At 38.1% G+C, this 144179-nt stretch overlaps 4 protein-coding genes and 1 long non-coding RNA gene across 15 annotated transcripts; all 5 read left to right on the forward strand.

Annotated features, from left to right (window-relative positions):
- Positions 1 to 3708: 3708 nt before the first annotated feature.
- On the forward strand, positions 3709 to 8963 carry LOC104238725 (5-methyltetrahydropteroyltriglutamate--homocysteine methyltransferase). Of its 2 annotated transcripts, none has more exons than XM_009793184.2 (12): positions 3709 to 3803; positions 5125 to 5479; positions 5571 to 5658; positions 6012 to 6139; positions 6218 to 6609; positions 6699 to 6862; positions 7045 to 7125; positions 7218 to 7384; positions 7463 to 7568; positions 7697 to 7947; positions 8053 to 8254; positions 8344 to 8963. In XM_009793184.2, exons 2-12 carry the CDS (start codon positions 5130 to 5132, stop codon positions 8710 to 8712), a joined length of 2298 nt encoding a protein of 765 aa, XP_009791486.1. In that variant the 5' UTR covers positions 3709 to 3803; positions 5125 to 5129; the 3' UTR covers positions 8713 to 8963. The 2 variants fall into 2 exon arrangements, with proteins under 2 accessions (XP_009791486.1, XP_009791487.1); XM_009793185.2 differs by lacking the exon at positions 3709 to 3803 and adding an exon at positions 3950 to 3973.
- Positions 8964 to 62146: 53183 nt separating this feature from the next.
- On the forward strand, positions 62147 to 86289 carry LOC104219724 (double-stranded RNA-binding protein 1-like). Of its 6 annotated transcripts, none has more exons than XM_070156025.1 (8): positions 62149 to 62512; positions 63606 to 63743; positions 67555 to 67790; positions 68937 to 69153; positions 69588 to 69761; positions 80459 to 80587; positions 81634 to 82957; positions 85341 to 86289. In XM_070156025.1, exons 1-7 carry the CDS (start codon positions 62158 to 62160, stop codon positions 81939 to 81941), a joined length of 1557 nt encoding a protein of 518 aa, XP_070012126.1. In that variant the 5' UTR covers positions 62149 to 62157; the 3' UTR covers positions 81942 to 82957; positions 85341 to 86289. The 6 variants fall into 6 exon arrangements, with proteins under 6 accessions (XP_009768748.2, XP_070012126.1, XP_070012127.1 ...); XM_070156026.1 differs by having other exon boundaries at positions 85457 to 86289; XM_070156027.1 differs by having other exon boundaries at positions 62388 to 62512; positions 63598 to 63743.
- LOC104219723 (uncharacterized) lies at positions 69768 to 80553 on the forward strand. Of its 3 annotated transcripts, XM_009770444.2 has the most exons (4): positions 69768 to 73207; positions 73302 to 74005; positions 74093 to 74211; positions 74304 to 80553. In XM_009770444.2, the coding sequence occupies exons 2-4, from the start codon at positions 73906 to 73908 to the stop codon at positions 74742 to 74744; spliced, it is 660 nt and encodes a 219-aa protein (XP_009768746.1). In that variant the 5' UTR covers positions 69768 to 73207; positions 73302 to 73905; the 3' UTR covers positions 74745 to 80553. The 3 variants fall into 3 exon arrangements, 2 of the variants coding, with proteins under 2 accessions (XP_009768746.1, XP_009768745.1); XR_011402201.1 differs by having other exon boundaries at positions 74093 to 80553; XM_009770443.2 differs by having other exon boundaries at positions 73302 to 80553.
- Positions 86290 to 96614: 10325 nt separating the features above from the next.
- Positions 96615 to 118661, forward strand: LOC104223302 (uncharacterized). Of its 2 annotated transcripts, XR_011402078.1 has the most exons (16): positions 96616 to 96800; positions 96968 to 97124; positions 97224 to 97309; positions 97897 to 99046; positions 99166 to 99233; positions 101389 to 101471; positions 102202 to 102301; positions 102510 to 102595; positions 104345 to 104427; positions 105162 to 105289; positions 105398 to 105499; positions 113592 to 113885; positions 114070 to 114192; positions 114873 to 115252; positions 117029 to 117157; positions 118169 to 118661. XR_011402078.1 is itself a non-coding variant. In XM_070155723.1 (14 exons), the coding sequence occupies exons 2-14, from the start codon at positions 97121 to 97123 to the stop codon at positions 115254 to 115256; spliced, it is 2691 nt and encodes an 896-aa protein (XP_070011824.1). In that variant the 5' UTR covers positions 96615 to 96800; positions 96968 to 97120. The 2 variants fall into 2 exon arrangements, 1 of the variants encoding a protein (XP_070011824.1); XM_070155723.1 differs by lacking the exons at positions 117029 to 117157; positions 118169 to 118661 and having other exon boundaries at positions 96615 to 96800; positions 114873 to 115256.
- A 5870-nt stretch (positions 118662 to 124531) lies between these two features.
- Positions 124532 to 129817, forward strand: LOC104223303 (uncharacterized). 2 transcript variants are annotated; one of them, XR_011402407.1, is made up of 3 exons: positions 124532 to 124699; positions 125140 to 125205; positions 129319 to 129817. It is a non-coding gene; the product is annotated as an uncharacterized lncRNA (long non-coding RNA). The 2 variants fall into 2 exon arrangements; XR_710071.2 differs by lacking the exon at positions 125140 to 125205.
- The last annotated feature ends 14362 nt before the right edge of the window (positions 129818 to 144179 follow it).

Genomic DNA, 144179 nt, shown 5'->3' on the forward strand with positions numbered 1-144179 from the left:
TAACGAAATACAACACTTAATTCCGAACATTTCTTGAGTTGAATTTAGCTAAACTTATGTGGACTAGTCTTAACTAAAAAAAACTAAGTGAAACAGAAACAGTATTGTATGAGATCGAAGTGTACATGCCCATACTAACCAACAACCAACGAGCTAAAACACAAAAGGGTAAACTCAGTCGAATATTAGTACATACTTTCGAACCATTGAATAAAACTGATCAGTTTTCACAGGCCTGTTAATGTACTATGAGTATTACAAAAAATACTTGAACTTCTTCAACCTTTTTCATTTCATGCTTTCAAACTGATTCAATTACATCCGTATGGAATTTGAAATGTGTACCTGGAAATGCTGAAAATGCAAAGGAGGAGAAGAAGAAGATGTGGAAATCAGCAGCAAAAGAAAACAGGACTAGCAATAGCAGCAGGACAAGGCAGTATAGCAACAGCACCAAGAAACAGAAGAGTAGCAACCAACTCACAAAACAATTGGAGTGAGATCAACCCCAACTAAACCAAACTTTCGAGTAGAACAAGCAACAAACAAGCAGACTCAGTTGTGAGAAATCAGTGTTTGCACAGAACAGGTCCAGATTTAGTGAAGTCAGAAACAAAAGGAAAGGAAGCAACTTCTGGTTTTGTCCGTCTGAGTTATCAGACAAAAACTCTTTTCTAGTTTTCTGTTTCCAAAAAATTGAACTCTCAGATGTTCCCTTTTAGTATCTCTCTCTATTTTCTGTATGCTTTTCTGTGTATCACTATCAACTCTCTCTTTCAAAACTCCTCACGGTGTCTGTATTTTCTTTCCCTCTTTTTTTCAATTCTGATTCTCCCTCCCTTTTTCTTCTATTTCTATCTCCTAATTCTGTCCCTCTCTATATCCCTCTCTCTTTTTTTGTTCCCCTTTCAGAACTTCTATTCCCCCCCTTTTATAAGCCTCAAAACTCAAACCTTTATCAGCCTGTTTGGATTAATCAAATACCCCCTCCCATGTGCTATCCTCTTTTCAGATTCCACTTAGCTATTTAAGTATAAACAAAACCCCCCCATGATATTCCCTGGCAGTCTTACCTTTTCATTTTATTATCTAAAAGCAAGTATGGGCAGTAGAATATATCTGACAGCATATACTGTCAGATTGTTTTAAAACTCAAAAGCTTCTTAATGCAGAAAAACAGGCTGTGCACAAGGCACATGAGGTGCACTAGTGCACATGCTGTGCACGAGTGCCCATGCCTTCCAATTCAGAATTTAAACATAAACAATCCTTTTTACATTGACTGATCCAAATCAACAGCTATAAGTAAACAAAACTGGTTCTGAATTGATTTCAACAAATGTTCAAACAGAAGCAAATCGATTTGCTATGCTCAGACAGTTGAAATTAATTGACGACACATGTCGACTCGACTATATTAGTATTAACATACACAATCGTAGCCAAAAATCAGACATTTAAACAGTATTGATACATGGTTCGTATTATACTGACTAAGCAGGAATACACTCGAGGAGTCAAACTAGTCAGTCCAAACTCGAAAATCAGCTACTTGCACAAACAAATACATAATGCCTTATCAGAATAGGAGGGGGGAATTTAGACAAACAAACAGAGGTTCAGGCGAAGTAGTTGAAGCACAGTTGATAGAGGTCAAAGACATAAACAGAAAACGAACAGACCCTTACAACAACCAAACAAACCAAAAACAACTAAGAAAAGAAAGAAGACTCACCTTTAAACCGCAAAAGATCGAAACCTTAACTCGGACTTGGTCAGGCCTTTCTTAAGGCTGAATGGACTTTAAACGAAGTGTTTCTCAGACGAGAAACACTTTGATTAAAGTCCATTAGACCTTAAACTCTTCGGTTGAACCAGTGACGGGGGAACACCAAATTTCCAAAACTCAGATCTGGGATTCATGCCTCCCTGATCAGATTCGGACCAAACCAAGTATGGTTTGGTCACGAGGGGGGTCTGGGGAGTGTCTGGTATGAAACTGGGTTTAAACTGAGTAGATCGAGTTTTGACTCGAATCTTCAAATGAAGATTCGAGGACCTGGGGGTGATTCGAACTAAACGGTTAACAGGTCTATGTTCAGGGTGGTGAGGGGGTTCTATGGTGTTCATGGCGAGGTCATCGGCGTTCATGCCGCCGGGATTAATGGCGAGGGATAAGGGGGCGGCTAGGGTTTTGTGGGGAAGGAGGTGAAGACGGAAGCTGGGGTATTGGATAGGGGGGCAGGGTGCGGTATGAGGCTTATATATGGAATGGGGGATTGATTACAACCGTCGGATGCGACGAGATGGACGGCTTGGATCTGAAGGCTTAAACGAAACGTCGTCGTTTGGCTCGGTAGGGGTCAGAATTGGTTCGGGTAACGGGTCGGGTAGTGGAATTACGGGTGAAAGATCTGGACCGTTGGATCGGCTTGATTTAAACGGTTGTGATGGGTTGGCATCGAAACGACGTAGCTTTGGTGTTAAACTACGTCGTTTCATGGCCTGGGGGTGGGCTGTTTGGACTGGTGGCTTGGGCTGTCCGTTTGGGCTGAGTTCGTTGGGCCAATTTTAACAAATTGGCCCAAGTCCGGAAGGGGTCTTTCCTTTCCCTTTTTTTCTTTATTTTTATTTTTTATTTCTTTTTCTTATTTATTTTAAAACAAAACTAAGCCAAAAATCAAATTAAAATTAAATACACACTCAAATACAATTATTTGCACACATACTAAAATATTTCAAAACAGGTAAGGTCAAACCAAATAAAATCACGGACGAAAATGCCTAATCACGATTTTCTATTTAACGACCGGAATACGGTTTGAATTATGCAGGACACATATTTTTTGAATTTTATTTTAATAAAGTAAATAAATAAAAATGGGCCAAAGTCATAAATAAATCAAAGGTGCCGCACAGAAATCCGAAATTGTACAGCGGGGCCAATTATATATTTTTTATTTCTTTTTGGAGCGATTGTCGTGTGAAGCAAAAATCACGTGCTCACACTATGTATGTTGTAGTTTTGGTCGAATGATCATGTGTTACAAAGTGGTTCGCTCGGGCCGCTCGGCACCGGGTGCCAACCACGCCTCCCCAAGTTTGGGGCGTGACATGGACCAAATAGCATGTTTGGCCATGTTTATTTTTAGCCAAAAGTACTTTTTTGGTCAAAAGTATTTTTTTCGATGTTAAAGTGTTTGACCAAACTTTTAGAAGGAACAAAAATATTTTTGGGTAGAAGTAGAAAAAAATAGATTCTTTTCAAAAATTCTTTTGAGAAAAATACCCTTAATAGCACTTTTTAAAAATTTGATCAAACTCTAATTGGTACTCAAAAGTATTTTTCAAATTAATTAGTCAAACACAAGTTGCTTCCCACAAAAGTATTTTTTTTTTAAAAACATTTTTTAAAATAAGTTAATATTAAAAGTTAGGCTTATAATTACTATTTAACAACCAATCATAATAATTGCTGAAAAAGTTTCTTAAATGAAGGGGTGTCTCAACTGAATTTGTACAACTGTTGAGAGTGGTAGGTAAAAGTCACCACTTTCAACAGAATCACTTCTCCGCCTACCTCTCGTTTCCCACGCGCTAGCTCATAGCGCGTTAGCCAATCGGATATTATTTTAACTTTTTACATTTTCAAGATCCATCCAACTCCAACCACCCCACTCTTTCTATATATACTGCAGCGATTCCTCGCTTCAAACTCGTGTCTCGTTCCCCTTCTTCTTAATCTTAAGGATCAAGAACCAATAGTGGTGTAAGTCATATACCGGTTCTTTCTCTTCCTAAAGGTACGCTCTGTCATTCGTCCCTTTCTTTGTCTCTTCTCTACCACCCATTTCTTGTTCCAAATTCTTCAACTTCTGTTTTTTAGTTGTGTTTTCTCCGTTTGTGTGTTCTTTCTCAAGATTGTTTGATTTAGCAAACACCAAATTGGTCTTTGTTTGCTTTAGATCTATTGGTATGTACGTTAACCATTTCATAATTCTATTTTGGCTCATTCAGGGTCCATTTTAGTTTCATCTTTTTAGTTCTTTTTCTTTTGATTTAGATTTAGATCTATTGTTATTGGAAGGTCAGTTTTTTTTAGTACCCCAAATTGGTTTCTTGATTTGATGTGAATCTATTGGTATAAATTCTGCTAGTTTGTGGTATTTGTATTTCTATGCATGAGAGTTGAGTTTTAGATCTGTGTGATATGGGGTGTAGATCTGGATACAGGTATTTGTTAATTCATTGGATCTGTCTTTGTGAAATTTTGTTCGAGTATGGCAGCATTGTTTATATTGGATGAAACTTAGATCTGACGTTGATAGATCTGATTGTATAATTGGGTTATTCAATATGTGGAGTACTATATGATTGAACACGAGATGCTTTCTGTATTGGGCTTCCCTTTTGCTGTCTTGTGTTTCTATCCCAGTTTAATGGTGGTAGCAGTATAATATATAGCAACAGTAAAAGAGGGGTCAAGGGATAAGCTTATTTATGACTTAGCATTGTGTACTTGTTTGGTGTTTGTACATTGTCTAAAATTTCATTCTCTGTTTAGTAGCAGTAGTAGTACAATACTATATGACAATTGTTACTTTTTCACTGGTCAAGAAAATTTATTACTGTGAAGGGACAAGCTCAGCTTCTAGTAATGTACTTTCTGTGGACACATAAATTACATATTTAATAAGAGCAACACGTGTAAGTGCTCCCAACCCCAATTCCAAAAAAATTTAAATAATTAATACTACTCCCCCGTGAACTCATTTGATGGGTATGGAGTTCAAGAAAAGAAAAAAGACGAACTTGTGTTTAAAACGAGTCACATATATTTTGTGTGATTATAAATGATTACATAAACGTAAATTATTTCCAAATATGGAAAGAGGTCATTTTTTTGCACGGATTAAAAAGGAAATAGGTTCACATAAATTGAATGAACAGAGTAGTACTACTTAGCTGCATAGCTGCATATCATTTTTATGCTTTTTGTGTATGTCAATGTGATATTTCTACCAGTTTTAACAAAATGTGATATATCTACCAGATTTAACGAATGTGATCTGTTTAAATATCCTGATTGAGTACTTGTCTGATTGGCTGTATTTGGTGCATCAGCAAAAATGGCATCTCACATTGTTGGATATCCCCGTATGGGCCCAAAGAGAGAGCTGAAATTTGCTCTCGAGTCTTTCTGGGATGGGAAGAGCAGTGCTGAGGACTTGAAGAAGGTGGCTGCAGACCTAAGGTCTTCCATCTGGAAACAGATGGCTGATGCTGGCATCAAGTACATCCCCAGCAACACATTCTCTTACTATGATCAGGTGCTTGACACAACTGCAATGCTCGGTGCTGTCCCAGCTAGGTACAATTGGGCTGGTGGTGAGATAGCATTTGACACTTACTTCTCCATGGCCAGAGGAAATGCCTCTGTCCCTGCTATGGAGATGACCAAGTGGTTTGACACCAACTAGTAAGTGACATATCAATCTTTCCCGTTTCATATGTTAGAATTATCTTGATTTCCACATACTTATAGATGATTTGTTTGCTTTTTGATCCAGCCATTTCATTGTCCCTGAGTTGGGACCTGATGTTAACTTTTCTTATGCTTCTCACAAGGCAGTAGATGAGTACAAAGAGGCCAAGGGGGTAAGTGACTTCATTTTCTTATTTTCAATTTATGAGACATATTTTGTTCTCTCTCCTTTTAGAGGAGAAGTCTCTTAAATTTGAGGTGGTATGTCTGCATGGGGGTTTTACCTTTTGTGCCAATTATGTATGATGATCAGAAACTTGTGATACATATTAGGTGGTGAGGAGGCAGTACATTTTCTTTTTTCCATTTTTCTTACGAACAGGGGTCACCACTGATGTTAATCTTTATGATCCTTATACCAATTACAGAATGCAAAATCTTTTGTTCATATGTAACTTTTCTTTATTTATTCACGAAATTAAGAGATTAAATTGGTGACTAAGTGATCTTGACATTTTTACTGCAGCTTGGTGTAGACACTGTTCCAGTCCTTATTGGTCCAGTCTCATACTTGTTGCTATCCAAACCTGCTAAGGGTGTTGAGAAATCCTTCCCTCTTTTGTCACTTCTTGACAAAATCCTTCCAATCTACAAGTACGAAAGTTTTTTCTCTTTCCTTTCTCGCACCCTAGTTCCAATTCATTCCATTTTAACATGAATTTATTGATGCAGGGAAGTTATTGCAGAATTGAAGGCTGCTGGTGCTTCTTGGATTCAGTTTGATGAACCTACACTTGTGTTGGATCTCCAAGCTCACCAATTGGAAGCCTTCACTAAGGCCTATGCCGAGTTGGAATCATCTCTGTCTGGTCTTAACGTTCTCACTGAAACCTACTTCGCTGACGTCCCTGCTGAAGCATTCAAAACCCTCACTGCTTTGAAGGGAGTTACTGCCTTTGGTTTTGACTTGGTTCGTGGAACTCAGACCCTTGATTTGATCAAAGGTGGCTTCCCTTCAGGCAAGTACTTGTTTGCTGGAGTGGTTGACGGAAGGAACATCTGGGCAAATGATCTTGCCGCATCTCTTAACCTCCTGCAATCTCTTGAGGGTATTGTTGGAAAAGGTTTGTAACTCATGTCTGTGCACTCGATAGTTGATTTTGCATGTGATTTGGTTCAGATGATAACTCTTTCTGTATTCTTCTTTTTGCAGACAAACTTGTTGTCTCCACATCTTGCTCACTTCTCCATACTGCTGTTGATCTTGTCAATGAGACTAAGCTAGATGATGAAATCAAGTCATGGTTGGCATTTGCTGCCCAAAAAGTCGTTGAAGTTAACGCTTTGGCCAAGGCATTAGCTGGTCACAAGGATGAGGTATAGTTGATCTTAACTAAGTCATCTTTAAAAAAGTGGCTCCCAAAAATATATCTTTGTCCATTCTTATATAAAACATATTGAGAAAAGCGACTTCCAATAACTAAAGTTATTTTATTAACTCTTGTTATATGTGAAATGGTATCTCTTTCATGGTTAAATTTCTTGGATTTTACTTTCAGGCGTTCTTCTCTGCAAATGCTGCCGCTCAGGCTTCCAGGAAATCCTCTCCCAGAGTGACAAATGAAGCTGTCCAAAAGGCTGTAAGTGAAGAACTAAGAGATTGTTAACTCCTGATGACCTTGTTTTGAGGATCACGTTGTACTTACCAATTTATGCTCTTTTGATTTCTCAGGCTACTGCTCTTAAGGGTTCCGACCACCGCCGTGCTACAAATGTCAGTGCTAGACTTGATGCCCAACAAAAGAAACTTAACCTCCCAGTTCTCCCAACCACCACCATTGGGTCCTTCCCTCAGACGGTGGAGCTTAGGAGAGTTCGCCGTGAATACAAGGCCAAGAAGTGAGTATTATCACCTGTTATTTACTTGTCGTTGTCAGATTCCTGGAACCTGGCTTCTGATAATGTCTTATGCTCTAGGATCTCTGAGGAAGAGTATGTTAAGGCCATCAAGGAAGAAATCAAGAAGGTTGTTGTTCTCCAGGAAGAGCTCGACATCGATGTGTTGGTTCACGGAGAGCCCGAGGTAAGGCAAATTACCTTGATTTACTGGCAAAGCTAAGCTGTACTTTACTCCTTATTACTTTCATGCCTATTTTCCTGCCTTAATCTTTTTTATGGATTTTAGTAACTCTGGATGTTCAATGCTTACAGAGGAATGATATGGTTGAATACTTCGGGGAGCAGCTTTCTGGTTTTGCCTTCACTGCTAATGGATGGGTTCAATCTTATGGATCTCGATGTGTGAAGCCACCAATTATCTATGGTGATGTGAGCCGCCCCAACCCAATGACCGTATTCTGGTCCACAACAGCTCAGAGCATGACCAAGCGCCCAATGAAGGGAATGCTTACCGGACCAGTTACCATTCTCAACTGGTCTTTTGTCAGAAATGATCAGCCAAGGTAACCTTTTACCTCCTTATAAGTTGGGAACAGGGGAGAAGATTTCTTATAATAAATTCTTATAGTGTTACAAGTCAATGTTGATTTGTATATCTCCGTTTCCAGATTTGAAACTTGCTACCAGATTGCTTTGGCCATTAAGGATGAAGTGGAAGATTTGGAGAAGGCAGGCATCACTGTTATCCAAATTGATGAAGCGGCTTTGAGAGAGGGGTTGCCTCTAAGGAAGGCTGAGCACGCTTTTTACTTGAACTGGGCTGTCCACTCCTTCAGAATCACCAACGTAGGCATTCAAGACACCACCCAGGTCCTCAATCTGACATTGTTACTTCAACTTTGAACTTGTTTATTATTATCTCTGCTTCTTGTTCACGAGACGTTTTTTATGTCCTTCAGATCCACACACACATGTGCTACTCCAACTTCAATGACATTATCCACTCTATCATTGACATGGATGCTGATGTGATCACAATTGAGAACTCACGATCCGATGAGAAGCTTCTCTCAGTTTTCAGGGAGGGGGTGAAGTATGGTGCTGGAATTGGCCCCGGTGTCTATGACATCCACTCCCCTAGAATACCATCAACGGAGGAGATTGCTGACAGAGTTAACAAGATGCTTGCTGTTCTTGACACCAACATCTTGTGGGTCAACCCAGATTGTGGTCTCAAGACTCGCAAGTACGCTGAGGTAAAGCCAGCCCTCGAGAACATGGTTTCTGCTGCCAAGGCCATCCGCACCCAACTTGCCAGCACCAAGTGAGTCAGATGAAGGAGTCGCGACATATCAAGATTCCCTTTTTCATGAAGCAGAAAATTCTATGTTGATTTTTAATCATTGTGTTGGCAACAAAATATTGTTGTGTAGGTTAGCTCTGCCCGCTGGGCATTTTCTTCTTGTCTTTGAGCCATTTCCTTTTCGGAAGAAATTATATCCAATGTATTATGATGTTTATGGGTCGATTTTGTTACTATGCGTTATTTCATACATTTTGATAGTGACATTTTCATTCATATTGCAATCTCTCACCCACAATCCCCTCATATCAAGGTGGATTGCAATCTAACTTATGCAGTTGCTCCTTGATTCTCTACTACTCATATCAATCAAAAAACTTATTCCTAGTTTAGGGAATTGTGGTATCCGTACATGTATCAACCCCTAAAAATTAGTTTGCATTGGTTTCCTCACGGCCTTAACTATACCATGTCCTGCAAATCCTTAATTACTTAACGCACTTCTTAAGAATGAAGACTTTCAATTAATGTGGTTATAAAATCATATCAACCTTTAATATATAAATGTCATTCCTTTTTAAAATAGGCTAAAAGGAATGGTGTCACATACGATAGAACAAAGAGATTTTCTTAAAATTAGCTCTATTTCAGTAGACCAAAAATTTTAGAGTGCGGAAATTCGTTTTTTCTTTTGATTAATTAGAGTTTCTTTTGACAATAATGTTGTGCTAAAAAACAAGTTAGTTTGCTCAAAAATAAAAAATAAAAAATAAATCTACTTTTACAAAGATTAAATAAGTTTCGTTAACCCTGAAATTGGTAGAAGCTACAAATGTGATAATGAGTAAAGACCGTAAGAGACGAATTCTTATTAGCAGTCCCCCTTTCGACATGCATAATATTTGCATCAACAACAACAACAACATACCCATTATAACCTTACAGGTAAAGTCTGAAACGGATAGTGTGTACGTAGACCTTATCCCTATCTAGAGAGGTAAAGGGGTTATTTCCAATAGGCCTTCGGCTCAAAAAAGGTGGAAAGAAAGAAAAGGGAAGAAGAAGAAAGAAGGGGAAGAAAGAAAGAAGAGGGAGACAAAAGACGATAAGGAAAAAAAGGAGAAAAAGTAGCATCAAATAGTAACAAGGAGCAACAATTTTCAGTAAAAGGAGAGAAAAAGTAGCATCAAATAGTACAATCAAGGAGCAACAATTTTGAGTAGCAGTTTTCAAAAACAATGGACATGGTTGCTAAGCACCAGATATAATAACAAACTAGAAGGAATTATCTTTCAACCAACAACAAGAATATTACTAGTACTATTAGTAAACCTAGGAGAAACTCACAACTACCTGTCAATCCATCACCTTAATCTTCGACCTCCACACCTTCTTATCGCTAGTCATGTCCTTCGTTAGGTGAAGCACCGACATGTCCTGCTTAGTCACTTCTCCCCAATATTTCTTTGGCCTACCCCTGCCCTTCCTCAAGCTCGTCATGGTCAATTTCTCACACCTCCTGAGCGGGACATCTATGTCTATCCTCCTGACATGCCCAAACCATTATAGTCTCGATTCCCGCAACTTATCTTCTACTGGTGTCACTTCCACCTTGTTCCTAATAACTTCTTTCTAATCTTTGTCTTTCCTAACTTGAAAACCATCACATGCATAATATTTGCAAATACTGGAGAAAAGTATTTGAAAATTTCATGTATGTTTCACAAATTAGAAGGAATTTTCAGCTTCAGCTTGAAACTGAAATGGGTTTTCTGAATCAAAATATTTCAACTACAATAATAATGTTCACGTAAGGCCACTTAGAGAATTTTTCAATAGTACATACTAGGTTATAGATTTTTTATGTATTTATTTAATTATTTATTTTATATATTTACTAGAAAAATTAATACCTTTTCTATCTCAATTTATGTAAAACACTTTTTTTAATCTAGGTTGTTTACCATTAAAATGAGTAATAATTAAATCTGTACAAGATTAAAGATACGTGATTTAATTTAATATGAATGATCTATGAACAGAAAATAATTAAAGTACACAGAAGCAAAATGATCAAACCAAACGTGATGAACAATTAAGCCTGGCTTTCAGATGAACACTAAAGATTGACTTCGGTCCAGCCCTCGAGACGGGCTCGGTTGCAGCCAAATAATTAAGCAGCTGAAGAACACTATTAACATTAACTAGAGAACAAAAATAAACTTTTATTGCTTTGATATGTGTGCCAATAATGGTTTTAAAATAAAAAGGTTATTCCCTTTATATAGCAGGAGAGTTTCAATCCTAGTACAAGTCTAAATAAGGTAAAAATCTTCTCTTCCCAGTAAATGATGATTTGTAGTTGATATCGGGTAGGATTTACATCATTATATCATGTTGATAGAGGATATTACGGCTCTCCGCTTATCGTGCTTAACCATTTTTTCCCTTAATCTCGAACCTTCACTCTGCTTGGACCAGATGTTCAGTCGTATGCGGTCCTAGGTGCACCATTCGTCCTCCCCTAGTTCTGAGATGTGGAACCCCTCGATTTTACTTGAGGTCATACCAGATCATGCTTCCCTCTCGTTTCTTTACCAGGAAATCGGAGGTAACTTTATCCCCGATTTTACCCACACATAGATAGTCCCCGCACTTTTCGAAGATCAGATTTATCGAAATGACGAAAAGTGATTAATTGACCCCGGTTCCTTCCTCCGTACGTTACAATCGCGTCAACGAGATAGTGAAACATCCCATCAATCGAGTCGTTCTAACTTCGGACACATGTCAGTCGTCGATTGACCGTCCTCGAATGCGAAACGTCACACATTAATTACCTCCCTCCTATAAAAGCTTTGGTTCTTTTTTCACTTTTTTACTTTCCGATTTCAAACCTTCTTAAGTTACCCCCGAACTTTTTACTTGCTCATAATTCCTTCAAATCTTCATACATTGTTCTTCACGTCTTATATCTTCATCTCCCATCTTCATATTTTGTCTTTGAATCTAAGTTTTACCTTTATATCTTCATACTCTTCTTCAAACCTTTATATCCGCCTTCAAACATTCATATTCCCAAAATTCGATGGCGAAAACCTTGAGATTCGTGCCTCATAATACCGCCCCTTCAGCTGCCACCCCAGTCGCTGGCATTGAAGCGACTTCACCGGCAGCAGCCCCAGAACCTCCCCTTAAAGACTTTATTCCCGGAGGCCTGCTCCATAGACAATGATTTTAAAGTTGAGAAGGCCTCCAAACAAGGGGATTGTGGTGAAGAGGTGTGGAGGTATATCTGCTCTATAACCGAAGAAATGCTCTCAACGGTCCGAGAGGACTGCAAGTGGGAAGGTAAGGAAATAGTCATCCCCGATCCCAACGAGGACATTACAACTTACGTGGAGAGGTACTTAAGCATTTATACGTTCCCCTTCACGTTTGGCCCTACGGACCTAGTGGTCCTCGACTTTTGTAAAAGGTACTAGGTGTGCCTCGGGCAAATCTATCCATCTTTTTGGAGGATCGTGATCCTCCTATGTAACTTTGTTAATAACACGGAGGAGTCCCAGTTCACTATCGACCATTTACTCTACATCTATGTCCCCCGAATCTTTCGAGGGAAGTTGATCAAGCTTGCCCGACGGGCAAAGAAGGCTCGCTTCTCAAGCATTGATGAAGATAAGGATTGAGGCTGGCAGGAGAGATTCGTTTAAGTGAAGATCGAGGATCTCATTCCCTCTAATTTCATGTCGTTCCTTGAGAAGTGGAGCTCAAAACGTAAGTTTGTCTCCTCATGAGTTGTTAAAATAGTTCTTTGATTTTATTCTTGTTTCTCATTACCTAGTTTTCCCGTTGTGCAGCGATCGCCCGAGTCCCAATGCAATTCCCTATTTCAAGGAGTGGGTCGATAGGATCTGCAAGAAATTAATGTACTTCAAGCGTGAGTGGTGCAAACTCTCAAAAGGCAAGTGGGAGGCCCGTTCCCATGGTGAGTGTCATTCTTCCCTCGATTGAATTTCCTTTTTGTTTTATTGCCGTTTTGACTGGGTCACTTTTTTTCTTCTATAGATTTGCCCAAGACCACCAAGCTACATGTAGTGGATAAGGACGAGGCCTTTTCCCCATCTACAAAACCCTCCCCGTCGAGACAGCCTACCGCCGAGGCCGCTGTGAAGAAGGAGGAGAAGAAGAGAAGAAAGAAGGGGTCTTCTGGCTCTCTGGATGCGGACGCCGAGGCCAAGAAAAAGGGTTGTGATCAGGGTCCGAAAGAGCAACAAAAAGAGTACTCGGGTCAAGGTACTGGACCGTGATTCCCTTTACCAGCTCAGGGACTACCCTGAAGATGACAACTTGGAGTTTGTTGCTCACAAGCCGGAAATCCCTGCAGAGGAATGGGTGGCGCCGGAGGCAAGCGACCGTATGACCGAACCCTCTTCAGCTCGGGAGCCCAAGGAAAAGCCTGTGGCCATGGCCTCTTGAGAAACTGCTCCTGCTTCGAGAGAAGTCGCCGACATCATTGACATCCCGGAGTCGCCGTCTCATACGGAGTCTCTATTTGACGAGGCTCAGGCCATTAAAGAAAAGCCAACCAAGACATCCAGGCCGTAGATGAGGCCCGCAACCTGTTCTTTGAAGGCAAGGACAACGGTGCGCTAGAGGACTACTCTGGGTTTGGATACCTAGTGATCCAGAAAAAGGATGTGTTGTTGGAGTTATACGGGCTGAGCTCGAGCCCAAATCAGGTAAAGCAGTTCCCCACCCTGAGCATGGATCTCAACCGTAAAAGAACGATCATGTTTACAATCCTGGTGGATACGGGAGTGTTTTCTGGGCCGGTTGCACTGCCAGCTAACTTCGTTGCTTAGTGACCGAAGAGGACCAAACGAAGATGAACGAAATGGATGCACCAAGCCTTTTTCAACGAGGCACAATAGGCGTTGAACAGAGTATATTCCTTTTATCCCCTAAAGGGTTCATTTAACCTTAGCATATTTTTATGATTTCATCATTTATGTTTCTCACGCCTTGGTGCTTCATCATGAGAGCTTTCATCGATCTCGGATGGAGGTGAGCCATCTCGAATTTGAGCTCAATGAGCAGGTCTCGCAGAAGGACATGTACAAAGCTATTAGTGAGCAAAGATATGAGGCCATCAAGGGTCTCCCCATCCTCCAAACCAAACTGGAAAAAAACTTAAAAGGAGGCATCGTCGGTAAAACAGCAGCACGGTGTTGTTGCCAAAAAGGTAAGGGTGTTTGAGATTAATAACGAGAGGCTAAGTGCAACTGCTAACACCATAACCTAGTAGGTCCAAGAGAAGATAGACCTGATCGACCAGCTCTGGTTCGAAATGAACGAAGTCCAAGCCTCGGCCAAGGCGTTGAGGAGCAAGATGGATCTTCTAACCTTAGAAAAGGAGGCCACCAAAGAGGATTTGGCATCTAACAAGGACCGGCTCTAGGTGATGAAGGATAAATCCTACAAATGATCTCGGTTGAATGATGAGCTCCGAGCACAATTGGAATCGACCGTCTCGGAACGGGACACCCTTGGCCGAGAGTACACTGCACTGAAGTATAAGCTAGAGATGTCTTCGAATGAGTCTTCAGAGGTCCAGGATATGTTGGCTCAATATAAGAATGATATGGAGGTGGCCAAGGCTTATATAATAACAAAGGCTGAGTATGTGAAGCGGTTATCCCCGAGGGAGACCCTCAAGGAGATTCATGCCCGGGTGTTCGATCTAACGGCCGAGATCGAAGAGGCGAAGAGGTCGAGGCTAAGGAGATATACGAGCTCGAAGGTTCGGGCAGCGAGTCGGGATCCGGCGAAGACTAGGCGGAAAATGCCTTAGTTGATTTTTTGTTTTCCTTAGTACACTTTTTTATTATTATTTTGGGGTTGCCTCATAGTGCCTCGGTAAATACTTTTGATATATGTAAAAAAATCCCTTCAGCTATATTGTGTCCTTTACTTTTCAGCGTTTGCTTACAACTTTTTATTTAAAATATGCCATTAATGCCTTAGTGTAATAATTTGACATAACTTAGAGTGTTCGTTCCCCTAGAGCCCGAATGAGGCCTGGTTTAGGTAACAACTCTGAGTTTCTTTGATTTCGGAATATCTAATAAAAATGAAGTCTTTAACATACTTGAATATTTTGACCGGACCCGACTATTCTTTGTCGATGGTGGCTTTTTTTATGGTCAATTATGAAGTATTCTTTTCATAGGTTTTAATCACGCGTAAGGACCTTACTTTCTATGTATGGACTCGGACGTCTCCGAGCCATTTTAAGTTGGTTGTAGCCTTTAATATTTGGGCCTTGCCTAATAAGCTTGGTGCTTTTGGGACTTGGTAGCCCAAATTGTCCGACCTTATTGTATGATAGTAGTCCCCGATTCGGGGAGGCCTGTGAGCTTTAGGTCTTTGAACCTACTGTTTGTTCTAAGTAACTTAACGATAATATCGCAGGTGCAAATATGAACTGACGAAATATAGAAGGCAAACTTCTTTTATTACTTTGAATGTAAGTACATAATCGAAGGTACAAAAGCTTTCTGCCATGGCAAGAATGAGCTACACGGGCACTGTTTGTTTGACTGCTTGGCCCTTACAATTGATTCTAATATTCAAGCCTTGGCTTTCAATATCAAATAAAAAATGCCTTCTATGTTTTTGAACTCAGGATCTTGACTTAGGGCGTGATGGCCCCCCTAGTATTCAAGACCGAGCTCGTGAGGGCTCAAATACTATTGATTCAATACAGGTGATCTGCAATCCCGGCCTCAGGTCGGTCTTCAAAACTAGTATAACATATTTTACTATTGCCCCGTTAAAAACCTTCGTAAAACCCACTTCGGGAAAAAACCGGTCCAAGGGAAAGAGAGTGCAACACGTGCTTTCAGACTAAATCCTCAAATTTGACCTCGACCGAATACCTACACGGGTTAGTTCAAAGAATAATAAACTACAAAGGAGATCATGTTCGTACCTTAGCAGTAGTATGATAAGTGTGGATTTGGACCACTTATTAGTCATTTTTACTTTTGTTTTAGACCGAAAGTGTTGATTTATGTTCCCAAAACTAATGAAAGTGTGCAAATTACAGGAATGTTGGAAATTTGGGCTCTAATGAAGAAATCCAACTCAAAAAGAAGTGTTCCGACTCACAAGGCAAGAAGGGGCATAGCAGACTAGAAGTGCGATCCGCAAAAGTATTTGTGCGGTCGCAAAAGCAAGTGCAGACCGCAGAATTCTCTCTGCGACTGCAAATCTGATAAAGAAGTCCAGAAGTAATTGAGGCTGAAGTGCGGACTACATATAAATTGTGTGGCGGCAGAACATGGTCCGCATTAATAAGAATTCAAAAAGTTCAGAGAGTGTGCAAAATGATCAAGACTGAAGCCTTGCCAGAAGTGTGAATCCCACATGAATTGTGCGGCCGCGGAAGCTGAATGGCAGCCGCCGATTGAAATGTGCGGCCGTAGAATCATTTCCCCTGCAAACTTAACCAATGTGCAGACCGTACATGGAATTGTGTGGCCGCAGAACCTCCCGAGGGGCATTTTTATCAGCAAATTTTGGGCCACTATAAATAGACGAGAATCACATTTTTAGGTCAAGTTTTGAAATTTATCAGTTGTAGCCGTTGTAGTAGGAAATTTGTGATTATTTGGGGATAAAAACATCATAGTTTATCATTTTAATTTAGTATTATGTCTTTAATTAGTATTTCTTCTTTGTTTTATTTATTTTCTACTATGAGTAGCTAAACATTTACTAGGGTTGTGACTCAACTCTAGTGTTAAACCCTTATAGGTATTTAATTTATTGCTTGTTTATGATTGAGTGTTTGTTATTTAGCCTTGTTCATGCTTTAATTTTAGAATTAATGGTTGCAAACATTGATTCATTCCTTTTTGACTTGGTCTTTACTTGAGAAAGAGGGACCTAGTCTACGAAAATTTGGCTAACAAGAAATTGGGCTAGTTAAGGATATAACTAGCCTAATTAAAGGGTTTGAACTAGAAATAGGAAAAACCCGACTTGAGCTCATATCAACTATTTATCTTTATACCTATTTGCATTTGAGAAAGCCAAATTGAGCAAAATCACTATATGACCGAGAGGTATTGAGTGGGTAACTTAGAATTGAGAGAAATAATACACCCCAATAAATAAAATAAGTGTTAATGTACTTAACCTATTAGGCGAACACCTAGGTGAAGGTTACATCCCTAGACTTTTACCTATTTGAAAACAACCAAAAACAATTAGGCAATTTCTAGTTTCATTTCTCTTATTGAGCATTGATTGTATAGTTGATAGTAATAGATTGCAAAACCAACGTGATTGGAAGTGTATTTAAGTTGTTTCATCTTCACGCATCAAGTGTACACTCTAACATCCATTGTTAAATCCTTGTGGAAATCGATCCCGACTTATAGTTGCGTACTATTATTCCAACGACCTCTTCCACTCATCGTTGAGTGAGGTTTGGGAGTGGACCAATTTTTAGCGTCGTTAACGGGGAGTTAAAATAGTGTTAGCTATATATTTGAGTGTGTTTTTGGAAAATCTTCTTTCCTTTATGTGTTACTAATTTGTTTAAGAAATTTTGGGTACAAACATGGCGAACAATAAGCTCGAAAATTTGCCTTTGGGGGAGTTGGACGGCGAGGAGGAACAAGTAGAAGAGGTACCTCAAGAGCCACAAGTCAATCGGGGAGGCTGGGTACCACATGACAATATTCCCGTTCCTCCCCCACCTCCACCAAGAGCGGCTCAACAACAGATATTACCCAACTAAGGTTATGCTAGTGCAATAGTCCCTCCCCGTATTAGGGCGGGCAACTTCCAAATCACCAATGTGATGCTCACTTTACTTGAGCAACGGGGTTTCTTTACCGATTCTCTAACTCAAAATACTTATAAACATTTGAAGGGATTTGTGGATACATGTTGGGATAGCAAGCAAACTAATGTTTCGGAGGATGCATTGAGGCTAAGCCTTTTTCCCTTCTCTTTACGGGTGAAGCTTCAGATTGGTTGGAACGATTGCCGAACCATTCAATTCACACTTGGGATGAGTTGGCGGGAAAGTTCATTGCTAAGTTTTACTCTCTCGGGCACATGGCTACACTTCGAGATGAGATCTTGGCATTCAAGCAAGAGCCGAATGAGCCACTACATGAAATATGGGAGCGATATACAACAATGGTTAAGGAATGTCCCAACAATGATATGAAGAAAAACATAATTCAACAAACCTATTATCGTGGGATTAACACAACCAACCAATATATAGTGAATCAACTAGTTGGTGGGAACTTTATGACTACACCTTATGTGGAGGCGTGGAAAATCTAAGATGAGATAGAGGAAACATCATCGGCTTGGCAGTCCCGGGCCAATGTTCTGAAAGGTGATCCGAATATGATCCACCTTCACAAAGGATTGCAAGACCATGGGCAAGCCATTGCCAAATTGACCACTACCATGACTCAACTAGCAAAGGCCCAAATAAATCAAGTGCAAGCCCCTAAGCAAGTTAATGCTATGGAGGGGGTGAATATTTTGGTGAACAAGAGGAGGACCAAGGTTCCACAATGGCAAACCTGAGTGGAGAACTATGTGAAAGATTGTGGTGGTTTTGAGCAAGATGATTCTTATAATGAGCAAGAGGAGGAAATGCAATATGTGAACAATTTTCAAGGGCAAAGAAACAACTTCCAAGGCCCAAACCAACAACAATGGAAACCGCAAAACAATCGTGACAATTGGAATTCTAACAATTAGGGTAATTGGCATAATAACAACAATCAAGGAAATTAGAGTGGAAACAACCAAAGAAATTGGGGAGGCAACAACCAAGGGGGTTGGAGTAACAATTAAGGCAACCGAGGGTCAAGTTTTCAAAGGCCTATCAACAACCGAGAAACCCACCTCCTTATCCTTCCCATGGTTCAAGTTCTTTAAACAATGAGATGGGCCATATTGAGAATATGTTAAAGAAAATGATGGAAAAGAATTCCAATTTGGATGCCCAAATTTCCTTACACAACACATCAATCCACAATCTAGAAGTTCAAATGGGGCAAATTTCTCAAGCTCTAAATTCTCATCCTAAGGGTGCACTACCTAGTGACACGGTACTGAACCCAAATGGTGGTAACAATACGGGGCATGCTATGGTGGTTATTACAAGAAGTTGAAGAGAAGGGAATGCACCCACCTTAAGTGGAAGGCGACTTGTTGATGATGACCAAGTAATGCAAGAAGAAGAGATCCCAAAAAATGTTGTTCAACCTAATGAGGAAGTTTAGATTGACATTGATAATAGTGTGGAAGAGACTCAATTGGAGGTGAACTCATGTAACACATTATTGACATACTGAAGCCAATAGTGCAAAAGGTAAAGGCACTATTGCCTAAGCCTCCATACCCTCAAAGACTTGCCAAGCAAAATACTGAGAATCAATTCAAGAAGTTCATTCTAATGATAAAGTCTTTTAATCAATGTGTCATTGGTCGAAGATTTGGATCAAATGACCGCTTATGCAAAGTTTATGAAAGATCTTGTGACAAAGAAGCGATCAATGAATTTTGAGACTATCAAAGTCACTCATCAAGTGAGTGCAATTGTTCATTCAATGGCTCCTAAGTTGGAGGATCCTGGTACTTTCACAGTTCCTTATACAATTGGAAGTGTCAAGTTTGCTAAAGCTCTTTGTGATCTTGGGGCAAGTATAAATTTGATGCCTTATTCGATTTTCAAGACTTTAGGGATTGTGAAGCCAAGACCCACCTCTATGAGATTTCAAATGGCTGATTGTACCATAAAACGGTTGTTGGGTGTCATTGAAGATGTTTTGGTCCGGGTTGATAAATTCATTCTTTCGAAGGAATTTGTCATTCTAGATTGTGAAGTTGATTATGAAGTGCCAATCATTCTTGGGAGAACTTTCCTTGCTATAGGTAAGGCTCTTTGTGATGTTGAAGCCGAAGAACTTACTTTCCTGGTTGGTGATGAAAAAGTGGTATTCCATATGTGTAAGTCCATGCGGCAACCAAATAGAAATGAGGTGTGTTCTTTTGTGGATTTTGTGACCGATATCATTGTTGATGATACAAGTGCTACTATTAATGTTGGTGATATGTTGGAGGCTGCCTTGCTCAACTTTGATGATGACGAGATGGATGGTTTTATGGAATATGTGAACTCCTTGCAAGGAATGGGTCGTACAACTATGCACCCCAAAAATTGTCTTTGGAACTTGAAAATATGACTCCTCCTTCTCCTACAAAGCCTTCTATTGAAGAGCCATCCACTTTGGAGTTGAATCCATTGCCTCCACATCTTTGGTATGAATTTCTTGGCCCATGTAATGCTTTACCAGTTATTCTCTCCTCTTGGTGTACTAGCGTGCAGGTAAATTTCACATTGGCAGTATTACAAAAGAGGAAGAAGGCTATTGGTTGGACCTTGGCGGATATTCGGGGTATAAGTCCCGGCTTTTGCATGCATAAGATCAAGTTGGAGGATGGTGCCAAACCATCTATTAAAGATCAAAGAAGACTCAATGAGGCTATGCAAGAAGTTGTCAAGAAGGAGATTATCAAGTGGTTGGATGTCGGGGTTGTCTACCCCATCTCCAATAGTTCATGGACTTCTCCAGTTCAATGTGTCTCAAATAAGGGAGGGCATGAAGGTGGTCACAAATTACAAGAATGAATTGATTCCTACAAGAACGGTGACCGGTTGGAGGGTGTGTATGGATTATCGCAAGCTCAACAAAGTAACAAGAAAGGATCACTTTCCACTTCCTTTCTTAGAACAAATGCTCGATATATTGGTTGGTCGTGCTTTCTATTACTTTCTTGATGGGTACTCGGGCTACAACCAAATTCTCATTATTCCTGAAGATCAAGAAAAAACAACCTTTACATGCCCTTAAGGTCCTTTTGCTTTCAAGCAGATGCCTTTTGGTTTGTGCAATGCACCGACAACTTTTTAGTAGTGTATGATGGCTATTTTCATGGACATGGTGGAAGACTACCTTGAAGTTTGTGTGGATGACTTCTTGGTGGTTGGGGATTATTGTCCACATGGATCATGCGGCGCTTCGTTATCTTATGAGCAAAAAGGGCTCCAAGGCTCGGTTGATGAGACGGGTACTCCTGCTACAAGAATTTGAAATTGACATCCATGATAGGAAAAGGTAGTGAAAACCAAGTTGCGGACCACTTGTCTTGTTTGGAGGAGGAGGGGAGGCAGCATGATGGCCTTGAAATCAATGACTTCTTCCCCTATGAGCAACTTTTGGCTATTTCAATGAAAGAGTTGCCTTGGTTTGCGGACTTGGCAAATTTTCTTGTGTGTGGAATCATTCCGGATGAGTTCTCTTCAAGCGAAAGAAAGAAGCTCAAAAGGGATTGTCAAGATTATTATTGGGATGAACCATACCTTTTCCAGATTTGTATGGATGGGGTGATTAGGAGGTGTGTACCGGAAGAAGAGCAAGGTGATATTCTTCGGGCTTGTCATTCCTCGCCATATGGGGGAGCAAGCACGACAGTCAAAGTGCTTAGTTGTAGTTTCTATTGGCATACCCTTTACAAGGATGCTAGCGATTTGGTGAAAAGATGTGATGAATGTCAACGGACCGGTGGAATCTCAAAGAAAAATGAAATGCCTCTCACAACCATCTTGGAGATTGATATTCTTTATGCTTAGGGCATTGACTTCATGTGCCCTTTTGTGAGTTCTTGTGGAAACACCTACATCTTGGTCGCAATGGATTATGTGTCCAAATGGGTTGAGGTCATTGCTTTACCCAACAAAGAGGCGAGGAGTGTAGTGGCCTTCTTGAAGAAGAATATTTTCACAAGATTTGGTACTCGACGTGCAATCATAAGTGATGGGGGGTCATACTTTTGCAACAAAGCTTTTGACACTTTACATAGCAAGTATGATGTTACTTACAAGGTCACTACTCCCTATCATCCACAAGCTAGTGGGCAAGTGGAAGTCTCCAACAGGGAGATAAAGAGTGTGAGCACGTGATTTTTGCCCTACGAGAACTACTCCCAGAAAATTCAAAATAAAATAAATTTTGTGTTATTTGCAATTGTTGTGAATTTTTGTATTGTCTGCATTCGTTCGTGCCTGTTTATTTGTTAAGTTAAGAATAAAATCACAAAAAATATGTACTTTGCATTTTAGACATTTAAGGTCTAGTTGTGTGATCTTATATTTTAATTGGTACTTAATCATGTTTGATAATTATTATTAAGAGCTAATTAGTATTTTAATAAGTTAATTTAATTTATAATTCAACTTAGAATTTTAGTTTTTAAAAGAAAAAGAAAATAAAATAAAGAAGAAACAAGAAAATTTTCGGATTGGGCCAGCTTTACAAGAAAACAGCCCAGACCCAATGTCACCCCCCCCCAATCCAGCCCGTCTCCAGCCTCAACCAAACGACGTCGTTTCAGGCACTTCCATCAGGACCGTTGATCTCAACTGATCAAACGGTCCCAAAGCCTTGACCAAACCCGACCCCGACCCGTCACTCCAATACCCAGACCGCCCTAGTACTACTCCAAACGACACCGTTTGAGTTAAGTGAACTGATCTGGACCCTCGATCTCTCTTGATCGAACGGTCAAAATCAAACCACCCCCCACTATATAAATGAAACCCTCATACCCAGCCCCCCAGTCCAAACCCTGTTCATCATCGTCTCAGAGACGAAGCCCTTCCCCCAAACCCTAGCCGCCATGGCATTCCTTCGCCTGAAACCGGCAGCAACGACGCCGGCGGCCACCAAAATAACACCCCTGAACCTCCTAACCACCCCTAATCCAAATCCAGTACCCGTTTGTTTCGAATCTTCCTCAAACTTCTCGAATCTTCATTTGAAGATTCGAGCAAAGCCTGGACCTACCCCAATCCGCTTTAAACTCACACCAAGGCACCCCCTGACCACCCTCGTTACGGATCTGTTGATTGCTTGCCTCTAATCAACCTCCAACTTCTTAAATCTTCAATCAAAGATTCGAGCAGGACCTAGATCTACCCCAACCAGTCCCAAACTCATACCAGGCATGTCCCTGACCTCCCTCGTCACCAAACCACCGTGGGTTTGGTTCGAATCTGACCAGAACCGTTCGAACCCCAAATCAAACCCCCAAGAACCCTAGCAAGTCAGAGGGTGAAATCTGTCCCAACTAAAGGAGGGTTTGGGGTCTAACCGACTTTAGTCGAAGTGTTCTCAGTTGAGAACACTCGATTAAGGTCAGTTCGACCTCAAAAAGTTCGAGTTTGAGTTCGATTCAGGGTTCTCCAGGTCCCGAGTTCTTGAGGTATTTTCCATTTCATATTTGTCCCAATTTGTGTTTGTTTATTCTGTTTATTTATTTAGTTTAGTTTTATTGGTTTTTCAATTTCTTTTGTCGATTGTCTAGTTCTTCTCCCTCAGACCTTTTATTTGGTCGAATTTGTTTCTGTTCGTTGTTAATTATAGGCTGTGTAGTAATTGCTGTCAATTGTTGCAGACAATCGTTTAATCAGTTATCATCGATTAAGTCAAGTTTTATTAGTAGTTTCGTAAAATGATTTAAGGTCGAATGTTGTGTGTACTTGATCTGTGGACATTTAGCTTCAGGGCATTGTCAATAGGCTGACAATGAACCTGCATTCATGTTACCTACATTCATGTTCATTTTTGGTTCAGTTTCAATTTCAGTTATAATGATTCTGTTGAGTTCTGTGTTGTGATTCAAATTCAGTCCATGGGTTTCAATGGGAACTCGACCTTAATCATTCAGTTTGTTAGGAGAACTGGTTATAGCTATTAATCAAAATTAGTTTTAGATAATTGCTAGTTTGAACAGATTTTAGAATTAAAAGTTTTAATACAGTTGAATAATTGTATTAGGGGCAGTAATATTAAGGGGTTTCAGGGGTGATTTGGGAATGAAACAGTTAGGATAATATTTTAATGTTAGTATTTTGATTAGTGGGATATTAGTGTCTTTAAATTAATGTGGTAATGGGGAACAAAAGGGAATGGGGGGCTGAAAATAAGGAAAAATTTTCCTTAGTGGGATTTAAAGTGAAAAAATTCAGATTTTTAGTGGAAGAAGGGGACGGGCAGTAAGTTTGAAAGGAGGGAAGGTCTGTATAAAAAGGAAGGAGGTCTGTAAAAGGAAAAAAAAGAAGAGGGAATTTTTGAGAGCTTGGGAGTTGAAAAGAATAGCCATTATTTTCATTGCATCACTTAGAACTTGAAATAACTAGAACATTTCTTCTTTATACTTCTGCTCTATACTTGGGGAGGTTTATAACTGCTGATTTTGTTGTTGCACTGCTGTTGCAATTGCTGTTTGTTACTACTGCTGCTGCTGATCCTTTTCTTCCTTCTTCTTGTCCTGTTTTTGTTTTTCCAATCCAGGTACACTTTTCGAATCGCCTTGATGTAGCTCTTTGAAAGTTGAAAAATGGAAGTATTCACATATTTGTGTTCATTTGTAGGTTGCATGTTGTTTACAATTAGATGAATTGTTAGTTAATTATACCTAGTCGGTATTGGATATGTGTTTTGTATTATGTGAACAGTGGAGACATACGGTTTGTAATTAAGAGCTAACTAAACTGCTATGCTCATGCTGACATGCTATTAGTTTACAAATTTTAGTTGCTAGGTTGTCAGTTCGCCTCACCTAAACATGATTTGAGTTAGAGTTTGTGGTTATAACTACTGCGCCGGTATTTTAGGAGTGAGTTTACTTAAAGGATGATTTTGTAATTGTTGGCATTAGAACGTATTCAGCCATTGTTTAGCGTATCTGTTTGTTGGTGATCTTGAGGTAGAACTCAATTGTTATAAGGTTTTGTTGGCCTTCTTGATTAGTTGGAAGTTTGATTCCTATTATGGCTCCACCTTGGTGACTGATTGAAATATGTTTGTGATTTATTGCTTACTGCTAATTGACAAAGGGTACAATCTATTGCTTCTATTTCTATACCATGTTCTTTCCAGAAGTCCAGGCAACAAAATCCATTAAAAATGAAATATAACAACCCACTTCTTTATGCTTGAACACTAGTTGATTATTGTTACAAAAAAAAAAAGCTCATGTCTAATAAGCGACGAAAACAGAGGCGAACGAACTTGAGATTTTGAATGATGTCATATAATATTTGTTTGGTTGCACTGATTTTGATTCCGAATTATCCTGTTAATAAGCGGTTTCGATAATTGTTTAAGCCATAAGGCCATTGTGAAACAAGGAATGTATAGCCTTGCAACTCATTTGGGTCAGATGCCAGCACAATGCCATTTCAGCTGAACACCTAGCTTCAATTTAACACAAGCCCAATAGTTATTTAGTTAGCTTGAACATTAGCCTAAAATAATTAAAATTCCTTTGAGCTCTCCTTAATTAATTAGGCTCTTGCGATTGGTTTAAGATGTGCCATATTAGCCAAGCCAACAATTATGGCCCTCACTTAATTAACTTTAATCCTTTAGAAATCCAGGTGTGCCATAAAGAAGAATTTTTTCATGGCCTCGCAAAGTTAAAAATGCATAGTGGCTTTTAAGGGCAATATTTTAATAAAGTTATTTTCGTAAATTTGGGTGCGCATTTATGTGACCCAAATCCAAATCTCAACGGAATCGAAATGTGTCGCTAATCACGGGTACATTGATTGTGACGTGGTTCGAGATGCATTTCCACGATGTTGCAAATTCCTTTTAAATAATGAATGAGACGAGCCTCGACAAACAAGAATACACAAACTGTGGGGCCCTCAACGGACAGTTATTTTAAATGAATAGATTTCGAGACAGGCCACATAGCAAACTTTACGGCTTTTTCTCAAAATAACAACGTGTTAGTATCTTTAGGCGCGTATTTAATAATGTTATCTTCCTAAATCCGGGTGCACATTTATGTGACCCAAATCCAAATCTCAATGAAGTTGGAACGTATCGAAAATTGCGGGTACATTTATGTGGCGCAATTCGAGATGCATTCTCACGACGTTGCAATTCTTCGAATAAATAATAACAAAAACGGTAAATAGTTAAAATTTGCACATAGGTTCATAATTGTATAAAATCAGATAATTAAGCCGAATATGACAATTGAGCGACCGTGCTAGAACCACGGAACTCGGGAATACCTAACACCTTCTCCCGAGTTAACAGAATTCCTTATCCAGATTTTTGGTGCGCGGACTGTTAAACAGAGTCATTCTTTTCCTCGATTCGAGATTAAAATCGGTGACTTAGGACACCATAAATCTCCCCAATGGCGACTCTGAAATAAATAAATAAATTCTGTTTCGATTTTCCTTTAATCGGAAAAAACTCCCTTTACGTCCCTTAGAGGGGGTGTAGCAGAAAAAGGAGGTGTGACAGCTCTGGCGACTCTACTGGGGACCGAACCCAGAATCTCTAGTTCAGGGTTCAGAATTCTAGCTTATAATAATTGTTATATCTGGCTTTGTTTATTATCTGATTTTATTACATGTTTGAGCCTAATGTGCTAAATGTTGCTTTTACCACTTTGATATTATCCGAACTGTATATATAAACTGCTACGAAATCCCTCTCTTCTCTCTCTTGAGGAGTGCACGCCGGTCGTGACTTCTTTCTGTTAGTGTCCTATCCCAAAATAGAACGAGGATTCGGAGGAGTTGCAAAACCGGATGATTTTTTGATTACCGGTATGCAGTTCCCATCCTCGGCTTGAGTTGTCCGCTCGGGTAAGCCAGGTCTAGAACAAACACCCAGGATAAACCTAGTATAACAAAACCTCATGCCGAATCCCTAGTAGGAGCGCTTATTTGCATCATGTGCACTTGACTTAGGGGACTCAACACAGGGGTTGGGTCCGTCTAGGACAAGCGACCTGAAATGAAAAAGACCATCCTGCTGCATCCTCTTTGTTTTATGCATTTATTTGATGCAGACTTGCATGCTGACCGGCTTCTGAAAATACTGGGAAAAAAAAGAAAACAAAATAGCAGTATAGAGAGATAATTCTGAGTTACCGGCGAACTCTGCCAAAATTTTGTAAAAATGAAAAAAAAATGTTTTTTTAGTGTAATTCGTTTAAACAAGTCTTGTTGTCAAAATTAGTTTGTTGTCGTGGCCCGAACTACGCCGGTTTGATTCTCACAGGTTGTGAGATACGTAGGCAGCCCTCATCGGGTCCAACCTCCCCTTTTGCAAAAATAGCCAAAAAATGTCAAAAATTTTAAATCTTTTGTCATAAATAAGTCGGGTGATTCCATTCTTGTAAAAATAGCCGAATGTCCCTAAAAAGACACCGGAAGGCTGTTTTTGCGAAAATAGCCGCTTTTGGTCATTTTCAAGATTTTGTCCGGTTGGTAAAAACAACCTTTAAATCTTCTTCGAAGTGCTGAAAGGCCGTATTGACAAGATCGGAGTTTTATTTAAATGTGTGTCAATTTTAGTTTTTTCTTTTTTTTTTGAGTCCAATAAGTATTAATCACCCCAATCAAACATACAGAATGATCCCAGGTCCAAGTTTGCCGATAATAGTTATGAGCAAGATCCCTTTGGAGTTGCGCTTGTGGTGGGAGGATTTGGAAAAGTCAGAGCGAGATAAGATCAAAGCACATCTGGGAGGTCTAACCATTTTGTTGAACGTCAGACCCAGATGTGACATCATAAAAGCTTTGGTTACATTTTGGGACCCGGCCCACAACGTATTCCACTTCTCGAATTTTGAACTCACCCCAACCTTAGAAGAGGTAGCAGGTTATATGGACATTACTGAGGGGCTAAGGCACAAATATCTGATTGCTCCAAGAGCCGTCAATTCGCACAAGTTCATGGATCTGCTGAAGATAAGCAAGGGAGTCCCGTACTCTAAATTGGATAGGGGTTTTTCTACTCTGCAGTTCATATACCAGAGGTATGGGCATATAGGAGGGTTCGACGATCTGGAAAGCGGGGTTTGCAGCAGAGGGAATCGGGCAAAATGGGATGAACATAGGCGGTTCGCCTTCATGGTAGCGTTCTTGGGCATTGTGGTGTTTCCTCGGAAAGACAGAAATATTGATTTGAAGGTGACTGGAGTCATCAAGGTCCTAATTACCAACAACAAAAGCACGCTTGCCCCTATGATAGTGTCCGAGATATACCGAGCTCTCACAGCCTGTAAAGCCGGGGCAGATTTTTTCGAAGGATGCAATTTGTTATTGCAAATATGGATGATCGAGCACTTGTGTCAGCATCCTCAGTATATAAGCTATAGATCTACAAATGAAGGTTGCATTGAAGGATATAACACGAGGGTTTCAGGGCTCAAATTGCCATAAGGGTCTGAAGACTGGGTATCTTGACTTCGCGCCATCACTGCAGCACAAATAGGGTGGACATTGGGTTGGCTTCCTATTGAAGAAATTGTGTACATGCCCGCCACGGTTCCTTACTTCCTCTTAATGGGACTCTGAGGCATTCAGCCTTATGCGCCTTACTGGGTGATGGGACAGTTAGGGAGGTGTCAAGTGGTACACCCAGATGAAGATCTCAGTGTTTATGCAATCGAGGTTAGCACCAACGGCCAATTTCATGAAGAAGCCGTTCGTTCTATATGGAATGAATACCAGTATTTAACTGTAAATACTCGAGTGCGTGACCTATCCAGAGGTGAAGTCTCATCGGCTTATATTGCCTGGTACAGGAAAAGAGATATTGTAATATATGAGCCAGAACGGCCAACCAAAATACCTCACATTCAAGAGTTCGTTGAGGCGTCACAAGAACCGTGGGACTGGTTGGCCAAAGAGCGCGAATACCGGGCCGAAATAGGCAAGCTGAAACAACAGATTAAGGATCTGAAATTTGAGAACAAGGTGCAAGTTGATGCCGATGAAGGAGAGAAGAACCAAATAGCTCGGGGAAGCGAGGTCCTTAAAGCTCAAATCCGGGAAATGAAAATCGCTGCCAGAAACCCGAAGAGAAGCCGGGCTGATGAAAAACTCATAAATGGTCTAAAGAAGAAAGTCCTCGAGTATCAAGAAGACTTGGAAAAATCTAAAGCTGGTCTAGCGAGAATCTAGGTGAAATGGATAAAGAAGGCAGAAGAGCAAGCACGGTTTATGCAACAAATGAAGAGGGACTACGAAAGGAGCATTGCTTTATTGAGAGAAGCAATATCCACTCTCGAAGAGCGGATCTTCAGACAAGCCCGAGATGCCAGAGCAGATAGGAAGCACTGCTATGATCTAATGGCCCGAATGGAGAAACAGATGAATGAGTTTCAGGATCAACTCCTTTACAACGCGCAAATGCTGGGGACGCGGAATCAACAAATAGAGCGATTGCTTATGGAAAGGGACAGAATCAAGGGAAGAATCGACGATATCGGGCACTACATCACCATAAAGTGCCTAGCTTGTGAGGATATATCCCGTACCACCTTCTTTGCTTTAATAATGATTTATGTCCACCAGATCATGGAAGATTTGGAAGATCTGCAAAGGGGCCTTGCACCAAAACCCGCGGCGAGGCCAAACGACGCCCCGCGGGCGCTAAAATTCAAAACTCTAAAGCATTCATAGTTTGAGTCTATATTTTCCTTGTCTTCAGAGTCTGTTGTCCGTCGGAGTTTGTATTTCCCTTTTTGGCATAAAAGTCTGTAGTCTGTATCAAGTTTGTCAATTTTCTTTCAAAAATGTTTTGTCTTGTAATAAAACGTTTTGCTAGTAAAGGTTGAAAAATCCAAAAATGGTGTCTTTATTTTCTGCACTTGTGGCAGAACTACGCCCGGTCTGATTCATGCAGGGACATGATACGTAGGCAATCCACATAAGATTCGACCATCACTAAAAAGGGAAAGTTTGGAGGCACTTAAAAGAAGTCGGAATGACGCATGCAGTCAGAACAAAGACATGATAGAAATGGTTAAACTGCTTAGGAACATTGCATCCCAAATGTGAAATTGCAATATGTGTTAAACTCTAATGCTAACAAGTTTGTTGTTGATCCAGAGATTTCGAAACAATTAGCTCGTTAGAACCTTCTGGAAGATTACCATTACCACACAAGATTTAAAGGGCCCATTCCGGAAAGTATGTCTGGTTCGGACAAAAGTGTTGAGGAGGAAAAGACAGAGATGCAAATGATGAAGGAGGAAGTAGACGGGTTGAGACAAAAGATAGCTGGGATGCACTTAGCCTGGGCTAAGGGACAAACATCACCAATACTTCCCCCTACTCCTACCCTCTCACCGGCTCGGACTCCGGAACACCCTTCCACTGGTCCATCAACGAGCTTCCCCATTGCCCAATACTATCAGGGGGAAACTTCCTATAATCCCCAAGCTCCACCACCTAAACAAAACCCTCCTCCACCAACTGTTCCTATTTTTGTGGTACCTCCACCCGCCACATTGCAAAAATCATCCGATGAAACGGTGTTTCAGGTTCACGACAACCAATACTATCCTCCCGAACTCACCTTCAAAGCACCCGAGCCATACACTTACACCCCTCACCTTCAGCTCCCGGCGGAAACTGAGATACCGGCTAAGAATCCGGAGCATGACGAAGTGCTTCGTAAAGTGAAAAGCCTAGAGCAATCCTTCAGGAATATGCATGGATTAGGCAGCCAAGTTAGTGTGGCCTACAAAGATCTGTGTCCCTTCCCCGATGTTCAATTGTCGGCAGGTTTTAAGATGCCAAAGTTTGATCTATATGAGGGACATGGTGATCCCATGGCACATCTACGAGGTTTCTGTAGTAAGATGAGAGGGGAAGGTTGAAAGGATGAGCTGCTGATAGCCTGTTTTGGTCAAAGTTTAAGCGGGTCCGCACTGGAATGGTACACGAGGCAGGATCCTAGTAGGTGGTATACTTGGGACGATCTAGCACAAGTATTTGCATGTCACTTCCAGTATAACCTTGAGATCGTCCCTGACCGTCTCACACTGTTGAAACTTGAGAAAAAGCCTGGAGAGAGCTTCAGGGAATTCGGATTCCGTTGGAGAGAACAAGCAGCAAGAGTCGATCCACCAATGAGGGAAGGAGAAATAGTGGACTACTTCTTACAAACTTTGGAGCCAATTTACTTTGGTCACCTGGTGACGTCAGTTGGTAAATCTTTCAACAAAGTAGTAAAAATGGGCGGTATGGTTGAAGAGGGACTCAGGTCCAACAAGATAATGAGTTATTCGGCAATCAAGGCCACAACTCAGGCTATCCAAAGCGGCACAGGAGGTGCGCTCGGGAAAAAGAAGAGAGAGGAGGTCGCAACAGTCGAAGCAGGTACTTGGTCTAGATCTAGAGGTCCTTCCCCTCGCTACCAACCCATACCCCATCACCCAAATTACCCACACACTCCATTCAAGCCTCCACAACCCTATTATCCACCACAAGAACCACATTTCTCCGTCCATCACGCCCAAACTTACACCCAGCCTCCAGCTCGCCCACAATGGCGTGCGCCATTTCCCCAGAATACATATCCACCTCCACAAAACACATACCCACCTCCGCAAAGCACATATCCACCACTAAGGACCTACAGGAATCCTTCGGGGCCAGGCTTCCGTGGGTATCAGACTTTCAGGAATGAAAGGGTGCAGAGGTCGAGAATATTCACTCCGTTGGGAGAAACCTATACTACTCTGTTCCACAAATTGAGGCAGTTAGGCCTATTGAGTCCTGTTGAGCCCAAATTGCCAAATCCCCTACCCAAAATTCTGGACCACTCGGTAAGTTGCGAATATTGTTCGGGGGCTCCCGGGCATGATACTGAGAAGTGTTGGAAGTTGAAGACTGTCGTACAAGATCTTATTGACACAAATAGGATCAAGGTTCAGGCACCAGAGGCACCCAACATCAATGAGAACCCGTTGCCGGTGCACCATGAGGCCCACATGATCAAACTAGTGCACGAAGGAGGGGAGCCCAAGAAACCCTCATAGACGGTAATGATGATTCGTGCCAGTCCAAACGAAAAACCGACCAGTGGAAAGGTAGTGGTACAGTTGGGAAGGGTAGATGACAAGCCAGTTGTGGTAATGGGGAAAGGTGCGTCTGTTGTTGCAAAGAAGCCAGAGCCGGTCAAGGTAGTGCTGCAGGGAGTACCAAACACACCAGTGTTAGTTGTGAAGGCGGCCCACGTAGAACCAGTTGTTATCAGGCCAGTAATGTAGTTGCCGATAACAAGTGAGAAAGTTGTGCCATGGAACTACAGTCAAGTGACGGTGATGCATAAGGGGAAGGAGGTTGTGGAAGAAGTATGTGAGGCCCAGGGGTTAACTCGTTCGGGAAGGTGTTTTGCTCCCACAGAATTAAGAAGGGTCAATCCTATAACAATAAAGAAGCCAGTGACGGAGGAAGAAGCATAGGAGTTTTTGAAGAAGATGAAGGCACAGGACTACTCCATTGTAGAGCAGTTGAGGAAGACCCCGGCCCAAATTTTGTTGTTATCCTTATTGATCCATTCAAGCGATCATTTTCGGGCATTAATGAAGATTCTGAACGAAGCCCATGTTCCGGACAAGCTCTCAGTGAACCATTTGGAGAAAATAGTGCACAAAATCTTCGAGGTAAATCAAGTGACATTTTCTGACGATGAGTTGCCATTAGAGGGTACAGAACACAATAAAGCACTCTATTTGACTACAAAATGCGAAGACTCGGTGGTCACTCGAGTACTGATTGATAATGGGTCCAGTGCCAATATCTGTCCTCTGGCCACGCTGAACAAACTGAAAGTTGATGATGATAGGATTCACAAGAACTGCGTCTGCGTCCGAGGTTTTGATGGGGGTGATACTGACACAGTGGGTGATATCATGCTGGAATTGACAATTGGTCCGGTCGAGTTCACTATGGAATTTCAAGTGATAGACGTGGCGGTGTCGTATAATCTTCTGTTGGGGTGACCCTGGATCCATGCAGCCAAAGCAGTGCCTTCTACACTTCATCAGATGGTCAAATTTGAATGGGATAGACAAGAGATTGTGGTACATGGGGATGATGGTACATGCGCCGTTAATGATGTCATTGTGCCCTTCATAGAAACCGACGACGACAAAGGCCCATGGGTTTATCATATTTTTGACGCAGTCTTAGTGAACAAAATTCTTGATGGCGGGGGCCTTCCACTTCCCAGAATAGCAGCTACAACCTTCATGATAGCCTCGGAAATGTTAAACAACGGGTTTATACCAGGAAAGGGTTTGGGGGTTAATCTGTAGGGTATCGTCCAGCCAGTTTCTTTGACCAAGAACTTGGATACTTTTGGGCTGGGATTCAAGCCTACGACAACAGATGTAAAGCGAGCCCGCAAGTTGAAGAAAAGAGTCTAGGTCCTTCCCAATCCAATCCCGCGCTTATCCAGATCATTTGTCAGAGCGGGTATCAGAAAGCTGTCGATCCCGAAAGTTCTCAGACCACTAATCGGGCCGAATAGAGATTTGAATGAGGGCTTTGAAAGGCTGTTCGCCGAAGTCAACATGATAGAAGCTGGAGAAGGTTCCAGTAAGGCAGACATATAGTTTGTGGGGCCTAGAGCCAATGTCAACAATTGGACGGCTACTCCTCTTCCTACTCGGAGGGAGTCTTGGTAGTTGGCTCTGATTTTCCTTCCTGTTTTCTGGATTATTTCAGGGTTGTAATCCAGATTTCCTTTTTATTTTTATTGTGTTCATCAAAGTGTGAAAACTTGTTATCCCGTAATTCAATAAAATAAAAAGTTTCTTCTTCATTCCTTATTTTATTTATTTTAATTTTGTTTTCTTCTTTTCTTTTTCTGTACAGTTCTCTTTATACTGGTCTTAATGACATGGCGTGCATAAGGAATTCTCAGCCCAGTCTTAAAAATCAATCTGATTCTGAAATGATAGTTTAAGAAGTAGATTGTGATTACGAAGCAGAGTATGATGATGAGGATGAAGCGTTCGAAGAAATTAGTAAGGAGTTAATTTACTTCGAAGAAAAACCGAAACACAATCTGAATGACACAGAAACCATCAATTTAGGGGACACAGACAATATCCGAGAGACTAAAATAAGTGTCCACCTCAAGCCAAAAATCCGGGAAGAGTTAATCAAAACACTCATTGAGTACAAAGATGTTTTTGCATGGTCATATGACGACATGCCAGGGTTAAGCACTGATTTAGTGGTCCACAAATTGTCCACTGATCCACCGTTCCCTCCCGTCAAGCAAAAGTTGAGGAAATTCAAAACTGATATGAGTGTGAAGATTAAAGAAGAGTTTACCAAACAGTTGGATGCAAAGGTTATCCGGGTCACCCAATATCCTGTTTGGTTGGCTAATGTCGTGCCTGTGCCGAAGAAGGATGGCAAGATCAGAGTATGCGTCAATTACCGCAATTTCAACAAAGCAAGTCCGAAGGATAACTTCCCACTGCCCAATATCCATATTTTGATCGATAATTGCGCCAAGCATGAGATTGGATCTTTTGTGGATTGCTATGTCGGGTATCATCAGGTTCTAATGGATGAAGAAGATGCAGAAAAGATGGCATTCATCACACCCTAGGGAACTTATTGCTACCGGGTAATGCCATTTGGTTTAAAGAATGTTGGGGCAACCTATATGAGGGCAATGACTATTGTGTTTCATGATATGATACATAAGGAGATTGAGGTATATGTAGATGATGTGATCATAAAATCAAAGCATCAGTCCAACCACGTCAAGGATCTGAGGAAATTCTTCCAGAGGCTTCGCAGGTACAACCTCAAGCTCAACCCCGCCAAGTGTGCATTTGGTGTTTCATCCGGAAAACTGTTGGGATTCATAGTCAGTCGGCGAGGCATCGAGCTGGACCCATCAAAGATCAAAGCCATACAAGATTTGCCCCCTCCGAGGAACAAGACTGAAGTGATGAGTCTGTTAGGAAGGCTGAACTACATCAGCAGGTTTATTGCTCAGCTCACGACAACTTGTGAGCCTATTTTCAAGTTGTTGAGGAAGGACGCTGCGATCAAGTGGACTGATGAGTGTCAAGAAGTGTTTGACAAGATAAAAGGTTACTTGACAAACCCACCTGTGCTGGTTCTGCCAGAACCAAGGAGGCCTTTGATTCTTTACTTGACAGTCTTGGAAAATTCATTTGGATGTGTACTAGGGCAGCATGACGTCACCGGCAGGAAGGAGCAGGCCATTTATTATCTTAGCAAGAAGTTCACAGCTTATGAGGTTAAGTACACTCACCTGGAAAGGACATGTTGCGCCTTAACTTGGGTGGCACAGAAGTTGAAACATTATTTGTCATCCTACACTACTTACCTCATTTCACGCTTGGATCCATTGAAGTATATCTTTCAAAAGCCTATGCCGATAGGCAGACTGGCAAAATGGCAGATTTTGCTCACAGAGTTTGACATAATCTATGTGACTCGGACTGCGATGAAAGCTCAGGCATTGGCCGATCATTTGGCCGAGAACCCGGTCGATAGAGAGTATAAGCCACTGAGGACTTATTTTCCCGATGAAGAGCTGATGTACATTGATGAACTAGAACAGGCCGAAAAACCAGGTTAGAAGCTCTTCTTTGATGGAGCCGCGAATGCGAAAGGAGTTGGAATAGGAGAACTTATTTCTGAAACAGGACACCATTATCCTGTTACGGCTCAGCTACGTTTCTATTGTACCAATAATATGGCTGAATATGAGGCATGCATTTTGGGTTTAAGGTTAGCTACAGACATGGATGTCCAGGACGTCTTGGTCTTGGGAGACTCGGACCTCCTGGTGCATCAGATTCAGGGTGAATGAGAAACACGGGATTTGAAGCTCATACCATATCGACAATGTTTGCACAATCTGAGCAAGAGATTTCGATCAGTGGAGTTCAGACACATCCCAAGGGTTCACAATGAGGTTGCCGATGCTTTGGCCACTTTAGCATCGATGTTGCACCACCCAGACAAAATTCATATTGACCCGTCGCATATCCAAGTTTGTGATCAGCATGCTTATTGCAACATGATAGATGGCGAGCCATGGTTCTATGATGTCAAGGAATACCTCAGGATGGGGATATACCCGGAGTAGGCCACCGGAGATCAAAAGAGAACCATTCGGCGATTGGCCAATGGATTTTTCCTCAGTGGAGGAGTGTTGTACAAAAGAACCCCAGATTTGGGATTGCTGAGAAGCATAGATGCTAGTCAAGCCACGACAGCTATAACAGAGGTACATGCTAGAGTTTGTGGGCCACATATGAGCGGATATGTATTGGCAAAGATTCTTCGAGCAGGGTACTATTGGCTCACTATGGAGCGCGATTGTATTAGTTTTGTACGGAAATGCCATCAGTGTCAGATACACGGAGATCTGATTCATTCTCCACCAACAGAATTACATACAATGTCAACACCATGGCCATTTGTTGCCTGGGGCATGGATGTCATTGGACCTATTGAGCCGGCAGATACCAACGGTCATAGGTTCATTCTGGTGACCATCGATTATTTCACTAAGTGGGTTGAAGCTAAGACTTTCAAGTCGGTAACTAAGAAGGCAGTGGTAGATTTTGTTCACTCCCATATCATCTGTAGATTCAGAATTCCAAAGGTAATCATCACGGATAATGGTGCTAATCTTAACAGCAATTTGATGAAAGAGGTATGTCAGCAGTTTAAGATTACACATCGTAATTCCACACCATATCGTCCCAAGGCGAATGGAACAGTTGAGGCAGCCAACAAGAACATAAAGAAGATACTGAGGAAGATGGTAGAAGGATCCAGACAATGGCATGAAAAATTACCATTTGCATTGTTGGGTTATCGCACTACTGTCCGTACTTCAGTAGGTGCAACTCCTTATTTGTTGGTATACGAAACTGAAGCAGTAATACCGGCGGAAGTTGAAATTCCATCCCTTCGAATTATCGCTGAGGCTGGGATTGATGACGATGAATGGGTCAAAGCCCGATTGGAGCAGTTGAGCTTGATTGATGAAAAAATATTGGCAGCAGTATGTCATGGCCAACTGTATCAAAGGAGAATGGCAAGAGCCTACAACAAGAAAGTGTGCCCCAGAAAATTTGAAGTAGGACAGCAGGTGCTGAAACAAATCTTGCCACATCAGGCCGAAGCAAAAGGCAAGTTTGCCCCGAACTGGCAAGGGCCATTCATTGTAACCAGAGTGTTGTCCAATGGCGCTTTATGTTTAACAGATATCGAAGGAAGATGCGTCGACATGGATATCAATTCTGACGCAGTTAAGAGACATTATATATGATTTCTTTTAATTGTAATTGTTGTTTGTTTTTTTATACTTGGCATTTATCGGAGAATGAAATTATGGAGGCAATTCTTTCTTTTATCCAAACACTTTAACCTTTGCTCCCCCCTTTGAGCCTTATTTATTCTTTCATACCCCTCTTTTTGAATCAGTAATGAAAATGAAAGAAAAGAGAAGAAAAAAGATAATGATAATAAAGACAAAAGAAAAGTCACAAGAAAAACAAAGGAATTGGGAACTACGTTTGACCTGATTCCTCAAAGAAGGATACGTAGGCGCCTCACAGCTCGGTCATAATGTAACACAGTGCGCATAATGCAACATAGTGTAACAAAAAATAAAAATCCTCAAGCAAGAAAAACTGGGGCAGAAGTTTATGTTTGTAATTTTGGAAAGAAAGTGTGATTCCAAGAGTTGTACTGTTTTACCCCTCAAAATTATTTTGAACTCTTGATACCCCTTTTTCCTTAGACATACACGAAAACCCATATTGATGTCCAAAAAAGACTTCCCGATCAGCTTCCGAGAAGAGTCAAGTCAAGCAAATGGAAGTCGGAAATAACACTCTGATCCCCAACAGAGAAAAGGATCATAAACTGGAAATGAATTGATAGCCGAAAAGAATCCCCAGCAAAGAGAGTCATATCGGCAGCACTCCAATCCCCAGCTGAAAAATAAAATAAAATGAGAGAGTCTTATCGGTGAAAATCTTCCAGGCACCATAAGGCGACAGGAGTTGAGAGAAATGAGAGAGTCTTATTAGTGAAAACCCCTCGAAGGGCACTATGAGGCGACAAGGCAAGATTGACGGAAAGGGTCCGCATTTGGCAAAGAGTTGAGTGTTTGTTTATCCCAACAAGATGAGGCCGTCCGAAAGATTGATGGATACGAATAGACTGGGTTAATTAATCCAGAATGCACGACATGATCGTTGGGATCGGTTATATCATTCAGATAAGTTCTTTTCTTTCTTTTTCCCCAGCATTTCTTCAGAAAGACTTCTTCTTTTTCTATTTTTTGAAATCATCACTTTTTCATTTCTTGGTTTAAAGACTTTACCTCCCCAGCAGTTTGTTTTTGAAAAGGATTTTCAGAGCTTACTACCAGTTGCCAAAATGGTACAAAACAAAATGCGAATAGGACATGCCAAAGATAAGGCGACAAAGCGAAAAGAAGTTGGTCACAAGACCAAATGATGAATGGGTCTAGATCCCAAGAGGACCAAATTTCCAGGGGAAGTTGGAGAAAAATGGAAAAGCAACAGTTAAAAGGTTATGAGGATCCCCCAGCAGATTTGCGAGATACAGGAACAACTCCGACAGATTTTCGACCAAGTTCCGGAATGGTCGGACAACACAGAGCGGGGAGGGAAGGAAAAAGAAAAACCATCCCCAGCAGGAATATCATCCCCAGTAGGAATATCATCCCCAGCGAATAATATCATCCCCAGCAAGTTTTTGTAATAAAATGCAAAGCAGGGAAAGGAAGAAGGGAAAACCATCCCCGGCAGGAGTGGCACGACCACTCACCACGTTTTAAACTAACAAATTTTTCTTTGATTTGAAGTAGGGAAGTGAAATATTATTGATAGCAGGAAGACATGGCCACAAAGAAGATTATCAAACTGGGGCAGAAAATTTTCTCTCATTACGAAAATTTTCTTGAAATCAGATAGCCATTTGGGAAAGAGAGAAGATAACACAAGTTTTGAAAGAAGTAAAATCCCCAGCAGTATACGAGAATGGAGATACAAGTTTTAAAGAAAAGCAATCTTGGAAGAAGCAAGATAACCCAAAGTTTTAAAAGTAGTGGCCTTTGAATCAGTATCATCCCCACCATTGTTTAAAGGAGGAGAGTAACTGGTCTTAAAGGAGGAAGATAATTCCCCAGCAGTGTTATTCTCGGCAGGTTTCAGGGAAGTGAAAGCACCGGCTTTAAAGGAAGTGGTCTTTGAAGAAGGAAAATAACATATTTGTGAATAAAATATCGGTGTTATCCCCAGCAGTTTTCAGAGGAATAAAATACCAGTTTTGAGGGAAGCAGTTGAAAGAAGATGATTCAAGTTAAAGGAGTCAGGAGCTCGCCTAGAGAATGGTGGCTGATTTATTTTCAAAGTTGTTGTTGAAGTCAGGAGCCCGCCTGGAGAATGGAGGTGTTACATTTTAAGAAATAGTTGAAGTCAGGAGCCCGCCTGGAGAATGAAGGTGTTATGTTTTAAGAAATAGTTGAAGTTAGGAGCCCGCCTGGAGAATGGAGATGTTACATTTTGAAAAAGTTGTTGAAGTCAGGAGCCCGCCTGGAGAATGGAGGCTGAATTATTTTCAAAGTTGTTGTTGAAGTCAAGAGCCCGCCTGAAGAATGGAGGTGTTAAAATTTTTAAGTTGTTGAAGTCAGGAGCCCGCCTGGAGAATGGAGGTGTTATGTTTTAAGAAATAGTTGAAGTCAGTAGCCCGCCTGGAGAATGGAGGTGTTATGTTTTAACAAATAGTTGATGTCAGGAGCCCGCCTGGAGAATGGAGGTGTTATATTTTGAAAAAGTTGTTGAAGTCAGGAGCCCGCCTGGAGAATGGAGGTGTTATATTTTGAAAAAATTGTTGAAGTCAGGAGCTCGCCTGGAGAATGGAGGTGTTATGTTTTAAGAAATAGTTGAAGTCAGGAGCCCACCTGGAGAATGGAGGTGTTATGTTTTAAGAAATAGTTGAAGTCAGGAGCCCGCCTGGAGAATGGAGGTGTTATATTTTGAAAAAGTTGTTGAAGTCAGGAGCCCGCCTGGAGAATGGAGGCTGAATTATTTTTTTAAAGAAGTTGTTGAAGTCAGGAGCCCGCCTGGAGAATAAAGGTGTTACATTTAAGAAGTTATTGAAGTCAGGAGCCCGCCTGGAGAATGGAGATGTTATATTTTAAGAAGTAATTGTTGTTGAAGTCAGTAAAGCATCGGGGAACAACAAAATCCCCAGCAGAGAAAGGCAGTTCAAGATTCAAAGGAAAATAACGCGAAGCTCACAAGAAGGAAATAAACAGTTTGAGATTGGCGGCAACACCAGCTCGAGAATACAAGTCAAGTCAGAAGTAAAAGCAACATCAGAGGAAACACAATGCAACGAGGCAACACCAGTCAAATAAATAGTTAGAGAATAAAATTTTGTAATGCATAGATCATAGCTTAGTATAACTTCTTTATCTTTTAGCAATGGTGTAATAAGGAGGTCGAAAAGCAGTAGCAACAGCATGCAGCAGCAGTAACAACAAAAGGCAGTCTCATGGTAGTCTCAGCTACCAAAATTTTCCGAACTACATTAACCTGATTCCCTTCTAGCCAGGGATATGTAGGAAAACTTTGAAGCAAAGGTTCGGTAAAATTTTGTCAAAAAAAAATGCTTCACATGGAGTATTCCAACGGGCAAAAATTGCTCATATCCGCTCACTTTATCTTTGCACGAAAACTCTTTGTGTTTTCGGACAAAGAGGGGCAGCTGTGAGCACGTGATTTTTGCCCTATGAGAACTACTCCCAGAAAATTCAAAATAAAATAAATTTTGTGTTATTTGCAATTGTTGTGAATTTTTGTATTGTCTGCATTCGTTCGTGCCTGTTTATTTGTTAAGTTAAGAATAAAATCACAAAAAATATGTACTTTGAATTGTAGGCATTTAAGGTCTAGTTGCGTGATCTTATATTTTAATTGGTACTTAATCATGTTTGATAATTATTATTAAGAGCTAATTAGTATTTTAATAAGTTAATTTAATTTATAATTCAACTTAGAATTTTAGTTTTTAAAAGAAAAAGAAAATAAAAGAAAGAAGAAAATAAGAAAAATTTCGGATTGGACCAGCTTTACAAGAAAACAGCCCAGGCCCAATGTCACCCCCCCCAATCCAGCCCGTCTCCAGCCTCAACCAAACGATGTCGTTTCAGGCACTTCCATCAGGACCGTTGATCTCAACTGATCAAACGGTCCCAAAGCCTTGACCAAACCCGACCCCGACCCGTCACTCCAATACCCAGACCGCCCCAGTACTACTCCAAACGACACCGTTTGAGTTAAGTGAACTGATCTGGACCCTCGATCTCTCTTGATCGAACGGCCAAAATCAAACCACCCCCACTATATAAATGAAACCCTCATACCCAGCCCCCCAGTCCAAACCCTATTCATCATCGTCTCAGAGACGAAGCCCTTTCCCCAAACCCTAGCCGCCATGGCATTCCTTCGCCTGAAACCCGGTGGCAACGACGCCACCGGCCACCAAAATAACACCCCTGAACCTACTAACCACCCCCAATCCAAATCCAGTACCCGTTTGTTTCGAATCATCCTCAAACTTCTCGAATCTTCATTTGAAGATTCGAGCAAAGCCTGGACCTACCCCAATCCGCCTTAAACTCACACCAAGGCACCCCCTGACCACCCTCGTTACGGATCTGTTGATTTCTTGCCTCGATTCAACCTCCAACTTCTCGAATCTTCAATTGAAGATTCGAGCAGGACCTAGATCTACCCCAACCAGTCCCAAACTCATACCAGGCATGTCCCTGACCTCCCTCGTCACCAAACCACCGTGGGTTTGGTTCGAATCTGACCAGAACCGTTCGAACCCCAAATCAAACCCCCAAGAACCCTAGCAAGTCAGAGGGTGAAATCTGTCCCAACTAAAGGAGGGTTTGGGGTCTAACCGACTTTAGTCGAAGTGTTCTCAGTTGAGAACACTCGATTAAGGTCAGTTCGACCTCAAAAAGTTCGAGTTTGAGTTCGATTCAGGGTTCTCCAGGTCCCGAGTTCTTGAGGTATTTTCAATTTCATATTTGTCCCAGTTTGTGTTTGTTTATTCTATTTATTTATTTAGTTTAGTTTTATTGGTTTTTCAATTTCTTTTGTCGATTGTCCAGTTCTTCTCCCTCGGACCTTTTATTTGGTCGAATTTGTTTCTGTTCGTTGTTAATTATAGGCTGTGTAGTTGATTCGAATAAGTTCGTCAATTAGTTTAGCTTTATTATAAATCCTTGTTCTTGTCATTGTTACTTGAATGGCCTGATTATCTATTTCTGAGTAATTGCTGTCAATTGTTGTAGGCAATCGTTTAATCAGTTATCATCGATTAAATCAAGTTTTATCAGTAGTTTCGTAAAATGATTTAAGGTCGAATGTTGTGTGTGCTTGATCTGTGGACATTTAGCTTCAGGGCATTGTCAATAGGCTGACAATGAACCTGCATTCATGTTACCTGCATTCATGTTCATTTTTGGTTCAGTTTCAATTTCAGTTATAATGATTCTGTTGAGTTCTGTGTTGTAATTCAAATTCAGTCCATGGGTTTCAATGGGAACTCGACCTTAATCATTCAGTTTGTTAGGGGAACTGGTTATAGCTTTTAATCGAAATTAGTTTTAGATAATTGCTAGTTTGAACAGATTTTAGAATTAAAAGTTTTAATACAGTTGAATAATTGTATTAGGGGCAGTAATATTAAGGGGTTTCAGGGGTGATTTGGGAATGAAATAGTTAGGATAATATTTTAATGTTAGTGTTTTGATTAGTGGGATATTAGTGTCTTTAAATTAATGTGGTAATGGGGAACAAAAGGGAATGGGGGCTGAAAATAAGGAAAAGTTTTCCTTAGTGGGATTTAAAGTGAAAAAATTCAGATTTTTAGTGGAAGAAGGGGGTCGGGCAGTAAGTTTGAAAGGAGGGCAGGTCTGTATAAAAAGGAAGGAGGTCTGTAAAAAGAAAAAAAAGAAGAGGGAATTTTTGAGAGCTTGGGAGTTGAAAAGAATAGCCATTGTTTTCATTGCATCACTTAGAACTTTGAATAACTAGAACATTTCTTCTTTATACTTCTGCTCTATACTTGGGGAGGTTTATAGCTGCTGATTTTGTTGTTGCACTGCTGTTGCAACTGCTGTTTGTTACTACTGTTGCTGCTGATCCTTTTCTTCCTTCTTCTTGTCCTGTTTTTTTCCAATCTGGGTACACTTTTTGAATCGCCTTGATGTAGCTCTTTGAAAGTTGAAAAATGGAAGTATTCACAGATTTGTGTTCATTTGTAGGTTGCCTGCTCTTTGGTGACTGATTGAAATATGTTTGTGATTTATTGATTACTGCTAATTGACAAAGGGTACAATCTATTGCTTCTATTTCTATACCATGTTCTTTCCAGAAGTCCAGGCAACAAAATCCATTAAAAAGGAAATATAACAACCCACTTCTTTATGCTTGAACACTAGTTGATTATTGTTACAAAAAAAACCTCATGTCTAATAAGCGACGAAAACAGAGGCGAATGAACTTGAGATTTTGAATGATGTCATATAATATTTGTTTGGTTGTACTGATTTTGATTCCGAATTATCCTGTTAATAAGCCGTTTCGATAATGGTTTAAGCCACAAGGCCACTGTGAAACAAGGAATGTATAGCCTTGCAACTCATTTGGGTCAGCTGCCAGCCCAATGCCATTTCAGTTGAACGCTTAGCTTCAATTTAACACAAGCCCAATAGTTATTAAGTTAGCTTGAACATCAGCCTAAAATAATTAGAATTCGTTTAAGCTCTCCTTAATTAATTAGGCTCTTGCGATTGGTTTAAGATGTTCCATATTAGCCAAGCCAACAATTATGGCCCTCACTTAATTAACTTTAATCCTTTAGAAATCGAGGTGTGCCATAAAGAAGAATTTTTTCATGGCCTCGCAAAGTTAAAAATGCGTAGTGACTTTTAAGGGCAATATTTTAATAAAGTTAGTTTCGTAAATTTGGGTGCGCATTTATGTGACCCAAATCCAAATCTCAACGGAATCGAAATGTGTCGCTAATCACGGGTACATTGATTGTGACGTGGTTCGAGATGCATTTCCACGATGTTGCAAATTCCTTTTAAATAATGAATGAGATGAGCCTCGACAAACAAGAATACATAAACTATGGGGCCCTGAACGGACAGTTATTTTAAATGATTAGATTTCGAGACAGGCCGCATAGCAAACTTTACGGCTTTTTCTCAAAATAACAACGTGTTAATATCTTTAGGCGTATTTAATAATGTTATCTTCCTAAACCCGGGTGCACATTTATGTGACCCAAATCCAAATCTCAACGAAGTTGGAACGTATCGAAAATTACGGGTACATTTATGTGGCGCAATACGAGATGCATTCTCACGACATTGCAATTCTTCGAATAAATAATAACAAAAGCGGTAAACAGTTAAAATTTTCACATAGGTTCATAATTGTATAAAATTAGATAATTAAGCCGAATATGACAATTGAGCAACCGTGCTAGAACCACGGAACTCGGGAATGCCTAACACCTTCTCCCGGATTAACAGAATTCCTTATCCGGATTTCTGGTGCATGGACTGTTAAACAGAGTCATTCTTTTCCTCGATTCGGGATTAAAACCGGTGACTTGGGACAACATAAATCTCCCAAGTGGTGACTCTGAAATAAATAAATAAATCCCATTTTGATTGTCCTTTAATCGGAAAAAACTCCCTTTACGTCCCTTAGTGGGGGTGTAGAATAAAAAGGAGGTGTGACAAAGAGTATCTTGTCTAAAACAGTGAATGCTAATCGGAGATTGGTCCAAGAATTATGATGATATGTTATGGGCTTATCGGACGGCTTACAAAACACCTATCAGAATGTCTCCATACCGGTTAGTGTTCGGGAAAGCTTGTCATCTTCCGGTGGAACTAGAGCACAAGGCAATGTGGGCTCAAAAGAAGTCGAATCTTGATTGGGATGTAGCCGTTAACTTGAGGGTTGCACAATTAAATGAATTGGATGATTTCCAGTACCATGCATATGCGAGTTCGTCCTTGTACAAAGAAAAGATGAAATATCTTCATGACAAATAAATTTAGAGGAAAGAGTTCAAGGTGGGCAATCTTGTATTGTTCTTTAACTCAAGGTTGGGAATGTTTCCGAGGAAGCTAAAATCCAAGTGGAGTGGTCCATTTGAAATTGTTGATGTAACACCTTTTGGTGCATTATACTTGAATAAAAAACAATGAAGTATTCCGAGTCAATGGTCACCGGGTGAAGCACAACTTGAGAAAGGTTGGAGATAACCACGTGGTGGCGGTGACTCACTTCACTTGAGGGTATTTTGCGTCGTGTCATGACGTTAAATCAAACGCTTCTTGGGAGGCAACCCGTGTTCTTTTCTTTTATTTTCTTTTTGTATTTAGGCGTTATTTGTGTTATAACTTGATTTAAAGTGTGCTACAAGGATAAGTGTAACTTGCAAGAAAGGTGGAAAAAAATATAGCTAAGTGTTCAAACGATTTGCGGACCGCACTTTATCTGTGCAGACCTCACAATTATGTGTACCACAGCAGGAAGGCAGTCGTGACCGCATTTTTCTCGCACGGACCGTACAATTAGAACCTTACAAAAGTGTGAAAATATTAACTCTTTGAAGTTTGAGCTAGTCAGTGCGGAGGCTGATTTGAGACCGCACGTGAAATCTGCGGCCCGTCCAATAATGTGCGGACCGCATAATGAGATCAGAGACAATTGCTTCAGGTGATAGAGTGCGGACTGTCGCGCCCCCTTTTTCCCTCCGCGGAGAGAAGTCCGGGTTCCGACGTTCATGGAGGGTAATAACTCATTTTCTTTTGGGATTTGGGTATTTGAAGAGTTGCCAGCTAATGGATTATGGTGTGTTAGGGCACCTAGAGCGATTAACTCTTAGACTAGTTTGCATTTCCAGAGATTTAGGGTAAGGGCTCGTAATAACCTTGAGGGAAAGGTGTTAGGCACCCCTCGCGGTCCATAACGGTGGGTCCCGACCGAACTTATACTCATGTAAATTAGTCCTTTTAGCAAAATACTTTAAATACAAACTTGCAAATAAAGGCGTGTTTTGGACATTGTATGACTTCAAGTAATAATACAAAAGAAAAAGATTTGAACGAGTTGCATATATAGAGAAAAGTAAAGTTTAAACATCGGGAATTGGAAAGAGGGGTCCTAGGTTGGTTATCCTACAGAATCGCCCCACACAATGCCCGGTAATCACTCCTCAATGAGAGGCTACACGTGACATTAGCGCGTAGTCATCATATCCTTACTACCCAATTCCCTCCCCTTGGTCATAGCCTAAAGCATTCTAATAACCTTGACAGATGTCCTATGCATGCACTACCCGTCCCTTCCTTGTGGTCCTGGAGGAATTTAGGACCTCTAACTAGGGTAGTTCTAGAACTTCCTAAAGTTTTAAAGGATAAAAGTCTAGACGTCAACCAAAAACAATTAGGACTGCATTTAAAGAGAACAAATTACAGGCTCACAGTCACGTCCACAAATATAACAAGTAAATGCACGTCTTCAAACAACAGTCAGGTATTTAAGAGAAAATCCTAGAACATGATATCTAGGTGAGTAGGGATTATACAACATTGAATTAGGACAAAGTGTCAAAGACCTATTGAGCTTACCTACTGACTTTAGACCTGTTAAATCTTGAACATTCTCAAATAATAAAGCATAGTTTTATAGTTGCAGAATTTTAATCGACCTAGAGGCTTGCCTAAACGCATAACAGTGACGTCCTAAAAGCATGGTATCTATGTTGATTAGGAATGCAGTAAGACAGTAAAACGACAACTTGAGATCCTATAGGCATGCTTTCTAGCAGATTAACTTAAGGAAGCGTTTGAAAACTTATTAAAGAAGCGACAGATTAATTAACTAAACCAATCCAGAATAAACTAACGTGAATTAAACTGTTTTCTAATTAAACTGGTTTTAAGTTCTATAGGCAAGATTTCTATTAGAACTGATTTTAACTCCTATAGGCATGACATCTAATGATTAAAGCTTACATAGATCCTTATAGGCATGATTTCTAATATTGTGGAAGTAAAGCAAACATAGCAAACACATTTGAATCGACACGACCCTATAGGCATGATATCTACCCAAGTTACCCAACATATATATGACTACCCACCCTTTTTCACTAATCACCCCAATATTGTTTACAATAATTATTACAAACCAATGAATTAAATAAAAATACATAAATGAACATGCGTTAATCTATAGGGAGCCTGTTGTAGGCCCAAATGACTTACAAGCCTCCAATAGCCTCAAATGCCAAAATTCCATAGACAATATCATGTCTAGGTGTGTCATAGTTCCCTACGGACCTCAAGGATCCTGAGCAGTGCTCACACCTAGACCTTTTCTCAAACAATAACTGATTTAGGTGTAGTGTAGAAAGGCCAGCTCTGACATGCCAGAGTTTAGAGAGATCTCAAGGGTCTCAAGGCAGTACACATATCAGAGGGGCAGAACCTAGTATCCTAAGAGTAAAGTGAGAGTGCTTGACATAGTTTTGTTTTGAAAATAGTACAGAGATGATTTTAGAAGTAGAAATGTTTTCAGAAACAGGAAATAACTTGGTAGTAAAAGACAGTTTGAAAAGAGTACCAAAACAGCAGACAATCAATTGATCATAAAAGACATCCAGATTCAGAAAAGAACACTTAACAAACAGACCTCACATGGGCATAAATAGATTATGGCACATAAGAGTCACATTAGGGTACATGGATAGGGTATAGAGGAAACATATAGTCAACAAACTGTATGCAACACTTAGGATCTTAGAGACTTAGCAGGCTAATCATGGACAGTAAGTAGTTAAGACATAGATAATAGTTGGCATGTCTTGAACAATATTAAACATACAGTTTGGACATGCTAGGTGAAGAAGTAAATAGGAAAAAGTGTAGAGTATAATGCATGCATTGAATAGGACAGAGTTTAGACATGCTGAGCAAAGAAGTAAACAGGAATACAAGTTGAATTCATAACTGATGAACTAGTGCAGGAATGAAACACATAGGGTTTGGATTTAAAAACTTAATTAGAGACATACTAGTTGAAGAAAAGGGTGCAGAATATAAAGCAAATAAAGTTCCAATATCTAGCCTTGGCTTTCAGCCGGCTAGATCAGTGAGTATCACAAGGAGCAGAAGAGAAAGAGAACTTTAGAGTGTAAGGAGTAATGATTTTTGAACTAATGTTGTTGTCCAGAAATTAAAATAAGAGGGGTTTATATAGTAATCAAAAGCTTAACAAATAAGGTAAGAGATCAATTAAGTAGCAAATCAGGGAAGTTTGTGGAATCAATCACATACGTAAATCAGCAATTCCTTCCCTTAATCAAGGGATAATCAAATCAACGGTAAAGCATGCTAGGTATTTATGGAAAAGAATCAAGTAAAGCTTGGGTATAGAATAGATAATTAGGGGTAAATGAACAGACGTTTCATTTAAGGAAACAATCAGTAAGAATCAGTGAAATATAAACAAGGCCAGGGAAAATTAATTAAGGCAAGTAATTCAACCAAATCGAGTAGAGAGGTAAGAAAGTTTAAGGGAAAGTGTTTGAATCAAACCAGAAAATAAGGAATTTGGAATAATTAAAGGTTCAATCAAAGAGAAAATCATGAAAGAGTCAGCAAGTTTAGCAATAAAATAAGGCAAGACATGAATAGCGAAGAATCGGCTCATAACTTTAACAAAAAAAAAGTTAAACAACACTGATTCAATGAGAAAGATACAAGTCTTGACATGAATAGTCAGGATGAGCACAAGCATATAGAATTAGTGAAAGGGTTGAACTAAGAAATTTAGTAGAAGCATATTAGGACAAGAAAATCACGAGAAATCACAAGAACCCGAAACAAGAACACACTTAGATGTACCAGTACTCAGAAACCAAACGAAGAGCCCTAAAAATTAGGGCTTTTAGTACAAGCGAGCTAAGGTTGTAGTAGACTTACAAAATCAGTCAAAACATATGAGAAGCAGAAGATTAAACACAAAAAATCATCAACCATTTTGTAAAAAAGAAATTCTGGAAACCCCAGTTTAGGAAAAGATGAAAATCACTTGAAAATCACACGATTCTTGTAAAGAATCTCAAGGTTGTTGTAAAACTCACATAAAACAAGTCTAAATCCTCTCAGATCTGTACAGATCTAAGAGGTTCAGAAAAAGAAATTAGGGTTTTGAAGAGAACAAAACAGAGCTGAAGAAACATGCTTAGAAAACCATAGATCGTAGTCAATATAGGATAATCTTACTCGGAATCTCACTGGAATGGCCTGAAACAGGCGAGAGAGGAACCATAGATGCAAGCCAACTAGTCCCGGTCCCTTGAGGGCCCTGGAGATGGAAAGATTAACGTGAGGGAGGCCATTGGAGGCCTGAGAGGTGGTGAGAGATCATCGTAGACAGCCATGGACGGGGGTCAATGAAGTTTGATTAGGGTTAGGTTTGAGAGAGTTTGAGAGTAGAGAGAGGTTTCAAGGCGGCGGGTAGTGTAAAATGATAGGGTTTGGGGGGGGGGTCTTTTGAGTTTATTTTTGGAAGGATCATTTGTGGCCGTTGATCTTTATGATCAATAGTCGAGATTAAAGGGTATTGGGGGCCGGGTCGGATTTTTAGGGTTTGGGCTAGGTAATTTAATTGGGGATTGGGCTGGTAATTGGGTTAAATTGGGGTTGAATTTGAAAATAAAATAGGCTAGATTTTAAATAGACATGTTTAATAGTTATATAATTTATAAAAATAATAAATGATTTCAAAAAAATATTTTCGTGTACTAAAATGATTTAAAATAGTTATTTAAAATTTTAAAAATATAAAATACCACTTTATGCATCAATAATGTAATTAAACATTAACATGGGCTACTATTGCAAAGATATGCAATTTAGCCTAAAAATGGAAATATAATTACAAAAAATATACTAAAATGTTTAAAAACTATTTTGGCATAAATAAAGAATTTAGATGACTAAATCACCACAAAAATAATTGGAAAGATAATTATTGGAAATTTTATAGTTGAAAAAGAAGAAATAAATCAATTTGGAGCTTTTAAAATTATAGAAAAATTATAAAAATGCTTATACATGCTTATAACTATATATGTGCTATTTTAAAGTATATATATGTATTAAAAATATATGAAAAGAAATTGGGTATCAACACGGACCGCACATAGAATTGTGCGGTCGCACTCGAGTCTTTTGCCCTTTTAAAAACTCTTGGTATAAATAGAAGTTTCGAATTCATTTTTCACTTTTCAGTCTCTTAACAAACACTGTTGATTTTCTTGAGAGATTTTCCCTGCCCCACATACAACCACTTATGCTTATTCACCTGTGCACTCACTCTATCTGGTATGCTTTCATGTTAAATTTTTGTGTTAGTTTAATTTTTAGAATTTTAGTTTCTTTCTAGGCCATATGTTATTAGAGTTCATCCATGTATCCATGTGGGGTAGATCTGACCTGGGTAATCATAATACATGCTCTAATGGAATTGGGTTAATGAAATTTCATGTTTATACCATGTTGCCATGTCTATTTTGTGCAAGTAATTGAAAATTCTAAGTGGAAAAATTTGACTGTACATAGATTTTAAAACCTGCATCCGTACTTGAATTTGTGTGGTCCGCAGATTAGAAGTTTTAGGCAACTTAATGAAGCAGTGTATCTACGACCGCACTTTAATTGTGCGGACTGCAGATGAGGCCACTTTATCTCATAGCACTTCTGAGGGGTCGGAGAGTGCTAGCTAGACCTCTGAGCTAGCAGCTATACCAGACATAAAGGCACAGACAGTACATGATATTCCCGATAATGGTAGAGGGGGAGATGGTACAACTAGGGGTGTGGAAAGATCAAAGCAAAAGGAGATATGAGAGGATAGGTTTGTTAGCTCGGCTGCTTTCACTAATTTCCGCATGTGGTGGCCAGTGAGATCTTTAACACTTGAGCGACAGTTTCTATTGAAGGATTTGGAGAAATACAAATCGGCGGTGTTGAAGCAGTTCAGAGCAAGAAAAGGTTGGATGTGGTTTACTGAGAGAGTTGAGGATGCGAAGGAGTACCTCATCCGAGAATTCTACGTAAATGTTTCTCATATCAAGAAGGGGACGAAGGTGACCAAAGTACGCAACCTCAAGGTGAGGTTTGATCAGCATACACTAAATGCGTACTTGGGGTTTGAGGACTTGGAGCCGAAGGAGTATCTAGAGAAATGTGCAATGAAGGAAGAAGTCTGACCTTGGCTAGCAGAGATATTAGCAGTACCAGGGCCACCACCACCATGGATTACTGTTGAGGTTCCCATTCAGCATAACATATTGAGCTTCGAGGCGAAGGGATGTCAGACCTTTGTTTGTAGCAGACTTGATCCACGCTAGAATGAGGTTCATCTACCTCTTTCTTGGGTTGTTCATGTGGCTTCCATAATGGACGGGTACCCATTTAATATGGGTGTCGTGATGCCGGCCAACATTTCATTGATAGCATAACAGACTAGCTCGACCTACCCTTATCCCAACACTATCACAGAGTAACTCACTGATGCAAAGGTAGAGCCGAGAACATTTGACACCAAGGTGAAATCGAAGAAAGCCATTTGACCGGTATTCATTGATGGATGAGACCAACCCAAAGAAGAGAGCTCAGCCTTCTACCACCACATGCAGTCCGATGAGCTGATAATAGTAGTTACTGAGACAGCTGACATTCCATCCACCTCGGTTGAGCCCTCTTCCAATGTTGCTGCTATGCCTCTGCCATCATCTTCAAATCCTACCACAGCCCTAGGGCAGCCCCTGCTCCAGCTCTGAGGACAGTTCTCATGCCTACAACTCCATTATATGCTCTACGAGTCTCCTAGATATTAGAGAGTCTCAACAACTGGATATAGATAACTATTTAAAAGTTGTCTGACTTATACTGTTGTAGTGCAGTCATCTACACAGGCACCGCAGGTCTCCTTTGATCTTGATAAGAGTTGAAAAAGATTCTGGACAGCAAAAAGATGATCATGGACACTCTAGTACAGCATGGGCCAGTTATTGAGGAGTTTGGCAAAGAAGTGAAGAAGATAATAAAGTCCCAAGCAAGCAAGAAATCAATTGACAAGCTCAGAAAGGAGGTGACCACACTTGCGACAGCTGGGGATCTACCCCTTTGATATGTTACTTGACCCAGACCCATCCACCTCATATCCATCAGCACCATCCACACCGGTTCCACCAGCTAGCCAGTTTGAGGAGCCAGACCTTACTGCTGACACTGTTGAGGCAGTGGGTGCGATGTTTACCACTCCCTCCATGCCTAGATTTGATGATGATGAGATATAGTTGGCTGACCCAACATGAGATGATATTGCTGGGGACACTAAGATGTCCAAAGATCCTTAGGGAGTTTTCTTCACCCTCTCCTTTCACTCTTATTTTGTTAAGCATTGGGGACAATGCTTACTCTTTTTCGGCAGAGAAAGAGTTTATTTGATTTGATATTGACACATTTCTGATACATTTGGACTGTAATAATTGGATGATTCTATTCCTTTTCTTATTTGTAGTTTATTCATCTTTAGTAGTTATTTTTCATTAGCTTCTTTATTTTTTACTTTAGTTTATATTTTGTTAGTAGCTTCTTTTTATGTTTCTCGTAGTAGTTGTTAATAAGCCTTTGGTTTTCTTAATACCATGATCTTTCCAAAGGTAGTTTGTGTGTGAACCGGGTGACTTGTCCCAACTATGGATGGCGTGAAAATTGTCATAAGGGATTGAGTCCGTTTTTGTATTTAGGTAATAACAATAGTAGTAGTACTAATGAATAAAAGGCCTAATCAAGTCATTCTTAAAAAAGAGTTATTCATGCTTCCATTAATACCAACACATTTAACTACGTGCTTATGGTTTGCAACAAGGTTTTTGAAAGAAAATAGCTCTAGTTAGTGAATTTGAGACTCTTGAGTTGACTTTGGTAATCATCGAGTTTTATTGGACCATAATGATCTTCATACTTGAGTGTGGTTGTTGTAGGCTCTCGACTCTATCTTCTTTTATAGTCTAGTTGCGTAAGGGGTGAGATGATTCATTTCTAGTCCAATTATTCGTGCGAATGGTCTAGAACTTGCCCCGAATGTGCTTCAAGGTGAATCCTAAGTTTTGCTTGGTTTGAGAAATGATTGTAGGCTTTCCTTGGCCAGTTTGAGCTTTCTATTGCCAACTAATGTCGTTATTCCTAGTCATCCCCCTTTGAGCCTCTAGCCTTTCTTATTTGATAACCATGTTTTAAGTCTTTACCTGTTTTGTCGTGATCATCTCTTGGCACCCGGACCTTCCTTAACACTCTTGAAATAAGTGTCTTAAGGTATAAGTTGGGGGGTGGGTGGGAGTTAAGGAATTTGAAAGAGGTATCAAGGCACTAAAAAGAAAAAATAAATGATCTCTATGAAAGTGAAGGCAAGAAAAGAAAAAGAACAAAAAGAAAAATGCAAAAAAGAGAATAAGTGGAAGGGTTGATGGATTCAAAAGTAGGTAATGATCCCTAACATGAGCATCAAGGGAGAAAAATAATGAAATGAACAAGAAAGAGTGATGTCAAGTCTCTCTAACCCCCCAAAAAAGAGAATGCCTCTAGGAATTGTAAATTATGAGCCAAGAAATAAAAATATAGAGTGCTTAAGGAGAGGTGTAACCACTTACCCATATGGTATCCTACCCTAATCCAAATTACTTCATTACAACCCGAAAGAAGTCCTACTTGATTTCGATCCGAGTGAGCTTACATTAGTGGTGATCTACATGAGGGGCAAGCCTATGGTACTTGAAGCCGTACTTGTGACATTCTCTTGTGAGGGAAAAGTGAACCTTTCATGAATCTTAAGATTGTGTGTTAACTTTTGAAGTGAGCTTGGCAGATGGAAGGTAGAGGAGGAAGAGATTGGAGTCCACCATAACCTACATGATAGAACAAGAGTTCTCGATGAGTAAAATCAATTCTTGAAGCTCAAATGTCACATTAGAACTAGATGTGCATGATATTTGACTTGTCAACCTATTGATAATGCATGAGTAGTGTGGGTAATTGTTGGTCCCAACTAAATATGAATGGCTCACCATTGACTCACTAAAATGACATTTCACTTTGAGGAGGTGGGAACTAATCTATTTGCTTGAAGACAAGAAAAAACTTAAGTTTGGGGGAGTTGATAAGTGTGGATTTGGACCATTTATTAGTATCTTTTTACTTTTGTTTTAGTCTAAAAGTATTGATTTATATTCCCCAAAACTAATGAAAGTGTGTAGATTCATGAATGTTGGAAATTTGGGCTCTTATGAAGAAATCCGACTAAAAAAGGAGTGTCCCGACTCACAAGGCAAGAAGGGGCGCAACAGACTAGAAGTGCGGTGGGCAAAAGTATTTCTGCATCTGCAGAAGCAAGTGCAGACCACAGAATTCTCTCTGTGGCTGCAAATCTGATGAAGAAGCCCAAAAGTAATTGAGGCAAAAGTGTAGACCACAAAAAAATTGTGCAGCCGCAGAACATGATCTGCACTGGACAAGAATTCAGTATTATGGCATTAATTAGTATTTTTTTCTTTGTTTTATTTATTTTCTACTATGAGTAGCTAGACATTTACTAGAGTTGTGACCCAAACCTAGTGTTACCCTTATGGGTATTCAATTTAATACTTGTTTATGGTTGAGTGTTTGTTATTTAGCCTTGTTCATGCTTTAATTTTAGAATTAATGGTTGCAAATATTGATTCATGCCTTTTTGACTTGATCTTTACTTGAGAAAGATAAACCTAGTCTATGAAAATTTGTCTAACAAGAAATTGGGGTAGTGAAGGATTTAACTAGCCTAATTAAAGGGTTTGAACTAGAGATAGGGAAAACCCAACTTGAGCTCATATCAACTATTTAACTTGATACCCATTTGAGCTTGAGAAATCCAAAGTGAGCAAAATCACTCTATGACCGAGAGGTATTGAGTGAGTAACTTAGAATTGAGAGTTAAATACACCCCAATCAATAAAACATGTGTGAACGTACTTAACCCATTAGGCGAACACCTAGGTGAAGGTTCCATCCCTATGCTTTTTACCTATTTGAAAATAACCAAAAATAATTAGTCAATTTATAGTTTCGTTTCTCTTATTGAGCATTGATAGTATCGCTGATAGAAGTAGATTGCAAAACCAACGTGATTGAAAGTGTATTTAAGTTGTTTCATTTTCATGCATCAAGTGTACACTCTAACACCCATTGTTATCTCCTTGTGAAAATCGACCCCGACTCATAGTTGGGTGTTGTTCTTCCAACGACTTATTCTACTCATTGTTGAGTGTGGATTAGCAGTGGATCATAGTACCGCTTTAAGTGTGCCACATTCTAGTTGTTGGGTAGTTGTACACTATTCCCTGACTCGAGCTTATATGAGCCTTTCTCGGTTATACCGGTGACTTTGTAAAGACCTTCCCAGTTTAGGCCTACCTTCCCTTTGTTTAGGTTCTTGGTATGCAGTGTAACTTTCCTTAGTACCAAGTCCCCGACTTGGAAGGGTCGAAGGTTAGCCCTTCGGTTGTAGTGTCTACTCATTTGTTGTTTTTGGGCCGCTAACCAGACTAGGGCGGCTTCTCGCCTTTCGTCTGATAAGTCTAAGCTCGTGGTTATTGCCTCATCATTCGATGTTTCGGTAGCGTATAAGAACCTCAGGATCGGTTTTCCTACTTTGACCAGGATCAAAGCTTTCACACCCTAGAATAAAGAGAACGGTGTTGCACTGGTGCTTGACTTCGAAGTTGTTCTGAATGCCCATAAGACCTCGAGCAGAATTTCATTCCATTTTCCCTTTGTGTCGATCAATCTCTTCTTCAGGTTCTAGAGTACAGTTTGTTTTTTTATTTTGCTTAACCATTCTCACTAGGGTGGTAGGGTGTCGACAAGATCTTTTTAATTTTGTGGTCTTCGAGAAACTTACTAACCTTGTCGCCGATGAACTGTATCCCTCCGTCGCAAGTGATTTCTGCTGGAATTCTGAAATGGCATATTATATGATCCCAAATGAAGTCAATGGCCTCTTTTTCCCGAATCGTTTTGAATGCATGTGCTTCGACCCAATTGGAGAAATAGTCGGTCAAGAGAAATATGTATTAGGCTTTGACGGGTGCCATGGAAATGGACCGACGATGTCCATCTCCCATTTCATAAAAGGCTACGGGATAAGATCGGGTGAAGCATTTCCCTCGGTTGATAAATTATTAGGGCGTGCCTCTGGCATTTGTTACACGTTCGAACGAAGTCTTTTGCATCCTTTTTCGATTTCTTCCAGTAATAATCGGCTCTAACCAATTTCCGAACCAAGGATTCCGCTCCCGTATGGTTTCCACAAGTACCCTCGTGTACTTCCCCCCATTATGTAGTCGGTCTCCCCCGGACCCAAGCACCTAGCTAGCGGCCCGAAAAATGATCGTCAGTATAATTTTCCACCGACCAAGCCAAACCTAGAAGCTTTAGTACGTAGGACCCTCGATTCCTTAGGATCCGACGACAATTTCACTTTCTGAAGGTAGTCTATGTATTTGTTTCTCCAGTCTTATGTCAAGCTTGTTGAGTTCACCTCGACGTGACCTTCTTCTACCACCGAGTTCATCAATAACACTACTTCTCTAGATTCGAATTCATCGGAATCGACTGACGACCCTAGATTAGCCAATGCATAGACCTCGTTATTTTGATCTTGAGGTACGTGATGTAGAATCCATTCTTTGAATTGGTGTAAGGTCACCTGCAACTTATCTAAGTATCTCCACATCTGTTCCTCTTTTACTTCAAACATTTTGTTGACTTGCTTAACAACGAGAAGGGAGTCACATTTGGCCTCAATCACCTCGGTCCACTAGCTTTTAGCCAGTTCTAGACGTGAAATCATAGCCTCGTATTTTTATTTGTTGTTAGTCAATTTCATAGTTATAATAGACTACCTTATTACCTTACCCGTAGATGGTTTTAATATGATGCCTAGCCTGGGCCCCTTTGCATTGGAAGCACCATATGTGAATAGGGTCCAGACCCCCGAGGCGAGCTGTAATTCCTTCTCAACCTCGGGAATTAAGGCCGGCATAAAGTCGGCCACAAAGTCTACCAAAATCTGGGATTTTATGGTAGTCCGAGGTTTGTACTCGTTATCATACCTATTGATCTTTATGGCCTATTTGGCCAGCCGTCCCGAGAGCTCGGGGTTTATGCATAACATTCCTTAGTGGGTATGAGGTCATAACACATATGGGGTAACACTGAAAGTACAGTTTAATTTCCTAGATGCGCTAAATAAGGCGAGTGCTAATATTTCTAAGTGTAGATACCTTGTTTCGGCATCGTCTAGGGTTCCACTAACATAATAAATAGGAAATTGCATACCTTCTTCTTCCCGAACCAGGACACCACTTACCGCTACCTCAGAAACTGCCAAGCAGAGGTATAACTGCTTGTTCACCTTCGGAGTGTGCAGCAAGAGAGGGCTCGATAGGTACCGTTTGAGTTCTTCTAAAGCTTGTTGATATTCTGGGGTCCAAGAGAAGTCGTTCTTCTTCTTTAGTAACGAGAAGAATCACTTGCTCTTGTCTGATGAACTCGAAATAAACCGGCCCAATGCGGCTATCGATCATTCGGTCGATGTTAGGCAAAGGAAATGAATCCTTTGGACATTACTTGTTTGGGTCCTTATAATCCACACTCATTCTGAGTTTGTTTTCTTTTTTAGGTATGACTACTACGTTAGCTAGCTAATCTGGGTATTTAACTTCTTGGATGGAACCTATTTTCAAAAGTTTAGATACCTCGTCTTTGAAGAATGCGTGTTGATTTTAGACTACGACCTCCTCTTCTATTTGACCGGGTGAAATTTTGGATCCAAGCTCAAATTGTGAGTTGTCACCTCTGATGTGATCCTTGTCATATATAAGTGGGACCAGACAAAACAATCGGCATTAACTTTAAGGAAATCAATAAGTTTTTCCTGAGCTCGGGAGTTAACCCCGTGCCCAAGTATACCTTTCGATATGGTAGGTACTCGATCAGTATGACATGTTCTAATTCCTCAATTGTTGATTTAGTGGCATCGGTGTCATCGGGTTCTATAAAGAATCTCGGGACACCATAATCATCCCCTTCATTTGTTGTGTGCTCCTCCTATTTTTTAGCCCGATTGGGGTCGAGATCATTGATTGCTATTTGTTTTCCTTCTCTTCGACCAGACCCCTATTTTTTGATGTCAAGACCGTAGGCACCAGATTACTTTATCGACAACGAACATCTCCTTTGTGGCTGATTGTTCTGCGTAGACTGTTTTGATTTCTCCCGGAATGGGAAATTTCAATGCTTGATGAAGGGTTGAAGGCACCGCCCTCATGTTGTGAAACCATGGCCTTCCAAATAAGGCATTGTACCTCATATCCCCCTCGATCGCGTAGAATTTTGTTTCCTAGGTGGTCCCGACAGTGTTTACTAGTAGGGTTATTTCACCCTTCATCATATCGCATGCCATGTTGAACCTGTTCAATACTGGTACTACTGGTATGATTTGTTTCAATAATCCCAATTGTTCTACGACCCTCCAACGAATGATGTTGGCTAAGCTACTTGGATTAACTAACACACGTTTAACTAAAGATTTATTAATAAGTACTGATATTACCAGTGTATTATTGTGAGGCTGGATGATGCCCTTGGCATCCTCATCATAGACCCCTCTAAGACGTAATCTCGTGTGCATTTTTCCCTCGTGATAGAAACTTTGGTACATTTTATCATTGACCATTGTGGGGCATCCACTCCCCCAATGATCATGTTGATCACTTGTAGAAGCTCCTCTTGCTCGATCTGTTTGTTGGCGTCCCTATTTTTGGAATGACTTTTGGCATGTTCACTTAGGAATTCCCGAAGGTGCCCATTGTTGAATAGCTGAGCCATTTACTCCCTTAGCTGTCGACAATTTTCGGTCATATGACCATGAGTACCATGGTATTTGCATACCAAGCTGTGATCCTTTTGTGCCATATCGGACTGAAGTGGCCTAGGGCATTTAGTCTTTTTGATGTGGCTGATGACTGACATTATACTTGCAGCATCCACGTTTAAGTAATACTCTGATAGTCTTGGTGCTTTCCTGCCCCTAAGTGATCTATCAAAACCATTTTTATTCATAAGACCCCGGTTGTTAGGTCCTTGATCGCTTCCCCCGTCATTACTAGTTAAGTGGGGACCGGTTTCCCCTTATGTACGAGCTGTATGGCTGGTACCAATCTCGGACCGACCTTGGCTACTGGTCCATAATTCTTTTAGATATGTCGTTTTCTCTATTGGGGTAAACAAATCCCGAGGGCCCCCCCAGCCAGTCATCCTCGACTCTAATCTTTGACTGGTACCTGTTATAGATATCGACCCAATTAATCGTCGGGTACTCTACCACGTTTTGCTTCAATTGCTGAGAAGCGACGGAACTTCAGGGGTTGAGCCCTTGAGTGAGCGCCTGAACATCTCGTTGAGTGAAGCGACCGGGGGCAGATCCATTTGCTCCATCTAGAACCTTGACACAAACTCCCTAAGCATCTCGTTGTCTCTTGTCTTTACTTTGAAGAGGTTCGATTTCCTCGTGTCGACTTGATAGTTCCAACATGGGCCTTAACGAAGGTATCTGCAAGCATAGAAAATGAAACAATTGAATTCGGAGGCAAGTTATGGTACCATATCATCGCCCCTTTGGATTGGGTTTACCCAAATTTCTTCAATAAAACCGACTCGATCTCGTCGTCTTTTAGGTTGTTGCCTTTTATCGCGCATGTGTAGGAAGTTGCATGCTCGTTTAGGTCTGTGGTCCCGTTATATTTGGGAAAATTCGGGCATTCAAAATCTCTTCGGAATTGGCTTCAGGGCCGCACTCGAGGGGAAAGGCTTCTGAATAATTTTTTTGGAATCCAACTCGTTCAATATTGGAGGCGCTCCCGAGATCTGATCGATCCTCGAATTGTAAGTTTCCATCTTCTTTTCATTTGTCTCTATCTTTTTCTCACCAGACTCCACCCGCTTTGTTAGTGTTTCGAGCATTTTCATCACCTCGGAAGTTTCCCCGATCGTCCGGTTCCACGGTAATTTGTTCATCCCTTCGAGCATTTTCTCTAACCCGCTCGGGCTCGGTCCTGTTCTGGGCGTGACTTTGGTCTGTTGTTGTGCTATTGCCACTTGTTGAGCTTGTAACGTTTCGAAGATCAATCGCAAGCTAACTCCATCACCTTTCTCTTCGGCTGTTACTCGAGCTGATGGTCGGGGTGCCCCGTGGAAGCTATTTTCGGGGTTGGTTGGAAGGTTGATGTTGATGGAAACATGTGAGTTAGCGTCAACCGGGTCAACAATTGGGACACCTTTGGATCAACAAGAGGTACGTCATTGCTGGGTACTACGTTATTATTTTCACCGTGGTGGCCCGACTCGGCGTCAATGTTCAAGTGAGTAGACTGAGAATTTGACATTTTTAGATTAACCTAAAATCAAACTTCAAAGAGCAAGTGTAAAGTAGGGTGCATTATGGAGATTCATATTAAATCACCACTATTATCCTTAGCCCGTGGGTACCAAACTGTTTACTCTTAAAATGAGTAACAATTAAATTTGTACGAGGCTAAGGATGCGTTATTTAATTTAACACGAATGATCTATGAACATAAAATAATTATAGTAAAGAGAAGCAAAATGATCAAAGCAAATGCGATGAACAACTAAGCATGGCTTTCAGATGAACACTAAAGATTGACTTCAGTCAAGCCCTCGAGACGGGCTCAGTTGCAACCAAATAATTAAGCAGTTGAAAAATACTGTGAACAGTAACTAGAGAACAAAAATAAACTTTTATTGCTTTGATATGCATGCCAACAATGGATTTAAAATAAAAAAGTTCTTCCCTTTATATAGTAGGGGAGTTTCAATCCTAGTACAAGTCTAAATAAGGTAAAAATCTTCTTTTCCTAGTAAATGATGATTTGTAGTTGATATCGGGCAGGATTCACGCTGTAATATTCGGTTGAGGGCAGATATTACGGCTCCCTGCTGATCGTGCTTAACATTTTTTCCCCTTAGTCTCGAACCTTCACTCTGCTCGGGCACGATGTTCAGCCGTATCGGTTCCAAGTGCACCATTCGTCCTCCCCGGGTTCTGAGACGTGGAACCCCTTGGTTTTATTCGAGGTCATACTATATCGTGCCTCCCTCTCGTTTCTTTCCGAAAAAATCAGGGGTAACTTTATCCCCGATTTTACCCGCACACATGGGTGAAAAATGACATCTTTCTATACTATAAATAATTTAAATTTAAATATTTTATTTATCCTTACATATATGATTCCATATCTACATGATCCTCATAAATGTCTATAACGTATTTTAGACCATAAATATTGAAAGTCCTTTTTTTGTTGAATTATGTCCGATCATGACCTTTACCTAAAGTAGAACGGATAAAATAACAATTTTAGTCCAAAAATATGTGGGATTGAGAAATAAGTCCTAAGTATTACTAGTTCATTAAATTATTTAAAAGGGATGCAACTTATAGCCTATTCGGCCAAGCTTTTGCGCTAGTCAAAAATGCTCCTTTTTTTTTCTTCAAAAAAAAGTGCTTTCTTTTTTCTTTTCAAATTGAGGTGTTTGACCAAGTTTTTTTGGGAAAAAAAAATCTTTTGGCTAGAAGCAGAAATAGTTTTTAAGAAGCATAAAAAAGTAACTTCTTCCGGAAGCAGAAGTACAACCAATTTTGACTTTTCTTCCTACTCAAAATTCCCTTAGCAAAATATTATATATACCAAAATTACCTTACTTGGTTTAAACTATTAAGTAATATATAATGACTTTTGGGTGAGCTTTCGTATTTATTAGATGATTTTTTGATATATTTAAATTATCTTGAAAGAATAAAATATTTTTTAACTTTATTTTTATATTTTACTTAAATAAATAAAAAGCTTAATTATTATCTTTAATAATAAATATTTGTAATTATTTATCTATTTATATAACATTAACTATTAAGCAAATCTCTTCGTGTACTTATTCATAATTTGATACTTAAAAGCATTTTTTGAAAAGTTTGAGCAAACATAAATTGTTGTCCAAAAATAATTTTTAAATTAATTAGCCAAAAATAAACTGCTTTTTAATCACTTTTGGAAAAATCACTTGCTGATTTCTCCCATTAATGTGATTATTTGAAGAGTATAAAAAATAAATCACCGTTTCCCATTCGCATTTTAATGGTCATTTATTATGCCCCTACTCCAAAAAGAAAGAAATATATGTACAACTCCACGGAACCTCCCATCACTCCTTGCCCCTACTCCCTCAAGACGCAAAGAATGTTCAAAACGAAGCTACAAGAGCTTTGCCACCAGTACGGGTGGAATTTGCCAGAGTACGGGACAGAGAAAGAGGGACCTGATCACAATCCTCGTTTCACAGCCACTGTTACCGTCAATGGATTCTCCTTTGCGTCACCCAAGGACCATTGCCGATCCTCCAAAGAAGCCCAAAATCTTGCTGCCCATATCGCCTTTGACCATTTCACTTCCCCCAAATCCGCCCAGGCCATCTCACATCACAACATTCCTTCACCTTCACCTGCTGCTGCACTACCAATCTCCTCTTCTTCTGGTTAGTTCCTAACTGATTGGGCTATTATATGGAATTTAAAGTGTATATTTAGTCATTTTTTATGTAAGTAATTAATTTGCGACCAGTTTTGATTGTTCTTCTTGGGTTTTGAAGTTCTCTGATAGTATAAGGTTATGGTTATGGGTGCTGTTTTTGCTGTTGTACTTCATGCTGTAGTTGCCGTACGTTGTGCTTTGGTGTCGTACTTTTACGATAAGGTTACGACTCCCTCCGTCCAAGTTTATGTGGTGGTATTTGATTAAGCAGAGTGGTCTACAATAATCCATATACATCTATGTGGCCATAACTCATCTGACAGTAAGGGTAAACTGAGAAGTTTAAAGTTGTATTATTTTTAAATTTACATAGGTCTCATTTCTCCTGAGACAGATTAAAAAAGAAAATGTGTCTTATAAAATGGGAACAAAGGGAGTACTTTTTATTTCCCAATGTAGACGTCTCATTTTATTTGGGAATGCTTAAGTTAAAGAGTTGACAATTACTTATGCATTGAGGAATTTATTCATGTCTAAGTTTTCGGAATATGGTCAAGTTTTGATCACTAAAAGGTAATCGGGAACAATGTCTGAGGGAGGAGTTGTTTACCTAACTGGTTTGGTACTTTCCTTTTTTTTTTTAAAAAGGAACAGGCAACCTAGTGCAGTAAGCCTCAGCTATGCGCAGGAAGGGTCAAACCACGTCGGGTCTATTGTATGCAGCCCGACCTTGCATTTCTTCCGGAGGTTGTTTCAACAGCATGAACCCTTGACCTCCTGGTTACATTACTTTGTTAGAACATGGGGACAAATATCCAAGTTCTTTTCATGTTTTGAAAATATTTTTTTGTTTTACCAATTAGTAAATTGAATTAACTGAATAAGAATATAATTTTACTATTGTTATTTTTGCTGCTTGTCTAACTGTTTAAGCCAAAGCTTGTGCTGTGTCTCTATCCTTGATGATCAAGTTAGTCAACTGAAAAAAAGAACCACACAAGAAAAAATATTCGTTTTCATTTAATGGGAATACTTATGCGGTATTTGGAAAATTGCCTTGATATTGTTAATTTGTTACATTTTACTTAGTTGGGCAGGCGCTTCAACATCAAGCAGTAAGGTGGATGTTAGACCTCCAAATATGGATATTTTCCAGCAAAGACAGAATAACGTTGGACAACCTTCTCGTGTCAATGGAACTCCATTGGCTGGTAGGGACGCTAATACCTCGAAAGGTTAGAATAAAACATTCACCTCGTTTTCATTCATATTTTTTTGGATAGAATGTGGATTTTATTGCTAGGCACCAAGAATGTGCTAATATGTATAGAAACAAGCATTTCTAGACCCTCAAATCTGTATGGAGTTTAGAATGCCCACAAAAGCATTTACACCTTAAGTATCTCTCATATTACAGCAAGATTATAGAGACTGCAAAACACTAAATTGTGTACATGGTAGGGATGAATATTTGATTTTCAAAACACCTATAGTTCCTCTCCTTCCAAATTATAGAAAAATGCATAGAGGCACTGTCTTCCAGATGCATTTGAGCTCCCTTCTGATCTACTGATCACTCCAGCTTCTTGCTGCATCTGCTATTTATAAAGGGGCCACCCATTTCACCCCAAAATATATTCAAGAACATGGGCCATTCTTCCCATGAATATCTACATTGCAATAACAAGTGTTCCCGCGATTCAGCTTGTAATTACATAAATAGCCTCTTTGCTAAATGTTATATCCTCTACTTTGTAGGTTGTCTTGTGTTAGGCAGGTAACACTAATAGCAATTCAACCAAAACTGCAGCTCTAGCTGGTCTTCATATTGCCTTACAAGGCCTATTCTCTTCTGCATTTAGTCCTTTTGACAGAATATTGTAGGAGTTTATAGTGAACTGCACTTCTTGTCCCCTTTCCATGACAGAGGATCTTAATTGTCTGGCAGCAACCTTAGACGTCCAATTGTTTCCATCAGGAAGCCACTCTTTCTGCGCCTCGGTAAAATAAATTTCCTTCTCAAACCCAGATTCAAACCCTCTCCTTGTTTTCATTTTCCACATTTTTTGTGCAATTGTTTCTATTCAGTTCGCTTGCAATTTCTTTTATTCCACATTCAGTTCAGCTTTCAATTTCTTTTGGGCAGGCAATACTAATAGCAATCTAACCAAAAACTGCAACTCTGGATACGGCTCTAGTGTTCATACTGCCTTCCAAGGCCTATTTTCTTTTGCATTTGGTCCTTTTGGCAGAATGTTGTAGCATTTTGTAGTGAACTTTGCACTTCTTGTCCATTTTGTAAATAAGGCGTATCTTGTCTAGGCAAAATTTTGGAAATGATACCTTTATTTCTGTGTCTTCCAGCTACTTTATCGCCTACTTTGATTTCACGTTTCTGTAAAATGTATACACGAATTGTTTCGGGACTATAACTAGAACCACCCTTACACTAGCCCTGCCGAGTTCATAATGAGAATATTTTCATCGTTGATTCTTTTTTGATTCTATGTATTATTCTCATTATGCACATACAGGAGGAGCTGTATGAGGTGAAAATCTCATGTACGGTTCTGGAATGAAGATGCTTTCAATTGAATGACAACCGTAACGAATGTCGGCTCAATCTGAAGGAAATTCGATTCTTGAATAATCCACATCACTTCTGCTTCTATTGGAACACAAGATGCCCGTATCAATAATTCTGATTTTACGTATGGATAATTCCTCAATATCTTGTTCATTCGCAACAAAATACTTTCTTTGTGCGTTGGTAAAAAAAAAAAAAGCAGTCCCCTTTCCATGACAGAGGATCTTCTTTGTCAGGCAACAACCTCAGACTTCCAATTGTTTTCCATCAGGAAGCCACTCTTTCTTCCTGTTAAAAAAAATTCCTTCTCAAACCCAGATTCAAACCCTCTCCTTGTTTTCATTTTTCCACATTTTTTGTACAATTGTTTCCATTCAGTTCAGCTTGCAATTTCCTTTATTCCACATTTATTAAGCCAATGTCTCTGTCCATCTTAGTGAGCAAGTGTTTTGATCATGTAAAACTTCACGAGCAGTTCGTCTGTTTTCTAAATGGTCAGTCATGGTGCCCTATTTTTATCTAAGATGTTTTTTCTCATTCATGTAATTTCATCTCGATCCCCCCGTTCATAATCAGCTTTTTTCTCCTGATATAGTAAGCGAATGAAATGTAAAAATCATATGAATTTCTACAATTTGGTGAATAACTTTTGATTGCAATCTATTTGGCTTCTTTGGAAAAGCTATGAAGAAACAAAAAGTCTATGTTTTCATGACAAAAGTTTTAAATATTTGTCAAAAGGGTAAATGATAACGACAAGAGTAACTGTGAATGCTTTGTCAAAAGGGAATAATAATAACAATAAAAGAGTTAAATGTGAATGTACCACAGTGAAAATGATGAGGTCAAAGTTGGTTCCAGTGCATTGAAGATGTGATGAAATGGTCCGGCTTCCTCTCCGGCTAACCCTCTAAAGTTAAATGCAATGCTAATTATGGTCATTGCTTGATGTTATAGTTGATAGTTCTGGATGGGATTTGTTGTATATGACTAAGGACCAGTAATTACTGGTTAAGCAATTTATTTTATTTGTGTGATTATGTTGCTTATTAATGGTGTATTTATTCTCTATATGTTTTGCACATATTGCATTTAAACGCTGAGCTACCATCAGGAACTTGAAAAAAGGAACAAGGCCATTAAAGAAACAGTAGATTTCATGCTTCTCAACCATACTTTGATACTAGTATACTTGAGGTTTTTGGAGGCTGTATTGGTTCTAAGGTTATGTTCTGCGGCATAGAAGTCGATGATTATTTGCCCTGCTGAGTTGCATCTTTCTCACTATTTTCTCTTCTTTTAGCTCTGTTTCGTGTTGGTTTTTTGTATTACTGCTGTGGCAATTGTCCTTACTATCTTGTTGTTTTTATTCTACTTTTGTATGGCTTTTTGGTACTGTCCCTTCTTGTCTATATTTTTATTAATCTGGTGCTTATGCTTTCCTGAGTCGAGGGTCTATTGGAAACAGCCTCTCTATCCTCACAAGCTAGGGGTAAAGTCTGCGTACACACTACCCTCCCCAGATCCCACGGTGTGGGATAATGCTGGGTATGTTGTTGTTGTTGCTGTGGCAATTGTACAATATTCTACCTAATCCTTTAAAAGCTTCAAACTGAATACATGCCACTTAAAACTGAGGTAAATCACTCTGACAAGAAGAGCGATAAACCTACAGTTATGGGTGAAAGCATAAGTCCATTCAGCAAATTGGAACACCTGGTAAATGGATCTTTTTCCTTCTGGATTTTATGAGTTATTACTTCATCAGTACCTGGAAGAAAGCATGTGTAAGCAGTTGAGATTTGACATATACAGCCTAAACCTGGAAAGGAAATTTTTGGAAATGTCGCTTACTTCTAATTCTAGATAAGTAGAAGGTTCAACCTATCCGTCAACTGGACCAATGTAACTTTTTCAATCTATATCAGCATGCAGTTGATGGTCCAGTGCAATAGTGTTCTTGGTATCTCTATCTTGTGAGCACATTAATTTTATATGGTGGCTTTAGTGGATCTTAAATGATATCTCTTAGCAATTTCTTTCAGATGTTCCTTCCTTCCATTGTGCTTTTAAAAATATTTTGTTCTTCTTGCTGTACTTGATTACTCATTGCTCGCATATTTATAATTCATCTTCTTATCAAAATGAGAGTTGGCATGTGAGGGAATTTACCAGTGATTGAATTCCGTGAATCTCTACAGAGCTTCAAATTCATAAGAGAAAGTTGCTGAAGAAGACGGATAATGTTTTGATCTTATCGTAGCTAAACAGTAATATATTTGCTTGGAAGCTTTGTGAGATATTGTTGAAGAATTTCATATTTCATATTTCTGGATGCCTCATTTCTGAACAACTCTTCAAGAATGTGCGAATGCCTTTAAGTTCATCTGACTGACTTTAGATATTTCTCATACTTTTATGTCAAGTTTCTAACTCTTACAACTTCATCCATGTTGCAGGGATGCTTCATCTATACAAGAATCGATTACAACAGTATGCCCAAAAGCAAAATCTCACTTTACCCGTGTATTCTTCTGAACTTGATGGCCCTCCGCACGCCCATCGGTTTAGGTCAAAAGTGACTATTGATGGAAAAACTTATGAAACTCAGGAGTTCTTCTCTACATTGAAGGAAGCTGAACATGCAGCTGCAAAAGTTGCTTTTGAGTCATTAGCGCTGAATGACATTCAGGAGGTTAGTCTCTTCCAGTTAATGTAACACTCTTTGCTCTTTGGTGCGAAATATTTGATCCATTCTATTTCTGTGCAACTTTCAAAACTTCAACATTCAAATTCTTTTTTTAATAATCGTGGTGTCCGGACCAGCTTGTGCGCACTTCGGCTAATTTCACGGGGTAATTGCTACTGTTACCTCCCACCAGCATAGGTATCGGATAACTCTGTCAAAATTCTAATTCGTTCAGCTAAAATTTTAAATTTTGATGGTGTAAATTTTAATAACCGTGGTGTCCGGGCCAGCTTGTGCGCACCTCGACTAATTTCACGGGGTAACTGCTACTGCTACCTCCTACCAGCACAAGTACCGGATAACTCTTTCAAAATTTAAATTCGTTCAGCTAAAATTTTAAATTTTGATGTGGTATTTTCTCTTATCAAATTGGTTTTTCAACCATTATTTTAATATGTTCTTCTATTACTAGTATGGCGTGTAAGTCAACTTAGCACATTAAACTCCGTGTCCATCAAAACACCATCAAGTAAAACGGTAAAGGGGGGGGGGGTATTTAAACTATAGGTGTTTATTAGGCGGGCTGGGACGGGCTGGACACAAAAATGGTCAGCCCGTTAGGGTTACGGGCGGGTTGTTAGCGGGATGAAGTTAACGGGCTGGTGGCGGGTTGGGATTTTTCGGGTTCTATAGGGCCCGTACGGGTTCGGGCCTAGCGGGTTCGGGCGGGTCGGGCTTTCATTTTTTTTTTATTATTATTTTTAACTATCTTATATTTTTCTTTTAACGGTCAGATTTAATTTAAAATACAAAATAAAAAAATTAGGCGGTTTTGCGGGCTGTCGCGGGCTGCGGCCCGTTAAGAATCCGTTAAGGGATTAACGGGTTGTGGCGGGTTCGGGTACCCGTTTGGCGGAAACTTAACGTTACTAGCCCGCCCCCTGTCCAACCCGTCCCAACCCGCACACATATGCACAGTAACGGGCTGGACCGGGCTGACCCGGGTTGAACCGGGTTGTAGCGGGTCAGCCCGGCCCAATTAACACCTCTAATTTAAACAGTCTTTGTTTTACTTTGTGCTGGGAGATCATTCGTGCACTACATTTCTTAGTTCTTCTATGTATTTATATATTTATTTTTTGAATACATCAGGATGAAGGTTTATACAAGACACTTTTGCAAGAACTGGCTCAAAAAGAGGGTTTACTTTTTCCAGTTTATGATACAGCCAGAGCTGGCCCACCTCACGCACCAACATTCAGCTCAACGGTGGAAGTTGGAGGTGGGACATTTGAAGGCCAAGAAGCTAAAACCAAGAAGCAAGCAGAGATGAATGCTGCAAAGGTTGCTTACAATGCCCTTGTGAAACGTAAGGAAGATATACACTCAGTATCACAATTGCTAGTTTTCTTGACAATCAATGATTTTCTTTTTGTGGGGCAAGGAAGAATCACATGGAATTTTATTTCTGATGAGGAAACATGATCTTCTTAAAGACAATATAAAACTAAGCAGGAGGACATGGTGTTCCGAACCACAGAAATTTATAAACTAGGAAAACTATGCACACCAATCAAGTTGGAGTTTCGTTACAGCTGGTTTTCAAGAACCTACATTTGCACCTATGAAAGGATGCTTTACGCGAGTGGAGATATTAAGATTTATTTGTGACTGATATATTTTGTTTAGACCTAGCAATATTTCCAGCATCTTATAGGTTTTAAAGACTTGCAGCTTCCTGTTGTTCTGTTGTGAATATGAATGTTCAATATCTGATGGAATAACATTGCCATCTCCTTTCAGGTAAGGGTAGTCAAATTGATCTCCTTGATGGTAATTTGAAGAGTATCTTAGGGGGGGTTGCATCTTCTAGCTCGCAGTCAACTATCAAAGATAGTGCAAAGCACGCAATCAGGGCAAATGAAGTTGAAAACAAGGCTTGTAATAGGAGGCATACTGACGTGTCTGTTAATAAAGGTAGCATTCATGATTTATTAGCATGCCCCTCTCCCCGTGAAAAGAAAATGAAAATAAAGGCCATGAGAACCAACTAGTAGAAAGTGGAGTCTACTATTTATGGAGAAAGTGGAGAAAGTGGTGTCTCCTATTTTCTGTAAAAAGTCACACAGGACCCTTTTTGAACCTTTGGGCATGTATAAATGGTCTGATTATTGATGGTTGGTAAATACGGGAAACAAAACCTGTAAATGGGGTGGTTGCCTGTTCCTGGTTTATCTCACTTGTCCACTCTAGAGTGTGAGTCATGTCAGCTCGGTAAGCATACTCACTCCCATTTCCTTCGGCGTCCTGATAATCGAGCATAGTCACCTTTCACTTTAGTTGATTCAAATGTTTGGGTTCCTATCGGGCCAATTCTACCTTGGGATTCCGCTACTTTGTCAGTTTCATTGATGATTATTCGAGGTGCACTTGGATATTTTGGTGAAAAATCGATTCGAATTATTTTCTATTTTCCAGCCCTTCCACATTGAAATTCAAAATTAATTTGGGGTTTCTATCTGCATATTTCGTTGTGATAATGCCCTAGAGTATTTGTCTTCCCTATTTCAATAGTTTATGAACTTTCGTGGGATTTTTCATCAAACATATTATCCATACACATCTCAACAAAATGGGGTAGCTATAAAAAAGAACATAGAAACTGCTTGACCCTACTCATACAATCTCATATTCCATTGCGTTTTTGTAGGCTGCAGTTCTTACATCTTGTTATCTTATTAATCATATGTCATCCCCAGCTATCCAGAATCAAGTTTCATTCTCTGTCTTGTTTCCCTAGTTCTCTCTTCAACCCCGTTTCTTTGGAAGAACGTGTTTTGTTCATAACCTTACTATAGAAAAAGATAAGTTAGCTCCTCGTGCTTTTAATTGTGTATTTCTGGGTTACTCGAGGACGCAAAAGGATATCGATGCTATAAACCTGACCTCAGCGGTACCTAATGTCTGCTGATGTTACCTTCTTTGAAACCCAATCATATTTCATAGGTCCAGGTAATCACTTAGATATTTCTGAGGTGCCACCAGTTCCATCTTTGGGAGATTCAGTCACTATCTCCCATTGATCTTTGTCTACAACTCCCACTCACCACCTACAACTCCAATTCCAGCTCCTCCACCTATAGCGCCAGTTCGATCACCTAGTCCAGTTCAACCTTCTACGACTCCACCGCTCCTGACTTATCATTGTCGTCCGCGCCCTGCATCAGGCCCAGCTAGTTCACGTCCTGCACCTGACCTTGCTCCTACTGTGTACTTGTCTCCTTCTAGTCAACCGATTGCACTTCAGAAAGGTATACGGTTCACACTTAATCTTAATCCCCATTATGTCGGTTTACGTTGCCATCGTCTGTCATCACCTCGTTATGCGTTTGTGTCATCTTTGTTCCCTGTTTCCATCCTTAAAGTTACAGGTGAAACACTGTTTCATCGAGGATGGCGACAAACTATGATTGGTGAGATGTCTGCTTTATATACCAGTAGTACTTGGGAGCTTGTTCCTCCTCCGTCACGTAAATCTACCATTAGTTGTTGGGTGTGTGCAGTCAAAGTTGGTCCAGATGGACAGGTTGATCGACTTAAAGCTCGTCTTGTTGCCAAAAGGTATACCTAGATCAGTGTTTTAAGTAGCGAGCGCGACGTCGCTAATAGCGTGTAGTAAAGCGACGCGAGGCATTAGCGCTTTTTTGCTGTGTCGTGTTGCGATTCAGAAATGGTGCGCGCCTTTGCCTGTGTAGCGAGAGAAGGTGTGAAGCGACACTATTTGGAAAAAAAAGGAAGAAAAGGCAGCGATTTAGATTAAAATACAAAATTAGGGCTTGGATTTCACTTCTTCTCCTTCAGAGACCGAGCAACGACCATTTCTCAGCAACAGAGAAATTAGGGCTTCATTTCTTCTTCTTCTTCTATCGTCAGCCATCAGCACAGTAACCCAGGCATGTTACTTTCTTTTCTTTTCTTCTTCTTCTCCTTTCTTCTTCTTCTTCTATTTCAGCTGTCTTTTTTTTCGACAGTTCGACTTCACCACTGCTGTCTATTTCAGTTGTCTTTTTTTTCTTCGACAGTTCGACTTCACCACTGCTGTCTATTTCAGTTGTCTTTTTTTTCTTCGACAGTTCGACTTCACCACTGTTATCTTCTTCTTTTTTCTTTTTCTTCTTCAGTGATCGGCTCTTTCTTCATTTTTCTTCTTGTCTTTTTTTTTGCTCTGTTTTCGACTAGCAGCAGAGGCAGTAGCTCTTTCTTTCTTCCCTTCCTCTTTCTTCTTCTCTTATTCTTTTTGGCTCTGTTTTTCGACCAGCAGCAGAAGCAGTAGCTCTTTCTTTTTAGGCTTTGTTTTGTTCGCTCTGTTTTTTCAATTATATTCTTATAGTCTTATAGAGTAAAATTAATTGCATATTGACTTGATAATTTTTTTCTATAAAACAACATTGAAATGGCGTCATTCGATAGTAATAAACGAAATGATAGCTTGGAATTATGCTATACAAGGCTCGTCAAGATCCGCAATTAAATGTGTGTTTTGTGAAAAAACATATCATGGTAGAATAACTTGTCACAAGCAACATTTGATAGGTGGATTTAAAAATGTAGTACAATGTCCTCTTTGTCCGTCCGAGGTCAGGGAGGAAGTAAAAGCATTCGTTGAGAAGAAAAATGTGACAAGAACACAAATGAATTATGAAACATCGGTGCCCCAAAACTCAAAAGATATCTTCAAATAGTTCTAGTGGGTCATCCACGGCACGTACGGTGACAAAAGGTCCTCTCAATCTTTATTTCTCGGCAAAACAACAAGAAAAAGGAAAAGGTGATTATGGTTCAGGTTTAGAAGCCAAGAAGATTTTGAGGGATCGCGCCGTAAGTGCCTTTGCAAGATGGATGTACGATACAGGGCTTCCTTTCAACTGTGTTAACTACAAAACTTTTGATAAATTCATTGAGGTCGTAGGACAATATGACCCAGGAATGAAGCCTCCTAGCTATCATGAAGTTAGAGTAACTCATCTTAGAAAAGAGGTGAAGATGATAGACCAAATTATTGAGGAGCATAAAGTGGAATGGAACAAGTTTGGATGTTCCATTATGATGGATAAATGGACAACACGAAATGGAAAAATGGTCATAAATGTGTTTGTGAACCCTCCAAGAGGGAGTGTTTTTCTTGAATCTTACGATGCTAGCAACTCTTCTATGGTGAAAGCAAAATGTATAGCTTGTTTAGAAAGACTATTGATAAAATTGGAAAGGAAAATATTGTACAAGTTACCGATAATGCTAGTGAGAATGCTAGTGCGGGTAAGATGATGGAAGCTATGTATCCACACATTTATTGGACTCCATGTGCTGCTATTGTATCAACTTGATGTTTGGTGACATATTCAAGGAAAACCCATATGCTTCAGGTAACTTAATATAGTTATCTTTGAAGCTTTAACTTTATTTATACTTATGTCCTATTAAGTATCAACTATAAAATTATTATTGTTACTTTTACAGATTTCACTAAGGCCGTCAAGATATATTCTTACATCAGTCAGAGGCCGTTGCTGTTGAATTTGATGAGGAAATTCACAAATGAAAGAAATTTGGTGAGACCGGCCAAGACTAGATTTGCAACGACTTTCTTAACTTTGCATAGTTTTTACTTGCAAAAGAAAAACTTGAGAAAGCTAGTTCTTTCAAATGAACGGAAAGATAATAGATATGCAAAGGAAGCTGCGGGGAAAGAAACTGCCAAAGTTCTTATTTCTCCATCATTCTGGAATGACGACGTTCAGGCTCTTAAAGTTGGTGGTCTTTTGATTAGGGTGCTTCATATGGTGGATGGGGAGAGAAAAGCACCAATGGGCTATCTTTATGAAGCTGTGAATAGAGCCAAAGAGACTATTGAAGCGTCATTTGAGAGAGATGTTAGGAAATACGAGAAAGTTTTTAAGATTATTGATAGCAGGTGGTCGAATCAACTCCATCTACCTTTGCATGCAGCAGGCCATCCTCTGAACCCGCATTATTTTACAAGAACACTAGATATGACACTTTGGATTCAGAGGTGTGGGTTGGATACCATCAATGTCTTGAGAAGTTGGTCCTCGATTCACCGATGGTAGATCAAATAGGGGAGGAGTTTGGTAGGTACTCACAAGCAGATGGCCTATTTGGTTTACAGGCGGCCATTAGAGCCAGAGACAAGAGGTCACCAGGTAACTAACTTTAATATAGATATCCTTATAGCTTTAATTTAATTTATTTAATTTATACTTATTAACTTTTAAAATATTTTTCTATAGTTGAATGGTGGATGCAATTTGGACATCAAACTCCAAACTTGAAAAAGTTTGCCATCAAAGTACTAAGCGTAACTTGTAATGCATCTGGATGCAAGAGAAATTGGAGCATATTTGAGCATGTAAGAACTAAGAAGCATATTTATTATATTAATATATTCTATATTGTATTATTATTAGTATCTATTAATTAATCTAAACAATTTATGCGCAGATTCACTCTAAGAAAAGGAATAGGCTTGAGCTATCGCATCTCAATGATCTAGTGTATATTAAATACAATAGAACATTGAGGCGACGTTATGAAGCTCGCGATACCATTGATCCAAGTTTGTTGGATAACATTGACAAGGCAAATGAATGGTTAACTGGAGCCCCCCAAAATCATGAAGATGAACAAGTGTATGTAGGAGATGATCTTGATTGGGGTACTGTTTCAATGGCGGCTGGAGTTGAGGAGAATATCTATGGTCTTCGAGGGAGTTCTTCAAGCTTAAATTACAAGGGAAAGGGAGTAGCAAGTTCAAGCCGGTCCCTAATTGATGAAGACTCCGGGGATGAAGAAGATAATAGCCAATATAATGCTAACATTCTTGAAGTTCTAGAATTTGAAAATCTTGAAGAAGAATTGATGTTGCTTGTTTTAGACTTTTAAACTTAAGTTTATGAATCTACTATAACTATCCGTTGAGTTTTTAATTTTTGAATTGATATATTTATTAATATATTATTGTTATTGAGTTTTTAGTTATATATATATTGTCGCTTCACATCAAAAAGGCAAGCGCGCCTCTCGCCTCAGTGAAGCGGGCCCTCGTCACTATTTGTTGCCGCACGCTATCCAAAACACTGACTCAAAAATTTGGGTTTGATTGCAGTGATACTTTCTTCACGTGGCTAAAATAACATCAGTCTGCCTTTTTTAATCCATGGTTGTTGTTCGCCATTGGCTTCTCTATCAGTTGGACATTAAGAATGCTTTTCTTCATGGTGACCTTGAGAATGAGGTTTATATGGAACAACCACTTGGTTTTGTTGCTCAGCGGGAGTCTAGTGATCTTGTATGTCGGTTGCGTCGGTCCCTCTATGGTCTAAAGTAGTCTCCTCGAGTCTGGTTTGGTGGTTTAGCCAGTTATTCAGGAGTTTGGCATGACTCGTAGTGAAGTTGATCGCTCTGTGTTTAATCGGCATTATGCTTTAAATCTATGTATTTATCTGGTGGTTTATGTTGATGATATTGTTATTACCGGCAATGATCAAGATGATATTACTAAGTTGAAGCAACATCTCTTTCAGCACTTTCTGACTAAGGATCTGGACAGATTAAAGTATTTTCTAGGTATTGAGGTCGCTCAATCTAGCTCAGGTATTGTGATCTCACACGAAAATATGCATTAGAAATCCTGCAAGATATAGGCGGCTGGGTAAATTCAATTACCTCACAATAACTAGACTTGACAATTCCTTTCCTGTGAGTGTGGAGAATCAATTTATGAATTCTCTCTGTGATAGTTATTGGGATGCAGTTGTTCGCATTCTTCGATATATAAAATCAGCTCCAGGCAAAAGATTATTGTTTGAACATAGAGGCCATGGGCAAATTGTTGTGTACTCAAATGCTGACGGCGCAGGATCACCTTCTGATAGACGTTCTACTTTTGGATGTTGTGTTTTAGTAGGAGGTAGTTTGGTGTCTTGGAAGAGCAAGAAACACAATGTGGTTGCTAGGTCTAGTGCAGAAGCAGAATATCGAGCAACGACTGTGGGAACATGTGAGCTGGTTTGGATCAAACATTTGCTCAAGGAGTTGAAATTTGGTGAGATCAACAAGATGGAATTTGTGTGTGATAATCAAGTTTCCCTCATATTGGATCAAATATGGTGTTTCACGAGAGAACTAAACACATTGAGATTGACTGTCACTTCGTTAGAGAAAAGATACTCTCAGGATATATTGCTACAAAGTTTGTGAAGTCGAATGATCAGCTTGCAGATATTTTCACCAAGTCTCTCACTAGTCCTCGTATTGGTTATAGAAAGAATTACAAGAAAATACACATGACTTCACACCATAACAAAAAATGACCCATGTTTTTAAGTTTTACCCGACCTAGCCCATATTGTACATATTTTGAAAGCACTAGCAAATTCAAAATTTGTGTTCTTACAACCATTGCTTCTAAAAGCTATGGAGTTACATATGTGTTCTCACAATCATTGCTTTCACTCCCTCTTCTTCTAATATCTTCTACATATGCTTCAAGGGCCCGTATATTTTCTGCTTCTCCTCTTATGTCACTTGGTTGCAATGTAAGAAAATTGAAGAGTAGAAGTCCACCATTGAAGACCGTTCAAAGCTTTGCTTTCGAATATAGGATTTTTTGAGTTTGTTAGTTGTTTGGATTGGGTGTTGTTCCAATTGATTGAAAATATCAAAAAAGGAATTCAAAATTTAAGTTTGAAGTGATTTGGGGTAGATTTGAACACGATTGGAGTTAAATTTCAGAAAAGACGCAAGAAAGAAGACGAAGTCAGTTTTTTGTATAATTATGTATAATCTTATATAATAGTGTATATGAGTGTATAAACACATCTTATACACTATTATACACCTTTATACACTTTTATACAAGCGTCTGTGGACGAACTTCTTCCACGATTTTCAGTTGCAATTCTTGTTCAAAACCAGTTCAAATTTCTATTAAATGACTTCAAATTTTATATACAACCTCCTTAGACTATTTGTAACAAGTCTGAATAACACACTCCAAATTTCTCACAAAATCAAATTTGGAATCTAAACCCACATACTTAAGCTTGTTAAAAATCTAATTTTCACCACCCAATGGATTTGGTTTATTGAACTAATATTTGAGTCACAGTTACTGACTCAAAAATTAACTTAAAAGCTTGAGAAATCTTTTTTTTTAAAATTAAATAGTAATTTTGAGAACCTATTAGAGTTGATATTAAATCTTAGCCTATTATTCTTGGGCTAGTTGGTGTTAAATTGAAATACGGGCTATAAAATTGAAAAGTAGGTAGCCCAGTTGTTCTTATGTGAAATTTTCCCTTAGTTATATATGTAACAAGCTCGGTACGGATGATTTGTATGCACCGGCTTGAGTGAGAGTGATAGATAGTTATGTTAATAACCCTAGTCCCACATGGAATAGGAGTTGAATATGTATTGTGTATAGTTATAAATCTGGCTATTGTAAATACTTAATAGATATATTTATCTCTCGTGCTTTCTCACAACTAATATACTAAGCATATCAGTTGTTTTCCTTCTTATCAGCTAAAATGCACCAAAGCTCCATTACTGCCTCGTCATTATTAGTTTGATCTGTTCAATCCGCATAAGCTACCATGGCATTGTGTCTCTTCTTTTTGGGCTACATTTGCGTGAAAAAAATATGATAATGTCGTTTTGCTTGAGGATGATGTGAACAAGATACTATATTGCTTTTACATCATTAAATGAGATTAGTTTGTTCAATCACTTGTGTGGAAAGTTTGCAAGGACATAAAGTACTTCGCAGCTTCTGTTTACTCACAATATTACAATATTTGATGAAAGTGCCCGTTCAATACTTGCGTCAATACCCATTTCTTGGTGTATTGTAAGGTTGTTGAACTTAAAGCAAGATGATAATTACATCCTTTTTAACTTTTACTCGGACTAGCTTTGACGACAACAACAACAACAATAAACTTAGTGTAATCTCACAAGTGGGATCTAGGGAGGGTAGTGTATACGCAGACCTTACTCCTATTAAGAAGGAAGAGTCAGAGTAGCTTTGAAAGTAAACAAAATAAAAGAAAAAGAAAAAACACTTGCTCAACAACAACAATAACAAATCTAGTGTAATCCCACAAGTGGAGTCTGGGGAGGGTAGTGTGTACGTAAACCTTACCTTTACCCTGAGTAGGTAGGGCTAGTTCCAATAGACCCTCGGCTCAAGGATGAAAAAAGAAGCGGTAGCAACAGACATTAATAACAACAAGATAGTAAGAAGCCGAAGCATAAGAAACAACAAATAATAATAATAGAAATCTAAAAATAAGAAAGTACAAGACTAACACTAATACTACTGGTATGGACAAGGAAAACTCACGACTACCCGCTAACCTTGTACCCTAATTCTCGACATCCACACTCTCCTAGCAAGGGTCATGTCCTCGGCAAGCTGAAGCAGCACCATGTATGTCCTGCCTAATCACCTCTCCCCAATACTTCACCTCGTTTTAGACCCACCACGTCCAACATCTAACACATCCTTACTAGGGCATCAGTGTCTCTCCTCTTCACATGCACGAACCATCTAAGCTTCGCTTCTCGCATCTTTTCCTCCACTGAGGTCACACCCATCTTATCCCGAATATCTTCATTACTAATTTTATCTATCCTAGTATGCCTGCACATCCATCCCAACATCCTCATTTTTGTCACCTTTATGTTTTGTACATGAGAGTTTTCGACTGGCCAACACTCTGCCCCATACAACATAGTTGGTCTAACTACCTCTTTGTAGAACTTATCTTTAAGTCTTAGTGGGACATTCTTATCACACAAAGCACCGGATGCGAGTCTTCATTCATCCATCCCACTCCAATATGATGTGCGGCATACTCGTCAATCTCTCTATTTCCTTGGATTACTTACCCAAGATACTTGAAACTTCCTCTTCCAGGGATGACTTGAGTATCAAGCCTCGCGTCCACATCCGCTTCATGAATCACCTCACTGAACTTGTACTCAAAGTATTCTATCTTGTTCTTCCTCAACTTGAAACCTTTAGACTTCAGGTCTGTCTTCAACCAATCTCACGTTAACACTGCGTCGCGTCTCGTCAATCAGTACAATATCATCCGTAAATAACATGCACCATGACGCCTCTCTTTGCATGTGACGCGTCAGTTCGTCTATCCCCAAGGGAAATAAAAATGGACAGTAGAAGATTGACAACTCATAGAAACATATTTCTTTAATTACTAATTAAAGCTTATTTTTTAGAATAAGCAAAATGTCTTGTTCCTTCAAATCCCTGAATCCTTGGTTGAGAACGACCACATACTGTTTAATCAGCAAGTGTTCGAAAATCATAGTCATTTAGATTTTGTGATCCGGAGATACTAAAGTGGTAAAATACTAAGTTGACTATGAATATATTAATAACCTCAGTGCTGGCTGTTTTTACCGGGAGAAATACACATGGCTTCTGCTATTCACCTTTCTTTCCTATAAATAGGGGCATTAGAAAGTTGCTAAAACTTTTTTTGCTTTTATTTTAAAAGCGCTCCACAAGATATATGAATCCGATGGTTCTGAGGTGATTTCTTTCTAATCTACATGTCATTTTATTTGAACTTCTTTCGGCTGATCCTAGACTGGATACCTTTTTTCTTTTTTTTGAAAAGGTAACATATTTTTGGTGTAACCAGGAGTATTTAGAAGAGTCCACAAGATATATAAATCCGATGGTTCTGAGGTGATTTCTTTCTAATCTACATGTCATTTTATTTGAACTTCTTTCGGCTGATCCTAGACTGGATACATTTTTTTTTTTTTGAAAAGGTTACATATTTGTATTGACTATAAAGGTGGCTACACTAAATCAGTGTAACCATCCATAATTACAAGGAGAGTACCAGAAGAAAACACTAAATCACTGTAAGGCTCATAACTGGTCTAAAACATCAAAAATACAATCACTCTCTTCTAAGTACTCCTGTTTACACCAAAATAAAAGAGCATTAAACAGCTCATCTTCAACTTTTGTATAGAACTGTGGTTGTCCTCAAAACATCTTTGATTCCTTTCTTTCCATATTGTCCACCATATACAAGCAGGGACAATCTTCCATCTCTCCTTCTGACTGGAATGTTCACCATCTCTTTTCCAGCTAGTTAGAACTTCCTTGATTTTCCCTGGCATAATCCATCGGATCCCCCTCAGGTTGATGAATATCTTCCATAATTGATAGTGACACTGCAGTGTAAAAAGAGATGGTTGACTGTCTCCTCACGAGCTTCACATAGATGACATCTGGACCCCAACTGGTATCCTCTCTTAATGAGATTATCTTGAGTCTGGACTGCTTCTCTTGCTAAAAGCCAAGTAAAACATGCAATTTTTGTATGGGATACATTTTCCCACTTCACCATTCAATTATCCTGCATTTATCCAAATATTTCTGCTCAATTATCAGGTTATTTACTCAATCGTTATGTTCTTTATTTCCTGTAACTTAAAGGAAATATCTTTTGTTTCTCTTCCGAAGCCAACACCGTGAACCTCGGAAGGGTTGGGTTCATTGGCAAGTTCTAAGTCAGGTATGCAATTTCATACTTTTTGTGTTACAGACGGTCAACTAGGTGAATCTCTTAAGGTCCTTCCAGCTAGTTCAGGATGTGCTGCTACTGATGTACCACAACCAGTTGTTCAGCAGAAAACCAAATTGATAATTGAAGAACTAAATCTGCAAAAAGAAGGTGCTTTCTGTAATCTGAAACCCATTGACATCATTTATTTAACTCGATTTTTTTACTTTGACTTTCTTCAGTTTTGGTGTGATAGCTTTCTTGTCTGTGGAAGCTCTTTATCGAACAAAATATACGGGTATCGCGTTACCAGCTGTGTCACTGTAACTTCATGTATTGGAAAGGAAAAATATTGTCACAAGTTTGTTTTGGTCATTCTTAGCTGTAGAGGGTTTTGTTATGTCTTGGAAAGTAGTTGAAGTCAAGATAAAGAAAGATAAAAGTCTTAGATGGTATTATCAAACTTTAAATATGGTAATTCCTGTGAAGTCCAAATTCATTAATTGAACCAAGCATTTGGACATGAGATTTTCTCACTCAATTCGTGTAAAGCAGGTAAGCTGTGTTGGACCCTCATGGTATTTCGTTAATATTGCTGATAGAATCAAACTGAGTATCGCTGACATTGAAATTCTTGTTAATGATTTGTTTCTTTTAAGGAAGCTGTATAATTTCTTAATGCATCACTGCAAAAGTAGACATGGAAAACATTTTTCTAAACTTTTCAGCAAACAAAACAAAGCGCTGCCTTTTTAAATTAATGTATAATAGGTTTGATCAGTAACATGCATATCATGATATCAAGTTGGGAACTGTGATATGGCTCTACATCTTTTGGGCCAAATACCTTTTTTGCTCAATATCTCAAAACAATGTCGTTATGAGGGTTTCTTTTAGTTAGGCTGTATATAATTGAGGTCAATATCAGGGAATATCCATTTATAGAGCAGCAGCCTATTTGGTCTTATTGGAAACATCAATTAGTAATCACATTAATTCTTTAGAAGTAAAGAGCTGCATTTTGTCCAACTCAGTTTTCTACTGTCTTGGAGCCATGCATCTTGGTTCTGGCTTTTAGTCTTTACAACTTAAACAACAAGGTTATATAGGCATATTATCTACGCACACTTTGTGTTTCTTCCAACTTATCAGCTGCATCATTTAGTCTATTCCAGTTATGTTATGTGCCAGTACTCATTATTTGGCCTGATCTGCAGAAATAGATACAAATGCAAAAAGACACAGATGCTCAACTGCAACCAAAACATATTCTGTTATCAGGGATCCATGTCCTGCTGCCTCCTGCTCGCCTGATGGGCAGTCTTCTGCTTCAGCGGTCTTTGATCATTCAATTGCGGAGTCTGTTGATTCTGGTACATATGCTGGGACCAGTATTTTGCCAAACGAGAAGATTTTCATTTTCCCCCGGAATGAAAACATGGAGCTTCCGAATGGTGCTTGTGTTTTGCCTTGCAGCGATGAAAAATGGGTTGCTGCTAGCTTAGAATTGAATCGAAATCGCTAATTGCAGAAACTTACTTTTGTGATGCTTTTTGATGAATCTTGTTGATAAGCGTAACTCAGATAATGCTGCTTTCTTTTGTAGGAGTACTACTATATATTTGTGTAAAAGAAACCATCTTTGGACAATTGATATAGAAACTAATCTAGGCTATCTCGTCTGAGTATGCTTATGAAGAAATTTCTAGATGCCGTAATACTTTTTAGAAAACGGGCAAAATGTTAGTTTGCGAAGCAAGAAAACACAAGAGTAAACAGTTTAACCAATTCTGAGATATCCTTTGCTGGCACTCTTTAGCCCTATGTCTCTTATGGCTAGGAGGTTCAAATTATTGCTTTTGAATCTAACATTTGCCAGATCAATTTTGGATATTATGCGGAGTCATACTTGTGTTCCGATCTAAACGAGCACAATTGGATCAATTGGCAGTCACTTCAAAGTTGAGAATTTTTAACTTTTTTGTTCAATCATCTGGTATTTGATCGCTAGATTTGGCTAATCTCAGTTTGCCTCAGATAAATAGTACCTTCTAACTTTGTTTTTTCTACTATATTAGAAGTGCGAGTAAGTAGTGAAACTGACAGCACTTCGTCGACATCCCTGCTTGCCGACAGACAGTATTTGGTAATTTTTCGGTTTAAAATGTCATCCATGCCCTTCTAATATTGAATTTTTGCGCCTCCGAAAAGGATTTTATGGTAATTTGCACGTAAGCCGAAAAGGTCGCCGCTTCAAGTTTGCGTTTATCCTTTCCTCTGCGTTTCTTCTTCCGCAGTTTTCTCTGATTTTCGTTTGGATTTACATAGCTTCTTCCTACTGATTTCCACACTTCTCACCAAAAAAAAAAAATTAATTCAACTTGGATTTGTTAATCTCAAGTTGCGCAATTGAGGTTTGCAGTGATTATTTACTTTCAGTCGTTGATTTCTCTGAAGAACATAGTTCTAATACTCAGACAGTTACAGAATCTTTTGGCTCAAAAAATATTCAACTACTTATATATCCTTATCCATTTAATTGTAAGTTTTTCAACTTCTTTGTGCTTCTTGTATTAATTCCAGTTGCAAAGCAAAAGATTATTTCTTTAGTATTGTGTGCTTCATCAATTCAATTTTCCCAGTTTGATTGATTAAGATATTTAAGAACAGTTAAATGAGCTAGTCCATCAGTCAAAATTCGATGACGTCCATTAACATATAAAATTGCTTCCTTTGACTCATCTCCCATCCTTTCCATTTTACTCTCACCCATCAATGAACCCATTTTTCAAAAATTTGATTTTTTCTAGCTTTGATGATTGAAGGAGACAAAAGAAAGAAAAGTATAGTTTATATTTACTGGAGAAAAAAATTTAAAAAAAGAGTCATATGTTACATGTAAGTTACATAGGATTTTATTTGAATCATAGTCGGTTGGTCCAGTAGATAGAAATGAGCTATCCAATTATGCTATACAATACTACAATTAATTAACACGGAGGATCGTGATGGGAGGATTATGAATTTTTTACTCTCAAGTCTTAATTAAGTATTACGAGTTCGAGTCGTAAATATGGTTTCTTCACTCTTACTCAAACATCCCGGCTTCAAGCGATGAGGGCAAAACTAAATTTGCTTAGCTCTGCTTCTATTTAAGATATCCATGTTTTAACTTTTGATGCCTGCTAAATTACTTTGTTTTAACACGTTTTATCGATAATTCATATCAGCGTTTTGCACCTTGCCTTATGTACCTCCACAAAAGAAAAGTAAGTGTTGAAGTGATAGCACAATGAAGATTCTTCCTGTTAAGGACTTAGCTTAGTGAAGACATACACTTATATTTTGTTTTAGTATGTTTTGTTTATTATTACCATAATGAGTAATGATATTAATTACTTTGTAGTGCATATATTTTACTTCAAAATTTTTATTTGTTTTAGCATTTTCTGTTTATTATCTTTCTACTATATTAGAAGTGCGAGTAAGTAGGTGAAATTGACAGCACTTCGTCGACATCCCTGCTTGCCGACAGACAATATTTTGGTATTTTTTTCGATTTAAAATTTCAATTATGCCCTTCTAATATTGGATTTTTGCGCCTCCGAAAAGGATTTTATGGTAATTTGCACATAAGCCGAAAAGGTTGCCGCTTCAAGTTTGCGTTTATCCTTTCCTTTGCGTTTCTTCTTCCGTAGTTTTCTCTTGTTTTCGTTTGGATTTACATAGCTTCTTCCTACTGATTTCCACACTTCTCACCAAAAAAAAAAATCAACTTGGAGTTGTTAATCTCAAGTTGCGCAATCGAGGTTTGCAATGATTATTTACTTTCAGTCACTGATTTCTCTGAAGAACAGAGTTCTAATACTCAGACAGTTACAGAATCTTTTGGGTGTTTTCTTCTCGGAAAATATTCAACTACTTATATATCCTTATCCATTTAATTGTAAGTTTTTCAACTTCTTCGTGCTTCTTGGATTAATTCCAGTTGCAAAAATAGCAGCAAAAGATTATTTCTTTAGTATTGTGTGATTCATTAGTTCAATTTTCCCAGTTTGATTGATTAAGATATTTAAGAAGAGTTAAATGAGCTAATCCATCAGGCAAAACTCGATGATGTCCATTAACATATAAAATTGCTTCCTTTGACTCATCTCCCATCCTTTCTATTTTTTACTCTCATCCATCAATGAACCCATTTTTCAAAGATTTGATTTTTTTCAGTAATGAAAAATTGTTTTAGCTTTGATGATTGAAGGAGACAAAAGAAAGAAAAGTTTAGTTTATATTACTGAAAAAAAGATTTGAAAAGAGTAATATGTTACATGTAAGTTACATAGGATTTTATTTGAATCATAGTCGGTTGGTCCAGTAGATAGAAATGAGCTATCCAATTATGCTATACAATACTACAATTAATTAACACGGAGGATCGTGATGGGAGGATTATGAATTTTTTACTCTCAAGTCTTAATTAAGTATTACGAGTTCGAGTCGTAAATATGGTTTCTTCACTCTTACTCAAACATCCCGGCTTCAAGCGATGAGGGCAAAAATAAATTTGCTTAGCTCTGCTTCTATTTAAGATATCCATGTTTTAACTTTTGATGCCTGCTAAATTACTTTGTTTTAACACGTTTTATCGATAATTCATATCAGCGTTTTGCACCTTGCCTTATGTACCTCCACAAAAGTAAAGTAAGTGTTGAAGTGATAGTACAATGAAGATTCTTCTTGTTGAGGACTTAGCTTAGTGAAGACATACACCTATATTTTGTTTTAGTATGTTTTGTTTATTATTACCATAATGAGTGCTGATATTGATTGCTTTATAGTGCATATATTTTACTCCAGAGTTTTTATATGTTTTAGCATGTTCTGTTTATTATCACCATAATGAGTGCTGATATTTATTGGTTTGTAGTGCATATATTTTACTCCTAAGTTTTGATTTGGCATATGTGAAACTTATGCATACCAAATTAACGAGATGTCAAATTTTAAAAAACCCGTGGATTCAACGTGCTGGAAACAAAAAAGGAAACGTCAATGCGCTGAAGAAGGAAGGGAGTGGCTCACTCACAAAAATCAACCTCTAAAAAGAGATCAAAGGCTGACTCCCAAGCATTTACTAGTAAGAAGAATGCTAAAGCTAAGGGTGGTAAAGGAAGAAGCAATAGCAGCATGGTGCAGAACTCACAAAACTTAGATGTGCAATAATCTCAAGTTTCAGATGTCCAGCATTCTCAGGTTTCAGATGTGCAACAATCTCGAGCAAGCAACAGAGATGCTCTTACTGCATTTAAGAGGCCAAGAGCAGTGGGACATGGAATATTTGTCAGCAAAAGTGGCTATACATGTATTGAGGCAATTAGCAGTTTGGTTGCTAGTTTTGAGGTTGCAGGTTAAACTCTATTGTTTGATATCTGTTTTTTTAAAACTTAATTTGTAGCAAGGTAGGCCTGTTAATAGGGTAATCGACAGTTGAAGGAACAATGGAGCAGTTGAAAGTTCAGCTATAGTGACCAGTGATCTTGATTATAAACCAAGTAAAAGGCCTGAAATGGAAAGGAAAACAAGCAATCACAACTAGACAACTTCAACATAGAAGTGCTTTACTACAGTATTTAAGGACAAAATCACCAAAAGCTAATGAAAAAACTGGAGGTGTTTGAGCTTCAACACTACTCTATTGGGAACTGTTGTATGCCGATACTATGATTGTGTTTTGGATAATATTTTTGTGGTGCAAGTTATGATGTAATATGATGTAAACTATTAAAGCTTGTTTTACTTCAATGCACCTTATGGGATGTAATGTAAAACTAATCAATTGTAGGCCTTTTGAGCTCTAATACAATGTGTTATTTCTAGCTTTCCTTGTATTTTTAATTATGCGAAACTATCAAATATATAGCAATGACAGTACACTTCCTAGCATTTGAAATAAAAGCAACAACCAAGTCTTAGATTACACTTCCTAGCATTTGAAACAAAACCAACAACCAAGTTTCAGATTACACAACACTTCCTAGCATTTGAACAACCAAAAATACACATTGAAACATATACTAATAATAAGCAACATCTTCCAAAAAAAAAATTTCTTCAATTCAGCCTCAAGTTCCATTTTATCCTTCTGTAAGCCAAGAATTATCACCTTCGATTGGCCAGGAAATTATGGATCATACCACTGGAAAAATCCATAAGCCACACGATCCTTAGCCTGAAAATTTTAACCAAACCATTAAAAATAAAAGCAAAATTTAGCCATATTATATCACATAAAATATGAGGATTTGAAAGATGATTACCCCGTAATACTTGCATCCAAAAAAACGTCTTCCTGGGTTAACATTTGTCGTTGATGTTCTCAAAGAAGCAGGCTGCCCATAACCACAAAATACATTAAACCTCATTACTCTTTTACAATGGGTGTTCTTCTTTTAAAATTAATTTGGGTAACAATGAAGGATGAATAAAATAAAATAAAAGATAAAAAATAAACTTAATAAACAGAGAGAGAATTTAAAATGGATTAAGATGAAGAAAGAGATAAACTGGGTGAAGAAAGGTAAAGGAATGGAGAAGATGGTGTTATCTATTTATATTTATATTATTATAAAAGTGGAAATCCCAAAAGTTAAAAGTTGAATTACCAAAATGCCCTTCTAAATAACATAAACATTTTAATTCTAAATAAGTACTATTGTTTAATAATAATTTTTAAATGATATTAATATTTAAATTTGATTTGTCTTTCTAGAAAAGTTGTGACCCTCCAATTTTGCAACTAACCGTTTAGTTCAAAAATTAATTATTGGTGACTTGTAATGAAAAGTCACGTTCATATATAGAAGTTCTTGTGAGCCAATGAATTGTGAAAAAAAACCACGTCTTAATCTGCATTAAGAAAACCTCAATGTCACGTTTTTAAGAAACTCAAAGTCCGTTTATTATTGTAATTTTAATTATACCTCTTAAGAACTGGGAGATGTATCATCTGACCTTTTCTCACGGAATACTTCATGATGGGTAATTAAGTCAAAGCTTCATATAGAACAGGATCATATGTGTAAGAAGGTGGCCAAGTAATTATGTTCTCACTTTTATGAATCACTTTTTCTGAATTGTCAAAGAATTATATCATTTGGAATGTAGGAAGACATATATGACACCACAAATAGCACAAGCAAAAAAGTAATATGCTTATGGAAATACAAAATCTTATCTTATATCTTATTCCTGACTATCTACTAACTAATGTTGATTTTATGGTGTCATTAAGTTTTCTTAGGTTTTATGTGTGTAATATATCATTTTCTTTTGGTTTCGTGTTTCAAATAAAGATCAATTCTGAAATTGTATTTATGGTGTTTGGTTTCAAAACCGACTAAATTGGCATCATATTTGTTCTTTTTTTCCTTTTGTCATCGTCTGTATTTCAATTAATTTTCCTTGCTCTTTTTTCCTATTCTATTATAGTGCTATTAAGTTAATTTTGGTTCCAAGTTTCAAATAAAGATTACTTATGTTTCAAAACTATATTTTGTGGTGTTTGGTTTCATAACCAACAAAATTATTATCGCATTTGATTTTTTTCCTGTCCTTTGTATTTCAATTGATCTCTTGCTCTTTTTTTCATTCTATTCCATTTATATGGTGAAAACTACCGATTCTTATGCATTTACTTAGTTAATTTAATCATTCAATCATATCTTTTGATAGTTATCCTTTCCAAGTTTATAAATCTCAAGAACTCAATCACGAGCATAAAATCACTATGAAATAACCAATTTTATTATTTATTTTTAGATATTGGAGCCATTGGTTAAGGACACATTATTTGTGGTAGATTTAGAAAGTTTTCAAGTTAGTATATGAGTGGGGAAAAGTTTTCTCAGTCCATAATTTTTGTGTTGCACCAAATTAATATTTGTCTGACTATTATTAATATCCCCTTTCTTTTTAATATTTTATATTTAGTACCTATCAAAAGATTTTATAAAGAGAATTTCCCTGATAGATGGTTTGTTTAAGGGATAACTGTTGCTGCCTTCGTTTAAAAAATATTGGTACTATTTTCTTATTAGTCCCTTTTAATACGATTAGCGCATTCCTATATTTCTTTAATGAAAATTTTGTATAATCAGACAAATAATATGACTTATTTAAGACCACAAGTTTCAAAAGTTTTATAGCCACACAAATGTTATGGCGTATTTAAGATCACAAGTTTCAAAAGTGTTCATTTATGTGTTAAACTTTATGTCAAGTCAAACTAAACCTAACAAATTAAAATAGACGGACTATGTAGATATTGTTATAAAATAAAAGTAATGCAGTAAAATGTAAATAAGAAGAGATAGAAAGAAGGGAGAAGTGTTTTCTTCTTTCACTTTGGTGTATTTTTCCATTGCAATTACATGGCCTTTTGTAGGCATAAAAAGTAAAGATGATGGACATAAAGTAGAAAATTTAATCTTTAAGTTATTCACAACATGGGCATCCAATGTAGTATCCAATGTAGTATCTAAAGTAGTATCTAATGTACAAACTATTCATAACACTCCCCCTTGGATGTCTATGTAAGATAATGTGCCTCATTAAAAACTTACAAAAAAAATATTGGGATGTACATAGTTATTTATAATATGCATTGCTTGCTGCCTCATTAAAAACCTTACCAGGAAAACCCAATGGAACAAAACCTTGGTTAAGGAAAAGAGTGCAGCGTGTAGTTACTCCCCCTGATGAAAAATCACTTAATATCTCGAAGACGTCGCATTCCAATATTATATATCAGCTTTTCAAATATTGAGGTTGGTAACGCCTTAGTGAACAAATCAGTCAAATTATCACTTGAACGAACTTGTTGTACATCTATTTCACCATTCTTCTGAAGATCATGAGTGAAAAAGAATTTCGGTGAAATGTGTTTTGTTCTATCTCCTTTGATATATCCTTCTTTCAATTGAGCTATGCATGTAGCATTGTCTTCATACAATATTGTTGGAATATTCTCTTTCGAAGAAAGACCACATGTTGTTGAATGTGTTTAGTTATAGATCTTAACCAAACGCATTCTCGACTTGCTTCGTGAATGGCTATTATCTCTGCATGATTTGAAGAAGTAGCAATCATAGTTTGTTTTGTCGAACGTCATGATATGGTTGTACCTCCACTTGTAAATAAATAGCCTGTCTGAGATCGACCTTTGTGTGGATCAGACAAATATCCTGCATCTGCATAACCAATCAATGATGGCTTGGATGCATTTGAATAAAATAAACCCATATCAATGGTCCCTTGGAGGTATCTGAATATATGTTTAATACCATTCTAGTGTCTTTGTGTTGGCGAAGTACTAAATCTTTCCAATAAGCTTACTGAGAAAGCTATATTTGGTCGGGAATTATTGGCAAGATACATTAATGCCCCAATTGCACTAAAATATGGTACTTCGGCACCAAGAAGCTCTTCATTATTTTCATGAGGTTGGAATGGATATTTCTTTATATCAAGTAATCTCACAACCATCGGGGTACTCAATGGATGTGCTTTATCCATATAGAATCGCTTTAAAATCTTTTCGGTGTATGTTGATTGATGGACAAATATTTCATCTTTCATATAATCAATTTGTAGACCAAGACAAAATTTTGTCTTTCCAAGATCTTTCATTTCAAATTCTTTCTTCAAACAGTCTACTATTTTTGGAAGCTCCCCAGAGTTCCAATGATATTTAAATCATCAACATACACGGTGATTATAACAAATTCAAATCAAGACCTTTTTATAAAGACACAATGACAAATTGGATCATTATTGTACCCTTTTTTCAACAGGTATTCACTCAAGCGATTGTACCACATACGACCTGATTGTTTCAATCCGTATAAAGATTTCTGAAGCTTTATTGAACAAGCTTCTCGAAAACTTTTATATGCTTCTGGCACTTTAAATCCCTCAGGTACTTTCATACAAATTTCGTTGTCTAATGATCCATATAAATAGGTTGTAACAACATCCATTAGATGCATAACAAGTTTTTCTTGCACTGCCATATTTATGAGATACCTGAAGGTGATAGCATTCACTACATGAGAATATGTCTCCATATAATCAATTCTAGGCCTTTGGAAAAACCCTTGTGCCACAAGTCGCGCTTTATATCTAACGACTTCATTTTTATCATTTTGTTTTCACACAAAAACTCATTTATACCCTACTGGCTTTATGCCTTCAGGTGTTCGAACTATGGGTCCGAAGACTTCACGTTTTCCAAGTGAAGTTAACTCTGCCTAGATAGCGTCTTTCCATTTTGGCCAATCATTTCTCTATCTACATTCATTGACAGATTTTGGTTCAAGATCCTCATCTTGTTGCATTATTTCAACAATAACATTATAAGCAAAAATGTTTCGATAACAATATTATTTCGGTTTCATCTTTTCCCGGTTGAGACATAACTTATTGATATCTCTTCATTTTCATTATTTTTAGGTACCTGGACCTCTCCTAAGATCTTATCATTTGTTACGTCTTGGGGCTCTTCTTGAGCCACTACCTATGTGTTATGTTCACTTTGATCACTTGCTCCTTTTCTTCTTCGAGGATTTTTATCTTTAGAACCGATTGGTCTACCACGTTTCAAGCATGGCTTAGACTCATTTGCTTTAATTAATTGTCCTGCCGGGATATCAACTCGAATTGGAGCATTAGCAGCTGGAATATGTGACTTAGTCACCCTTGGTAGGTCAGTGAATGCATCTGGCAATTGATTTGCAATATTTTGTAAATGAATAATCTTTTGAACCTCTTGTTCACATTGATTTGTTCGAGGATCTAAATGAGACAGTGATAATGCATTCCAATCTATCTTCTTTTTCAGCTGCTTATTTTCTCCCCCTAATGTTGGATATACTGATTCATCAAAATGGCAATCAGAAAATCTTGCCGTAAATAAATCTCCAGTCATCGGCTCTAGATATTTTATAATAGAAGGAGATTCATATCCAACATATATCCCCAACCTTCTTTGAGGACCCATCTTTGTGCGTTGTGGTGGAGCAATTGGAACATATATCGCACAACCAAAGATCCTAAGATGGGAAATATTTGGCTCCTGACCAAAAGCCAATTGCAATGGGGAGACTTTATGATAACTTGTGGGCCTTATCCGCACAAGTGCTGCTGCGTGCAAAATAGCATGACCCCATACTGAAATGGGAAGTTTTGTTCTCATAAGCATTGGTCTAGCAATTAATTGGAGGCGTTTGATCAATGATTCTGCTAGACCATTTTGTGTATGAACATGAACAACCGGATGCTCAATTGTTATCCCAGTTGAAATACAATAATCATTAAAGGCTTGGGATGTAAACTCACCAGCATTATCAAGACGAATTGTCTTAATTGCATAGTCTGGAAATTGTGCTATTAGCTTTATTATTTGAGCCAATAATCTCGCAAATGCCATATTGCGAGTTGATAGTAATCACACATGTGACCATCTTATAGATGCATCTACCAAAACTAATATTTGAATGGTCCACATGGAGGGTGAATGGGCCCACATATATCACCCTGTATACGTTCCAGAAATGCAGGGGATTTCATCCTAACTTTAATAGTTGATGGTCTAATAATTAATTTTCCTTGAGAACATGCAACACAAGAGAATTCCTTAAATTGAAGAATCTTCTGATTCTTCATTGCATGTCCATGTGAATTCTCAATTATTTTACGCATCATATTAGAACCAGGATGGCCCAACCGGTCATGCCAAATAATAAAATTATCTTGATTAGTAAACTTCTCGTTTACTATGGCATGTGTTTCAATCCTGCTAATACTTGTGTAGTATAAGCCGGAGGAAAGAGCAGGTAACATTTCAAGCACATATTTCTTACCGGACATTATTGTAGTAATATAAAGATATTCAATCTTTTCATCATTTGTAGTCTCAATATGATAGCCATTTTGGCGAATATCTTTGAAACTTAATAAGTTTCTTTGAGATTTACTACAATATAGTGCTTCATCAATAGCCAAATTTGTTCCTCCTGGTAGTAATAAATTGGCTCTTCCAGAACCTTCAATTAATCTTGTACTACCGGATATTGTATTAACATTCGCTTCTTTCATTACCAAATAAGAGAAATATCTCTTATCTTTTAAAATAGTGTGTGTTGTAGCACTATCCAGAAGACATATATCATCTTTATTAATCTTGAGTCCAACTGAAGATTGGAGAATTTTCATATTCTTCATAAAAAAAACAAATAATACATCATAAGAAATATGAAAGACAAGCGGAAAAAAACATTAAGAAATACATTAGGAATGTAGAAACTAGCAACACATGATGCATTAGGAAAATACACTCAAGAAAAATAAACTAGTTGCAAACATAAAAATAACAACTTTTATAGCTTCATTCCCCAGTAAGATGATTAGTTCTTCAGTCAATATCCTCAAAGAAGTCTCCAACTTCTAAATGAGTAATATTTGTTAGGCCTTCAAAATCATCATCTTTATATGCAAGATGTGCCTTAGAATCATATTTATTTGAGGGACCTGCTTCATCATCATTATTTTGAAAGGTCAAGTGTGCCTCCACATTATTTTCTTTTTTCTTGAGGGAGGCTTGATAAAGTTTGACAAAATGTTCTGGCGTACGACAAATGCGTGCCCAATGACCTCTCATACCACATCGGTGACACATACTAGCTTTACCTTTTGAATGATTAATTTGAGAACCCTTATTGTTCTCCAATTTATTTCCACCATAATGACGATAATTGTTTCGCCCCCTGCCACGTCCACGTTTACGACCATGTCCACGACCACGGTAATTATTTTGTTTTCTTTCAAACTTATCATATGTTGCTACAGCATTCACTTCCGGAAAATGGAGCTGACCCAGTGGGACGGGCTTCATGATTTTTCATTAATAGAGTATTATTCTGCTCAGCCACAAGTAGGCATGTGATTAACTCAGAATATTTCTTAAAACCTTTTTCACGGTATTGTTGTTGTAGCACCACATTTGAAGCGTGAAAAGTAGAAAATATTTTTTCCAATAAGTCCTCATCTGTGATAGTGTCTCCACATAATTTTAATAGAGAACTTACTTTAAAGATAGCAGAATTATACTCACTTACGGTTTTAAAGTCTTGCAACCTTAAATGTATCCACTCATACCGAGCTTTCGGTAATACCGTAAGTTTTAGGTGGTCATATCGATCCTTCAAATTAATCCATAATTCAAGTGGATCTTTTACGGTTAAATATTCAGTTTTTAACCCTTCATGTAGATGATGACGAAGGAAAATCATGGCCTTCGCTTTATCCTGATTTGATGCTTCATTTCCTTGTATAATAGTATTTCCAAGACCTTTAGCGTCAAGGTGAATTTCAGCATCAAGAACCCATGATAAATAGTTCCTTCCGGTGATGTCAAGTGCCACAAATTCAAGTTTTGATAAATTTGACATAGTGAAAACTATCATAAAAGATGAATAAGTTAGAGAAATAATTATAATAATAAACAATTAATGAAAACAAAACGATTAAGGTAAAAGAAATGAAAATAGAGCTATATCATGTTAACAATCTACTATTTCATTTTATTCTTGCCATAAAGTAGAAATTACATACTTGTTTCATTTCACTTTATATTATTGATATATATGTGTTAATAGAATTGAACGTGACTAACATTATTTATATGTTCCAATAAATATAAAGTAATTAAAAAATTATTGCTTGTCAATTCATTTCTCACAGTTCTTCAAAATGCCTTAAAGATATGTTTTGATCCAGGGAGTCCATGACATTAGTGCATAGCTAGTTTGATGACTTTGAGGTCCTCTAAGAGTTGAGCACGGAAGGAAATAGTTATTTAATCACTGCAATGTACTTAAACTATTTAAGATGCCCAAGCGCACAAGTAATCTGCAAACAGTGAGCATATGATATGTACTGCCATAAATAAGATGATTATAATGATACATACCTTAATAAAATATGACTCAACTTAACGGGAGTTAAAGAATAAAATTAGAGCTTCGTGGTGATAACGTGTTATAAAATAAAAGTAATGCAGTAAAATGTAAATAAGAAGAGATAAAAAGAAGGGAGAAGTGTTTTCTTCTTTCACTTTGGTGTATTTTTCCATTGCAATTACATGGCCTTTTATAGGCATAAAAAGTAAAGCCGATGGACATAAAGTAGGGAATTTAATGGCAAAATACATAAGTTGGCACCCGAACAATGGACCAAATCCCTGCTACACACTTTCTGTGCACTCAAATAATATTACACACTCAACCTTTTAAAAGTGTGTCTAATACACATCGCTTTTGACCAGGACTCAGCATGTGTAAAACACCACGATAGAAGTGCGTCTACTAATAAAAATATTATCTAATTATTTATTTTATGCCATGTGTCTGCAATCTCCTCATCTTCCCCACCCTTCCTCTATCTCTCTCTTCCGCCAGCCAACACCTCCCCCCACCAAATCCCTTCTTTTTCTTTTTCTTTCAGATTTTCTCTTAAATATACATATTTTGCATTAATCTCAAGCTTCCAATCTATTTTGAAGAGGAGGTTGAATTTTTTATTCTGAAATTGGTGTTGGCGATGGCGGAAATGACAAACAAAATTTTGGAAGAGAGCTATAAATGAAAATAGTCCGTTTATGTCTTTGTTGATGTAGATAAGCTTCAATAGATATGGTACCCAAGCAGTTGTAATTTTCGATCTACCTTTGCCATTGTTGCATTTTTTTTAACAATGTCCTTGTTGTGGTGATGATATGGTGGTGTGAGCCATGACTTATTGGCTTTTGATGTTTTTATTTCTTTCTGGGATTAAATCACTTGGGCTTCTAATTTTTGGGTTGAATTGTGTGTTCTAATGTTTTGGGTGGTCCGTGGAGGAGGAGATGGAGTTGGAGAAGATGAGGGTATATGTGTAATTTTATATTTTTTGTTTTATTTATTTATTTATGTTAATGACACGTGTCACGACTTTATTGGTGCGTGACATTACCCATATTTAGGTAAAGTGGTCAAGAAAAAAGTGGGGTGTATTAGACACACTTTTAAAAGGTTGAGTATGTAATATTATTTGTGTCCACAGAAAGTGTGTAACAGGGATTTGGTCCATTGTTCGGGTGCCAACTTATGTATTTTGCCAAATTTAATCTTTAAGTTATTCACAACATGGACATTCAATGTAGTATCCAATGTACAAACTATTCATAACAGATATAATAGTATTCACCTATTTTCCATGAAGTTAATTTCATTTTTTAGCCACCGCTTAAAGAAATGTTCTAACTCTATTATATTGGTTCATACACCTTTCAAAATATGACCTACTACAATATTTTGATAAGTTAAATATTCTTGGTGTTTGTGATGCTATTTACAAAAAAATTGATTATTCATCTTTGTAGATTCCGACAATATCCAATCTTTTTTACCTACAAATAATTCATCATACGATGAATCATTGATTACTCACAAAAACTATATTTTAGTACTTATGTATATTTATTTATTCAAATGTTTGCTTTTATAATAAATATTGCTATTATTACAAAAATCATATAATATGACTTGGCATACACGTGCAACGCACGTAGCGAGAGACTAGTATAAAGAAAATGGGATAAAATATAAGTTTTTTAAATAAATGGGCTAATTAGCCTTTATTCAAGTTGTCAGGTGGGCCCATTTTCATGCTAATTTTCATTGTTCACGCGCTCTTGCGCAACTGATTTCACACAATATGCTATATAAGCGATGAGAGTTTTATTATGAAGGGGATATAGTTCACGAGGTTTTCAGGACACTCGATAATTTAGGTAGGAAACTGACAAAAATCGTATAATTTAGGCGGGTTTGAGGGTATTAACTCAATGTATAATTGACAAAGTTATATAGTGTATATATACTGTTATATATACACTAGGACCCCTTAAATAATTTATCTGCTTAGTAACCAAAAGCAAGGCAGACGAGTTTGTTTTGTAGCTTGCTCAAGCACTTCAGTTACCTGAAGGATTCGGGTTAGAAACCTGCCTCCTGCTCTTTTTATTTTTTAAAATTATTTTAGTCAAGTGGTTTTTTATTTTATTTTTTTGAATTCTTAAATACTTGTACATAATAGTTAACCTAAAGTCTTACTTTTATCCTTTTCCAAACTAAAAAACAAAACCAACGCCTCCCCGCCTAAACCCTTTAGCTAATAAACAAAACCTTTTTTTCAATTAACCCTTTTCCGCTTCTGCTCGAGCTCAAATTCGGCGACCGGCAGTCCGAATCGCCGGCGGCTACTGGATTGAAGCTCTACTTCAACTGATATTGTAAGTTTCTTTGAGTAAAATCTTGATTTTACTTGAGTAAGTTTTTTCTTTCTTTTGAAAATATTAACTTAGCAAAGTAAGTTGGTATCAAAATTTTGCTTTTTCTATTCTACTGCTAAAATAAGTGATAATTTTAGCTAAAAGCTCGTTAATGTCTTAACTTGCAGCCCAACTACGCCGCTCCTGCTCCTGCTCCTGCTCGGCCACCCTCTGTTCGCTGATACTCACATACAAACCCTAATTCCCTAATTCTCTCTTTCTATATATTCACATTAACACCATTACACTTTTTTTTTGATTGCTAGAAGCGGAATTGGATAATGGGTAAGTCTGTTTCTGTGTTAAATAATCTGTTTTTCAGATTTTCCTTTATAAGTTCGATCTTTTTTTGTTGATGGGGGTGCTTTTGTGTTGTGATTTCAGATAAGAGGACGTCTCGTAAGGAAATTAGAAAAGAAGCTCGGTCGGCTAAAAAGCAGAAGAAGTTTGATTCATGGCTCCAACATCAAGTAAATTATTTTTTTCTGATGTACAATTAATTCTTTTATTCAGGATGTAGCTTGAAAAACATTGAAAATATGCATATTGTTTTATTTTAGCCTGGTAGTATATAGGAAGAGATTTTGGTTGAGTTTTAGGAATAGCAATTTAGAGATATCAAGTTAAAATCCTAACTACAACATCAGTGTGATTCAGCCCTGGTGGGCATAATTAGCGAACACTTGTTGTGGACTGTAACAGGCTGCCTGGTGGATTAGCCTGGGTGCAGCCAAGCTGGCCGGACATCACTATTATTATTAAAGCATCTTATCTTAAAAGCTTCTATTACTAGGTTGTTGTTAGAGCATAAGCACCTTCTTCCTTTTTTTTTGAGGGGGTGGGGATGTGTGGTTTCTAATTAATGAGGATGTTCATGAAAAACCGACAAATGGCATTTGATGAGGCGAAACACTAATGTAGATATAGAATATTTATTTATGCAGATGTTTTTCTATTTGACATAAGGTTTAACTATTACTTTAGATCCACGATAAAGCATGGAAATTCACCTTGACTGGATTTTTTTTCTGACACTGGCTTCTGTTTTTGGTTGTAGCAAACACAAAAAATGCGGAGATCATTGCCAAATTTAAAATCAACACAGGCAATCCAGTCACGGAAGAATAGCCAAGCTCAAAGACATGAACATCTTCCTTCCTTAAATTCCAGCGTTCGAGTTAAGAAAGACTTAGAAACTTTTCCACGGGTAGATGCTTCTAAAGTGGAAAATAGGAGCTTGAAAAGGACAGAAGGCTCAAATAGAAAAGCAAAGACCTCTATGGAGTCCAGTGTTGACTTGCAGGCATCTCCACGGTTGGAATCTTCTAAGGTGGAAAATAGGAGTTTGAAAAGAAAGGATGCCTCAAATAAAAATTCAAAGACAATATTTATGGAGTACCTTGAAATGGAAAAGAAGGGAGAAGCTACCTCCGCAGACATAGATTTGAGATTGGAGAGAAAACACGCTAAGAAACTCAAGGTGAAGAATGAGAAATTGCAAGGAGATGATGATATTGATATGTTACTTGAAGGAAGTGAATCTTTGGAGGGTACTGATATTGACACTTCGCGCAAGAAACAGATAAAGAAGTCGGTGGATGAAGTTTTAAATGGTAAATTTGTTCCTGAGGATGGGAAGTTTGATCCTTCATGTGTTAGCGATGTTGATCACGGAAACACAGATTTACAGACCAAGCAAAAAGAGTCAAAGAAGATGAAAAGAAAGAAAACGAAGTTTGAGGAGTATCTTGAAACTGAAATGCGTGGAAGGGTTATTTCAGCAGATGATGATCTGGCTTTGGAAAGAAAGCTTGCGAAGAAGCTCAAGGTGAAGGGAGGGAGATTACAGGGGGGTGATGATGAAATGAATATGTTATTTGAGGGAATATCTTCAGTTCTAGATTCTTGTGAGGATGAAAATAGACAACTTGCTGGAGAAGTGTCTCCAAGGAGTGATAAGAGCTCCTCAAATAAAAGATATAAAGAGAAAAAATATAATAAAGAAGCACAAGGAGAAGATCAAGAACAGGAGGGAGAGCAGAAAGCTGAGAGCACTCTATGCTGTACAGATGCGAAGGCAACAGCTGGAGAAGTTTTATCTGCTGGTTCCGCTGCCAAAGGAAATGGAAAATACGTTGCTCCACACCTGAGGTCACACCTCAGAAGTGAATCAGAAGAGCATGCTCAAATTCGTCGACGACTAAGAGGTATGATGTTTGGTAAACTTGCATTCGTGTTGCTTGACTTTGTAAACTTATTTTTTTTTTGCAAAATGATCTGTGTTTCTTGCACCCTGAAGACCATTAACTGAGTCAATTTCTTTCAGGTCTTCTGAATAGGATGTCCGAGGCTAATGTTGAATCGATCACTAGTGAAATTTCCACGATCTACCAGGTATGCTACTGATTCTAATCCAATTTTTTTGAATGAACTAGTTTATTCACGAAAACAATATATTCCGTATTTACATGACTTCACTAGTAGGTAAAATCATCAACCATAGTTTGTCCAAGAGTTTTTCACACTTAAAACTCAAATCACAGTATCACATCACTTAGTCGAAGCTAGAGAGATCACAGCAATAACATGATCTCAAAACATTGCCAAACTAAGAAATAAAATTCAACAAGAGGTGTTGTAGTAGTAGGTATAAGATTTCTTGCTTGTGGGAAGGAGGAGATATCACCTCTATCTGGACTAGACAACTTCCTATAAATGACCTTGAGCTTACTTTCTGTAGCACCTAAGTGATATCTAACCAATTGCTTTTGCGCATTCCATCAACCAGTGTTATTAAAAGCGCTCGCTTCTCGCTTTAAGCGTTGAAGCGATGCGAGGCTCTGTTCTATCGCGACTCACATAAAAAAAGCGCACGCTTTAACCGCTTAAGCGAGAAGCGCTGTGATGGAAAAAGCGCAAAAAAGCGTGCTTAAGCGATATGAAGGCATCTGCTAGGTTTTTTCTTTTTAAAAATTTTGGCAAATAAACCGTCAGTTGCCAAATAAACATATGCTCTTCTGCTGCTCCAACGACTGCTGCTCCAACGACTGCTTCTTCTCCAGTTCTCTGTAAGTTTTTTCTTCTCTCTTCTTCTCTTCTTCTCTTCTTCTTCTTCTTCTTTTTCTGTTCTTCTTCTTCTTCTTCTGTTCGACTCCTTTTTTCTCTTTTTCTTTCTCTTTTTTTCACTTTCTATTGCTCTGTTTTAGACATCTAATTTATGCTCTGTTCTTCTGCCCTATTTTTCTCTTCTTCTTTCTATTTTTTCCACTTTTTATTGCTCTGTTTTTGTGCCCTAAAACTATGCTCTGTTTTTGTGCCCTAAAACTATGCTTTGTTTTTCTGGTTTATGCTCTGTTTTTCTGGTTTTATTGCTCTGTTTTCTGTTTTTTTGTTTTCTGCTAGTGCTCACTGCTCTGGTTCTTCAAAATTAACTGCTAGTGCTTAATATGTTATTTTTAATGAGTTCTTAGCCATTTATCTATGCCTATTTTTTTTTTTTTATTTTATTTATGTATTAAATTGCGCTTCACATGAAAAAAGCACGCGCTTCGCTTCGCGCTTCTCGCTCGTCGCTTTTTTGCGCTTAACGCTTTCCAAAACACTGCCATCAACTGAGTTTCTGAGAAGCCAGTATGGTGCTGCAGAGTTTGAGTCCATAGTTGAGAGTGCTTCGAGCAGCATAAACAGAGGATTCTGCTAACATTGTTGGGCAGTATGCTATTGTGGTTTAATAGTTCATTAAACCAAGTTCAGAAAAGAAGAAAGCCATGTTCTCCATCTCCTGATTATCAGATGGTGTTGAAGCTTTTATGTACCTAACCGGAAAAACATAGGGAGATGACTGCTACGGGCTACCTGCCTTCTGTAATTTGGGTTGCCACTGTTTCTTTCTTCTGCAAAGTTTCTTTCTTTATTATTTTGTTGGAGTTCCTTCAGAAATTTGTGAGTTTCTTCACCAATATTCTGACTGATTTCTTGTATGAACATTCTATCACCAACTGCACTGTCCACACTCCACAGTGCTGTTCCATTTACCTGTTGCTAAGATAGGGATCCATAATTTATAGTGAAATATATGGCTGAGACAATTTATTGGTGTATATGTCTTTGAGGTTTCAGATTACCCCTACTGCGTTTGGACTCAGTGGTTCTGATAAAGCCGTTAGTGACTTCTTTAATTACATTTAGCAATTCGGGAGTTAGATCCTAAGAATCTAGTGGGAACTCACTGGGTTTGTTGTTGCTACCATTCAGAGGATAGAGAGATCATTGACGTCGCTTGTTGTCTTTACAGTTAACACTTGTGGCTGTTACATTCAGATATCTTTAGCTACCTATACAAGCTTCTCAGGAATATTTGTTTCATACTGTCATATTGATATTTATTGATTTGTTAGTTTCTTGATCACAACAGCATACCTTTTCTTTTAAAAATATCCTGACCAGTGAGACTATACCTAAACATAAATTATTTTCTTGTTCTATTGTCGTGAATTAGAAAATGACTTACTTGGATTTACACCTAACGTTAGTGTTTCCCCCTTGGCAGTCTGTTGGTCGAACTTTTGGTTCTCAGATTATCAGTGAAGAGGTTTTGGCATCATGTTCTAGAGGTCCTCGTGGCAATGAACAGTAAGCATTTGCCTTGTCTTTTCTGAAGTCAATTTATCCAGTCTAATTTTCTAGAGAAAGCTTATTTCTGAATAATTTTCTAGAGAACAGTGATTTCAAAGCTGGAACCAACATTAGCTTAATTTTCTTGTATCATTTTCTGTCAACGTTGCTTCAAGATGCTTGTTTCCTAACAAGGGTTTCACAGAAGCTAAGTGGACTGAGTGTTTGAAAATAGTACTGATAAAAATTTTGTTTGTCAAAATTTGATTGAAGATGGACTTAAGTCTGCAAATCAGAGAAACCTTTTTGATGTTTTGTGGCACAAAGCAATCTTTCTGGTGATCTGTATATTGATTTTAGTTATTTCAGCTTGTTACACCTGCAGAAGTCCGACAATAGTTAGCACCTTTTTAGTACTCCTTGAGCCTTAATGCCTTATTGTTTTCTCTCATTATGCTCTGAGTTACATTTATTTGCTTATGTGATGGCTGGTTGTAGTTTAGCAAACATCATAAGTGGATGGCATATCAGGGTATGCAGTCTCTTTGAGTTTTGTCACCCACCATTTTATTTCCTTTTCTAACACTTGAAGATTGGTGATGGCCAACTAGCTAGTTGTTAGTGCTATCTGACTATCCTCTTACTAATGACATGTTTCCGTTATAACTGATATACCTCGACTTTCCATCTTCTGGTGCTGAATTTTGCACTCTCAATTCACTTATTTCTTTTACTTTTTGTGTAAAAGGTATGCAGCAGTTTTTGCTGCTTTTGTTGCTGGCATGACATGTTTGGTTGGGATGGATTTTGGCGCAAAACTTCTGGCATCTCTGGCTAAATGTTTTGAGGTATCGACACATTTACAAGTGGTAGTTTTATGGATCAAAGAACTTTTTCCAAAAAAAAGGAGTTGGAATTTAGTGGAGGCGCATTTAATCTTCTTAAAGTCTATGTTATGTAGTAATGTTTAAAAGCATATGTTGCTTGTCCCATCTCACATAACTTCAAAACAAAATAAATTTACAACGTAAATAACTTGTTGTATGTTTTATTTAGGATGAGTATCTGAATGAAGATAACCTGTCTGTTAGGAACCTGATGCTTCTGCTCTCGTACTTGTACACTTTTGGAGTTTGCTCAAGGTAACCACTAAATCTGAATCGATTACTCTCTGACTTGATTATTAGGTGGACAACCTTGGCATTGTACACATGCCTCCATATCTCCTTTGTTTCTTTTACTCTTGTTGTTAGATTTTCTATGGTGCTTTCCTTCAATATATTTGCTGTAACTTGTAAAGTTGCTAAATATATGAGGAGACGAGTAGGAAATTAGCTCATTCTTGTGGGATCAGATAGATCTAGACTTCTCTGATGTTCTTGCATAAGTGAACCTCAGGAAACAAAGTTAATATATGGATTGAAGACGGGCCCCTAATATTCCAAAAATAATTTGACACCCCATGTTAAATTGTTCAAAAATTAAGCCTTTTTAGCCATTCACGAATTTACCTTATTCCGGTAGAAGAACATTCAGCCGGGCTCCTATGATTCAGGTCTTACCATAATTTGCAGTTGCTAAAACGTGTGATGTGTATTAGATTAAACAAGAATGTATATGATGCTTTTATGATAAAAGAAGAGATGTTCTTCTGAGGAAAATGCATTTTGGAGACAAATCATGAAGGCTAAACATGGCGAAGAAGATTATTGGCACACTAAAACAGTCCAAGCATCACATGGAATTAACCCATGGAAATTTATAAGTAAGCTATGGGATGAATATAGAAACAATACCCAACTCAAGCCAGGAATGGTGAATATGTCAGATTCTGGGAAGACAAATGGCTGGGTTCTAGTACTCTTAAAGGATGAATTCCAGCAGTTATATAAGCTGATACTCTCACATGCCTCTGCTAATCAATGCAGTAGAGGTGGAAACTGGAGTTTATTCCTTGGAAGAAACATTCAAGATTGGGAACTAGAGGTGTTGTAAATCTTTTGTGGAAACCTGGTGTGGAGTTGCAGCAGTAATGGTTTATTTGCTGTGAAGTCATGCTACCTGAAATTGTCCAGTAGCAGTAACATCATAGAGAATTGGCTTTGGAAGTTAGTGTAGAAAATTAAGATTCTTACCAAGATTGCATGTTTCACTTGGACAGCCCTCTCTGGAGGATGTTTAACACATGACAAGTTAACAAAGAGGGGTTTCCTCACTCAGCAATAGATGCTATATGTGCACAACTATCTGAAGATGCTTCTCACCTCCTACTTCACTGTCAAATGGTGAGAGGAATATGGTCCATAATCTTCTTCTTTTGGGGGTACGTGGTGTAGTCGTCTACAACATCAAGGAAGCCTACAGAAGTCTACAACATCACGGAAGCCTACAGAAGTGGTGGTCAATAGAAAGTTGGAAAATCTATTCGGAAGATTATGCTCACTTTATTTGTTATGCCTGCATCTACTTGGTGCTTCTTTAATGAAGTTCCGTTTACCTTATCAGAAAAGATACAAGAGATGTTATTTGCAAATAAATTAAGGAGAGCAACATAGAGAAAGATGTTTGTAATACTTACCACTTTCCACATGTCAAGCAAATGACTACTCTTCGTCCCCCTGTGGGTAAGAGGCAATATTGACAATCTTCTCTCTCCTCCCTCTCCTTGCATGCCCTGTATGTGCTACCGTAAATAAACAAAAAGGAGAATACCCTCACTTAGATTTCAAAGGAGCAACAAGAGCTGCAGCGAATTTTGGCAACTTGTGTCCTTTTTCTTCTTTATATTTTAATCATGATGTGAATCCTTGTAGAATTAAGAGAAGTAGTCTGTAGTTACTTTCATATATTCGTACCCTCATTAATTCAATTGTATTTCTTATGCTTCTCAGTGACTTGATATATGATTTCCTGGTGACGTTGAGCAATAGATTGACAGAAGTGGATGTTTCTACCATATTGACAGTCCTACAAGGTAATAAACTTACCTTCTGACTGTGGCTTTCTTTGTTGGAATAATCTGATCATCATCATCCAATTACTTTCTCCTTCTTTACTCCTGGCCTGTTCTCTCTTCCTTGAATAATAGTGAGAAATTAAAACAAATTATTCATGAGTTACCGGGCAGTGTTAATTCGTGGTGACTTATTTCCCTTCATCTCTTATAACTCTATGATTTAACATTCTTTTCACCAAAAAAAAAGTTTTCTTAACTTGGGCAAATGTTTTTTCTTGCTATCTTTGTATGTTCCAAACGTGAAGAATGCTCCACTTTTTTCAACATTTTAAATTAAAATTTTTGTTGTCAGCTTTTATGCTAAAAAGAGTATAGATAAGATGACCTTTATTTGGGCTCATATGATACCTCTATAGGGTGTCTTACCAAAATTTTTACCACAAAGTGGTATGTAAAAGCTTTAAATTTGTTATCTAATTCCTTCGTTCGTGTTGCGTAGAATGCAAAATAAGCATTAGAAAATCAATTATAAGGATAGAAAAATTTGACCAATGAATATCAGAAGGAATAAGTCGTATAAACTGTGAAATTACTCGCATTATCATGGGAATGTTTTAGTAATTTCCTTGAAGCTAACTGGTTCTTGTATCAATGTGGCAAAACACAATGTATTTTGGCAACTGATTTTTTTTCCAGTTCTGATTAGTCCGAGTATTATATAGTATTTAATCCTACATGATTTTGCTGAACAGCTTGTGGGATGAAATTGAGAGGTGATGATCCCGTTGGCATGAAGAACTTTATAGTTAGCGTTCAGAATAGGGTGAATGAATTGAAAGCTTCATCTGGAGAAGGGCAATCAAACACTATCGGAAAAAGGGTATGCTAATGCTTTGTTAAAAAGATTGCTTCTTATTCTACCTCTGCTGACCACATAAGTTTCTGGAACCTCGTTAATCTGTATATTTGCGTACTGGTTTTGTGGCAGATGGAGTTCATGCTTGAGATGATATGTGATATCAAAAACAATAAAAAAAGGACCAAGGAGGATACCTTGCAGCTTACCCGAATAAAGAAATGGCTACAAAAGGTGCTTGTTGGATTCAGCTGTTTTGGATGAATAATTATCTATTGGCACATTTTAATCATTTGATCTTGGTCCCCTTTGCATTGAGCATTTCATCTATCTTATAAATTCCTTTTTTTTATTTATGAAAAAGGTAAATTATTTTATTAAAGAGTGTACTAAGAAGTTAACCAAAAGGATTGCGATAGAGAAGCTTTCCTTCTGTATGTTGAAGGAAGGCAAAAGATCTAACATAGAGTTCATGTCAGATTTTATTAAAGAATGTACTAAGAAGGTAACCAAAAGGATTACGACAGAGAAGCTTTCCTTCTGTATGTTGAAGGAAGGCAAAAGATCTAACATAGAGTTCATGTCAGATACAATATCCTTCCTGCACCATAAGTAAAGACTCTTTAAACGTGTAGATTCTCTCCTACCATTAGAACATCTGTTGCTCTTTCCTGCCAGATGTTCCAGAAAATGCAAGTAGGAATTGCTTTCCAATATAATCTTATGTTCTTAGTAGAGTACTGCTCATACCAGCTACTTACAGCAAGTTTAATGCACCCTGGCATGACCCACTGAACTCCAAAAATGGCCAGAAATTTGCCCAAATCTGCTTGGTAAAGGTACAGTGAAGCAAAAGATGATTCATGACCAACTATCATAATTTCCTTCCATTCTCCCCAAGAGTTTTGTATAACATGTCTCGACTGTGATCCTGCCATCTTTCTGAAATTTCTATCTCAAAGTATCAGTCACATGAACACTAAGAGATGCTGTTTCCAAATTTTGGATCAAATCATTAATGCCATCGATTTCCCAGTCAAATAGCTTTCTTTTCAAATGAAGATTCCATCCCTAGGTGGAGTAGCAGTCTGCTACAGTGCAGCCAACTTTTATTTGTACAGATTTCATAAAGGTCTGGAAATTGTTCTTCTAAAGGAATATCGTCAAGCCACCTGTCAGTCGACGTCTTCACCTTCCTTCAATTCCCATCTTTCAGCTTGAGGCTATCAAAAAATTCATCCCAAAGGTTCCTGGTGTACTTCCAGACAGACACACCATACGCCTTTTTAGCACCAACACATTCCTCACTTTTAACATATTTAACAGTAAATAACATCTTTTCATAGGCCGTTACCGTTATCATTAAGCCTCCAGTGCCACTTCAGTAACAAACTTTTATTCTGCAACTTTAAATTCTTTTTTTCCCAGACCACCAGATTTTACAATTCCCCATTTTACCAAATGGGCCTTCTTTTTTTCTTAGCTACCGTCCCACAAGACATTTCTCCTTAACCTGTCTAGTTATTATTTTCACTTTCACAGGCATGGGAAATAGGGTCATTATGTGTGTGGAAACCCCATCTAAGACACTGTTCATTAGTGTCAGCCTACCCTAAAACAAATGAACTGCTTCCATGGTGTCACTTTCTTTCACATTTCTCAATCACCCGTTGCCTGACATTAGCATCATCATTTCTTCTCCTAAAGGAATACCAAGGTAAATGGTAGGGGAACTCTCAATCCTACAACAAAAGATAGCAGCCAGCTTGTGAATGATGTGATCAGAATTTACTGAAAATATGCTGGTTTTTTGCCCAATTTACACGCAAACCAGAAATAGGGTCAAAAGCTAACAGTATTGCTTTCAGATGCAAGAGTTTCCTTCATCTGCACTAGTGTTTTTGAGAGCGAGAGGCACAAAAAAGCGACAGGGGCTCGCCTCGCTTCAAAAGCAAAGCACAAAGCGAAGCGCACACTTCATTGAAGTGAAGCGCAATTCTTAAAATACATATAATATATATAATAATTAATTTTATAAACTGAAATACACATTAAAAAAATCAAATAAACTAAAATATAACATATATATATATATATACATATATATATATATATAATAATGAATTTTCTAAAATGAAATACATATAAAATTAATCAAATAAACTGAAAATATAACATATATATAATAATTAATTTTATATACTGAAATATACACTAAAGAAATCAAAAAAACTGAAAAATATAACATATATAAATAATGGAAGAAACAAGGAAAAAGGAAGCAGAAGAATCAAACAAGCGCTGGACTCCAGCGACTGGTCAGAACTTAGAAGAAAAAAGAAAGAATAAGGAAGAAGAAGGAAGAAAGAAAGAAGGAAAAAGAAAGAAAAAATAGGAGCATCTGGATGGGAACAAGAAGAAGAAAGAAAGAAGAAAGAAAAAAATGAGAAGAAGAAAGGAGAAGAAGAAAATTACCTGGAAACCCTAGTTTTGTCGATGAAGAAGAGAGAAGGGGTCTTTGTTTTGTTGAGCAATTATAGAAGCGAGCTTAGGGGTCTGTTTTGTATAATTTACAAACAGACCCAATTTTTTTTTTTTTTTTTTAAAAAAGGGCCCAACTGCGATTTTTTAACAGAAGCGATCGCTTTATCGCTTCGACGCTTTGTCGATTTGTCCACTGAAGCGTGCGCTTCACACGGTCGAGTCGCCTCTCTCTGGGAAAATCAATGCTTTGTTGCTTCGCGTCGCTTCGCGCTTAAAGCGACGAAGCGATCGCTTTTTCAAACACTAATCTGCACTACACAAAACAAGGGTGTCATCAGCGTAAAAGATATGCGACACTTCCACTTTATTTCCATTTCTGCCTTGTGCTTGAAAACCTTCGATCCATTTTAATTCTGTGGCCCTTTTAAGCATCAGGCTGAGAACTTCCATTGCGAGTATAAAAAGATAAAGGTGAGTGAATCGTCTTGCCTCAAACATTTCTGTGTGGGGAAGAAACATTGTGGAGAGCCATTGATGATGGATACTCTAACAGCAGTAATGCAGTACTTGATGTATTGTATCCATTTGGCTCCAACTCCCATTAAATCCATCAGCTTAAATAAGAATTCCCAGTTTACGCCAGCAAAGGCTTTCCCAATGTCCAATTTGCATATCACCCCAGATTTCTTTCCCTTCTGTTAGTGATCAAGCCACTCATTTACCCAGCACAGCACTAATTGCTGTTTCCTTTAATAAATGCATTTTGGTTGCCGGAGACAAGCTTGCCAATAACCAGTTTCAATCTTTCGGCGAGCACCTTTGATATGATCTTTTAAATGCTGCCCAAAAGACTTATAGGCCTGAAATCCTTGATTTCCATAGCTCCTTTCTTTTTCGGGATGAGGATCATGAAAGTTGCATTGAAACTTCTCTCCAGATTGCCTTCATAGTAAAATTGCTCATCAAACTTAAAGACATCGTCTCTCAGAATGTGCCAACATTTTTGAAAGAAAGTCATGTCGAAGCCATCCAGCTCAGGTGCCTTGTCACCAACTAACATCTTTACCACTGCATCAAGCTCTTCCAAGTTGAAAGGCCTTTGCAACCATTCTCTATCTTCCAGAGATAAAGTCAAGATGCTGCTGTCACTCCAATGCTCCTTTTCAGTAAACAAGTTCCTAAAACTTTATTGTATGCCATCTGATATCATCAGATTTATCTTCAAGCTCCTTTGGTCTGCAGCTTATCAATAGAGTTATACCTCTATGAGCAGTCGCCACATCATGGAAATAACTTGTGTTCTTGTCTCCTTTTTGGATCCACAGCCTAGATTTTTGCCTCCAGGAAGTCTCCTCCGTGTTAGCATTCAAGTTCTCTAAGAATTTCACCCCTTTCCAATAAATTCCCAGTTGCTGCAGGAACACCCAACTCAGAAACATACAGTTCTTCCAACTTGTTGAGGGATTTAGCTTTTCTTTCCTCCAGTCTACCAAATACTTTTTTATTCCATTCTTTAATATCTTTCTTCAACTTTTCAGCTTTCTGGCTAACATTTTGTCTGGTTTCCCATGAATATCAGAGGATTTCCACCAGTTTCCAACCAAGTCAATGAAAGATTCATCTTCGAGCCACACATTCTCGAACTTAAAATAGGAGTTGTTCTTTTCAAATTCACCAGATTCCAGCATGATTGGGCAGCGATCCTGCACTGTCCTAGGTTGGGTTCTTGAAAACAATACAAGTCAACATTCCGTCTTTTCACCAGCATTTTAATTGTTTTCCTCCTTTTGTGATTGTTTATACCCCTGTTATTCCAGCTACAAATTTTCATCTTCATCTTCGATTTATACAGCTGCCTTCCCTGCTGCTCCCTTTTGAGTCTTCTCCAATTTTGATATCTGAAATCAAGGCATTGAGTTCCCCTTGACCTTTGGGTCTGGAGGATAGAGTTGGAATGCTAATTTTGGTACTGGTGTCTTTCTCAGGAAATAATAAAGATAGGTTTCAACTAGTCATGCAACACTCTCCTTCAATTGTAATTGAGTTGAATATAAAGATGAAAAACATGAAATAGTCTAGCAATACTTTGAGATTGCTTGGGAAATGATTCGTGTGAATTAAGCAAGCATTGCGTTGAATGTTCTATTCATCTTCTCATCTAAGTTGCTCGGATACGAGTGTGGGTGTTTGACACGGGTGCAGATCTAGAGGTCGGATCATTTGAAATGTAAATTCTAAGATTCAGGGATACAAATATTAGTACAAATACGGGTGCGGGGATCCGGCTGAAAAGATTTCAAAAAATATAAAAAATATCTCTAAATTATGAGAAATTTTGTGGAATACTTATGTATAGCTTGTAAAACGTGAATTTCTTTTTTACTCTCAAGTTGTAGATAAGTAAAGAATTCATTCGCAGATAAAGTATGCTACTTTCTTCAAATTTACCCTAGTTTTGGTTCTGATTTCGGGAATCAAATTGTATCTCGTCTCGAATTTTTCCTTTCGTTGTGGTCAAAGTACCCAAAATTGTTTGACCAGATTCGGTACGGATCCCATACCCATACCCATTTTAGTGTCGTGTCTACACGGGTGCGGAAACTAAATTGCCATGTCGGGGCAACTTAGCTTCTCATTGTTATGGGTGTCAAGGTCTCTGTCAGTGCTTATATGAAATTTTGGAGAATGGTTGGCCCCTAGAATTGGTTTAGGCACAGGGGCTTCCTAGTTTTCTCCTACAAATTCTTGATAACGACTCTCTAACAGTCCAACTTGCATCCAGCTCTCCAATTGCCAAATTATCACTTCTGATTTATGGTCACAAATGCCTTTATTGCTTCATACCAAGAAAAAGTTGATTTTTTTGAATTAAGAGTGTATTCTCTTTGTTGAGAGAAAAAAAGGGTCTTTTTGGAAACACATGATAGATTGCCCTTGAACTACTCCTCTCTAGGAGACCCATGATAGTGCACAGGCACATCAAAGGTAGGAGAGACAACTGGTCTATTTGGTTGATGATTAGTAACAAAGAAGAGATTGCACATGATGGATTGGTTGCTACTTAACTATTTGAAAGCTATAAAAGGTAGAACATACTTTTTTTTTTGGTGGATGACGTCAAATCACAAATCCAACAATCTAGTCAAGCCTATGCTCTAGTTCAAATCTTATTTTTCTTCATAATACGTACTTTGACCTTATGCATAAAGTACCGTAATCATCAAATTGTGCAATAAAGGAGATCTTTCAATTATATGTGCACGTGTGTGTGTCTAAACCTTGGGAGACAGGGTTACCCGTAATGTGTTGGTGGGAGGTAGCAAATGCCCGGTAGAACTAGTCGAGGTGGCGCAAGCTAGTCCGAACACTACCACCATAAAAAAGAAGTGTGTATTATCAAGATGAAGAGGGAAGAATTGGAAGGATCATGTTTGGAGAAGGAGCTGTCACTTGTGTGAAAACAATAGTAGGAGATACAGAGGAGTTTCCCATAACAATTGATTTATACCAAGGTTCGGCATTGAGCCCCCTACTTGTTTACCCTAGTTATAGCTGAGCTAACCAACACGATATAAGATGATGTCTCATGGTGTGTGCTATTTGTTTTTGATATTGTGTTAATTGATGATTGTCTCATTACCTTGTTGTTGCTATTGTTTTCGTATTGCTTCATTTTTAATGTTCTTGAGTCGAGGGTCTTTCGGAAACAGTCTTTCTACCTTCATTAGGTACGTGTAAGGCATACGTACACACTACCCTCCCCAGACCCCACTTGTGGGATTTTACTGGGTTTGTTGTTGTTGTTGTTGTTGTATTGTGTTAATTGATGAAATTAGCGAGGGTGTCAAACCAAAAGCTTGAGCTATGGAGAAGCACCTTATAGAATAAAGGCTTTAGGATGAGTAGAAGTAAGACTGAATACATGCACGGTAAGTTTAGTCAGCATGAGAAGAACGAAGTTGAGGTGAGATTAAATGGTATGGCGGTGCCAAAGTGTAAACAATTTAGATATCCAGGCTTGTTGTTTTAAGAGAATGGAATGATAGATGAAGATGTTACTTATTGGATTATAATTAGATGGTTGAAATAGTGAAGTGCTACCGGGGTGTTATGTGATAAAAGGATGCTTACCAAAGTGAAAAGTAAGTTCTATAGAATAGCTATAAGACTGGTAATGTTATATAGAGTGAATGTTGGGCTAAAGTCCAATATATTCACTACATGAGTGTTGCAGAGATACATATGCTAAGATGAATGTGCGTCCATACAAGATTAGATAAGATTGAAAATGACCACATTCACTAGAAGGTGCAAGTATATATTAGATTGTTTGGTCATGTCCTGCATCGACCTACAGATGCATCGGTCCATAGGTGTGAAACTATGGTGAGTGAAACTGTTAAAATGAGACGGGTAGACCTAAAATCACATGGAAGGAAGTGATCTCGAAAGACCTATAAATCCTTGGAACCAATGAAGATTTGGCTTTTAAGATAGGGCACGATAGAAGAAAAAGATCCATATAGGTGATACCTCCTAGTTGGAAATATGTTTTAGACTTGCTAGTGAACTTGTAATATTATTATTATATATATATATATTCACTTTCAGTTTTATTTTATTTTGGTATGATGAAGATATCAGTTGAGCTTAAAGAAAGAAGCAAGGATTCATGTCACTAGCCCCAACTTGTTTGGGACTGAGGCATAGTTGTTTTTGTTGTATGTATATGGAGATCGAAAAAGTGAATTTCCTCGGTGAGTAGCAAAGCTGCCCGATAAGTCATTTGCACCTTTTCCTTTCAGATGAACCTTTCCTGATCATTCTCCGAAAGTATACTTAATAGAAAGCTCTCCCTTTCTTTCTTCTTTCTGAGCCAGTATCTATATGGTTCAACCGACTCACTTCTTCATTTCCAATTCTGGAACTTTTTTGTTGATTCCTCCACCTCCCTTTTCCCCTCTTCTAGTATCTTTTCTTTTTGGAGTTATAAATTTGTTTGTCCCTTGTGAGTACTAAAAGAACTCATGTTTTACTTACTGTGTCTATATTTTAACTAACTCTATTTCTGGTAATTGGATATGCAGAAGAAATATTTAAATGCTCCAGGACTGATATTACATCATTCTTAACCAGAATGTCATTGGTCATCTATTGATGCAAGGCTTTACCTGCTAGTCTTACTATACCAGTCATCTTTTTCGTATGTCATATTCTGTATTTCATATCTATTGTATTGCTATTATTTTATTATGCATTTTTATGGTACTACTATATCGGCTTCTGTTGCTTTATGAGTCGAGGGTCTCCTGGAAACAGCCTCTCTACCCTTCGGGGTAGGGGTAAGGTCTGCGTACATATTACCCTCCCCAGACCCCACGTGTGGGATTATACTGGGTTGTTGTTGTTGTTGTTGTTGTCTTAACCAGATATGAGATCCATTTTATGTCCAATCTTTATTTTACTTTAATGCAAAAATTGGTTCATGATTGGATTTTGTGGAAGATGGCCTTTTAAATCTAGTGAAAATGTGCTGGCTTGCGCTCTAGAGAAACTAATGGATATATTTGTCGATCTAGTAGTGGTAGAACACTACTCTTGCAAGATTCAATAATTTTCTGCGAAAGATAAATGTAGAGGGCAAAAAATACTCTGTAAATAAGTTGCAAAGCTATTCTTTTGTTATTTGGATGGACAAAAGCAACACGTGATGGTAATAAGCTTGCCAAATTCCATTAAATTTGACATTCCTTAGATTACCACACTCACCATTGTCTCATCATCTGTCATCCTTGGATGTACATGTTAATTTCGTTATGTGCTTTGCTAATCTTAATCGCAGCTTAGAATAGATGATATATTGATTCGTGGATTGAAGTGGAGCAAGCTTCTTGATCCTTACAAGAGAGGCCAATGGTGGATAGCTGGGAATATTGATTCCACAACAACTGATATTCAAGATGTTGCCAACACAATTGACTTGGAGGTCACTGAGGCTCAAAAGATGCTCCAGCTTGCCGCTGCTCAGAGGATGAACACTGATGCAAGAAGGGCAATATTCTGCGTAATAATGAGTGGGGAGGACTATATTGATGCATTTGAGAAACTTCTAAGATTGGATTTGTCAGGCAAGCAGGTTGGCACCCCTTGGTTGAATTCCCTGTAATTTATTGTTGTGCTTGTCTATCAAAAACGCCTCTCTACCTCACACTAGGTAGGGGTAAGGTCTGCGTACACTGTACCATCCCCAGACCCCACTTGTGGGATCACACTGGCTCTGTGCTTCAAGTGTGTAAATTCTTTAATATCTATACATGCAGGATAGGGAAATCATGAGAGTTTTGGTAGAATGCTGTTTACAGGAGAAAGCTTTTAACAAGTACTATTGTGCTCTAGCTTCCAAGTTATGCAGCCATGACAAAAACCATAAGTTCACTCTGCAGGTATGCCTTTTGCTCAAATGTATCCTTGCCAAGTTGTTTTACGTGATCGTTTGCACCTGGGGAATCGGGGAGGGGGGCGGGGGTTCAATTGTTACATCCCCTAATCTCTAGAAAGGGAAAACTTACATCTCATCTTGACGCAAGTCGGAAAAAAAGAAAAGACAAATGAAGATAGAACAGTGCAAATTTCTTGTGCTTTTTGTTTCCTGCTTGGATTGATGTATGCAGTTAGAGGTTCAAAGTTTTTCTTAGTAATAGTCTATTTCTGACCTGTGACTCAAGTTAATAGTGTGTTAAATTGAGACCTTAGTGGTGGTTCAAGAATTTCCTTGATACATAAAATAGTACTATTTGAGATCATATGCTCATTTTAGCTATAAAGGATGAATATGAAGAGACTATGGACAGACAGTTTTTACTCTTTCTGTCTCACCCCATTGGTCCTCATTTTCCCTTTTTATTTGTTTTGGGGTGGGGTGGGGTGGGGTGGGGTGGGGGGTTTATGTTTGAGAATCATCTGAAAAATGGTACTCACATGAGCTGATGGTTGCACCCAACAAAATTACACGCACTAACCTCCTAATGGTAGTGCAACTTATTAAGTGTAATTAGTTCCAAAGAACAGGGTATTACATACTAATGTCAAAACCATAACCATGCTAATCCAATGTCATTTGCAGTACTGCCTCTGGGATCATTTCAAGGAGCTCGACTCGATGCAGCTGATCAGATCAATGCACCTATCCAAGTTTGTGGCGGAGATGGTTGCTTCTTTTAGCCTTTCACTTGCTATATTAAAGGTTATTGATCTCAGCGATTCTTCACAACTGACTCCAAAAAGAATCATGCATTTCCGGATGCTATTCGAGACCATCTTGGAATTTCCTGAAAAGCTTGTGTGGAACATTTTTACTCGAATTGCTGTTATGCCAGAGTATGAATCCCTTCGAGATGGGATTGTCTTGTTTATCCGCAAGTACGTTGTGGATGACCAAAAGTCTCTGGCAGATAAATTCAAGATTGCAAAGAAAGCCCTTAACAATGTTGAAGGAGTCATCATGTAAGTCTCTGCATAATGTATTCTAGCTTTAGGATTTTGCAGGAATGGTTAGTTACTGGAATGTCATTAACCCATTTTTGGTTGAGGGTTTTCTTGATTTCCGAAATCATTTATTTAACCAACTTACATAGGATATATGTGACGAGAATTTCAGTGTAGAAGTGTCCTAGCTCATATTTGGAATTGCATAATGTCTCACTTGTGAACCTTTCTCAGGAGCTCATATTTGATTCCAGTCACGGCCTACTACTTTTTAATTACCTATTTATGCATTATTGTCCTCCAATGACAAAAAGAAAGAATTTTAAAACCCAACCAGTTAATTAATGAAAAGGCAATCTGGTATTTTTAAGTGGAGAAGGAATGAGAAGTTGTTTATCATTCACCCAGATTTGAAATTGGAACAGCGAATTCTCAGTCACAAAATAAAGAAAAGTATTAAAAGATGAAAAGGAACACACTAGCTAAAGGACTCACCATTATAACGGGATATGTTTGTTCTTTTCAAAGTAACTCCTCATCCTTATAGGCATGAATTTGGATTTAGTGGGATCCAATCCGAGCATTGGATATCGGGTGTAAAACCAAAAAAAAAAAAAAAACTCTTCAATTAACCTTTACCATTTTAAAAATGTTAGAATGTCGGGAACGGAATAGCAACTTATGAAAAGTTCTAATACCATCAAAAGCTTTTAATTCTAGCTTTCTTCCCTTCCATCCCACTTTCATTCTACTATCTTCGCTTCCATCGCAATTCACGGGTGTGTCTTTCTAATAAAAATCAAAGAATATAAAAAATATTAAGAGGGTGTTTGGATTGCCTTTTAAGTTGGTCAGATCAACTTTGAAGCTCTTTTTAATATTTTAGTGTTTGACAAGTCAAAAAGTACGTAAATAAGTTAAAAATTACTTAAAACAAGCTAAAAGCAATAAGCTGGGCAACCTCAATTTTTTTTTTTGGCTTATAAGCTATTTGTGCGGCACTTTTTTTTTTAATTCAATCCAACCAGGCTCTAAATTGTAGTTGTTGAATTCAATATGATATACTTCCTTTTCTATTTGTTGAGACTCTCTTGGGGCTCGCCCCAAGTTAGGCACTAACGCCCCAAGACTCACGTGTGGAACTCTTTGTTCACGAGGCTTATGCTCCAGGCACCCGATTGCGTGCCCCCTATAGGCGACGCTTAGCGCCTAGAACTCACCTAACAGCTCTTGCAGAAATTACGTTGTAAATTCCTTACTTAACATCACAACAACAACAAACTTAGTGTAATCCCACATGTGAGGTCTAGGGAGATATGTGTGTGTAGACTTTACTCCTAACTTGTGAAGGTAGAAGAGCTGTTTTCCATAGATCCTCGACTCAAGAAACAATGAAAATAAAGCAACGAACAGTAGCAATAACAATGAAATAGGGTAACAGAAGCGAATAACACAACATGTAATAATAAAGAACACGGAATACGAAAAATACAAGAAAAATACTAGTACTACTGGTAAGCCAAAGAGAAACTAACAACTACCTGTCAAACTTCTTTCGGCTGATCCTAGACTGGATACATTTTCCCACTTCACAATTTAATTATCCTGCATTTATCCAAATATTTCTGCTCAATTATCAGGTTATTTACTCAATCGTTATGTTCTTTATTTCCTGTAACTTAAAGAAAATATCTTTTGTTTCTCTTCCGAAGCCAACACCGTTAACCTCGGAAGGGTTGGGTTCATTGGCAAGTTCTAAGTCAGGTATGCAATTTCATACTTTTTGTGTTTCAGGCGGTCAACTAGGTGAATCTCTTAAGGTCCTTCCAGCTGGTTCAGGATGTGCTGCTACTGATGTACCACAACCAGTTGTTCAGCAGAAAACCAAATTGATAATTGAAGAACTAAATCTGCAAAAAGAAGGTGCTAACTCGATTTTTTTACTCTGACTTTCTTCAGTTTTGGTGTGATAGCTTTCTTGTCTGTGGAAGCTCTTTATCGAACAAAATATACGGGTATCGCGTTACCAGCTGTGTCACTGTAACTTCATGTATTGGAAAGGAAAAATATTGTCACAAGTTTGTTTTGGTCATTCTTAGCTGTAGAGGGTTTTGTTATGTCATGGAAAGTAGTTGAAGTCAAGATAAAGAAAGATAAAAGTCTTAGATGGTATTATCAAACTTTAAATATGGTAATTCCTGTGAAGTCCAAATTCATTAATTGAACCAAGCATTTGGACATGAGATTTTCTCACTCAATTCGTGTAAAGCAGGTAAGCTGTGTTGGACCCTCATGGTATTTCGTTAATATTGCTGATAGAATCAAACTGAGTATCGCTGACATTGAAATTCTTGTTAATGATTTGTTTCTTTTAAGGAAGCTGTATAATTTCTTAATGCATCACTGCAAAAGTAGACATGGAAAACATTTTTCTAAACTTTTCAGCAAACAAAACAAAGCGCTGCCTTTTTAAATTAATGTATAATAGGTTTGATCAGTAACATGCATATCATGATATCAAGTTGGGAACTGTGATATGGCTCTACATCTTTTGGGCCAAATACCTTTTTTGCTCAATATCTCAAAACAATGTCGTTATGAGGGTTTCTTTTAGTTAGGCTGTATATAATTGAGGTCAATATCAGGGAATATCCATTTATAGAGCAGCAGCCTATTTAGTCTTATTGGAAACATCAATTAGTAATCACATTAATTCTTTAGAAGTAAAGAGCTGCATTTTGTCCAACTCAGTTTTCTACTGTCTTGGAGCCATGCATCTTGGTTCTGGCTTTTAGTCTTTACAACTTAAACAACAAGGTTATATAGGCATATTATCTACGCACACTTTGTGTTTCTTCCAATTTATCAGCTGCATCATTTAGTCTATTCCAGTTATGTTATGTGCCAGTACTCATTATTTGGCCTGATCTGCAGAAATAGATACAAATGCAAAAAGACACAGATGCTCAACTGCAACCAAAACATATTCTGTTATCAGGGATCCATGTCCTGCTGCCTCCTGCTCGCCTGATGGGCAGTCTTCTGCTTCAGCGGTCTTTGATCATTCAATTGCGGAGTCTGTTGATTCTGGTACATATGCTGGGACCAGTATTTTGCCAAACGAGAAGATTTTCATTTTCCCCCGGAATGAAAACATGGAGCTTCCGAATGGTGCTTGTGTTTTGCCTTGCAGCGATGAAAAATGGGTTGCTGCTAGCTTAGAATTGAATCGAAATCGCTAATTGCAGAAACTTACTTTTGTGATGCTTTTTGATGAATCTTGTTGATAAGCGTAACTCAGATAATGCTGCTTTCTTTTGTAGGAGTACTACTATATATTTGTGTAAAAGAAACCATCTTTGGACAATTGATATAGAAACTAATCTAGGCTATCTCGTCTGAGTATGCTTATGAAGAAATTTCTAGATGCCGTAATACTTTTTAGAAAACGGGCAAAATGTTAGTTTGCGAAGCAAGAAAACACAAGAGTAAACAGTTTAACCAATTCTGAGATATCCTTTGCTGGCACTCTTTAGCCCTATGTCTCTTATGGCTAGGAGGTTCAAATTATTGCTTTTGAATCTAACATTTGCCAGATCAATTTTGGATATTATGCGGAGTCATACTTGTGTTCCGATCTAAACGAGCACAATTGGATCAATTGACAGTCACTTCAAAGTTGAGAATTTTTAACTTTTTGTCCAATTATCTGGTATTTGATCACTAGATTTGGCTAATCTCAGTTTGCCCCCGAGTATGAATCCCTTCGAGATGGGATTGTCTTGTTTATCCGCAAGTACGTCGTGGATGACCAAAAGTCTGGCAGATAAATTCAAGATTGCAAAGAAAGCCCTTAACAATGTTGAAGGAGTCATCATGTAAGTCTCTGCATAATGTATTCTAGCTTTAGGATTTTGCAGGAATGGTTAGTTACTGGAATGTCATTAACCCATTTTTGGTTGAGGGTTTTCTTGATTTCCGAAATCATTTATTTAACCAACTTACATAGGATATATGTGACGAGAATTTCAATGTAGAAGTGTCCTAGCTCATATTTGGAATTGCATAATGTCTCACTTGTGAACCTTTCTCAGGAGCTCATATTTGATTCCAGTCACGGCCTACTACTTTTTAATTACCTATTTATGCATTATTGTCCTCCAATGACAAAAAGAAAGAATTTTAAAACCCAACCAGTTAATTAATGAAAAGGCAATCTGGTATTTTTAAGTGGAGAAGGAATGAGAAGTTGTTTATCATTCACCCAGATTTGAAATTGGAACAGCGAATTCTCAGTCACAAAATAAAGAAAAGTATTAAAAGATGAAAAGGAACACACTAGCTAAAGGACTCACCATTATAATGGGATGTGTTTGTTCTTTTCAAAGTAACTCCTCATCCTTATAGGCATGAATTTGGATTTAGTGGGATCCAATCCGAGTATCGGATATCGGGTGTAAAACCAAAAAAAAAAAAACTCTTCAATTAACCTTTACCATTTTACAAATGTTAGAATGTGGGGAACGGAATAGCAACTTATGAAAAGTTCTAATACCATCAAAAGCTTTTAATTCTAGCTTTCTTCCCTTCCATCCCACTTTCATTCTACTATCTTCGCTTCCATCGCAATTCACGGGTGTGTCTTTCTAATAAAAATCAAAGAATATAAAAAATATTAAGAGGGTGTTTGGATTGCCTTTTAAGTTGGTCAGATCAGCTTTGAAGCTCTTTTTAATTTTTTCAGTGTTTGAGAAAGTCAAAAAGTGCTTAAATAAGTTAAAAATTACTTAAAACAAGCTAAAAACAATAAACTGGGCAACCTCGATTTTTTTTTGGCTTAAAAGCTATTTGTGCTGAAGAGTCACTTTTTTTTAATTCAATCCAAACAGGCTCTAAATTGTAGTTGTTGAATTCAATGTGATATACTTCCTTTTCTATTTGTTGAGACTCTCTTGGGGCTCTCCCCAAGTTTGGCACTAACGCCCTAAGACTCACGTGCGAAACTCTTGTTCACGAGGCTTATGCTCCAGGCACCCGATTGCGTGCCTCCTATAGGCGACGCTTAGCGCCTAGAACTCACCTAACAACTCTTGCACAAATTACGTGCTAAATTCCTTACTTAACATCATAACAACAACAACAAACTTAGTGTAATCCCACATGTGAGGTCTAGGGAGGATATGTGTATGCAGACTTTACTCCTAATTTGTGAAGGTAGAACAGCTGTTTTCCATAGATACTCGACTCAAGAAACAGTGAAAATAAATCAACAACAATAGCAAGAACAATGAAATAGGGTAGCAGAAGCGAATAACACAACATGTAATAATAAAAAACACAGAATACGAAAAATACAAGAAAAATACTAGTACTACTAGTAAGCCAAGGAGAAACTAACAACTACCTCTCAACCTTCACCCTTTCCTATCGAGGCTCATGTCTTCGGTAAGCTAAGCAATTGCATGTCTTGCATAATCACCTCACCCCAGTAATTATTTGGCCTACCCTACCTTTCCTCAAACTCGCCATGGTCAACCTCTCACACCTTCTGATCGGAGCATCTATATCTCTCCTATGTACATGGCCGAACCATCTTAGCCTCAATTCCCGCATTTTGTTCTCAGCAGAGACCACTCTCACCTTGTCCCTAATAACTTCGTTCCTAATCGCGTCTTTCATGGTATGCCCACATATCTATCTCAACATCCTCATTTCAGCTACCTTTATCTTCTGGAGATGAACGTTTTTGACGGGACAACACTCAAACCCATACAACATAGTCAGTCTAACCACTACTTTGTAGAACTTTCCCTTAAGTCTCGGTGGCATATTCTTATCGCACAACACCCTAGAAGCGAGCCTCCATTTAATCCACCCGCTCCAATTCGATGAGTAGCATCCTGTCAATCTCCCCGTTGCCTTGGATTATAAACCAAGATACTTAAAACTATCACTTTTTTGGGATGACTTGTGTATTAATGCTTCATGCATCCTATCACTGAACTTACACTCCAAGTACTCTATTTTCGACTTGCTCAACTTAAAACCTTGAGACTCCGACGTCTATCTCCAAACCTCTAACCTAGCGTTAACCCCACCTCGTGTTTCATCAATCAGTACTATGTAATCAGCAAATAGCATACATCGTGACACCTCCCCTTGTATGTGTTGCGTCATCACATCCCACGCCAGAGCGAACAAAAACAAGCTAAGAGTCGATCCTTGATCTAACCCCATATCTACTGGAAAATGTTTCCAATTCACCACCTGTAGACCTCACCCGAGTCTTAGATCCCTTGTACACGTCCTTAATTACTATTATATACTCTACAGGAACACCTCTAACCTCCAAATATCTTCATAGAACCTCACTCGGGAATTTGTCGTAGGCTTTCTCTAGTTAATGAGTACCATATACAAGTCATTTTTCCTTTCCCAATACTGCTCCACCAATCTCCTCACAAGGTGATGGCTTCAGTAGTTGACCGCCCAACATAAATTTGAACTAATTCTCGAAAATAGACACACTTTTTCTCACCCTTCTCTCCACCACCCTCTCCCACTCAGAAGCTTGATACCCCTATAGTTATTGCAATTGTAGATATCATCTTTATTTTTGTACAACGGGATCATCCAACTCCACGCCAATCTTCGGGCATCTTCTTTGTCATGAAAATGATATTCAAGCCAGTAAGCTACTCCAAGCCTGTCCCGACCCGCACCCCTCTATAATTCCACCGTGATCTCTTCAGGCGCAGTTGCCTTATATCTAAACATCTTCCTCATTTCCCCCTCAACCTTCTTAACCTCAATACGCCTACAAAATCCAAAGTCACTCTGACTCTCTAAGTTTTCTAAATCACCGAACATGATATTTCCTTGTTCAAGAGTTTATGGAAGTACGTCTACCATCTACGCCTATTATACACCTCTTCCACCAGTACATTGCTATCCTCGTCTTTGATGTACCTCGCCTGGTCTAGATCCCGTTCCTCTCTCCATTTAATCTTGGCTAACCTACAACTCCTATCATCTTTGTCACAAGATCCCCATACAATCGTTCAAATGCTGCAGTCTAAGCCGCCGTGATCGCCAATTTCACCTCTTTCCTAGCCTTCTTATAACACTTTTTATATGTCCTTTTCTCCTCCTCGTCTTTGCTCTCCACTAACTTCAGATATGCCCCTTTCTTTTCCTTCACTTTTTCTTGGACTTTCCCATTCCATCATCAGTCACCTTTGTGGCCTCCCGAGTACCCCTTCGTGCCCCCTAACACCACTATAGCAACTTCCCTAATGGAGTTCGCTATCGTGGTCCACATACTACTCCGTCCACATTACTCCTCCAGGCCCCAATATCCAACAACTTTTTCCCCAACTCCTGAGCTTTGTCCTTAGTCAAGCATCTCAACTTGATATTAGGCTAACCGTACACCGCTCTCTTCTTCCTTACTTTTTTTAATTTCAAATCCATAACCAATAGCCTATGTTGCGTCGATGGACTCTCAATCGGTATAACCTTGCAATCAATTCAAAGACCCTTATCACACCTCCTGAAGAGAAGGTAATCAATCAGAGTCTTGGCTACCTTACTCTAGAAAGTGACCAAGTGTTTCTCCCTCTTCCGAAAATATGTGTTACCTACCATCAAGTCAAAGCTCTAGAAAAACCCAATAACGAGGTTCCTCCCTCGTTCCTATCTCCAAAATTGAACCCGTCATACACTTTATCATAACCCCTAACAGTCTCCCCAATATGGCCATTAAAATCACCTCCATGAAAAGCTTCTCGGTGTGCAGAATATCATGCACAACCTCTTCCAAATCTTCCCAAAAGCGTCTTTTAACCTCCTCGTCCATGCTACTTGAGGTTTGTAAGCACTAATCCATTTGAAGTGAACCTACCAACCGCTAGCTTAATAGTCATCAACCAATTGTTCACTCTCCTAACGTCCACCCCTAGCTCCCTGAGATCCCTATCTAGTAAAATTCCTACCTTGTTCTTGCCCTTAGCACCAATTGGATACCACAATTTAAATCCGTTACCATCTCGAGCCTTCGTATTCACTTATCAAGTCTCCTAGACACGTGTTGTATTAATCTCCCTCTTCTGTAGAATCTTCCCTTTTTCTATAGACTTACCCATCAAAGTCCCTATATTCCAGGTTCCTATTCTCAGTCTAGCAGATTCCCTACCTCCCTTACCACCCTTGATCCCTGTCCCCCGTCCCACTATATAATGATCCATAAAAATGTTTAACTAATGTGAAGAAAAGAATAAATCAGATAAGAAGTAACTCCTTGTGTTAAATGATCGAAGTGCTATGTGAATCCACCTTTGATAGGAGGTTATAATATGTAGTTTGATAGCATTTCTTAATGAATTATGATGTTTTTCCTTGTGTTTCTAGAAAGTTAAGACACTGTAATTGACTTGTATCTCATTAAAACTTATATACTATTATATTGTTTACACTTATATGCGATAAATTTTTTAACTATTTTTTTTGGTAATTTCTCAATTTTATTGTATTTCTCATTTTTTGGTATATTATTTCATGTAAAATTTTCATGTGGCACCCAGTTTTGCGCCACCCATTAAATTTGTACTCACTTTTTAAAGAAAGTTTAACAGATATCCTATTTTTGGATAACTTCAGATGCATACGTTTTCTCTTCTTCTTTTGCTAATGTTTTCTGCTTCTTTGTGCTTAGAGTTTCTTTTTCTTCTTAGTTGCAAAATAAAATTATTAAACTTTTTGTTGTTTTGACAATTTAAAAATAGAGATTTGTTCTTTATGATATTTAAAAGTTATATTTCAAAATTGAGTTTATTTGGAGAAGATTTAGGCTTTGAATCGTGTATTAGATTGTTGAATTTCGAAGAACATGTTAATGTATCAAAACTTAAGATTCAATCTGAAGTTGCATTCAACAGAATTTTTAAAGTTGTATTTGAAAGATAGAACTTCAGATTTGATTTTTGAAATTGTATTGAAGAGATTGAACTACTTCAGATCTGAGAGGGCATACTTTGTAAAATTTTGTGCAATACGGGTATAACTTCAATGGCAGCCCCAAAAGTGGGTATATATGAAAATGCCTCTTATTTTATAGTATTAGAATCTAAATATTTGCGGAGCATATGCTTCGCCTCATATTTGTAAATCCTCTGTAATGCCCCAATATTTTTAAATGAGGACATATTGAATATTTAGCAAATAATTTAAGTTTAAAAAAAAAAGAGGAACAAACTAATAAAACAAAACAAAATAAGGAAAAGATAAAGAATGGACAAAAGAGCCGAAGCCCATTAGAAAACATTCTAAAGCAATAGGGATTTGGGGGAAGAAGAAGAAGAAGAAGAAGAAGAAGAAGAAGAAGAAGAAGAAGAAGAGGAGGAGGAAAGAGGCTAGCAGCCTACTGCAATATTGTTGTTCCTAGCTACTGTTATTTCAGATTTTCAGGTATATTTTATTATCCTATTGACATGAGCATATTTAGTTATCCTGGGTTGAGTTACACATTGAGTTGATCTTTAATTGAATTGGAGACAAGAATACTATGAGCAAGATCAATTCCTTCATTCTAAGTAATTAAACAATATCCCGTTAGATACTCTACTGGAGAGATTGTGAGTGCTTGCAAATCACAATGTGAAATAGAACAAAAGTATTGATTTTGCAAGAAACACAAACTTCATTTTTCTTGCCTATTTATAATGACATACAAGGAAAATATAAAGTAGTTTCCTATCCCTTTTAGTACTACTTATGTGAATAACAGATAACCAATATTCATATTCTAGAGGAATTAAACAGGAAAATTAATTAAATGTAACAGGGCTGGGCCAGTTGCATTGCTAGTTCCCGAAGTTGATATATAGATTGGTTTTGTAATAATATAGGTGGTTGAAGAAGTTGAACCAAGTGCTCACAAGTGACAAGTTCAATATTTGGCACGAGTACTATAAGTATTAACCTTAACTCAATTTATGTTTCCATAACTTGCATGTTTTACACATGATTTTTAATATGAATATGTTCCGATTATTTTGAGTTTACATGTGGGACAAGTCCTTTACTTGATTTGGTACTGAATAGGTTACTTAAGATGTTTACAGTTATTTAAAAAATATTCTCACTGTTGCTAGACATGTTTTACTATTACTTGAGATATGATTACCGTTACCAAAATTGGATACATGATTTGATAAGAATTAAAATTTCCTTTACTATTTTGAAAATGCTTTCATGTGAATATTTACTGTTTAAAAAAAATAAATGAGAGGAGACTTTGAAGGGTCTCATAGTTAAAGGCGGGTTCGTTAGACCTGCACCTTATATTTAGAGATTACCGATTATAGTTATAGCCCTCACTGGTGAGAAGGTAGAACTAGCATAGAGTTATAGTTGCCCTTCGAGTAGGGACCTATAATTATATTTGACTCCTTTTACGAAGGGGTCTACACAGTGATACAGATTGTATGATCCTTTCTTGGAAACCTCCCAACATAAAGATTTTCTATGAGACAATGTTTACCAAAAAATTACATGAACAATGTGATTATATTTACCCTTTTAGAAAGGGCACTCTTATGATATTTTCTATTTGATATATTAGCATATTTTCTGACTTATCCCCAATAAAAATGGTTGTGGCTAAGTATTATTACTCACCGAGCTAGAGAATCACTCCCTGTTATTTTTTACAGAGACAACAATTGTCACAGGCGAGGATTTTGTTAGTTAGAGAGCATAGGTTGATAGTTCTTGGTGACCCCACACTTGTTCGCGTGGGCAAAGATTTTATTTGTTGTTATGGTCTTTTTTTGAGCTCTTAGAGTCTCTTCATAACGTTCTTTTGGTATCATAAATACTCTTTCGTTATTATAGACTTATATTGAGTATTGCACTTTCTTATCGAATTTGGATATAAATTAGTATTTCTGGTTGTTAGTGGGTGGACTGTTAATGGTTGAGACTTCTTTGGGTTAATTGGCGAAGTTATTGTTATTTGGATTGATACTAGGATGTTTGGTCGTTGATTTGAGACAGAAAACTTTTTGGATAGTCCAAAAATATGGATAATTATGTCCGATTTTCTGTTAAATACTGACGAGGCTTACTTGAGGGCACTTGCTCCAAAGTGCCGATTGTGATCCTAAATTGGGTCGTGACAAAGATGGCATTAGATCCACTCTTCTGTCAGCCTTGCCGATGGTGGGTCAAGGTTCAACTGAGTTTAGGCAAATCCCGGTTAGGCAGGGCAAACTTAGTGCTGAGTAAGCCTGGAAATTGGGCCGGGCTGGGACCGGGAGTGGCCCAGGACAACGGGCTGGGACCGTTTGGCCCCCGAGAGGTGGGCTCGTGCCGGTCTCGTGAGCCAATTTTTAGCTAGGAACCGTTAGGACCGAGCTCGTTTGTCCCGCCAAGGGACCGGAACCGGCCCCTTGGCAGGCCAAATGAGCTAAACGGGTGTATTTTAAAAAAAAAGAGATGTTTAGCTTTTGAAAAAAAGTAGCCGTTGGGTTTTTAAAAAATAGCCGCTGGATATTTAAAAAATAGCCATTTAACCTCCAACTAATTTTTAACCCCAAATTTTTATTATTACATTTTTTCCTATTTTCTACTATACATACCCCCTCATTCTTTCATTTTTCTTACAAAATTAATATCAATCTACCAAATATCTCTCTAATTTTCTTCTATACTTGCTACAATTGTTTACTTTATTAAAAAAAAATAGTGAAAAAATGGTGAGGTTGCTACTATTGCTTACTTATTTTAAAAAATAATCAAAAAATATTGAGGTTATTATAATTTGTGAAAATATTGTGAAGTTGGTGAATTGGAGTCTTCAAGTCTTTAACGATAATCAATTTTCAACAAGTTGTTCATCAATTTGGTAAACTCGTTCCAACTCTTAAGTCTTAATGTTATAGTTTTGTTTGTTTTATTTATTTGCTATTACTTGATTAACTAAGATGTCTTCCTGAAGAAATTTTTTTGGTAAGAATAAGGGAAAACCCAAGATTGGCGAATCTAATGGTACTGCTGTTCCTCCTCCACTTCCCCAGTCTCCCCAAACCAAACCTCATAGCCGTCCTTCGATTGTTATTCTTGATACCGATAATAGTTTATTACAATTTAGCGATACTGAAATTTGCCATAATATTTCACCCAGTGAATTTTAAATCATGAATTAATGAATGCTCTCTATTCTAATAATTATAATACTATGGATGAAAATGATGATGGGGAAGTTCATCTTGATGAAACTCAATCGGACGATGATACACGCACTAGTCCTGCTCCTGATATTGACCCAAATAGTGATAACGCTGCTAATCTAAATGATGACCCATCTGATACTCCAGTTACTGCCCCTACTTTTTCTAAAGAACCTACCAAACGACAGGAAATATCTCCTGTTTGGTTATTTTTTTTACTCAACTAGTTTCAAAAAATAAGGTTAAGTATAAAAATTGTAGTATGGAGTTAGCTTTTAAATATGTGGGATCGCAGTAGGGGACAAGATCTTTGGCTAGACACATAAAAAATATCCTAAAGATAATGTCAAATATCAACGCTTGAAAGCTCTGGCCATGGGGAAAAGTACACCTAGTCCTAGTCAGACTGACCTTAGTACCAGTTCAAATCAATTTCAACCAGGAATTAACACGGTTACTATTGGTATTTTATATTATGATCCAAGAAAATATCGGGAAGAATTGGCAAAATTGGTAACTGTTATGTGCTTACCCTATAGTTTTTCTTCTGACACTGCGTTTATGCATTACATTAGAAAAATTTATAATCCTACTTATAAAAGTTTTCCTCGCACAACTGTAAAGTACGATATTTATAAATATACACATGAGTATGAATAATATTTTTGCTATTTATTTACTCATATAAATTGTCGTGTTGCTATTACAACTGATATTGGTAGAAGTAACAACGACTATGATTACCTTACTGCTACATGTCATTGGATTGATGAGGATTGAATAATGCAAAAACGCATAACTGCTTATAGAATAATTGTTTCATGGCACACACGGTAGTTTATTGCTAGCATAGTCATGAATATTTGCAGATATTATTGCATTAGTGATAAAATAATGTCGATTTCAATGGATAATGCTACTAATAATACAAATGCTATAGACTTGCTTACCACTAAATCCTACATTTAGTAACATTTTTCATGTTAGATGTATTTTTCATATTTATCATTTAATTGTGGGTGATGGTATGAGAATTTTAAATATTCAAATTGAAAAAGTTAAAATGGCTCTTAACTGGCTTTTTCATTCTAACCATAGAAGTATATTTAGAGAATATTTTAAAAGATGCGATGGTTGTGAACTAAGAGAAAGAAAGGTTCCTAAACCTTGTCCAACTATATGGAATACATGTATAAAAGTTTGGTTGTTGCATATGAATATAGAAACCTCATAAACTCAACGTTTAATGCACATGTAAGTGATGATGACAATTACCTTAAGAATGAGGATTGGGCTAATCTTAAAATGCTTGTTAATTTTTTAGAAATTTTTTATATTGCTACCAAAGAATTTTTGGGGCAATATTATCCTACTATTTCTAATTGTTTAGTTTGTATTGCAGAAATTGCAAATTTGCTTGCTCATTTTTTTAGAGTGAGGAAATTTATCAACTTGCTATTGATTCTATGATAACAAAGTTTAAAAAATAATTTTTTCCTATTCCCCAATTTATGGTATTGGTACTTTGTTAAATTCTTGTATGAAATTAGGAGGTCTTCAATTTTGGTATGAAACTGTTTATAATGGTTTAACATTTGAAGATGAGGAGTTGCCTAAACTTTCGGAAGCAATAACCTCAATAAGAACAAATGCAGAAACTATTTATAAAGCTTATCAAGTTGCATTAAATCATGCTAAACCAAATATTCCAACTCCTGCTTCTTATGATTCTCAATCTTCTAAAAGAACCGCGGGAGTAAAAAGACTCAGTGTTTGGGCGCAATTTAGGGGTCCCTTAGTTCTAGTAGTAATTATTTTTCACAACTAAATGAGTTTGAAGTTTATTTGTCGCAGAAACTTGAGGAAGTGAGTCCCGACGTCACCTTTGATATTTTGCAATGATGGAAGGACAAAGAAAAATACTTTCTGAATCTTTCAAGGATGGCCCGGGATATTTTAAGTATTCAAGCTTCAATAGTGGCATGAAGAGCGCTTTCAGTCAAGCAAGACTTCAAATCAGTGATCGTAGACAGTCTATGAGGGATAGCTTGGAAAAATCAGTACTTTTTAGAGATGGGAACCGTTCGGAAAGAATTTTTTTTGAACTTGTTGAATCACAGCCAGAGGTAGACGGAGCTTACGAAGAAATGCTAGCTGAACTTGCTGAGGAAGCCGCTTCGTCCGACAATTGAAATGACGATGAACAAGCTACTTTTACGCCACCACCAACGGAACTTCCTCCGAACCTTGAAGGATTTATGAAGTTTCTAAGAGATAGCATAACTTGTATGAACAAAAAATAGTATGCAATTTGTATTTTGTCACTTCTTGATTTGTTCCTTTTTCTTCTCAATGATGATATTAACACCTTATTATGCTCATTCCAGAGGAAGGGGGAGGGGGGTGGGGAGAGGGGGAGACTAAGAAAGATATTGCCATGTTTTTTATTGCTATAATAAAATTACAAAGCATATTTTTACAATATTTTTGTCTTTTAAACTTGAATTAAAAAATTAGGTCACAATTCTATATAATAAAATTACAAGGCATTGCCTTAGATATTTTTTTAACATCTTTTTGTCTCTAAATTCTATTTAATTAAAAAAATTACTGCTTAGCCCTTGGGCCCATTTAGCCCATTTGGACCGCGGGCCCATCCTGTTTAGCCCGGGACCATGAGTTAGTGGGCCCAGTCCTAAGCCGATTCCTAAAAAAAAATAGGTTTATCCCGGGACTATATAGCCCGTTTAGTTAGGGATCAGGACCGGCCAGGGACTGCGGCCCGCGAGACCGGTCTTTTTGGCCCATTTAGGCCTGATCCGGCCCAATTGTCATCCTTAGTGTCGAGTCTATGTGAATCCCATGCTGTGGGATAAACCTTTGCGACTCCATAAGAGAGGGTGTATGTAACACCCTTGACTTTAGACAACACATCGGTAAACACAAAAAAGATGCTAGGTATATAAGTTAGCAAATCGTAGACCCTAATAACGTGTTTTAAATTCGTGAAAATATATGCTCAGATCGGACAATATATTAACGGATTGGGCTGTTACATCCTCGCTTCATGTCATCGCCTTTAAAATATTAGTATACACAAAGAACAGAGCCTTGCTTGATTTATTTACACGGATGTCACACCTCCTTTTTCACCTATACCCCCGGAAAAGGGTATACGTAAAGGGAGTTTTTCCAATTAAAGGACAATCGAAACGGGATTTTATTTAAAGATTCAGAGTCGCCACTTAGGAGATTTGTGGTGTCCCAAGTCACCGGTTGAATTCCGAATCGAGGAAAAAAATGACTATGTTTAACAGTCTGCGCACCAGAAATCCGGATAAGGAATTCTGTTAACCCGGGAGAAGGTGTTAAGCATTCCCGAGTTCCGTGGTTCTAGCATGGTCGCTCAACTGTCATATTCGGCTTGATTATCTGATTTTATACAATTATGAACCTACGTGCAAATTTAACTGTTTACCGCTTTTGTTATTATTTATTCAAAGAATTGCAACGTCGTGAGAATGCATCTCGAATTGCGCCACATAAATGTACCCACAATTTTCGATACGTTCCAACTTCGTTGAGATTTGGATTTGGGTCACATATTTGTGCACCCGAGTTTTGGAAGATAACATTATTAAATACGCGCCTAAAGATACTAACGCGTTGTTATTTTGAGAAAAGCCGTAAAGTTCGCTATGCGGCCTGTCTCGAAATCTAAGCATTTGAAACAACTGTCCGTTGAGGGCCCCACAGTTTGTGTATTCTTGTTTGTCGAGGCTCATCTCATTCATTATTTTTAAAGGAATTTGCAACGTCATGGAAATGCATCTCAAACCACGTCACAATCAATGTACCCGTGATTAACGACACATTTCAGTTCATTGAGATTTAGATTTGGGTCACATAAATGTGCACCCGAGTTTAAGAAAGTAAATTATTAAAGGCGCACCTAACAGTGACTAACGCGTTATTACTTTTGGGAAAAAAGGCCGTGAAATTCGCTAAGCGGGCGATCCCGGGTTCTAAGAATTTAATATATATACAATCGTGAGGGCCCCGCAATCGGTGAGTTTTACTAGGCGAGGCTCATCTCGTTTATTTTAAATGGACAATCCTAAAGTGACTACATTTTCTATTAAGTTCGTCTCTAAAATAAAAGAGAAGAGGTCCTAATTAGTTATATGTTTGTAAGCTCGTGCCTCTTATTATTTATTAGATTAAGACAAATGCAAACGGAAAATTGCAACAGAGCTTACTCAAGGGAGATTGTATCATTCCTTATTCTATTAGCTAATAACACTAAAGTTGAGATTATGAATAGAACACAAGATTGACACCCAGTAATATCAAAACAAACTAACTATTCTTTGATTAATTTAAACTAACATTATTAGATGAATTGAACTATTGGAATTAACTATGTGTAATACAAATCCATTTTTTTAAACTCTTTTTACGACTTGTCGAAGAAATGCGTTAATGCTTAAAAACTGACATCAGGCTAACATCAATCACTAACATTTGAGAATATTAGTTACTAACATTATTCACATTGCTATTTAAAATGATGTTACATACTCAAGTGAGCTCGCAATTTCAGAACTAACCCTATTAAACCAACATGCTGATTTTCATGAACTATTTGAACCTGTTTTGTGGCATAACCTATTTGAAACTATTACACGACTACGGAAAAAAAATTAACTACACTATATTTCATAACTAGTAATCACAAACTAAGATTAATTACAATTGATATTCACATGTCTGTAGAAATAGATTCAACAGTTCAGTTTATGCATTCCAAAGTCATTCTAATACATACTATGCGATATCAAGTGAACTACTGCTTATACATTAAATTAAACACAAAGAAACAGGAGAAATTAAGAAATCCATTCCAACAACTCTTTACTTCTTTTCCTTTAAATTTGAGAGCTGTAGAACATGTACCTGGATAACGGAAATACAAGAAGATGAAGGAGCAGTCAGCAACAGTAGTAACACAGCAAAACAACAACAAATCAATAGCAGCAATTCAAACCAAATTCGAGGCTCAGAAAAATTTGAAGAAAACCAAACAAGCTCGAAAGAACAGCTCCAAAAGTTTGTAAAAGACTAAACAACAACCACCAATGAAAACAGTAGCCAATAACCAATAGCAAACTCAGGAAGAACCAATTGAAACCGCAACAGTACTAGTTCCTCAAATTACCGAACTTTTAAATGTTAAAAATCCAGCCTAGACTCTCTGAAAAAAACTGAAAGAGAACTCGTTTTCTTTCTCCAAAAACCAGCCCCAAACTCTCTTCAAAAAATCCACCCTTATCCTCTCTCCAAAAACTCTCTCCTTTTTTTGGTCTTGAAATGACCCTATTTATAACAAAACTCTTGCCTTGAAAGACTTAAACTAATCCGAAATATTCTCCCCACACTTGCATGCTTTGTTCCCCACTACTGCATGCTTTGTCTCCCACTATATTAAACAAATACATTAATTCCCACCACCATATGTCTTGTCCCCCACTATATTAAATAATGCATTATTTTCCACTACCATATGTCTTGTCCCCCATTATGCACTAAATAATGTATTAATTCCCACCATCATGTTTTGTCCCCCACTATGTATTAAATAATATATTATTTTAATATTTTTAGTACTTAGTGGACAGAGCACTCATTAATCATTTTTTTAAAACTTAAAATCCCGAAAATGCCCCTGAAAATACTGAAATTACCATTCTACTCCATCAGCTATATCCAATCCTCCTAAGTCAATTAACCAAACTTTAGCAGTTATAACCAATTCATCTAATCAATTTCCAATTAATAATCAAACTCTGAATAAACAAACTCGCCAAACAAACTCCTAATCGACAACGTTCATGAATTAATCAATAGAGTCAGATTCATATCCGAACAAACTTAACAGAGCAAGCGAGTAGATTTCAATCACTAACTTGAGCATCAATCGAACTCAAAATAGTAGGAAAGTCGTCCAAAACGCACACACACACAATTTCAACGAATATGCAGTGGGAATATCATGCGAAAATGTTCAAAAATGAAACCACATATTAAAGCGAAACCAAAGACAAAGCAACAAAAATTCGTGAACGAACTATGCTGACCTTTATGCTAACGATCCGACGTCGAACAATGTTGAACTTCCGATGAAACACAACTTCGTTCGCAACACTGTTTCGACGTTTGACTAACAGACACAGATTCGAACGGAACCTCGACGGACGGTGAAGACCTCAAACCAACCTCAGCTTAAAACTGCTTTGTGTGTGTGTTGGTTGGTGTTGCGACTGACTGGTCGTAAGCTGCTAGTCGTCAGCTGGACGACGAAGGATGAAGCAGCAGCAACCCTGATGATGGGGACGAAGAAGATGCAGAAGGGCAGCCATGGGAGCTGGAGATGGAGGGGTCGTTTAGGACGAGGGATGAAGCAGCTGTGGCTTGGAGCTGTTGCTGCTCGACGGAAAAGAAGGAGGGGGTAGCTGGTGACGCTGACGAAGAAGAAGAAGCAGCGGCCATGGCGTTCGTCGCTTGGTTGTTCCGACGAAGATGTAGGAAGCAGCCATGGGGCTGTAGGTTGGCGACGAGGAGAGGGCAGCCATGGGGGGGGGGGGGTCGTTTGAAACTGGAGCTGGAGGGGTCGTTCAGGGTAGATGGAGGGGAGAAGGGCAGCCATGGGACGTGAGGGGGAGGGGGGTGGTTTGGGGAAGGTGAAGAGGAGAGGGGGGTGGGTGGTTTTAGGGTTTTGGGGTTGGAAAAATGAAAAATGGAAGAGGGGGGGGGTGTTTGCTTGGGGTTATAGGGAGGACCGGGTCGGGTCGACCCGGTGGGGGTTATTTGGTTTGGGCCTGGTTGATTTAATTTAAAAAGGTGGCCCAATCCGATTTTCTTCTTATTTCCATTGCTTCTTTTTTCTTCTTTTATTTTTTCTTAAACTAAAACTAAATTCTAAAAATCCTAAATTATCCTATAAAACTAAATTAATTTATAAAATTGCTAATTAACTCTTAATAACAATTAACACATAATTAAATAGCAATTACGATAAAATCACACAATTTGGACATCAAATGCTAAAAATGCAACGTATATTATTTTTATGATTTTTTGTTCTTGTAAAACAAACTTAATTTCTCCTAATTGTAGAATTAAATCCTAAATTTAAATGCGACATATTTTTGTATTTTTTATTAATTTAACAAATAAACATGTACGGACAAATACAAATAATTATCCAAAAATTCCACGAAAATTTTCAAAATTGTACACAAAGGAAAATTGTTTTATTTTGAATTTTTGGGAGCAATTCTCACATAGGGCAAAAATCACGTGCTCACAGCTACCCCTCTTTGTCCGAAAACACAAAGAGTTTTCGTGCAAAGATAAAGTGAGCAGATACGAGCGATTTTTGCCCATCCGAGTACTCCATGTGAAGCAATTTTTTGAAAAGATTTAACCGAACCTTTACTTCAAAGGTTTCCTACATATCCCTGGCTAGAAGGGAATCCGATTAATGTAGTTCGGGAAGTTTTGGTAGCTGGGCCTACCATGGGACTGCAATGTTACTGCTGTTGCATGCTGTTATTACTGCTTGCCGACCTCCTTATTACACCATGCTGAAAGAAAACAAACAGCTAGACTAAACTATAGTCTATGAATTACAAAAACCTTATCTAGATCTTCAGTCGTGCTCTTGTATCTCTTGTTGCTTTGATGTCTCGGTGACTCCTCTGGTATTTCTTTGCTTCTAATTTGTCTTGTATTCTCCCTTGACTACCGATCTCGAACTGCTTATTTCCTTCTCGTGAGCTTCATATTATTTTTCCATCGAATCTTGAACTTCCTTCCTCTGCTGAGGATTTTTGTTATTTCCCGCTGGGGATTTCGGTTGTATTCCTCTCTGCTATTTCTTTACTTCTGGCTCGACTTGTGGTCTTCCTTCTGATTTCTGTTGGGTTTTTTTTTTTGTAACCCTCCGCTTTACTGACTTCAAACTTCCATGTATTCCTCTGTTATATGGGCGGGCTCCCAACTTCCAGACTTGAAATGTAACGACTGAAATGTATTCCTCTGTTATATGGGCGGACTCCCAACTTCAAAATTTAAAATGTAAAGACTGAAATGTATTCCTCTGTTATATGGGCGGGCTCCCAACTTCCGGACTTAAAATTTAAAGACTGAAATGTATTCCTCTGTTATATGGGTGGGCTCCCAACCTCAACCAAAAACTTCAAAAAATAAATCGCCATTCCGTTCTTCAGGCGGGGCTCCTGACCTCAACAACAACTTCGAAAAATAAATCGCCATTCCTTTCTTCAGGCGGGCGAGACTTCAACAACAACTTCGAAAAATAAATCACCATTCCGTTCTTCAGGGGGGGCTCCTGACCTCAATAACAACTTCGAAAAATAAATCGTCATTCCGTTCTTCATGGGGGGGCGAGACTTCAACAACAACTTCAAAAAATAAATCGCCATTCCGTTCTTCAGGCGGGGCTCCTGACCTCTTTTCCTTCTAACTTGAATTATCTTTCTTCAAAACTACTTCCCTCAAAACTGATGTCTCATTTCTATTCGAACTGCTGGGGATAACACTTTTTTTAAAAAAAATATGTTATCTTACTCATTCCAAGACTACTTCCCTTAAGACTGATGTTTCATTCTTCTGCAAACCGTTTCCTTTTGCAAAACTGGTCTTTTTTTTTTCTTCTATTTTTTTTTCTTCTTCTTCTTTTTTTCTTCTTATTCCTTCGAAGACTACCTCCCTTAAAACTCGTGTTATCTTCCTCCTGACATTGCTTTTTTTTTTTAAACTTGTTTTGCCTTCTCCCGAAAACTGCTGGGGATACCGCTTTTCACCAAACTTGTGTTAGACTTCCCGAAAATTTTCGAAATAAACGAAAATTTTCTGCCCCAGTTTGACAATCTTTCTTGTGGCGCATCTTTCCGTCGTCAGTAACATTCCCTATCCCTGCTTCAAATCAAAGAAAATTTGGTCAGTTTTAAAACGTGGTGGTTGGTTGTGATACTCCTGCTGGGGATGCTATCAACCATTTTCCCATCTATGCGTTGTCTGACCATATTGCAGCTTGGCTGATACCTTCCGACTTTCTTGACAATTTCTTATTCACAAACCTCAAGTATTTTCATGACAACTGATTTCACTTGAAGATCTTGCATGTTCATTGATTAACCACTCCATCCATCGTCTGTGTTACTGAAATACCTTTTTCCGGTGCAGACCCAATATCTTCTTTTGCGGTACTGTCCGTGAACTGGCATTTCCCCAACCTTTGAGTTTCCTATGAATTTCCAAATTATGTCCACCGCTTTCCGCGTTGTTCTTTCTTGATTTTCCGCTGGCCTTGGCCTTATAACCCTCGATTTGCTGGGGATATCCTTCTCGACACTGGTCTATCCTTTTGTCAATCTCATCATCGAATATACCCTCGGTTCAATCCCCCTGGCCCTCTTTTTGTTGCACTGTCCCTGAATTGATATGGACCAATCTTGGGTATTTTGCGCCAACCTCAAAGCACGTTAACTATTACCAGCTCATTGCGCTTGTTCTTTCCTGACTTATACCACTTTGATGTACTAGTCAGATCTCGTCTTGCATAATTGGAAAGCTGATGGCAAATTTTGAAATCATTTCTCACTTGTTCTGACCAAAGAGACTCAAGAAGAAGAAATGACAAAGGTGAAAGGAACAGAGTAAAAGACAAAAGGAAGAGATGACTCCTAACGAGAAAAACTACAAAGTAAAACCTATCAGATGTACATACCAACTCTATTGGCCATGACATGCACATGTGGCCTATCCTTCGTCGTTAATCGCCTTTCACAATCTTCGCCTGGTGCTTTCCTATTTGATTCTCAATCTTTATTCGACTTGTAGTGCCCGAAGGGTTTTCACTATCAAGCCTCTCTCATTTTGATTTTTCTCTCAACTTATAGCCGCCTCAAGGTGCCCGTGAAGGTTTTCACCGATATGACTCTCATTTTATTACTTTTCTGTCGCGGATCAGAGTGTTATTCTCGACTTCCATTTGCATGACTTGGCATCTTTCGAAAACTGGTCAAAAGGTCTTTCTTTGGACCGTAACGTGGGGTTCTAGATAGGGCTAGAAAGAAAGGGTATTAGCGGCTCAAAGCGAATCAATTTGGGTTCAAAATTTACAACCTTCGGAACCAGGTTTCTTTACATCAAACACGACTTCTGCCCCAGTTTCTTGCTTGGGGATTTTTTTATTTTTGTTACACTATGTTACACTATGCACACTATGTTACACTATGTTACACTATGACCGAGCCGTGAGGCGCCTACGTATCCTTCTTTGAGGAATCAGGTCAAACGTAGTTCCCAGTTCCCCTTTTTTTTCCTTTCCACTTATTTATTATTTTCTTTTCTTTTTCTTTTTCTTTTTCTTTTTCTTTTTCTTTTTCTTTCTCTTTTGCACATTTCTCCTTTCTCTTTTGTTGTTTTGTTGTTTCTGTTGTTTTCTTTTCCTTTTATTTTCTTTATCTTCCATGCTTGTGTTTTCTAATCTTTGCTACTGATTCCGAAAGAGGGGTATGAAAGAAAACCAATAAGGCTCAAAGGGTTAACGAAGGATAAAGTGTTTAGATAGAAGAATAAAATGCCTTCGTCATTCCTGTCACACCTCCTTTTTCCGCCCCCGCGCAATTAAAGGACAATCGAAAGGGGATTTATTTGTTTATTTCAGAGTCGCCACTTGGGAGATTTAGAGTGTCCCAAGTCACCAATTTTAATCCCGAATCGAGGAAAAGAATGACTCCATATTACAATCTGCGTACCAGAAATCCGGATAAGGAATTCTGTTAACCCGGGAGAAGGTGTTAGGCATTCCCGAGTTCCGTGGTTCTAGCACGGTCGCTCAACTGTTATATTCGGCTTGATTATCTGATTTTATACAAATATGAACTTATGTGCAAATTTTAACTTTTTACCGCTTTCATAATTATTATTATTATTTTTTACAAGGAATTGCAACGTTGTGAAAATGTATCTCGAACCGCGTTACAATCAATGTACCCGTGGTCGTCGACACACTTTGACTCCGTTGAGATTTGGATTTGGGTCACATCAATGTGCACCCGAGTTTAAGAAAATTAAATTATTAAAGGCGCGCCTAAAGCGACTAGCGTATCATCTACTTTGGGTAGGGCCGTGGAATTTTGCTAAACGGTCCATCCCGAAGTCTAAGCAATTTAAAGCAAATATTTACTGAGGGCCCCACAATTTTGTATTTTTATTTGGTGAGGCTCATCTCATTCTTATTTTTAAAGATAAACCTATAGTGACTACATTTCTTCTATTAAGTTTGTCTCTAAAAATAAAAGAAAATTTCTCAATTAATTACATGCTGGAAAAAAACATAACTTATTAGTTATTAGTTTACGGCTAATGTGAATGGAAAATTACGATCGAGTTTGTACAAAGAAAAATTGCTTTCATTCTATATTCTATTATTCAATAATACTGGAACATGAGATTGATACACCATAATATCAAAAACAAATTAACTAGTATTTGATTAATTTAAACTAAAATTATTAGATGAAGAAGTTATACATATGCAAGCCCATTACTCATTAATTAATCGACTACATTTTTATACAAAGAAAGGAAAATTATATTCAAACACAAATCTAAACAGGAGGGATTCAACAGGAACAAAGCCTGATTAATATTTCATTTCGCTTCAAGCCGAGAGTGTACAAATGTGTACCTGGAAATGACAGTACAAGAAGAAGAAGATCAGCAAAGTAGTATGTAACACAGCAACATACAGCAGCAGAAAGCCCAACACAGTAGCTTCAACACCTCAGTCCAGAAATCCCAGCAACACGGAGAAAACTAGTAAAAATGGAGAAGACAAATAGTGCGGAAATCTCTCTTTATTTTTTCTTTATAGATTTTAACTCTCTATGGTGTTCTTCCGCTCTCAATATTTCAGAAAATTTGGTTATATCTTTTTTACTCTCTCCAAAATGAATTCTGTCCCTGTATATTCTATGTATCCAGAGTATATATCGAGTGTATACGGCTCTCTCCGCCCCCTCTTTTTTTCTTCTCTTTATCTAGTTTTTCCTCTTTTTTCCACCCCTTCTTCCTAAATTTTCTCTTCTATTTATAGCAAAATTTTCGAAATTTTCAGATTTGTTTTTTTATTATTTTTTTATTTTTTTAATTAAAAGAAATCCCACTTACAAATTGCTTTTATTTTTTTAGAAAAAGAAATCCCACCTTTATTTACTTTTATTTTTAAAATTCCAACTTTAATTACTTTATCTTATTTAAAATCCCACTTTTTATTTTTTTAAAAGAGAATCTCACTTTATTTAACTTTTCTTTAAAAAAAACAAACCACTATCTTTTCTTTTTCTTTCAAAAATGCTACTTTCAATTACTTTAAATTTTTTAAATTTTCAGATACCTTTATATTTATTTTTTAATTCCAACCTTCTTTTACTTTTTATTTTTTTAAAAATTTCCACAAAACTTTTTATTTTTTTAAATTTTCTACATTTTTTTATTTTTTTTAAAAAGAGAATTCCACCTATTTTTACTTTTATATTTTTTTTATTCAATACTTCCCTTTTTCTTATTTTTTTAAATTATTCCCGAAATTATTATTTTTGTTTCAAAAAAAATATTTACGGATTTTTTTTATATAAAAAAAACAAAAAATAATAATAAAAATATTAATAGTGATAATTCAGCTTTTAATTTTTTTTGTATTTTTATCCTATAATAAAAAGTGTAATAAAGTTAAAATAATAGTAGGTTAAAACCCCCTAAAATATTTACATAAAAGACGTGATAAAAAAAATTAAATGTTGTCAAAAATTAGGTGTTCACAGCTGCCCCTCTTTGCTCGAAAATACAAAGAGCTTTCGGGCAAAGATAAAGTGAACAATGCGACTAATTTTTGATCATATTGTTATTCAAAATAGGAAGAAAATAAAAAAGGAAAGGCGCAACCGAGTCCTGGTTTTGGACAGCCTACATATCACTGGTTATAAGGGAATCAGGTCGCGTGTAGTTCAGAAAGTTTTGGTAGCTTGGACTACCGTGGGACTGCAATGTTACTGTTGTTGCATGCTATTACCAATGCTTACCGATCTCCTTGTTACACCGTGCTTAAAAGAAAACAAGAAGCTAGGCTAGACTACAATTTGTTCTTGTTGCCTTGCTTTCTTGTCTGCTTGCGTTTCTTCCGGTGCTTTTCTTCCGATGCTTTTCTTCCGAGGCTTCTGGCCCTTTGCTTTTCTGAATATCAGTTTACATCATTTTGTTCGATCCGATGGGGACGTGGCTTTCTTTATTAAGCTTTTCGGTGGTTCCTCTGGGGATACGGCTTTCTCCATCAGATTTGTTATGCTGGGCATGATTTAACGTTCTCCAGCCGCTTCTTTCAAGACGCGTCCTTTCTTCCTTTTGACTCAGGCGCTTGAATTTGTGCTGGGACCTCTTGTTGCAACCTTCTGTTTCCCGGTGCTGAGGATTTTTATTGTTTCCTGCTGGGGATTCCTGTTGTAACCCTCTGTTTTACTGTCTTCTGACTTGATCTTGAAATGTATTCCTCTGTTGTATGGGCGGGCTCCCAACTTCAATACTTGAAAAGTAATACTTAAATGTATTCCTCTGTTATATGAGCGGGCTCCCAACTTCAACACTTGAAATGAAAAGACTGAAATGTATTCCTCTGTTATATAGGTGGGCTCCCAACTTCAACACTTGAAATGAAAAGACTGAAATGTATTCCTCTGTTCTATGGGCGGGCTCCCAACTTCAACAGTTGAAATGAAAAGACTGAAATGTATTCCTCTGTTCTATGGGCGGGCTCCCAACTTCAACACTTGAAATGAAAAGACTGAAACGTATTCCTCTGTTCTATGGGCGGGCTCCCAACTTCAACGCTTGAAATGTAAAGACTGAAACGTATTCCTCTGTTTTATGGGCGGGCTCCCAACTTCAACACTTGAAATGAAAAGACTGAAATGTATTCCTCTGTTCTATGGGCGGGCTCCCAATTTCAACACTTGAAATGAAAAGACTGAAATGTATTCCTCTGTTCTATGGGCGGGCTCCCAACTTCAACACTTGAAAAGTAATACTGAATGTATTCCTCTGTTCTTATGGGCGGGCTCCCAACTTCAACGCTTGAAATGTAAAGACTGAAATGTATTCCTCTGTTCTATGGGCGGGCTCCCAACTTCAACACTTGAAATGTAATACTGACTGTATTCCTCTTTTCTTATGGGCGGGCTCCCAACTTCAACGCTTGAAATGTAATACTGAAATGTATTCCTCTGTTCTATGGGCGGGCTCCCAACTTCAACACTTGAAAAGTAATACTGAATGTATTCCTCTGTTCTTATGGGCGGGCTCCCAACTTCAACGCTTGAAATGTAAAGACTGAAATGTATTCCTCTGTTCTATGGGCGGGCTCCCAACTTCAACACTTGAAATGTAATACTGAATGTATTCCTCTGTTCTAATGGGCGGGCTCCCAACTTCAACGCTTGAAATGTAATACTGAAATGTATTCCTCTGTTTTATGGGCGGGCTCCCAACTTCAACGCTTGAAATGTAAAGACTGAAACATATTCCTCTATTATATGGGCGGGCTCCCAACTTCAACACTTGAAATGTAATACTGAATGTATTCCTCTGTTATATGGGCGGGCTCCCAACTTCAACACTCCTTAAAGTATAACATTCTGTTGGCGTTATTCTCTCCTGCCTCCTTAGTCATATTTCCTTTTACTTGAATCATCTCCCTTCAGAACTTCTTTCCTCAAAATTAGTGTTTCATTCCTCCGAAAATTGCTGGGGATATCACTTTATCCAGACCTGCGTTGCCTTCCTTCCTTCCCCAAGTGGGTACCTGATTTTTGAGAAAATTTTCTGCCCCGGTTTGATGATCTTCTTTATGGCCTGTCTTTCCGCCATCTGTAACATTTCTTTTCCCTGCTTCAAATCAAAAAAAGATTTTGTTAGTTTAAAAAACATGGTGAGTGGTCGTGCCACTCCTGCTGGGGATGGTTTTTTCCTTTCTCCCTTCCCTGCTCGGTGTTCCATTACACTATCAGAACTTGCTGGGGATGATACTATTTATTGGGGATGATATTACTGCTGGGGATTACATTCCTGCTGGTGATCACATTCTCGCTGGGGGTGGTTTTCCCCCTCTTCTTTCCTCGCTCTGCGTTGTCCGACCCTTTTGGAACTTGGTCGATGATCGGCCAAGGATGCTCTTGCATCTCGATGATCTGCTGTGGATTTTCATGGAACTTCATCCTCAGATTTCTCAATTGTTGCTTTTCAGTTTTTTTATCATTATACCCCCTTGACATTTAGACCAACTCATCATTTGGTCTTGCAACAAACGTCTTTTCCGTTTCATTGCCTTATATTTGGCATGTCCTGCTAGCCTTTTGCTTCGCACCATTTTGGCAATTAGTAGTAAGCTCTGGAAAAACAAATCCTTCTAAAAACAAACAACTGGATAAAAACACTTTAAACCAAGAAATGAAAAGTGATGACTTCAAAAAGATAAAAGAAAAAGTCTTTCTGAACAAATGTTGGGGAAAGAAAAAGAAAAGAACTTATCTGAATGGTATAATCAATCCCAATGATCATGTCATGCATTTCCGGATTAACCAACCCAGTCTATTTATATCAATCAATTTTTCTGACGGCCTTACTTTGCTGGGGATGCGCAGAAGCCTAACTCTCACCGGATGCGGATCATTTTTGTAAGTCTTATCTTGCTAGCCCCTTTTATATCCTTGTCGCCTCATAGTGCCCTTCGAGGGGTTTTCACTGATGAGGCTCTCTCATTTCTCTCAACTCCCGTCGCCTTATGGTGCCTGTGAAGGTTTTCACCGATAAGACTCTTCTCACTTTATTTTTCTAAGCTGGAGATTGGAGTGTTACTGATATGACTCTTTGCTAGGGATTCTTTAGGTTATCAATTCGTTGCCGACTTTTCTCTGCTTTCATTTGCCCGACTTGGCATTCCTCGGATTCTGATCGGGAGGTCTTTTTGGACATCAACATGGGTTTTTGTTTATGGCTAAAAGAAAAGGGGGCATCAAAAGGGTTCAAATAATTCTGATGGGTAAAAACTATTACAACTCTTGGAATCGAACTTCTTTCCCAACATTACAAACATAACTTCTGCCCCAGTTTTTCTTGCTTGGGGATTCTTATTTTTTGTTACACTATGACCGAGCCGTGAGGCGCCTACGTATCCTTCTTTGAGGAATCAGGTCAAACGTAGTTCCCAATTCCTTTATTTTTGTTATTATTTTCCTTTTTTTTTTTCGTTTTCATTAACGATTCCAAGAGAGGGATATGAAGGAATAAGTGAGGCTCAAAGGGTAAAACCAAAGGTTAAAAGTGTTCGGATAGAAGAAAGAATTGCCTCCGTCATTTCTTTCTCCGATAAATGCCAAGTATAAACAAACAAACAACAATTACAATTAATAGCCATGTCGATGCATCTTCCCTCGACATCTGTCTGACATAAAGCGCAACTGGATAACATCTTGGTCACAATAGACGGCCCTTGCCAATTCGGGACAAATTTGCCATTTTGCTTTGGCCTGATATGGGAGGATCCGTTTCAACACTTGTTGTCCCCCTTCCAA

Source organism: Nicotiana sylvestris, chromosome 9, assembly GCF_000393655.2.
Source record: "Nicotiana sylvestris chromosome 9, ASM39365v2, whole genome shotgun sequence".
Classification (NCBI taxonomy): domain Eukaryota; kingdom Viridiplantae; phylum Streptophyta; class Magnoliopsida; order Solanales; family Solanaceae; genus Nicotiana; species Nicotiana sylvestris.

Bases quoted from the DNA above. Each gene is read 5' to 3' on its own strand.
- LOC104238725 (XM_009793184.2), top strand. From the start codon at position 5,130: ATGGCATCTCACATTGTTGGATATCCCCGTATGGGCCCAAAGAGAGAG. The intron at 5,659-6,011 runs GTAAGTGACTTC...TTTTTACTGCAG, and splicing joins AGTACAAAGAGGCCAAGGGG to CTTGGTGTAGACACTGTTCC. The intron at 6,610-6,698 runs GTTTGTAACTCA...TTCTTTTTGCAG, and splicing joins TGAGGGTATTGTTGGAAAAG to ACAAACTTGTTGTCTCCACA.
- LOC104219724 (XM_070156025.1), top strand. From the start codon at position 62,158: ATGTACAACTCCACGGAACCTCCCATCACTCCTTGCCCCTACTCCCTC. The intron at 63,744-67,554 runs GTTAGAATAAAA...TCCATGTTGCAG, and splicing joins GGACGCTAATACCTCGAAAG to GGATGCTTCATCTATACAAG. The intron at 67,791-68,936 runs GTTAGTCTCTTC...TGAATACATCAG, and splicing joins CGCTGAATGACATTCAGGAG to GATGAAGGTTTATACAAGAC.
- LOC104219723 (XM_009770443.2), top strand. From the start codon at position 73,144: ATGTGCTGCTATTGTATCAACTTGATGTTTGGTGACATATTCAAGGAA. The intron at 73,208-73,301 runs GTAACTTAATAT...TTACTTTTACAG, and splicing joins GGAAAACCCATATGCTTCAG to ATTTCACTAAGGCCGTCAAG.
- LOC104223302 (XM_070155723.1), top strand. The intron at 102,596-104,344 runs GTAACCACTAAA...TATGCTTCTCAG, and splicing joins ACTTTTGGAGTTTGCTCAAG to TGACTTGATATATGATTTCC. The intron at 114,193-114,872 runs GTATGCCTTTTG...TGTCATTTGCAG, and splicing joins ACCATAAGTTCACTCTGCAG to TACTGCCTCTGGGATCATTT.